Here is a 144179-nt window from a genome sequence, read left to right as displayed (position 1 = left end):
AGAAATTCTGTTCTAATCCCTTGCTACTTTTATTTGTATATAACAATGTGGTCCAAAAGGCTGGAACAAGTGCTCTTTGCAAAGATACTCAACATGCCCTGTAAACCCAGCAGACAAAATGTGTCCTCTGAGCCACGGGGATTAAAGGATTCTACTTGGGATCTGAATAAAGGTCATTCTTGCTACTGAACTGATTATGTTGCCATTGTTGACCCTTATGTTAAAAGGTTTTTTCCTTTGTGACAGATTCTATCACATTCTTTTATGGATATTTTAACATGATTTATTCATTTGCCCATTTTCATAACACAAAAAGTCATTTTAGAAACTTGCCCAGAGACACTAAATAATTCAAAAAGCAAAGCAGTAGGAATTGTTGTCTATTCACCTGGAGCAATAGAGGAAGAAGGAGAGTCAGGAATAGGAAGAGAGACATGGAATGTGTGACTAATTGCCTCATGAACAACTGCCTCCTTGGCTGTGAGACCAGAAGAACTGAATGGTGCCCAGCTACCATTACTGAATATTTGGGTCAAAGATTCCATAGAAGAAGTCTGATCAAAATGGTGGTGGAGGTGGGTGGAGAAGAACAGAATTTAGAACAGAATTTCTAATTCTCATGGACTCCAGACTTCTTGGAGCCAGGAAGTTTAGATAAACCCCTGAAACCATTGCCCTGAGATAGTCTTTAAACCTTAAATCAAGAATATCCCCTGAGGAAGCCAGCACAACTTGTACAAGGCAAGGTCATGGAAGCTCCATAGACACATCCACAGACCGAATTGCTGGGCTGAGGGCTGTGGGGACCATGGTCTTGGGGAACATCTAACTCAATTGACATGACATAGCTTATAAAGAAAATGTTCTATGTTCTACTTTGGTGAGTAGCATCTGGGGTCTTAAAAGCCTGTGTGTGAGTGGCCATCTAAGATACAACACTGGTCTCATCCCTTCGGGAACAAGGGAGAATGAAGAAAACTAAAGATACAAGGGAAAGATTGGTCCAAAGGACTAATGGATCACATCTACCACAGCCTCCACCAGACTGAGTCCAGTGCAACTAGATGATGCCTGGCTACCACCACCAACTACTCTGACAGGGATCACATTAGAGGGTCTCAGACAGAGCTGGAGGAAAACGTAGAACAAAATTCTAACTCACAAAAAAAATACCAGACTTACTGGTCTGACAGAGACTGGAGAAACCCTGAGAGTCTAGCCTCCAGACACCCTTTTAATTCAGTAATGAAGTCACTCCCAAGGTTCACCCTGAAGCCAAAGATTAAACAGACCCATAAAACAAAACAAGACTAAAGGGGCACACCAGCCCAGGGGCAAGGACTAGAAGGCAAGAGGGAACAGGAAAGCTGGTGAAAGGGAACCTAAGGTCGAGAAGGGAGAGTGTTGACATGTGGTGGGGTTGTTAACCAATGTCATAAAACAATATGTGTACTATTTAGTGAGAAACTAGTTTGTTCTGCAAACTTTCATCTAAAGTACAACAACAACAAAAATCCCCTGAAATCTTCTTATAACCAAACAAGTTTAGCTTGACTAGTAAAAAATGTCTGCCTTGAGCGTTAATGCTGTTTTAAGAATTATCTATATGGGATCAAATTGACAACAGCAACTTGAAAGGTTAGATAGGAACCTTAAGGGGCAATGAGTTTATGTGAATGGGGAGGAACAACTCAGAAAAGGAGGGTGAGAATGGTTGCACAACTCAAAGAATGTAATTGATGTCACTAAATGGTATGTAGAAACTGTTGAATTTGTATATGTTTACAGTGTATACTCTCAACAACAACAAAATAAATTAAAAAAAAAAAAAAGGCAAAGCCAGTACATAGGTGTTTAACAGTAATATATAGCAATCATAAGAGTACTCATGATGCCAGGTATAGCTCTTGCTTGAGCAGATCCTCAAAACTTGTTCATTACACGGAACCAGGTTGGGAGAATGTAAAGAGGCATTGTGTGTCTGGAATAGTAATATAGTTTAAGCGTAATCTATCTCTAGTACCATCCTCTTAAAAATGAGAATGGTTTTAGAGAAATGTAGCTGTTTCCTGGAGTCCCTGAGTGGCACACATGGGTAAGTGCTCACTACTAGCTGGAAGGTTGGCAGTTTGAACCCACCTAGAGGTGCCTCGGAAGACAGGCTTGGCTATCTGCTTCCAAAAGATCACAGCCTTGAAAACCTCATGGAGCAGTTTTTACTCTGCACACGTGGGGTTGCCATTGGTAGGAACAGACTCAACAACAACTAACAACAAGCTGTTTCCTAGAGTAAACAGTTTGTCTTTAGGGTGGGAGACAAAGAGCTTCTTTCTGGACTCTAGGATTTCACTGAAGGATGTTTTCCCAAACCTGGCCAGCCTTAGGAAGGCAGAAGCAGGAATAAATGTGGAGGACCATCATCTAGGGGTCAGCATTGAAGGCATGGAGGAAGGAAGAGATGTCTGGGAGTCCTTCATGGTCCTTGTTGATCTTTTGATGATTCTGAACTACCTTTCTGCAGTCATGTCTAAGCTGGGCAGAGTGCATGGGTCCCAATGGAAATAAGCCCTATTCCACTGAACACTCAAAAAGTGGGCTGCGTCAGGACTTGAGAGTGTCTATATGCAGTCCTTGGACACGGCATCTGGAAGCCACCTCTGTTTCTAGGACATTCGTCTCTCTAAAAGCTGGATTCACTATCAAAGGTGAGCTATTTCGTAGAATGGTATACTCACTCTAAAAAATCAAGATGTGTTCTTGTAAAAAATCAAAACATTTGACCACTTAGAGGTGAAATTGTTGGAGTACAGAGTATACACACCTAAGAGTTCTATAGATACTGTTAGGTTTCTGTCCAGTGTGGCCAGACCAACAACAAAGACATTTTTGACTGCCATGTTTGATGCATCTCCACTTGACAGAACCAACTCTAGGACAAATTCATTTTCCACTTATAAAAAACAAAGACAGAAACACAACAGTTCAGGTCATCAGATTAAGTCTCTAAAAGATATTTGGTCACATATAGATCCAAAATGATTTGCATGGGCATCCAATATGGACTCTCGACCCCATGTCTCTCCCCTGGGCTACAGGCTGTGCACATGTTCTTCAGCTCCATGCCGTTCTAGAATTAACTGTACATCTCTTTCATGAGATGATGTTCAAGCCACACGAAGACAGCAAGGCCAACGAGGGCTGGAAGGGAAAGGGAACGTGGCTCATAAAACCAGGAGGCACTTAAGATTTAACGAGATTAGTGACAAGTGCAGTTGAAAAGAGCTACCTAGCCTGAGTCACAGGGGGGAAGAATGATGCCAGCTGAATTTTCCTGGCTTTGCTGTCACATCGCACAAGTGGAAAGCTTCTGAAAGCCTTGCATGAAACTGCAATAAAGCTCTTTAGAAAATGATCGTATCTTTAATAGTTATTTTTCTTGGACTTTTGCAGAAGGAAAGAGTCGTTCTTTTTCACTGGCCTGGTTGTTTGCTGTTAACATTTCTTTTGTCTGCTTCATTGGGAAGGTTATGTCTGAAGCATGCCCCGGTTCTTAAATGCAAGTAATGTAATACATAGTAAACTCACACTGGACTGTTTGCAACAATTTCCACTAAAAGAGCTGTAATGGATTTAGCAACAGCAAGCTGAGGAAGACACTCCTTCCCCTTTCCAGGCTATACATAAACACACCGATGAAAGAAAGTCACTAGACTATAGACAAAACTCACCACTCAAATGTCTACCAATCCTTGTCCCCAGGCAAAAGCAGTTTTTCCAGATTAGTATTTTTAGCTTTTATGATGACTGCAATTTTCTGACTACACCATACTTCATGTTTTATTTGCTGAAAGTTGGCTTTGAATGTTCAATAACTGGAAGATCGCAGGAATAGTTGGATAATCCCTATGTAAGCTAAATGCTAAATAGAGAAATAACTCCCCAAAGTATGCTAGGTACATATGTACATTACAAGTCCCTGGGTAGTGCAAATGATTAATGTGCTTGGCTGCTCACTGAAAGATTGGAGGTTCTGGTCCACCTACAGGCACCTTGCAAAAAAGACCTGGTGATCTACTTCGGAAAAATCAGCTACTGGAAACCCTATGGGGTACAGTTCTACTTTGACACACGCGGGGTCTCCGTGAGTCAGAATTGACGGCATCTTAAAAGCCTGTGAGCGGCCATCTAAGATACTCCACTGGTCTCGCCCCCTCTGGAGCAAGGGAGAATGAAGAAAATCAAAGACACAAGGAAAAGATTAGTCCAAAAGACTAATGGACCACAACTTCCACAGCCTCCACCAGACTGAGTCCAGCACAACTAGACGGTGACCAGCTACCACCACTGACTGCTCTGACAGGGATCACAATAGAGGGTCCCTGACAGAGCTGGAGAAAAATGGAGAACAAAATTCTATCTCACACACACAAAAAACAAAACAACCAGACTTACTGACCCAACAGAGACTGAAGAAACCCTGAGAGTGTGGCTCCCAGACACTCTTTTAGCTCAGTAATAAAGTCACTCCCAAGGTTCACCCTCCAACCAAAAATTAAACAGGCCCATAAAACAGAATGAGACTAAAGGGGCACACCAGCCCAGGGGCAAAGACTAGAAGGCAAGGCAGGAGGGGCCAGAAAAGCTGGTGATTTAGGAGCACGAGGTCAAGAAGGGAGAGTGCTGACATGTCTTGGGGTTAGTAACCAATATCACAAAACCATGTGTGTACCAATTGTTTAAGGAGAAGCTAGTTTGTTCAGTAAACCTTCATCTAAAGTACAATAATAAAAAAATAATAAAAAAGAATTGACTCGATGGCAACTGGTTCTGGTTTAATGGTTATATGCCTTATAAAAAAACCCAGTTGTATTAGAGCTGATTTTTTTTTTTTTTTCTCCAAAAGTAGATTGATGGGCCTTTCTTCCTAGGCTCCTCTGAAGGGACTCAAACCTCCAACTTTTTGGTAAATAGCCAAGTGAATTAACCCCGGGGACTCTGTGCATTACCATACAGATATGTAAGTAGGTCACTAAGGTTTATTTAGAAGCCAATTGTAGGGTTACAGCCACACAGAAGATTAAGTCCTCTGCTGTCAGTGTGAGTAGCTGGTGTTTCCATTCTGTGACAGACACCTCCACCTGACTACCTAATATCCATTCCCCTCTTCTTCCTTGCAAGCAGAACCTAGTTTGTGGTGAATGGTAATTTGCCAGCTTAAAAGCCCAGCACCCCAGACTTGCTTGCTGCTAGAGGTCATCATGAAATGTGGTTCCGGCCAAGGAGATTTAAGGAGAAGCTTACTGAATGGGGTTTTCAGGAAAGCCACTGTTTTCTCACAAAAAGCTAATGTGTGCCTTTTGCTCTTTGTTCTTCCTCTTTGTTTCTCACTGGAACATAGACATAATGAAGACAGAAGCTACATGCTAATGATGGCAGAGTAGAACGGCGGAAGGAACCTGGTCCTTGATGGCGTAACGAGCTGCAGTATCAGCCCTGGAATGCTGACTTCCAGACATCTTACATGGGAAAAATAAACCCCTGACTTGTTTTAGTCACTGTTGCCATGTTTCTGTTCCAAGCAACTGAAATCCTCACGGATATACGTTGCCTAATTCCCTTTGTGCGGGGCGCTTACCTAAGGAGCCTGGGTTCTAAACAAGAGTGGTTCAGTTGTTCCAACAAGTAACTGCACTTGGGGTTTGCGGAAGACCGATTTTCTTGGATTGCTTGACTAAAAGAAAGGAAAACTCTGACACCCTTCTCTTAATCTTTGAATTGCTCACAGAGGTCACTGTGACCCAAAAGGCAAGAAGATACTTGTCTGATGCTCTCAACATTGCAGCGATTTAGAGGAAAAAGATGACTTTATGGACCCCGTCTGTGGCTCATTTGAGTCTCATGTGTCCCACTCCTCACAATAAACAATCGTGTAGTTTTCTTTTGTAAACAAATAACAGCATCTGGAACAAAAATCAGTTTCGTCACCTGTGTCACCAAAATCAGCGAGCTTTCCTTAGCGTGTACAAATCTGTGAACTTGCTTCTGAATGTGTGTGTGTGTTCTCATGTATCATTGATACCATCCTTTAGCATAAAAGGGGAAGCTAGCCTTTTTTTTTTAGTTAAGGCTCTGGTCAAAATCACGTGCACATTATAGATAGGTAGATAGAAACAAGGTGTGGATTGAGAAGACAAGAATCCAGAGTGGTGGACTCCCGTCGACTCTCAGATAATGCCCTTTCTACTTCAATAGAGAAAGAATAAGAAGTGTTGAGAGAATAGCAAATAGTTCACCTCGGTGGAGTGTTCTGGACTGGAGGGTGACAAGGCTGAAAATGCAGGTTGGGCTCAAATATAGGATGCTTTGGGGCCAGGCTTAGGTATTTGGAATTTATCTCGCTGGCTAGTCTGTCCCAAATGCTTCCTCAGAGCCCTAGGGCCATAACCTCTTGCTGTCGAGTGGATTCTGACTCCTAGTCACCCTATAGGACAGAGTTGAACTGCCCCATAAGGTTTCCAAGACCGTAAATCTTTAAGGACACACCCTGCCACATCTTTCTCCCATGGAGCGGCTGGTGGGTTTGAACTGCTAAACTTGTTAGCAACCGAGTGCTTTAACCACTGCACCACCAGGGCTTCTTTAGCCCTAGTGCAATGAGATGCTCTACAAAAGAAAAATATCACATTCAGATAAATTTGGAAACAACACATGTTTGTTTGAAATTGTTGAAAATTTACAACGTATAATTGTGTATGAATGGCCTTGAGAAGTTCTGCATTAAAGAAATTGGTTAACCTGAATACAGAACTCTACCCCTGTCTCCTGCATAATACCTGTTACCACTGGGTGAACTTAATGGCTACTGGGATAGCTGGAAGGTGCTGAGGGACACTGTGGAGCCATTGAAGGTCTTTGAAAAGAGCAATGTAAGCAGATGCTATAGATTTATTTAAAAGCAATGCACAGCCTGTTTTAAAATTTGCAGAAAGGGGTGCCTAAAGAGAAAAATGGAGCCCTAATGGCATAGTGGTTAAGAACTTGGCTGCTAACCAGAAGGTCTGCAGTTGGAATCCACCAGCCGCTCCTTGGAAACCTTATGGGGCAGTTCTTCTCTGTCCTATAGGGTCACTATGAGTCAGAACCAACTCAACTGTACCTAACAGCAGCAACAACAAAGAGAAAAACTAGGTGAGGAACCAATTAGGTCATATTAGAATCACTTGGGATTAAAAAAAAATTCCAGCCTTCGTTCCACTCCTAGAAGTCTGATTCAGTAGGTGGGGGTTGGGCCTGAAAGAGTGCGTGTGTGTGTGTGTGTGTGTGTGTGTGTGTGTTGTAACTGAAAAAAAAAAAAAATTTGTTGTTAAGAATATACACAGCAAAACATATACCAGTTCAACAGTTTGTAAATGTATACTTAGTGGTATTGATTATATTCTTCAAGTTGTACAAACATTTTCACCCTCCTTTTCTGAATTGTTCCTCATCACTAGCATAAGAAAGAGCACAGTGCTCAAGACAGATATTCTTCACTAGTTAAGGTAAACTACTGTCCGGTTTTAAGATAACACCAGGGGATATTTTTGGTTTAAAGTTTAAAGATTATCTCATGGCAGTAGTTTCAGGGATTGATCCAGCCTCCACGGCTCCAGAAAGGCTAGAACCCATGAGAATTTGAAATTCTGTTCTGCATTTTCCCCTTTCTGATCAGAATTCTTCTGTAGAATCTTTGGTCAAGATGTTCAGTCATGGTAGCCGGGCACCATCCAGTTTTTCTGGTTTCAAGGCAAAGAGGTAGTTGTTCATGTGTGCTACGATTCTGATGCAAAAACTAGTGTTGGAAATTTATGACTCTGAACTTCTTTGTGAGGATTATGACAATTCAGTCGAAAGTTAATGAGGCCTGAACTTGGATAGAGGCAGTGGGAATGGAAAAGACGGGAAGGATGCAAAAGACAAAGTGAGACAAGAATCTACGTGCCTTGGCAAGTGATCGAATGTGGAAGTGGTATAGAGGAGGGAGGAATTCAGAGAGGTCTTGTTATGGACTGAATCGTGTTCCACAAAATATGTGCTGTAATTCCTAACCTCTACACCTTTGAGTTTTCTTTGTTATGTTAATGAGGCAGTATTAGTGTAGGATGTTTTTTAAGTCGATCTCTTTTGAGATATAAAAGAACAGATTGAACAAGCAAGCAAAGACAGGAGGAACAGGGTGAGGGGAGTTTAATAAAGGGGATATTTACAAAGATGTGGAAATGTTAATGAAAACTGACAAGGAATGGTGCAGTCCTCCAGGGCTAGCAACATGGTACCACTTCATACAGGTGTTTATATATATGGCGGAAGACTAGGGAGTCAGAGGCATAAGAATAGTTATTCTGCTAGGGTGATGGAATAAGAGGACACTTTTTATTTTTAAAATGTTTTTTTCAAGTCTGCTTCTGTAAAGATGGAGTAGACATACTTTTACCTATTCTCCCTCTAAGTGCAAGTAAAAACCCTAGACATTGTGTATAAAACAAACAGAAAAAGACTCTGAGTGGTAGAGAGAAGACGGGAGATGGGTAAGTGTCTTAGTCACCTAGTGCTGCTAATAACAGAAATACGACAAGTAGATGGTTTCAACAAACAGAAGTTTATTCACTCACAGTCTAGGAGGCTAGAAGTCCTAATTCAGGGCGTCAGCTCTAGGGGAAGGCTTTATCTCTGCCAGCTCTGGAAGAAGGTCCTTGTTATCAATCTTCCCCTGGACTAGGAGCTTCTCAGGCCTAGGGACTACAGGTCCAAAGGACGCTTTCTGCTCCTGATGTTGCTTTCTTGGTGGTATGAGGTCCCCATGTCTCTCTGCTCGCTTCTCTCTTTTGTATCTCAAAAGAAAATGGCTTAAGACACTATCTAATCTTGTAGATTTCATCAATATAACTGCCAATAATCCATGCTATTAACATCAAATTGATGGAATTCACAACATAGGGACATCACATCAGATGACAAAATGGTACACAATCATACAATACTAGGAATCATGACTTAGCCAAATTGATGCATATATATTTGGGGGGCACAATTCAATCGATGAGACCTGAGAAACCACATGGTGGTAAGTCTCCTGGGTTTCTTTTTTGTGTCATATATCCCAGACTTGTAGCTGGAGAGCTGGAAGCCTGGAAATGCCCACAGGTACAGACAAAAAAAAAAAAAAATGAAGTCCAGCAAAAGCCTGCTCTGTCTAGCCAAAGGACCAGGAAAGGGGCAGCCTAGCAAGGCAGAAAGCTTTAAGACAATGACTGCTAATTCCAGCCAAACACCACAATATACATATGCGGCTGGGAGAAATAATACAGAGAGATTCTGTGTACCCTTCACATAGTTTCCCGCAATGGTAACATCTTACAAAACTATAGTACAATATCACCACGTTACAGAAATGGCCAACAGTCTAGTGGTTGCTAAGAGGAGCCCTGGAAGTTAAGCGCTCATCTGATAACTGAAAGGTTGGCAGTTCGAACCCACCACCGGCTCCTTAGGAGAAAGGCGTGGCAGCCCGCTTCCATGAAGATTACAGCCTTGGAAGTGCTGTGGAGCAGTTCTACTCTGTCCTATAAGATTGCTGTGAGTCAAAATCGACTCGATGGCATTGGGTTTGGTTTTGATTTATACAGAAATTCTGGGGCCAATACTTCTGCCTTTGTAGAATGAAAGAGAAAAAAAAATGTGGATAATAAAATCAAGTACTGGATTTGAAGACTTGCTACTAAGCTTTCCAGGAAAAGAGGGGAAATTACACACTGTATAACCCCCAGGGAATTACAGCGCTGCTCTTGTAACCACTGATCTGAACCTGGACACTACTGGACATAATTCAGATTCCTTCAAAAGGAAAGTGTTTTCAAGTTTAATGAATGTTTATTGAACATCACTATGTGCAAGGCATGAAATTTCCTCAAATCTGTGCATCTAATGATTATTAACATTTCACAGATGAGCAAATTGAAGGGCAGAGAAATTTAGATTCTAGGCACTTTGATGTTTGGTCATTATCTGATTTTACCTTCACAACTAGTCTTGGTCAATGTTTCCTGCGTCCTGGTTTCTCAAGCCTTTGACCATCATTAAGAGGAATGTAATGACGGTGCTCTGAGTCTGGCCAATAACTCTGAAGAACTCTACATAAAAATGTGTAACAAAAGGTCTTGGAGCATTAATCTTGGTGCTCTTCTTTTGTGCCTTATATTCTGAGTCTTTCCCCTAGTCGGCTTGTTATAGTAAGAATACAAAGAAAAGAAAATACAAATATTAAATTTAAAAAAATGTGTATTTTATTGTTTTTTGTGAAAGTTTGCGTGGCAAATTGGTTCTCATTTAACGATTTCTATACATATTGTTCAGTGACATTGGTTACATTTTTCACAATGTGTCAGTATTCTCATTATTTCAATTCTGGTTGTTCTGTTTCCATTAATCTAGCTTCCCTGTCCCCCCTTACTGTCTCATCTTTGACCTAGGGTAAATGTTTATCGTTTGGTTTCATTTAGATGATTATTTAGAGAAGCACAGTACTCACGGGTGATATTACTTATTTTATGAGCCAGTCTGTCATTGGCTGAAAGGTGACCTCTGGAAGTGGTTTGAGTGCCAAGCTTAAAGTATATCCCAGGACAATAGTCTTGGGGGTTCCTCTAATTTCTACTGGTCTGGTAAGTCTGGCCTATTTTTAGGAATTTGAGTTTTGTTCTACATTTTTCTCCCATTCTATCCGGGACTGTCTAGTTCTTGGTCGGAACAGTTGGTAGTGGTAGCTGGGCACCATCTAGTTCTTGTCTCAAAGTAGGTGAGGCCATCGTTCGTGTAGACTGTTAGTACTATAGACTAGTTTCTTCTTTGAGTCTTTGGTTTCCTTCTTTCTTTTTGGCTCCAGACAATTAGAGACCAATAGTTAGACCTTAGATGGCCGCTCACTGTGTTTTTAAAAAACTTTCAAAGCAGATTCTTAAAAATCAAAAGACAGGTCTCTGAGTGTCCTGGGGCACAGAAGTATGTCATGGCAAAGACAGGAAAGAGATCCTAGAGGGGAAGCCATGCCTCGCCTGCTGCCTGTACTCAGAGATCACACTTTCTTTTGATGTCCAAAGACACAGTCTGAGCCCCTGAACCACACGTCGGGAGGAGGATCCTCCACCCATCGCTTACCTGGTCCCCTACCCTCCCTCCTACTCAGCAGTCTCCTGCACTGGGAGGGTCTCCTGCATAGACAGCAGGGGGACCATGTCACGAGGAGGCCCAGCCAACCCCAGCGCCATCAGCACCATCCGACCCAGAGCAGCACTTACATGGTACGCAGAGGAGCCTCGTGGCCAGTTCTCCCACCAGCTGGCAAGGACATTCCATCAACCACAGAAAGACACCTCCCTGTGCCTGAAAACTGCTGTGCTCCACCCACACTGCCCTTTATGGGGTCCCCCAGCACCCAACAGCCTACGACAGTTCTGAGTCCCCCCACAACAGACGGTTCTGGCCCCAAAACGGGTGAGGATGGGGTGGAAGAGGAGACCCAGCAGAGGGTGGGGCTGAATGTGAGAAAAACCTTCCTGGTTGCAGGTGCAGGAGGGGGGCGCCGCTTGGTGGGCACAGCTGCATTTCTGCAGATTATGATTAGCCTCAGCCCCTGGGTGATGACTGTGAGGGAACTTGTTTTTTCTGTCCTTGGGCTCCAGGATCCCAAGCTGTCTCCGCTGAATGAGGGAAGGACATGGATTGTCTACCTAAGCTCAGGGTGGAGTGGGAAAGGGAGGGACTGAGTATAAAATGTCGAAAAGTGACCAGTAAGGCTCCCGGGTAGCAGCCGTCCATAGCAAGACGCATGGCTTGGCAGGACATTTATATGCACTCCTGGGGAGTCCCAGAAGCCTTGGCGGAGGACCCAGTGCATGGCTGGCGTCCTGAGGTATGCAGTTCAGGGGCTCAGATAGTATTTTTTAGGGTTCCAAAGGGGAGGGTAACCTCTGAGTGTTAGGGAAGAGAGTGACATCTGGATGACAAGAGAGGCTTGGTTGGGTCTCACATGTTCTTGCCTTGCTCTGAGCCTCAGCTATCACAGTGACTTCACCCTTGGAGTTTTCGGGTCTGGGTTTGGTGCTCAAATTCGAACATGACTGGCAAGGTTGTATATGTTGGAGCAAAAGGAAGCCCATGGTTTCATGCATGCATAATGAGAGGAACCAACAGATCCCTTTCCTTTTTTTTTTTTTTTTTTTTTTACCAAAGTCCAAACAACAGTGGCACAAGTGAGGAAGGGCGTGTGGAAGGGAGGACGATTGTTGAAGCCTCAACGAGCATGAGCACTCCTGCAGCTCCAGGAGAGGTATGGTGAGGCCTTGCCTCACGGTGGGCCACTGAGATTTGAAGAAATAGGGCCAGCCTATGAACGCACAGCTCCTACTTTCAGCTAAACCCGAGCTTCTTTGCCTGTGAAACAGACAGGTTGGATGAAATGACAGCAAAACACTGTAATTCTAGGGTTAGTAATTTTCCTTAATCTTTGCAAGCATTTAAGTAATATCTTTGCTAATGCCGAGTTCCTCTTCCTGAAGGTTAAATGGCTGTATGTGCGTGTGTATACTGTGTGTGTATACTGTTGTGCGTGTCTAACGTGTGTAGTGTGTATGTGTTATGTGTACTGTGCATGTGTTGCGTGTGTGGTATGTGTGTAGTGTATATGTCTGTTGTGAGCAGTGTGTGCAGAGTATGCATGCAGTGTGTATGTGTATAGTGTGCGTATGTGTCGTGTGTGCTGTGCGTTTGTGTAGAGTGTGTGTGCGTATGGTGTGAGGAGGGGACTGTTGTGTGTATCACACACTATTGGCTTTTGCTGTCCCAGCCAACCCCTACCTTGCCCCATCTGTTCTGGATTTCCAGATCTTTTAGAACTCCTCTCCCACGCCCAGCCAAATAAGCAAGAACACATGTGAAAAGCCCTTCTTTCCCCAGTGCTTCTTGAGATTCAGCCAAACAGCTAAAATTACATGCTTTTTAGAGAAACAGGGATGCGGCATAGCAATAGGAAATTCAGTTTGTATTTGAAAACCAACATCCTTATTCTAGAACCTGAGGAGAGGGAAAGAGTGGAGGCTGGGCTGTCTCTTGCCGGTGTCTAACCGTACGTTTGTGTGTCTAGGAGGTATCTCTCACTAAAATCTGCTTTCTCCGGTGTTTCGCTTTCACACGTGTATTTGCTTCTCAGACTCTTATTGGAAAGTCAGCCTCCTCTTTCCTCTGTACCTGTTCCTTCAGTTCTTCATTCTTTATTCACCTCTGCAATCCCTTGCTTTCTCTTTTGCCTTCAAATCCTTGAGTCAAGCTCCTTCTGGATAGTAGCTTGGTTCATGATCTGTTCCAGGGAGGAGGCCCCCAGATTAAGGCAGCAGGGGATTAGAATGCTGCATAATTGTTAGAATGCTGGGCCTCAGAGTCTTTTGAGTGATACTTCCATCTGCCTCCGGTACGGGTTTTCTCTTTAGTCTGGGTAAGTGCAGAGCTGCCAGGGATCCAACTTGTCATTCTACCTCTGCCCCCGTCTTGCACTGCTGCATGACAAATGAGCTCAAACCAAGGTACATAAGCAGCAATGATTTATTTTGCTCATGAATCTGCAATTTAGGCACAGCTCAAAAGACACAGCTCATCTCTGCTCCATACTTGCTGGGGTGATTCAGAGCTGGGGGTGAGCAACAGCTGGGGGCTGGAATCATCTGAAGCGCGTTCAATTGCATGGCTGGTGGTTCACGTGCACTGTTGGCTGGGACCTTAGCTGGGACTGTCAGCCAGAACATCTACATGTGTCCTCTCTGTGTGGCTACTTGGCTTTCTCACAGCAGGGTAGCTGGATTTCAAGAGAGTCTCTCAAGAGACCAGTTGGAGGTGCCTGGTATTTTTATGCCTTAGTCTTGGAAGTCACTTCTGCCATACCCTCTTGGTTGAGGCAGTTACAAAGTTCTGTCCATGTCCAAGATGAAGTGACATAGACTCCACCAATCAATGGGAGGGTTCAATGTCACATTGTAAGAACAGCATGTGCAGTGCATGTGTGTGTGTGTGCAGTAGGAGCAGTGGGCTATGCGCTGTATTGTAGGCGTGTAGTACACACGTGTGGCGTGTTCTGAACATGCACTCTATTGTGGAGGCTGTGTTGGAAAAATGCAATCCGCCGCCTCTCTTTCCATGCTCACCATCCCTTCCTTTGCCTCTTATTGTCCCATTGGTTTAAATTTACAGATGAAGATGGAATTTGTAATCAGGATTGTGTTACCACGTGAGTGCTAAAGCTTACACTTTTGCTTGAGTCGTGTGGTAAGCAGAATGGCTCCAATAAAGACCCGAAGGTTTCTCTCCCCGTGTGTACGCACCCTGTATAATCTTCCCCTCTCTCCAGGGTGGGTGAGATTTATGAATATGGTGTGATTTGTCTCACACGATTAAAGTAAATTATATGGCAAAGGCGAAGGGACTTTGCAGGTTTAATTAAGGTCCCTAATCAGTTTTTTTTTTTTTTTTTAATCAGCTAACTCTAAGTTAATAAAAAGGGAGATTACCCTGGGTGGGCCTGACCTAATCAGGTGAGTCCTTTATAGGAGGGGCTGGGCCTTCCTTGGAGAGAGAGATTCTCCTGCTGGCTTTGAAGAAGTAAGCTGCCATGTTGTGAGAGGGTCATGTGGCTAGGATTTGAGGGTGTCCTCTAGAAGCTAAGAGCAACCCCTGGCCAACATCCAACAAGAAAAAAAAAAGGACTTTAGTCAATTGCAAGGAACTGAATTCTGCCGAGAACCTGGATGAGCTTGGAAGAGTTCCAGAAGAGAGCATAGCTGGCCGATATCTTGATTCCAGCTTTATGATACCCTGAGCAGAGGGCCCACCTACTGTGTGTCTGGACTCCTGACCCACAGGAAACTGTTAGACAATAAGTGTGTATTACTTTATGCTGCCAAGCTTGTAGTAATGTGTCACACAGCAGTAGAAAACGAATACAAGTCATGACCATGAGCTCCAGTGGCAAGAAAGCCTTACTGGGTGAGTAACTGGAGAAAGCCATGGCAGATCCAGTAGCCAGGCATGCTTCAAGACCCAGCTCAGATGTCACCTCCTTTCCGGTCTTCTTCATGGGTTCTTTTCAGCCAGAAGTAATCTTGGGCATCTGAAATCCTATAGCTTTGTTTGTGTCTTGTTTTTAGTACTTCTCCTATGCACTTATGCTTGTCAGTATACATGTCTTGTCTCCCTGGCTGGCTTGTAAGGTCCTTCCAGATGGAGATGGTGTCCTATTTTCTTTTGTGGCCTCCAAGATGCTTAGCATAATTCTTTTCATATCAACAGATATTTATGAGTAATTTATTTAGTAATTTTTTAAATGATAGAACTTCAGCCTTTATTTGTTGAGGCAGTTTGAGGACAAATAAAGTTTTTTCCCTTACATATATGTACATACCCGTTGCTGTCGAGTTGATTCATAGCGACCCTTCAGGACAGAGTAGAGCTGCCCCATAGAGTTTCCAGGGAGCACCTGGTGGATTCGAACTGTCAACCTTTTGGTTAGCAGCTGTAGCTCTTAGCCACTGCGCCACCAGGTTTTCCTTTTTCCCCTTAGTATTACATTTTATTAAAAATGTGTTTGTTTAGGAATAGGTTTAAAGACACGTGAGTTAAAAGGAAGTCTGTTTTAACCTATGTTCCCTTATCTCCATTTATTACACAAAATTAATTTCCCTGAACATTGGTGATTTCCCTAGGGGCAAAATTTTTGTCTTTGTTGTTAGGTGCCATTGAGTCGGTTCCAACTCAGAGTGACCCTATGCACAACAGAATGAAACACACTGCCCGGTCCTGTGCCATCCTCATAATCATTGTTATGCTTGAGCCCATTGTTACAGCCATTGGGTCAATCCATCTCATTGAGGGTCTTCCTCTTTTTTCGCTGACCCTCTACATTACAAAGAATGATGTTCTTCTCCAGGGACTGGTCCCTCCTGATAACATGTCCCAAGTATGTGAGATGAAATCTCACCGTCCTTGCTTCTAATGAGCATTCAGGCTGTACCTCCAAGACAGATTTGTTTGTTCTTCTGGCAGCCCATGGTATACTCAATATTCCTCCCCAACACCACAAAGGAGTCAATTCTTAGGTCTTCCTTATTCCTTGTCCAGCTTTCACATGCATATGAGGTGATTGAAAACACCATGATTTGAGTCAGGTGCACCTTAGTCCTTAAAGTGACATCTTTGCTTTTTAACACATGAAAGAGGTCTTTTGCAACAGATTTGCTTAATGCAATGCGTCGTTTGATGTGTTGACTGCTGCTCCCATGGGCACTTAGCAAAATTATGAGTGATAAAATGTACCACACTCCTTAATATTTCTCAAAATCACAGAATTGTCTAATTCATGGGGTAGTTATTTACTTTAGTTCTCTCTCCCTCTCTCTCTTTCTCTTTTGCGTGAAAATATACACAACAAAACACACACCTGGAGAACACATTTTGATATGAGGAAAATTAAGAGGCTAAGTCTCACTATTGTTTTAGAGAGTTTGATTTTAAAATATCAAAACTAGCCAAGCATTGTGTTCCTCATTTGCAGTCAGTGAGAACGTTTCTGTCATCTGAGATTCTGAAATTAAGCCTCTGAGTGTTCATCCAAGGGCTTCTGGTTCCCAGGCTCCAGGACTCTCTGCCAAGCAGAGGCACAGAAGATCTGTCTAAGTACTATTTATTTTCATCTTGAAAATGAGGAAAAGAAGTTCTGAAGCCACTGGGACAAGCTACTGTTTAGCTATTACCACTAGAATCAGAGCCGCCATGTTTATATGAGACAGGGACATGATTTCTTCTTGGAGCAGTAAATAAAAGTCTATCTAAAGAAACAAGTAGCCTTTAGCTCCTTTTTTGCATTTAGTTTTGGGACACGACATAGAAGGAGCAGGGAACTCAAAGAACAGAAACTAGCCGTGGGTTTAACATGAAAAGTCTTTTGTAGCCAAAGAAGCCAGCAGCTCCGGGGCTGGTTGGTTTGGGCCCTGGAGGTCCCTGGGAAAGCGCTCTCAGAGGCTCAGGTGTTCCTGTCTCAGTAACTCCTCACAGAGGATCTGGGCCAGCTGGATTATTAACGATAAAAACCAATGTCATTAATAATCATCCTTGCAGCTCTTATAAAAATAGAATTGTAGCGCCATGAGGCTTACTTCTTAGTCAGGACCACACTTATATGCTCCCAATGAGTGCCCACAGGCTGTGCTCTAGGCTCAGGGACACCTTTCAAGGAATTTCAGATCAGGGCATTGTAAAAATAGTGAGTAAAAACACCCATGTATATAGCTCCTGAGAATTTGCAGAGTTTCACACTCATCTCGCTACACCCGAGCACAGGTACAAACCATCTCTTAATTGGGCTAATAGGGGCAGGAGACCTTCAGGCCTCAAATGGCAACCACTTTATTTGCAAATTAAGAGTGTGTGTCCCCCCTGGTTGCCCAAATCTCAGAAGGCCCCAGATACCTGGAGCCTTCAGATCACATCACTACGAGTTAGCATCAAGACGGTTTTAAAGGCCTGAGTCAGAAATCAATCACACCAGTTATTCTCTGGTTTGCCCTCTGCTTATCCTCTTGGTCACTAATGAAAGTAGATGTGGCAAGGTCCAGATTTCCCATTTCACAGGCAGGACCAATAAGCATTTAGGAAGTCTTGTTAGGCTGCTGTGGCGTTGGCCTCCGACTCCTGGCAACTCCGTGCAAGATGAAGGAAATGCTGCCCAGTCCTGTGCCATCCCCATGATTGGCCATGGGTCAGACCATTGTGATCCATAGGGTTTTTACTGGCTGCTTTTCAGAAGGAGATCACCGGGCCTTTCTTCCTAATCCGTCTTAGTCTGGACGCTCCACTGAAACTTGTTCAGCATCACAGCAACACACCAGTCTCTAATGACAGATGGGTGGTGGCTTTGCTTGAGGTGCATTGGCTGGGAAATCGAACCCGGGTCTTCTGCATGGAAAGCGGGAATTCCAGGAATTATTTTCCTGTAATTCCCGGCATGGAATCTGTGATCCATTTGGTGTTTAGATTCTAAACAATTCCTGAACTTCACTGAGTATTTTTCCTTAAAAATAGCTTGCAAGCTGTGTTAGGGGAAAGGTTGCAATATAGTGTATGTGTATGCTTGGAGGTAGGTGGGACAGTAAGATGCTAAGAAGGGAGCTGGTAACCCTCCCTCCCCGCAACACACACTGTACTGAGGGGAGACGAAGGGGAGGGAGATGGTGCAGGATTTGAGGAGTGAGAAGGTTGAGATGAGGGGGCCAGGCCTATCCACTTCTGTCTTAGGTTCACTTGGGGAGATTGTTAAAAATGCAGAGTTTTCTATTGGGCTCTAATAAATCCCAATCTCTGGGGTGGGATCCATAGATCTGCATTTCAAACAATCAGGCAATTTTGATGCACCTGGGGACTGGTTTGTCTGGGCCCCTGAGACCCCTCCAAAGGTTCTTTCTGCTGTCTCAGAAACTGAGCGTTGTGCCTGAGGGCCTGTACACCTCATAAAACTGTTTTTAGCAAGCTCGATTATGAATACTGTGATTTGCAAACCACTGATATAAGCAATGACAGGATAAAGAGCAGTATACTAGGAGTCAGGGTCCTGTATTCAAGTTCTGCAGCCAGCTTGCTGTATGACCTTGTGCAAGTTGCTTTGCCTTTCTGGGTCTAAGTTTCTTTATCTGTAAAATGGGTGGGTGGAAAAATAAGCATTATCATTCTATCTTTTTTTTTTTATTATTATTATTATTCTATCTAGCACCCATACTCTGTGATTCAAAGACTGTATTTATGACACAAAGGTCTGGAGCCACTCAGACAATCTGTAGAGAGTTCTGGAGCTGTGGTCTCTAGAAGATGGGCAACTGTGAAAAAAGAGGCATGGGTGTGGGAGGCAGGGGGAGGAAGAATCTCAAGCAAGTGCCCTCTTTATAGGGGTGGATCCTGGTTTTGTGAGGCCTGAATCTTATATAAATCTGGAGTACCCTTTTTAAGAATAAAAATACGGTATTACAATTAAAAATTAGCTATAAAAGTGAATATTTATTTAGAATGATAAAAGAAATTACAACAAAGTACATATTTTATGAAAAATAGAAATATCACAGAATCCAGAAAAATAACATTTGTTAATTGATTGCCTGACATATCTTTTTTTTCCTATAGCTTTGGGCTTCATAGACTTTGCTTTTCTCTTCATGAGACAATAATTCTGTATTATCAATTTCTTTGGAGAATGTAGAAAGGCAAGTCAGTCTTTCCTCTAATGTGTTTGAAATTTGTTTCTCTAAGCTATTGACAGGAAAGAGAGAAAAGACCAGAATGGATGTCAGAAGAGACTCTGAAACTTGCTCTTGAAGAGAGCAACTAAAGCAAATGGAAGAAATTATGAAGTAAAAGAGCTGAACAGAAGATTTCAAAGGGTGGCTCAAGAAGACAAAGTATTAAAATGAAATGTACAAAGACCTGGAGTTAGAAAACTAACAGGGAAGAACACACTTGGCATTTCTCAAGCTGAAAGAACTGAAGAAAAAATTCAAGCCTCGAGTTGCACCATTGAAAGATTCTATGGGCAAAATATTGAACAATGCAGGAAGCATCAAAAGGAGATGGAAGGAATACACAGAGTCACTGTACCGAAAAGAATTGGTTCACGTTCAGCCATTTCAGTAGGCAGCATAAGATCAAGAACCAATGGTTATGAAGAAAGAAGTCCAAGCTACGCTGAAGGCATTGGCAAAAAACAAGACTCTGGGAATTGACTGAATACCAGTTGAGATATTTCAACAAACAGATGCAGCGCTGAAGGTGCTCACTTGTCTATGCCAAGAAATTTGGAAGACAGCCGCCTGGCCAACTGACTGGAAGAGATCCATATTTGTGCCCATTCCAAAGAAAGGTGATCCAATAGAATAAGGAAATTATCGAACAATATCATTAATATTACACTCAAGTAAAATTTTGCTGAAGATAATTAAAAAATGGTCATAGGGATGTATCAACAGAGAACTGCCAGAAATTCAGGCTGGATTCAGACGATATCGTGGAATGAGGGACTTCATTGCTGATGTTAGGTGGATCTTGGCTGGAAGCAGAAAGATATTTACCTGTGTTTTATTGACTATGCAAAGGCATTCAACCGTGTGGATCATAACAAATTATGGATAACATTATGAAGAATGAGAATACCAGAACACTTAATTGTGCTTATGTGAAACCTGTAGATAGACCAAGAAGCGGTTGTTTGAAGAGAACAAGGGAATACCGCACACATGATTTAAAATCAGAAAAGGTGTGTGTCAGGGTTATATCCTTTCACCATACTTACTCAATCTGTGTCCTGACCAAATAAGTTGAGAAGCTGGATTATATGAGGAAGAACACAGCATCAGAATTGGAGGAAGACTCGTTAACAACCTGAAATGTGTAGATGACACAACCTTGCTTGAGGAAAGCGAAGAAGACTTGAAGCAATTACTGATGAAGATCAAAGATTACAGCCTTAAATATGGATTACACCTCAACATAAAGAAAACAAAAATCCTCACAACTGGGCCAATAAGCAACATCACGATAAATGAAGGAAAGGATTTCATTTTACTTGGATCCACAATCAACACCCGTGGAAGTAGCAGTCAAAAAATCAAAAGTCATACATTGCATTGGGCAAATCTGCTGCAAAAGATCTCTTTGACATGTTAAAAAGCAAAGATGATATCTGGCAGACTAGGTGTGTCTGACCCAAGCTATGGTATTTTCAGTTGCCTCATATTTATACAAAAGCTGGACAATGAATAAGGAAAACTGAAGAAGAATTGATGCCTTTGAATTATGGTGTTGGTGAAGAATATTGAATATATACAAGAATGAACAAATTTTTCTTGGAAGAAGTACAGCCAGAATGCTCCTTAGAAGCAAGGGTGGTGAGACTTCATCTCACATACTTTGAACATGTTATCAGGAGTGACCAGTCCCTGGGAAAGGACATCATGCTTGGTAAAGTAGAGGGTCATGGGAAAAGAGGAAGACCCCAACAAGATAAATTGACACATCAGCTGCAACAATGGTCTCAAGCATAGCAATGATTGTGAGGATGGCGAAGGACTGGGCAGTGTTTTGTTCTGTTGTACATAGGGTAGTTATGAGCCGGAACCAACTCGAGGGCACCTAACAACAACAACAAGCTACTGATATTTTAATAGAGTCTTTTCAGCTTCACAACTCATTACTAGTAATGTCATGTACACCTTTAGAATTGTAGTCAAATTTGGGAAAACCTTAACCAAGTTTCTTTCATATCTGCGCTGTAAGAGTTAAAAGAGCTGTAAAAGTGTGTAAGAATTTTTCCATATACTACTAGCTTTGGCTTCCTACATTTTAAGCCTAGTATTTAATCTGTTACTGGAGTAGTTCTGGAGCTGGGTGCCACATGTCATGATCATAGCACAATACCACCTCCATGTTGCAGGTCAGGACACCAGGTGAGTTGGCAGAGTGGGCTGCAGAGGTCATTCCTACTGCAGGACTAGCCATAACTGAATCGGCGTGGAAGCGACTGCAAATATTTCCTGAAATCACACCAAACATAGCTTCAACTGGACTTCTCTTTCGCTCCATCCCCAAAGTGGATATGCATAGGCTCATATCCATTTGCACCTGCATAGACCACCCCAGGGCTGCCTGGTGGGGGGGAGGGGGAGTGGAAAGATGCAGCAGTCTTAATCTATTGACCTCTGTCTCCACGTGCGGCGCGCACGCACACACACCCACACAGAGACACATACGGAGCCCTGGTGGTGGAATGGTTAAATGCTTGGCTGCTAACTGAAAGGTTGGTGGTTTGAACCCACCCAACAACTCTGTGGGAGAAAGACCCAGCCATCTGCTCCTGTAGAGGTTACAGCCTGTCCCGTGGAGTCATGACTGGAAGGCAACTAACAACAACAATGTGTATAAATATATATATGTTTTTGCATATGTTATATAGTGTGCGTATGTGTGCACGTGTGCAAATTTTATAAAAATCTTTGGCCCAGTGAACCCATTGCTAGGGCCCTCCCAGAGCCATGGAAGAGCCAGTGGAAGGAAAGGCCCTGAATCTTAAGATTCACTGACTTCATGGCAGATCTGCCTCTGCTCCAATGCTATAAGCAGGGACCAGGGTTGGCTGTGGGGATCACAGAGCTCGGATTCCCCTGAGGTGGCTGAGTGGTTTGGGAGGTTTGTTTGGGTGGACACCTCTAGGGCTGTGGTGGTGGCAGTGGGGCTAGCTCGTATTCCTTCCCTCTTTTCCTCTCCTCCTTCAGCTGTGCATTCCTTCCTGCCACTCCTTCAGAGGAGGTAGGAGGGAGATTCTTAGAATAAGTATCTTGAAGAAAGGCTGAGAAATAGCAGCACTTCCTTGGTGCCCATGTAAAGAGCACAAGGTAAAGCTAGACTGTCAGCAGAAGATCCAGCACAGAATATGGATGACTATGTTGTGTTAGGAGAAAAGCAGGCAGGAAGCTCTGGCACAGACTGGGGAGGGAGCCCTGCTAGTGGGTGCTTGGGCAATAAAGGTGCCTGTCTGGGTGATTGACCTCAAGAAGCAGTAGATAACCAGAGACCTAGAATCCCCAAATATGTGAACACCCAAGAGCATAGACTGTACCCAAGGAAATGTGGATTCAAAGACAGTAGAGAACAATCAAGACCACCTGTGGTGCAGTTGTGTGCAGTTGGCCAGGCTCACGTACTAGCTAAGTGACATTCTGGAGCACCAAGCTTCCAGAGGGAGATTTTCCAAAGGGAGCCTCATCCAAAGGTCACTCTCTTCATGGACAGTCTGAATCATGAAGGAGCAGTCAAACTCTGATAATTAAGTTAACAAATACCACACTAAGCGCTTTAAAATTCTTAGGTCTTCCCAGAATTCTGCAAGTAGCTTCATATCATAGTTAGAGAAGGGGCAGGTGTAGGGGAAGGAAGTATACCTCAGCCCAGGGAAGGTTGAGGGAATGCGTTAGAACCCAGATCACAGAGGTTCCACACACTCTTTGCTGGAGGCCCAACTAGACTCAAGACCGATGAGAAGATGGACAAGAGATTCCCCTTCAGAATTCCCTCTGAATTCTAATTTCCCTCACCTGGTTTTCTATTTTTTTTCTAAGTTTTTTAAACTGTTAAATTGAGGTATAAAATACATATGCAGTGAAGCCTTTAAAGTACATTCACTAATCTTATGTGTACAACTCAATAAAATTTTGCTTATGTATACACCCACGTAAAGAGCCCTGGTGGCGCAGTGGTTAAGTGTTCTGCTGCTAACAGAAAGGTACGTGGTTCAAACCCACCAGCCACTTTGGGGCAGAAAGATACGACGGTCTGCTTCTATAAAGATTACAGCTTTAGAAATCCTATGGGGCAGTTCTATTCAACTCAAAGGCAATGGGTTTGGATTTTGGATACACCCATGTAACCACCACCCAGATCAATATACAGAACATTTTTAGCATGCTGGAAAGTAACCCATGCTCCTTCCTAGTCCATAATCCCCCTTTCACCCTAGAGGTAACCACCATTCTGAATTCTATCACCATGGATTAGCTTTTCTTGCTCTTGAACTTCATATAAATGGAACCATTCAATATGTTCTCTGTATTTGTTTTCCATTGTGGCACAACAAATTACCACAAATTCGGCAGCTTGAAACAACGTACATTAACTATCTTACAGTCTCGGGGAACCAGGAGCCAGGGCAGAGCTTTACTGGGTCCTCTGCTCAGTATCTTACAAAGCCATAATCAAGGTGTTGGCTGGACTGTGTTCTCATCTGGTGGCTTGACTGAGGAGGAATCTACTCCCAAGCTTATTCAGATTGTTGGAAGAACACATTTCCTCATGGTTGTTTAACCGAAAGCCCTGTTTTCTTGCTGGCTGTTGGCCAAAGACCACTCTCAGTTGAAGAGGACACTTGCAGGGCCTTGTCACTAGGCCCTCTCACAGCATGATAGCTTACTTCTTCAAAGCCAGAAAGGGAAAATCTCTGTCTCTCTACTTTGCTAAGACAGAGTTTTATGTAAAGTAACGTAATCAAGGAAGTGACATTTGATCACCTTTGCTGTGTTTTGTTTGTTAGAAACAAGTGGTGATTTCTAACAAATAAAAGTGGTGGTGGTGATTGGATCCGTATTCCACCTGCACTCAGAGAGGTGATTAGACAAGGGTGTGACTCATTGGGGTTACTGTAGGATATGTCTGCCACATTTTACTTTGTGTCCGACTCTTTCGGTTCAACTTAAAGTCTATGGGATTCATCCATGTTGCTGAGTGTATCAGTTGTTCATTCTTTTTCATTGTTGTGTAGTATTCCCCTACATGAATAAAACACAATTTACCCATTCTATATTTAGAATGTTCCTAATTTTGGGTTATGAATAAGGCTGTTTTAAATCATCTTGTACATGTCTCTAGATGAATATATGCATTCATTTCTCTGGAGTATATAATTAGACCCACCTTGGTATTATTATTATTAATTTAATTCATTAAACACTTATCCACACTAAATGCTTCCTGCTGCAATTTTAAATGTCATGACTTGGGACTGGGCTGGAGGATAAAGGAAGTGTTGACTTTTGATGTGACAATTATGATTCACCTCCTCCCCCCTTGCCAAGGGTAGTGGTGGTTGGATCCCTATTTTACGAAAGCTTTGCCAATGACTCCTCTCCCCTCCACCTTTTCTTTCAGAGACTAATAAAACATAAAACAGCAGCCGTCCACCCTAAACTTCATAAAGACTGCATTGTAGTTTCAGCAGGATTTGGGTTCCCAGCTCTTAGGGACACCCTTTCCTGTACTTTGCCCAGTGTGTGGTTTTGGTCTGCACATGTTGGAGAGACCTGGCCACCGGAGGCCCTTCATAGAAGCACGTGGGAGCCCTCAAAGAAGATGACCTAAATCTGTAACCTCGGAAGGACCGCAGGGGTCAGGCTGTACTCCGGAGGAGGCTTCCCCCCTCCGCCCTCATAGTACAAAGGAAATGGAAAGATTTAGCCATATTTGGAAGGAAAGGCCAGGTGATGAATAAAACTTAGAAATACACAAAAAGAGAAACCCTCCAGCCTTTCCCAGTAGCTTCAGATTTCTTTCTCCCATTGGCCAGGAACTGAACAGGTCTCACAAAGAGTCCTTAAATATAGGTGAACCCCATTTTAAGGATATCCAGTAACAAATCAAGCAGTGAGCCATCTGCATTCAAAATGATTCATAGAGCTATTCTACACAGCAGCTTTTGGATCGAAGTGTTCGTTGATGACATGACTACACAGCTAATCACCCAGCTGGAAACTTCTTTTAAGGCCTCTTCAATTAAAGTCGCGTCATCCCTCACACCCAATCCAAATAATCACAAATACTGTAAGTGCAATCTCATAATAATCTGCTTAATCTATCCCTTCTTGACCTCCATGCCTCTGCTCCAAAGTTCTGCATCACTGATTCCTGGAGCCATAATAATAGCTGCCACTTCCTAGCGTTCGCCATGTGTCAAGAACTATGGTAGGCACTTTATATGAATTATGTAATTTAATTTCAGAACATTTTTGATAGGTAGGTATTTTTGTCTCCACTCTACCTATGAGGACAGGGAGGCTCGGGGAGTTTAGAAACCTTGCCAGGTCACACAGCTTGTAGATGGTAGACATGGGATTGAAATCTCGCTCTGTCAAAGCCAAAGTCTGGGCTCTTGGTGGTGACACTCTAACATCCATAGATAATAATCTATCCTGCCATAGACAATTGAAGGGGCGTGCTCTCCTCCACTGATAAGATGATTTTATGAAGGCGAACTAGAAGTGGCTTCAACAGGCAACTGCTCCTGCTTTTCAATATTGCCAGAAAGAAGGGCTCAAACACAGCTATTCTAAAATAGCAGTTGTCATTTGGCAGAAGTCTGTGATATTTAACCAGTGTGTATCCAACAATATCATACAACAGGCAAAACCATTCAGTTTTTTTTTTTTAATGGTCACTTTTTCTACTTAATTTATCCTGACATGTTTGTTCATTCATTCAGGTAGAATTTACAGAGTACCTGTAATATGCTGGGCACTCTTGTAGGTGGATTGGAAATGCACTTCTATTTTTAAAAATTTTCATTGTGTTTTAGGTGAAAGTTTACAGAGCAATTTAGTTTCCCATCTGATAGCTTGTACATAAAGTGTTCCATGGCATTGGTCGCATTCCCTTCAATGTTTCGGCACTCTCCGCATTTCTGCCCCAGGTTCTTCATTTCCTTTTGTCGGATTTTCTATCCCTTCCTACCTTCTCATCTTTGTTTTTGGGCAGATGTTGTCCTTTTGATCTTGTATATTTGATTGCTCTAAGGAACACATTCCTCTCAGGTGTTACTGTTTATTTTATGGGCCTGTCTATTGTTTGTCTGAAAGGCAGTCTCCGGGAATGGCTTTAGCTCCAGGTCAGAAGGGTGTGCTAGGGCCATAGTCCTGGGGGTTCTTCCAGTTTCTGTCAGACAGTAAGTCTGGTCTTTTTTGTGAATTTGATTTTTTGCTCTACATTTTTCTCCCACCCTGTCCAGGACTCTCTGTTGTGATCCCAGTCAGAGAAGTTGGTAGTGGTAGCTGGCACCATCTAGTTCTACTGGTCTCAGGGTCATGTAGGCTGTGGTTCATGTGGTCTGTTAGTCCTTTGGACTAATTGCTCCCTCTAGTCTTCGGTTGAGAGGTGAAGAGACCAACAGTTTGTATCTTACACGGCTGCTTGCAAGCTTTTAAGACCCCAGATGCTACTCATCAAAGTAGAATGTAGAACGTTGTGTTTATGAACTATGCTGTGCCAATTGACATAGATGTCCCTCAAGTCTATGGTCCTTTGCCTTTCAGCATAGGAACTTCATCCCACCAGGTGTTTGGTTATGTCTAAGAAGTTTCCATGACTGTGCTCCTTGTGTGCTTTATTGTCTATATTAACATACATGCAGCACCTACAGTTATGTATGTAGAAATATCCACAACCAAGCCTATATCTGCAGGTGGCTGTGCTCCCTTAAACCCTCCTACACCTCTTTATCATACTTATCTACCTGTGCATCCATTCATAAATTATTGTTTGTTAATACTGTTGCCACAGGATTGTCTATGTTATAGTAATTATCATAGTTGCCTTTTATGCTTGCTTTCCTCTCAGTGTCTTTCTTTGCCTTGGTTGTGTTGTGTTGACTTCCCCCACATTGTGTATTGCCTTTTCCTTCAACAACATTAACACGTCTTCTTCTATTTAGTTAGTAATTTTTCCCCTCTCTCCTCTTCCATCTCTGGTAATCATCAAAGAATGTTTTTCTTTTTTCCTATGTGTAAACCTTTTCTTGTTTATTTCTAATAGTAGTCTTATACAATATTTTCCTTTTGTGATTGACTTATTTCACTCAGCATAATGTCCTCCAAATTCATCCATGTTGTGAGATGTTTTGCAGATTTGTTGTTATTCTTTATCATTGCATAGTATCCCATTGTGTGTCTGTACCATGGTTTGTTTACTCATTCATCTGTTGATGGGCACTTAGGTTGTTTCCATCTTTTTGCTATTGTGAATAATGCTGCAGTGAACATGGGCGTGCATATGCCTATTTGTGTGACGGCTCTTATTTCTTTAGGTTATATACCTAGGAGTGGGATTGCTGGATCATATGGCATTTCTATTTCTAGCTTTTTAAGGAAGCGCCATACCATTTTCCATAGTGGTTGTACTATTTTACATTCCTACCAGCAGTCTATAAGAGTTCCAATCTCCCCACAACCTTGTCAATGGTTGTTTTTGTCTTTTTTTTTTTTGATTAGTGCCATTATTATTGGGGTTAGAGGGTGTGTCGTTATAGTTTTGATTTGCATCTCTCTAATGGAATGGTTAATGATCATGAGCATTTCTTCATGTGTTTGTTAACCTCCTGAATGTCTTCTCAATCATCATAGGGCGCGCAGTGGATGAGGTGAGTGCGCTTAACTTTCGTAAGGTGGGGAGCACTCTAGCCTGGGTGCAGACTCACTCCTGCTTGGCTGTACCAGGTGATGGAGGGTTCAGCTGGGCTTGCTGCTTGCTTTGCCTGAATATGACCATGCTGTGCAAGTTCGGCTGGCAAGGTGTTGGTAATCCACAGTTCTCTGTGTCCACTGTTTTTGTACGGTCTCTCCTTCTACTTGGCATTCAGTCTGATTCTTCAGCCTTGGCTTTGATGCTCAGGGTTCCAAAGTTGTCATCTATATCTGATTCACTTGTCTTCTCAGATCTTGTTGTAAGAGGGACGTTATGAGTCATCTGACTACACTACCATCTTGAATCACCTCTTGGAAATACACTTCTGAGGAAGAATTGACAGATGGATTGAACATGAAGAGTGTGGAAGAAGGGGGGATTGAGAGTCACTCCAAGATTTCTGGCTTATACAACCAGGTAGATGGTGGTGCTATTTACTGAGAAGAAGAGGGCTGGGGAGGAGCAGATGGGGTGAGAAATCAAAAGGTCTTGACCTGTTATGATATTAGAAAACTGAGTGGACATGTGGAGCAGACAGATGGATGTACAAGCCTGAAGATCAGGGGAAAAATGAGAGCTGGAGATGCAAAGATGACAGTCATATGCGTATCAGTGGTACTGAAAGCGAGGAGAATGAATGAGCTCACTTAGGGAGAAAGGATAGAAAAAAGATTGGAGAGCCTTAGAGGACGTCAACATTTAGGTTTCTAGCAAAAGAGGAAGAGTCAGGAAAAGAGATTGAGAAGGAGTTGCCAGTGAAGTAGGAGGAAAACCAGAACCTATGGTGTCAGTTAGGAGAGAAGGTGTAAAGAGTGAAAATGGTCAACTGCACCAAATGCTGCTGAATAGTTAAGTGGGGTGAATATGAAAAAATGTTCCATGAATTTTCCAACGTGGATGTCATGTTGACCTTGACAAGAGCAGCAGAGCAGAGGAGCTGAGGCTAAAGTGAAGTGGTTTATGAGTGAATAGGAAGGAAAGAAGTAGAGACAGCATGTATGAATATCTCTGCTCTGAAATTTGGTTGTGAAGAGGAGCACAGTGGGGAGGCCATAGCTGAGGGGTTGAGGAGACAGGGTAATAGAGAGTAAGCAAGAGATTGGTTTTGCAGGAGAGGGGGGAGGGTCTGAAGGAGTGAAAGTCTCCTTGAAGAGAGAAAGAGTGCAATCCTTGGAGAGACAGGGCTTTGACAGGAGAAAGAATACTTCCTCCATCATATCAACATGAAAGGAGATGCTAGGAGGTTTAGGTACCATCTGATGCCATTCAAGTCTCAGTGAAGCGGGTAGCCAGGCCATCAGCTGAGAAGGGAAGAAAGGAGGCGGTTGCTGAGAAGACAGAAGGCAAGAAAAAGACACTTTATAGAGTAGTATTTTTTATGTTAGTTCAGGTCCTTCAAGAAGGAGATGCCAAGCTGGGAATAAACGTGTAAGAATTTTATTCGTGGAAATGCCTGTGTGAGAAAATGGAGAGGAAGTCAGAACAGGTTGGGAGAGCTGTCAGTGATGCCAGTCTGACCCCGAGTGATGGAGAGAGGAGAGGAATATTGGGTGGGATGCATTCTAGACTGCTATGAGGTCTAGGGAAGGTTTGGAAAGGTCAATGGGAACTTTGTCTTAATTTGCTATTGCTCCCATAACAGAAATATCAAAAGTTGTGACTTTAAAGAATAAGAATTTATTTCGTCACAGTTGGCGAGGCTAAAAGTTCAAATCAGGATCTTAGTTGTGTCAATGCCTTCTATGGGCCTCTTACCTAGTTTCTGGTGTCTGCCAGTGACCCTTGGTATTCCTTTGCTTGTAGATAATTCTCATACGATGCCTGTCTTTCCTCTGTGTCTATTCTGGCTCTTTTTGTAAGACACCACTCAGAAGTGATTAGGTTTAGGATGCACCCTACTCCAATATGATCTCATTAACATAACAAAAGAAAACTCATATTTCCAGAGTCATATTTACAGGTATAGGGGTTAGGACTTCAACACATATTTCAGAGACACAATTCAATCCGTAATAGTTTTCAAGACAAGATTGGTCATCAGAGGAGACTGTGTCCCCCAGGAAGGAACCTGCCTTGGTATCCCCGCTGTGCTCAGGCATTGGCTAGGAGCAGCTGTGAGAAGTGTGGCCTTAATGCCAGTGCAGTGATGGGTTTCAGAGCACGGTGGTTGGGACGTCTGGTCAATCATACCCACTGCGAGAAGCATTCTTCTGGTCACCACAAGTGGGAAAGTGAGCTTATTAGAATTGTGATGCCATGGTGCAGGCAGAATGGGGCACCCGTTTGCAGTCTGTAATTATGAATTTAAAGTGAAAGTCATCTTCTCTTGGAAGGTGTGATGCTCAAATTTGAACACTTCATGAATGCATGTTTGAGCTCTATGACTCTGGTGGACCAATGGCAACTCCCAATAGGAACAAATTTCAGGCTAAAGTCAATGTGACCAGTATTCTCTGGGGGTGAAGGTTTGAGACCTTGACTTCTCACTTGTTTGTGTTCTGGATTGGACCTGAAAGCATGTTTTGAGTACAATATTCTTCCTCCTACAGTGCTGCCCCTGCCCACCAATCTATTCAGGTGAGACTCATGGTCAGATTAATTCTTATAGCAGGATGCTAACAGACAGCCTCTGACAATGGATTTTTATAAATATTATTGTCCCCATAGCAAAAGGAATACATGTAGAAACTTTGGAAGCCACGTTCTGGCAGACTTGTTTCAACCCACGCCTGCTGTCTCCTGCAGCTTTGGTGGATAGTTAGTCTCCTTTTATGTTGATGGCTTCCTTTCTATAGCACCTGCATCCCTTTTTTTAAGGACTTTCTCTAACTATAGGAGCTTGCTTGGCCTGCACACAGAATAGGCCGAAATTTCTAAGGAGCTAACATTCCCAGGAGCAATCCTTAGTAATGGGGCATGTGAGTAGTTGGCTAAATACCCCAGCTGTCTTGACCCTTAGTCAAGGTATGTCCCACAGAGTCCTTCAGGGGTTCCCCAGTTTTTAGGTTTTGCTCTAGTTGTCTCAGTAGTAACACCTCAGGAATTCACTCCTTACTGACTTTCTTCCTTTCTCTGCTTTAATTCCCCACTCTCCTGCCAGTGATTCCTGGGTTTCTCTCCCAAACTACTTGCACCCAAATTCTTGTCTCAGGGGCATGGAGAACCCAAACTAAGACAAGCGCAAAGCTGTAGAATCCTACCACCCTAGAGATAGGCATTTAACATCTTATATCCTTTTATTTTGTTTCTCTTTCTCTAGATATACAGATATGTGTATATGTGTATATATATATCTCCACTTAGAGATAACGAGTTAATATGTTATATACTTCCCTTCCCCTGCCAAGAGTGTTATGCTGTACATCATATTTTACTCCTGATTTAAAAAAATTGAACTGTGTATTACAAACATCTGTCAGGTCATGAAAATTATGACATAGAATATAATTATTAACATATTTCTTTGGATGTGTGCTGGGTTGCTTTTTAAGGTTATGAATCTGCCTTTAATCAGTAATAATAAAAAACTCCTCTACTCGGGTTGGGCTTATTCTAAACAGTATAACTTACAACTCCCTGTGAGTGAAATTTCAGCAAACATTTATGGAAGACCACTCGAAGGCTACGCAGTCTACCCTTTAGATAATGTAGATGTTATTCCCAGATCCGAATCGAGTGACTCCATTACCATGGCTTCTTCTGTCTGCCACCTTGTAGAACTGCTGTTCCCGAACTGAGCTTTGGAATTGCACCCACAGGAACCCTATGGAAATAGTAATAGAAAACTTACCCTGGTACGTATTACTGAAAAGCTGCCGAGGACACCAAAAGACGTCCCTTTTATGAGGACCAGGGAGGGAGATGTTCACCCAAGCCGTCTATTATGGTTAAGATTCTGTGTCCACTTGGCTGGGCCATGGTTCTCAGAGTTTGTTTCTGCTGTGGGTAGCCAATCAGTTGAAAGGGAGTTTCCTTGGAGGCCTGGCCTGCATCTGAATATAAGCAGATGTTCTGGCTTTTTTGCTCACTGTGGATCCTGCGACTGCCTCCTGTTTGTCTGACCTCCAGCTCTTGGGACTTGAGCTACCAGCTTACCTGCAGACCTTGGCATTTGTCAGTCTTCACAGCCTGAGAGTGGGATACCTGCTCCCAACCTGCAGATTTTGGGTTTGCCAGCCCCTGCAGTTATGTGCATAGAGAGAAGCCTCTATCCGGATCCATGGACTTGGGACGTTCCAGCCTCTACAATTGCATCAGCTGTTTCCTTGATATAAATCTCTCTATATATTTTTATATATTTATATGCTTTACTGGTTTTGCTTCGCTAGAGAACCCAGCCTAAGGCACCTCCAAACAAGGAGAGCTATTACTGAGCAACTGCCATTCTCTTACCTTCTGTACAATGTCAGTTTTGTAACTTTCCCGTTTTCCTCTTTGCTTCGTCTCATAGGAGACTCAAAACCTAATTCCCATCCCACTTTTGGCACTTACATAGTAAGATCGGTGTAAATTAATCTTTTTGAAGCTTTCCTTCTAAGTTAATCTTTTTCTTCTATCTCTCCTTTATTTTTCCTTATACCTGATTTCTTCATAAAAATTTTAAAATCTTACTTTGGGTAGATTTTGTAAGTCACCTTAATGTATGTATATTAAGTGTCAGGGACTACACCTTTGGCTTTTTTGGGATTTTGGGGGGAGTGCTGTCCTGGACTGTTGACTCAGACAGCTTGGGTGGGCTTTGCAGTCCGAGCAGCCAGCTTGGTCTCTGTCTGCAATGTGACCACCCTCAGTGCTTAGTCAGCTGTCGATGGGCAGACTCATCCTGCAGAGATACGAACAGCCTCTGCCTTGGCCCTCAGATCTGCTCATGGGAAAGACGAGGAACAGTCCAAATGTGTGAGTATCATTTATGCACAGTCCGCTGGTACTCACCGACCCAGGTGCTGCCAGTCTCTCTCCGCAGGCCCCTCCTCTCCGTGGCCCCACCTCCATCTCCAGCTTCCATCCCCTCACACCCCTCCCCTCAAACCTGTGTTAACCTGTGTTTTTATCTTTGCATTTCTACCAAAGGAATCATAATCCTCCTGGACTGGCTAACGGAGAAGAAATAGAGGAAGAAAAGCTAGACTAGTTTATTTGTTTGTATGGGTGAAATGCACACACACATACACACATATATTTAAAGTGTGTATATGTTTAAATGAGCCCTGGTGGTGCAGTGGTTAAGTGCTTGGCTGCTAACCAAAAGGTCTGTGGTTGGAACCCCCCAGCCACTCTGAAGGAGAAAGATGTAACCGTCTGCTTCCTTAAAGGTGACAGACAGCCTTGGAAACCCTATGGGGGCAGCTCTGCTCTGTCCTAGAGGGTCACTATGAGTTGGAATTGACTCAATGGCAATGGGTTTGTGGAGTTTTTTGGTATATAGTTAAAATCAGAATCCCTAGGTGGTGTACATGGTTAACGACCCAGCTGCTACCCAAACGTTGGACGGTCAAGTCTACCAGAGGAAGAAAGCCCTGGTAATCCACTTCCAAAAAACCAGCCACTGAAAACCCTACAGAACACAGTTCTGCTCTGACACGCATGAAGTTGCCAGGAGCTGGAATCTGCTCCACGGGAACTGGTTTCCTGGTGTGTATTTATACACATTTAAACCTGTTGCCGTTGAGTCGATTCCGACTCATAGCGACCCTATTGGACAGAGTAGAACTGTCCCACAGAGTTTCCAAGAAGCACCTGGTGGATTCGAACTGCCGACCTTTTGGTTAGCAGCCGTAGCACTTAACTACTACGCCACTAGGGTGTTCCTTAGAATATTTAGATATGTTAATTGTTTTATTTTATAGATATCATATGTATATATAATTTATGTGTTTTATATATGATGTGTGTGTGTATGTATATATATCCTAGATCTGATCATGTCATGCCCGGCTTTAAAAACCTTGCATAGTTTCTTATTGTGTACTATCGGATAAAGTGCAAACTCTTTGGCAAAGCCACTGCACCCTCCACCCTCTCCACCCTCCAGTCCCATCAGGCCATTTCCCCACCCCCATGCTTCAGGCTCCAGTCATGGAAACTATTCACTGTCCCTCCCGTGAACCTTGCCCTTTCCTACTCCTATGCCTTTTGGAAGGCTGTTCACTGTGACTGGAAAACTCCCCGCCATCTCCTCATCAGTTGCCTGCCTTGGAAACTCCTATTCATTCATCTTGAATTCACTCACTGCGCCTTCTGAGGTAAGCCCCTTTGAGGTCCCAGTGCCTAGCCCAGTGCAGCCAATGCTGAATGAACTCTGGAGGATTCCCCAGGAAAGTCATCCTCCCTCATCTGCCTCCAGAGCAGTGAGCATGACCCTCCATGTGAGCACTTCCCAGGTGTGTGCTGTTCATGGTGTCTACTTCTTCTGTTACACTCGTCAGGGCAACACACCCAGCTCTCCTCCAAATGTGTATTTTCAGCACCCTACACGAGACCTGGCACACGGTTAGCACCCACTATGTGTTTACTTAATGTATGGATGTGTACTTATTGACTCAATGGCAATGAGTTTGTTTGTTTTTTTAATTCATGTGACAGAGCCCTGGCAGTGTAGTGCTTAAGAGATCGGCTGCTAACCAAAAGGCTGGCAGTTCCAATCCACCAGCTGCTCCTTGGAAACCCTACAGGGCAGCTCTACTCTCTCCTACAGGGTCACTATGAGTTGAAATCGACTTGACGGCAATGGTTTTGGTTTGGTATTCATGTGACATAGGGAGCCCTGGTGGTGCAGTGGTTAAAGTGTTTGGCTATTAACCGAACCCACCAGCCCCTCCTTGGGAGAAAGATGTGGCAGTCCGTTTCCATAAAGATTACAGCCTTGGAAACCCAGTGGGGCAGTTCGACTCTCTCTTGTGGGGTCTCTCTGAGTCAGAACTGACAGCAATGGGTTTTATTCATGTGATAGGTAAGCTGAAACAGAGAAACTGACAAGAAATGTTGGAGGCATTTCCCAAGAAAGATAATCAGGAACAGTGATAAGGCACCCCCACAGAGATGACTGATTCATTGAAGAACACAGATTTGACTTGCAAAGACAAGGATGTCACTCCAGGTCTTGAGGGAGGCAGTGGGTATTTCTTTTTGCATCCTCCTCCCTCTGTTGCTATGGTGCTGAGGTTTATAATGGTATTACCATAACAGCCAGAAAAACAGCACCAGGCAAGGAGGCCAAGGGCCTGTCACCAGCCTGGGGCTCCCTCTGAGGGTGACCCTCTGACTGCCCACTGCTCCCCAGACATGAGCAGAGGGGTCTGCTGCTGGTGGGTCCAGGGCCCATCCCACCCAGGCTTCAGGTGGCCCACCTCCCCGCCCCCCAAGATCTGTTGCAGCAGGAAATCCAAACCCATGCTTCTGATTTCCCACTCCCACTATCCATCCCACTCTTGGCTGGTTTTCTGGCCTTCCCCACAGCCAGATCTGAGCTTCTCGCCAGGTTCTGAGAGCCTGGATATTCCTTTAAGTTTGTGAAGGGATCAAAGGATATTGTCATTCTCCTGGACTGACCAGACTTCTGCTTACTCTTTTTAGTATTATTATATGCAATGACTTCCTATTACTTTCTTCCCTGTATAAAATTCCTTAACATCCATCAATACAAAAGATCCACAGGGCAGGTAATTTGCCTGTTTTATCTACTACCAACACCTAGAACAGTGACTGGTACATAGTAAACTACTTCCCGTAGAGTGGATTCTGTTTCGTACTGACCTCATGTGTGTCAGGGTAGAACTGTGCTCCACAGGGTTTTCAGTGGCTGATTTTTCAGCAGTAGATCTCCAAGGCTTTCTTCCAAAGTGCCTTCGAGTAGACTCAGACCTTTCAGTTAGTACCTGAGTGATTTCACTCTTTGCATCACCCAGGAGCTTCAGTGCATAACAGATACTGCAATTTGTGGAACAGGAAATGAATGAATGAGTGATGGTGTGAATGAATGAATGCCTTCCACACAAAGAGCCCTCTATAGGACCTAAATGAATGAAGACTGTAGACCAAAACCAAAACCAAACCCAGTGCCATCCAGTTGATTCCAACTCATAGGGACCCTGTAGGACAGAGTAGAACTGCCCCATAGAGTTTCCAAGTAGCGCCTGGCGGATTCAAACTGCCGACCCTTTGGTTAGCAGCCATAGCACTTAAACACTAAGCCACCAGGGTGTAGACACTTCTTTAATTGTTTCTCCAACTGGAAATACCTCCTGTGGTTCTGTGATGGTTTACTTCTGGCCCTATCTGAGTGAGGGGTGAGGGCTAGATGTCCTGCCAAATTCTTCTGGCCTAAGATTTCTAGAAGGAGCGCTGGTGGCACAGTGATTAAGCGCTAGGTGGCTAACAAACAATTCGCGATTGGGGAAAGATGTGGCAGTCCACTTCCATAAAGATCACAGCCTTGGAAGCCCTATAGGACAGTTCTGCTCTGCCCTATAGTGTGGCTAAGAGTTGGAATTGACTCGATGGCAACAGTTTTTTGGGGGGGGAGGGGGCGGGGGGAGATTCTAGGACAGCCAGGCTGACCAAAACCCACTGCTGTCGAGTTGATTCCAACTCATAGTGACCGAATAGGACAGAGTAGAACTGCCCCATAGAGTTTCCAAGGAGCGCCTGGTGCATTTGAACTGCTAACCTGTTGGTTAGCAGCCGTAGCATTTAACCACTACGCCACCAGGGTTTCCCAGCCAGGCTGGGGGAGAGGGAAATGGAAGGGGCCAAGGGAAAAGGTCTTTTGAGAGCCTCACTGGGGGTGAAATTTCCACTGGCAGCTCCTTCTGGCCTGCGCTTGCGCCCGCCCCACGCTGGAGGAGGTTGCTGGAGGAGGTTGCTTGTGGTTACAAGGTCAGGCTCGGAAGTCAGGAACACGGAAGGGAGGTGGGGCCTGTTCCACGGGGTCAGGGGTCAGGAAGCGGGTGAAGGGCAAGGAGCTCATAGCTCCGGGTTTTAAATCACTGCTTAGAAACAGAGGAGAAGCTCTCTGGAAAGTGGGAGGGCTCTGGCAGGCTTCCCAGGGCCTGAGGATCAGCAAGGTCCGGCCAACTTTTGAGGGAAGTGGGGGATTTGTGGGGAGGGAGGAGGAAGAGGGTACCCGAAGGAGCAGGCAACAACCCAGCAATGTTCTGCCTAGCGAAAACCCTGCTCTGAGATAAACACGCTTCTGAAAATCAAGAGGGTTTTTATCCTTCGGGGCTGTTGTACACAAGGCCCGCCTACTTCCTCTCAGAGCAAATATTCCCAGGTGTGTGTGTGTGTTTTCCAAGAAAAAAATATCATAAGCTATTCATGGCCACTGCCTGAGAATGCCCTTGGATGATGAATGAGATGGAAAGATCAGCTCTATCTCTTTGTGTTTTCCAGGCAGGAACAGGCCTTTCAGACTCTCTTCTGGGCTGGGCTTTTTCCTGTAGGAAGCTCTTTTTCAGCCCTTTAGAGCCAGAGGTCCAACCACAGCCTCTTCGGATCTTTTTAGGCATCAGGCTGGAGGTGGTGAAGGATCCAAATGTACAGAAACTCTGTTCTGGCTGACTGACCAGGGATGGCGGACTCAGACGGAAAGTTCCCTTCCCTAAGGCTGGTGACTATTGTATTGAAGGACTAAGACCTTGGGAAGAGGAAAGTAGTTACTCACTTTTAAATACAGAAAGGTCTAAAATCAATGTGTCCAAATGAGACCGAAGGTGGAAAAACAGACCAGTTTGCAATAGCTCATTCTCAGTTTGCAATAACTTACTCTCTCCTGTCTGCAATGGGCTCGTGGCATTTTGCAATTGGTGTGATTTCAGAGCCTTGTCTTGGTCCCCAGAGGCATAGGAGCCCTCTTGTCTCAGGAAGTAGATTGTGAATCTGGGACACCTTGGAACCCACCTGGAAACTCATGCAGAGGAGGGGGAGGCAGAGGAGAGAAAGAAATGCTTTTTAAAGCCACGCTGTGGCTTTCTGAGAAGGGCGGACCATCTGTGCTGCTATAGGAGCTCTCTTGCATTGCTGGTAGGAGGGTAAATTCGTACATCCACTTGGGAGAGCTTATTGCATTACAGGTAGTCTCCGACTTACAATGAACCACCCTTACGACTGTCCATTATTATCTTTTTGTACATTTTTTTTAAATTGTGTTTTAGGTGAAAGTTTATAGCCCAAATTTGTTTCTCATTCAAAAATTTACACACAAATTGTTTTGTGACATTCGTTGCAATCTCCACAATATGTCAGCTGTCCACCCCTTTCCCTTTCCACCCTGGGCTCTCCATGTCTACTTGTCCACTTTTCCAGTCCCTACTTGCCTTCTTGTCTTTGCTTTTAGACAGGTATTGCCCATTTGGTCTTGTATACTTGATTGGACTAAGAATCACATTCCTCACATGTGTTATTGTTTGTTTTATAGGCCTATCTAATCTTTAGCTGAAAGGTAGACTTCAGGAGTGGCTTTAGTTCTGAGTTAGCAAGGTGTCCGGGGGCCATAGTCTTGGAGAGTCCTCTGGCCTCCATCAGACCAGTAAGTCTGGTATTTCTTGTGAATTTGAATTCTGTTCATCATTTTTCTCCTGATCTGTCCAAGACCCTCTATTGTGATTCCTATCAGAGCAGTTGGTTGTGGTAACCAGGCACCAGCTAGTTCTTCTGGGCTCAGGCTGGTGGAGGCTGTGGTTCATGTGCCTATTAGTCTATTAGTCCTTTGGACTAATATTTCCTTGTGTCTAAGGTAGATGCTCCTTAGAAGCAAGGATGGTGAGACTTCATCTCACATACTTTGGACCTTTTATCAGGAGGGTCCAGTTCCTGGAAAAGAACACCATGCTTGGTAAAGTAGAGGGTCAGCAAAAAAAGAGGAAGACCCTCAAGGACATGGATTGACACTATGGCTGCATCAGTGGGCTCAAGCAAAACCACGGTTATGCGGATAGCGTAGGGCTGGGTAGTGTTTCCTTTTGTTGTACATAGGGTCGTTGTGAGTCAGAACTGACTTAAGGACACGTAACAACAATAACAACTATATAGGTAGTGACTTCCCCTTCCCGACCCTCCTCTACCTTGTAACCATTGGAGATTTTTTTTTCTGTTTGTAAATATTTTCTTGGTTTTTGTCATAGCTGTCTCATACATTTGCCCTTTTGTGACTGCCTTATTTTAGTTAGCATAGTGCCCTCCAGATTCGTCCATGTTGTGATATGTTTCTTTGACTCATCATTATTCTTTTTTGCTGCATAGTTTTCCATTGTGTGTGTGCCATAATTTGTTTATGCATTCTTGTACTGATGGCAACTGAGGTTGTTTCCATCTTTTGGTATTTGAATAATGCTACAGTGAACATGGGTGTGCATATGTCTGTTTCTCTAGGATATATCCCTAGGAGTGGAATTGCTGGATCACATTGTATTTATATTTCTAGCTTTTTGAAGGTGGTGCCATATCATTTTCCGTATTGGCTGTACCATTTTATATTCCCACCAGCAGTACATAAGAGTTCCAGTCTCCCTGCAACTTCTCTAAAGTTTGTTATTTTCTGTTTGTGTGTGTGTTTTTTTAGTACCAATAATGTCGAGGTGAGTTGGTATCTCATTGTAGTTTTCATTTGCGTTTCTCTAGTAGCTAGTGATCACAGCGTTTCCTCATGCATCTATTAGCTGCCTAAATCTCTTCTTTGGTAAAGTGTCTGTTCATATCCTTTGACCATTTTTTAATTGGATTATTTGTGTTTTTGTCATTGAGGTGTTGAAGTATTCTATAGATTTTAGAGATTAGACTCTTGTCAGATATCTTTGTACTCTTATCATTAGTAATATGTACTACATACAGTGTTGTAGCATGTAATTTACTGATGTTATCATTCTCATGCCAACGCCCAAAGACAAATAAAGATCAGATTTTTTAAGATACTGATAATAAAAGTCAATAATACTGAAAACTTAAAAAAAAGTGAGGTATTCGACTGACATCAGAACTGATTTGTGACAGCATCATTGGAACAGAACCCTCTCGGGAGTTGGAAACTACCGGTATGTAGCAAAGTTGAAGAAGTGAAAACCTACAGGTCAGCAATTCCATTCCTAGTTACATACCCTACAGCAACAGTTCTTAAGCCTTTTGGTCTCACTACCCCCTTTACACTCTTAAATATTATTGAGGATTATAAATAACTTTTGTCTGAGTGACTTGTATTAATTAATATTTACGATATTTGAAATTAAAACTGAGAATTAAAATATGAATTTGTTTAAAAATAACACTAATAAACCCATTCCATATTATCATAAATATGTTCATAAAAAAGAACAATATTTAAAAAGAATCAGTGAGAAAGTGGCTTTGTTTTATAGTTTTACAAATCTGACTTAATAGAAGACAGCTGGATTCTCACATCTGCTTCTGTGTCCATCTGTTGCCATATTGCATACCAGATGCTGGAAAACTCCACTGTATGCTTGTGAGAAAATCAGAGTGAAAACGGCAAGTAATGTCTCTTAGTATGTATAGTTTTGACGCTGCAGACTCCCCTGAAAGGGTCTCAGAGACCCTCTAGAGGTCTCCAAACCACACTTTGAACACTTCTACCCTAGAGAAAATGTCACACTTCTATCCCAGCAGATGCGTACAAGCATGTTCAGCACAGTGTTATTTGGAACAGCAAAAAGCAATTAAATGACGGCACTGGGTTGGGTTATGTAGTAGAATGGATATATTATGGTACATTCATACTACAGGTGAACCTCAGAAATAATCCTTAACAAAAAAACCCAACAAAATATGATTTCATGTTTATAAAGTTCAAAAACACACAAAGCCATACATTATTTAGGGTTATAAATATATGGTAAAAACATAAAGAAAAGCAAGAATAGTGGTTACCTCTGGGGGTAAAAAAAAAAAAAAAATTTTTTTTTTCTGGGGGTAAAGGAGGAGAATAACATTGCAGGTGCATATACGTGGAGTTTCAGAGATATTTCTATGTCAGTTATGATGGGGTAGTTATGTTGCAGTAACCAACAACCCCCAAAATCTCAGTGGCTTAAACACAACAAAGGTTTATCATGGGTCAGCTAATAGGGCCTGCACTGATTGGTATTTCCCTAGTAAGTGTGTGTGTGTGCGCACACACAAACCAAGTACTGGCTCTTAAAGGCTGCCACTTAGAAGTGGCACCTGTTGCTTCTGCTTACATCCTCTTGGTCAAAGGAAGTCACATGACCATGCCTAACTTCAAGGGAGTCGGAAAGTGCAATCCTACTATGTGCCCAGAAGAAGAGTAACTGAGGTGTTCAGGATCACTTGGTAATGTTTGGTTTCTTAAGGTGACTGGTGGGTACACAGGTTTTTTTTTTTAATTATTATTATTAATAACACACATGTGAGGTATTCTTTTGTAGGTATGAAATATTGCCAGGAAGGAAGAAAGAAGGGAAGGAGGGAGGGAGGGAGGAAGGAAGGAAGGAAGGGAGGGAGGGAGGGAGGGAGGGAGGGAGGGAGGGAGGGTAGGTGCTTGTCCCTTAATTCTGCCCAACAAGTTCATGTATTTGGGTAAAAAAATGTGAACCTGGAGAGGAGAAAGTGAGATCTGAATTGAGAAGCAGTTGGAATTCCTGGAGCAGTGGTCTTTAAAGTGTGGGGTCAGCATATTCCTGGGGCCCATGAAGACATTTTAAAAGGTTGTGGCAACAATAACAATAAGGGAATCAATTTCTGGATGTTCAACTTCCAAATGTCCTCTTTCCTAAACCTGATGTCTCTATGAATGCCTCTGTGTTTGAGCTGACTCTCCTTTTCCCTTTCTGGTGCTGGAGGGAATGGGAAAATATTCCTGTGACCCAGTAAGTGCTTTCCACAAATGTGAGCGGTGACAGCCAGAGAGAGGGGTGGGTCATGCTGACAAGAGAGCGGAGAGAAGAGCCTTCTTTCTGCTATGGGAGCTGGGATTCTGAACTGGCAGCTCTGAGTTAGCCTTTGACTGGTGAGGGACAGGCCTCCCTTTCTTAAGGGTTTTCAGGCTCAGCTGGGCCCTGACCGGGTCAGGCAGGCAGGAGGGGCTGTTGCTCAACACTGGCCTTTGGACACGCTCCTGGGAAGTGGCAATGGGATCCACGCGGCCTTGGCACTGCTTCAAGGGTTGGCATCAGAAGCTTATCAGCTGGTTTTTGTACAGGGCCCAGGCTGAGGTTGCGTAAGAGAATGTGAGAAAATGCCAAGGAAGCCCGAACAGCTTTCTTTAAATAGGGCTCAGACCATAGGCAGGGCGCTTACACCCCCTTGACCTTAGTGAAGGAAAACAACAGCATTAGCCCAGAGTTGGAAAAAGACCCGGACTCCACATTGTAGGAAGATTGAGGACTGACCTAAGAGACTGCAAGAGACCGTGGTGCAAAGAAAGGCAGGGTTTGTATTTTCTCTTTTCTTTGAATGTTATGCTGTCTGTCATCTCTGAGGGCCTCAGAGCCTACCGCCACATCACATGAATGCCAGGGGCAAGCTCAAGAGGGGTAAGAGCCAACAGCAGTGTTGATGGCCACCACGAGGGAATTCTGGAGATTCTTTGCTATAATGAGAAGCAGGGTAGCATTCATGCATTTAACAAACATTGAATCTCTGAAAAAACCCTGTGAAAACCGATGATTCTCAACCTTTTTTAAAAATGCAACTCACACAACACCTGAACTTTACCTGCGTGACTCACTCCATGGACATTCCCAGATTTTGACACAACTGTCAAATTTGTGTGCAATTCCTGGTGCCCTGTGCCTAACTCTACCTCCTGCTCTCCAGTTTAGGAGCATAGGGAGAATGCATGTGAATAAGAATGTTGTTACTACAGGGTAACCTTGAGTCGCTCTAATTCATTAAAACAGTAAATTTGCAAAATTGGAGAATGAAATGAGGTTGCATCTTTTTGATATGTTCTGTTGGTATGAATCCAGCCTCATCTGCCCTATTGTAAGAATGGCCTTCCCTCTTTCATGGAGTCACTCGTCTGTGATGAGCCCAAGAAGTCTAGGTTCCCAGGATGATTCTCTGGAACCCAAGGATCAGTCTTGGTCTCTCAAGCTACTGTAGCCACCTCAGATGTGTGACTTAAGCCTGGGGCCTCCTTGGCCACCATCAAGCCCAGGGCTCCTGTGTGGCTCCTGGACAACTGGGAAAGGTCTTGCATGTGCTGTTGCTGCAGTTGCTGCTGGTTCATAATCCCATAACCCCATATGAGCCCCAAAGCCTGTCCTGGTTGCTCCCATCTCCAAGACGTGTGCCTGAGGCTGGGACTTCTCTTGTTGCTGATTGTGGAGTATGTGGCTGTGGGGGCTGAGCCTCTGGTTCCAGTCACGTCAGGCAGCCCTGGCGCAGTTCTCGCTAACAATTGCCCTTTGAGCCCAAGATAGGACAATCCCTGGCCCTCTTCAATGCTATGCTCAGCTGCCACCCAAACTGGGCTGCAGAACCATTTGTCCAGGACATGGTCTGCCCAGAAGAGCATGTGGGGACAGTGCCCATGTCTGCCCCCCTCACAGACTGAGAACCACAGTTCCTTTCTTCCTCTGCATTCCTGCTCCCAGACCCAGCTTCTATCACATAATAAGTAACATGTCTTTCAAGGAGCAGACTCTTCTGGGTTTCCTTAGAAACAAAGTCTTCACAGTACACCTCGCAGCCAGTAGGTTGAGACTTAGTCTCAGCACAAGTGTTGTCTCTGCCCTAAACCAAGCCAAGCTCTGAAAATATCCCCCTATGTCTCTTCTCAGGGTATTGTGCTGCACCAGTACCATTCTGTGATATCAGCCACAGAAATCACTGCATCTTCCACTAGATGCTGTAATGAACTGAATCCCGGCATGAGTGGCTTAACACATTAGATGTTTACTTACTCCCTTAGAGCTAACACCAGGTTCCTGGTCTGCAAGTTGCTTTTCTCCCCATGGCATTACTTCTACGGTGTGGCTCTTCCATCCCAGGACCTGGATGTCCTCTGCATCTACCTGTCAGATGTAGAGAAGCCACACCCCCTTCTTAATCATCTTGACCTGCAAGTGACACACATAATTTCTGATCGCATTCCATACGAGACCAAGTCACATGGCCCCATCTAGGTGTAATCCTTGGCTGGGCCACCACTTCCCAGAAACAATTCAACCTATGGAAGACAGGGCACAATTGGTTGGTAGACTAGCTGTCCCTGCTATCCCTCACCTCTGTACTTGTTATAACGGCTACTTACCTTGGTGCAGAAAAGATGCTTTTCTTTTTCCAGCGTCAGTTCCTAACAAAACAAAGGTTTCGAGGTCAAAACATACTTCCAATAAATAGCTATAACTAACATTTGTGTGGTCTTTTGCAGTTTCCAAGGCCATTTTCATACAGTATGGTGGTTTATGTTCTAATTCTGGCTCTGCCACTTTCTATCTGTGTGGTATTTGTAGAGCCCTGATCTCGATGCTAAATTCAATACATAGTAGCTATTTATCTTCATACCAATATGAGGGATGTATTATTTTGCCATTTTTATAGATGAGGTTATTGAGCCTTGGAGAAATGAAGTAACTGGCTCAAAGTTACCCAGACCCTAAATGGTGACTCCATTTATGGTCTACAGTCTTCTCCTAGGGAACCATCATCATAGGTTCCTTGATGTCCTTAAAAGGAACCTTTGATTCCCTAAGCCAAGCTCCACCCCTGTGAACAACCTCCTTGCACTAGAGCTGGTGTACCATCTCCTCAGGGGCCAGAGTTGAGCCCCACTGGAGAATATGGTGGGGGAAGGAAAGGAGGTCCCCTCACTTAGTGCCTGTACTGTGTCCCAGAGACCTGCCTAGGGCCCCCGAGGAGCACAAAGAATATCTTCTTTTTTTCAAAAAAATAACATTTTATTGTGTTTCCAGTGAAAGTTTACACAAGTTAGGTTCCCTTTTGACAATTTCAACACAAATTGTTCAGTGGCTGTTGTGGTCATCCAGTGCTGCTATACCAGAAATATGACAAGTGGATGGCTTTAACAAAGAGAAATTTATTTATTCACAGTAAAGTAGGCTAAAAGTCCAAATTCAGGGCATCAGCTCCAGGGGAAGTCTTTCTCTCTCAGCTCTGGAGGAAGGTCCTTCTCGTCAATCTTCCCCTGGACTAGGAGCTTCTCTGCACAGGAACGCAGGGTCTAAAGGATGAGCTCTGCTCTTGGATCTTCTTTCCCAGTGGTATAAGGTCCCCGCTCTCTGCTTGCTTCCGTTTCCTTTCATCTGTTTTAAGATAAAAGGTAGTGCAGGCCACACTCCAGGAAAACTCCCTTTAGATTGGATCAGGGATATGACCTTAGTAAGGGTGTTACAATCCTACTCTAATCCTCTTTAACATAAAATTGCAATCACAAAATGGAGGACAACCACACAATACTGGGAACCATGGCCTAACCAAGGTGACACATATTTTGGGGGGACATAATTCAATCCATAACAGTGGCATTAGTTACATTTTTCACAGTGCGACAATTCTCTTTAATTGTGTTCTGGTTATTCTATTTCCAGGGCTCTAGTTTCCCTGCCCCGTTACCATCTCGTCTTTGCTTTATACTAATTGTTGACTTTTTCGTCTTTTTCGTCTCATATAGGTGGTTTTTTAATGGAGCACCATACTCATGGGTAATATCATTTATTTTGTGTGCCAATCTGTTATTTCACTAAAAGGTGACCTCGGGATGGTTTCGACTCTAGATTTAAGGAGTATCTCAGAAGATAGTCTCAAGAGGTTCTCTAGTCTCAGCTGGTCCAGTAAGTCTGGACTTTTTAAGAATTTGAGTTCTGTTTTGCGTTTTCCTCCCGTTCTATCAGTGTTCATCTATTTTGGCCCTGATCAGAATGGTTGGTACAGGAAGCCAGACACCATATAGTTCTGGTCTCAGGGTAAATGGGGCTGTGGCTCGTATAGGATTTTAGCCCTGTAGACTAGTTTCTTCTCTGAGACTTTGGTTTCCTTCTCTCCGTTTTGCTCCTGACAAGTAGAGACTGATAGTTGTATCTTAAATGGCTCCTTTTGAAATTTTAGATGCTACTCACCTTGCTAGGATGCAGAACGTGAACTTTGTGAATGATATTATGCCGATTGACTGAGTTGTCCCATGAGACTAAGGTCCTAAGCCTTCAAACCCAGAAAACCATTCTCTCATGGTACTTGGTTATGTCTGAGAAGTATCAGTAACTGTGTCCTCCGTGAACATATATGTATGCACACACATATCTGTATGTACACTACATATACATACTTCTATCTGTGTACACATATGTACATACCTGTACCTACCTATACACATATATGCCTATACACATACATATGTGACCATACAGTTGTCTTTCAGTTATTTTTCCTGTTGTTGCCAAATTATATATGTCATATTCTTTAACACGTTCTATTCTCTTGTAGGCTTTTTAGTGGTATTGTTTACTTTGGTCAAGCTGTGCCCATTGCACCCACGTTTCGTGCTACTTTTCCCATCACCATAAATAACAAGTATCTAGAACCTAAAGAGTGACCCCCTTTCCCCATCCCTGGTAATCACCAATGAACGTTGGTCTCAGTATGTATATCTATTCTTGTTTTCTTATAAATTGGGCTCATATAATATTCATCCTTGTGTGTCTCAGTCATCTAGTGCTGCCCTAACAGAAATATCACAAGTGGATGGCTTTAACAAAGAGAAATTTATTTCCTCACAGTAAAGTAGGCTAAAAGTCAAAATTCAAGGCGTCAGCTGGATCCAGGGGAAGGCTTTCTTTCTCTGTCAGCTCTAGAAGAAGGTCCTTGTCCTCAATCTTCCCATGGTCGAGGAGCTTCTCAGGCACAGGGACCTCGGGTCCAAAGGACATGCTGTGCTCCTGGTGCTGCTTTCTTGGTGGTATGAGGTCCCCCTGTCTCTCTGCTCGCTTCTTTCTTTTAAATCTCAAGAGGTTGCCTCAGGACACAACACAATCTTGTAGATTGAGTCCTGCCTCACTAACACAACTGCCACCCATACGTCCTCATTAACATCATAGTGGCAGGATTTACAACATATAAGAAAATCACACAATACAGGGAATCATGGCCCAGACAAATTGTTACACACATTTTTTGGGGGACATAATTCAATCCATGACATTATGTGATTGACTAATTTCCCTTAACATTATGTCCTCCGGAACCATCTACATTATAGTATGTTTCACGGACTCATCATTGTTCTTTATGCTTGAGTAGTATTCCATAGTATGTATGTACCATATTTTGCTTATCCATTCATCTGTTGAAGGGCGCTTAGGCTGGTTCCATTTTTTTTTTTTTGCTATTGTAAATAATGCTGCAATGAACATAGATGTGCGTACAAAGAATATCTTCTGCTGCTGCTGCTGCCACTTCCCAAAAACATTAATTGAGCCCCTTCTTTGTTCTGGGTTTGTTCTAGGATCCAAGGATGTAAATAGGAATAAGAAGTAGACCCTACCCTCCAAAGAGTGCATTAACCAACCAGTGAGATAGAAACGTGATCAAACAACCCTCATACAATGGAATGAGTGATACAGAGTGAAGTACAAAAGTGCTATCGGGATTCCAATGAGAGAGTAATTTTGCCTGACATGTTGAGGCAAACTACAGGAAGAAGGTGACTTCTGATTTGTGTATAAATGGCTAAGAGAAGAGTGGAAAGGAGAATTATTTTAGGTAGAAGGAACAACAGAGGCTCAAGTCAAAGTGCATGGTATGTTTGAGGATGAAGAGTAGATACAGTGTGGGCAAAGCATGGCAGAAATGGGGAGGGGGATGGAGCTTGAAGAACAGATTGGTATGGGGCTGGGGTGAAGCATCATGATTCTGCAGGTGGGACAAGGAGATTATTAACACAGCCATCTTCTTCAAAGCTTCCTCTGGCAAGAGTCAACAACAGAAACAAAACTGATTATCCCATTTCATTCCAATCCCACTCATTTCCAGAGGGTAGGGCCACCTGGGGTCTTCCTTGATATCATATGACTGGCACACTTTGGACGAAGGCCAGAGAACAGACCATCTGAGCAGATCCATTTTCCCATGATGCTATCTCCCCTTAGTCTGTAAGTGATGAGGTACTTGTGATGGGCTTGCTGTCCTCTTTATATCTCATAAAATCTAGTTGTTGTTGAGTCAATTCTGACTCTTGACAACCCCATGTGCGTCAAAGTAGAACTGTACTCCATAGGGTTTTCCATGGCTGATTTTTTGGGAAGTAGATTTTTTCGAGGTGCCTCTGGGTGGATTCAAATCTCCAGACCTTTTGGTTAGCAGTCTAGTGTAGTAACCGTCTGCACCATGCAGGGGACCCGTTTTCGCTCACAGGGTCTGACTAAGTCAAACCGTGAGTTAGTTGTCTGGAAGCCATAGTTTCTGACACCTGCAAAGACAGAATTGAAGCCTGTGGATGCCGGAATGATTGTGGCTTCTCCTCACTTCCATGGACTAGTGTTCAGAAGGAGGCAGAGGGAGATAGGGGAAGAGGGTGGGAGAAGTGATAGCAGAATGGTCTGTCAGAAATGAGTCCAACTATCCATGACAAGTATCACTGGTGCCCCACTCACGCAACAGTGGGCTCCCCCATTGCCCTTAGATCAGAATGGGATTCCCAAACATGTTTTCTAAGCAATCTACAGAGGCATAAAGCAAAGGAATTCTGGGTTGACAGTGGACCTGTGGCAAGAAATCAGAACCGGAAGGCAATAGTTGCCCTGCCCAAGAAGCCAAGGCTGCAATGTGCCTTCCCGCACAGGAGGATGTAGGGCAGGCACGCTTGGTCTGAGAAGGTCCTGGGAATCCCCGGTGCTGCCAGTGTGGAGATGAGCAGGCCTGAATTTGAATCCCAGCTCCTCCCCTCTGTGTGACTTTGGGAGACATTAATCTCTCTAAGCTTCATCTTTGTTATCTGAAAAATGCCTCATAGCATTTAAATGTATGTCTTCTTCCTTTGACTCCAGAGACCATCTGGATTTATGATGTTGTGGTTTATATGCTCCCAAGGTCAGGGAGGCTGGACCTTCATGTGTCACCTTCACAAGTGTTGCATACTCAGAGCTCAGGACATAAAAAGGTACTTATCCCATGGGAGAATCTCAAGCTTCTGAAAGTCCTTCTATCTTACTTTTCCTTCAGGGCTCTTCACTTGACAGCATATGCCAGCAGAAAGGTGAAAAAGATCAAAATGGTATCAAGGTTGTTCTTTGAGTTTGGCAGAACCAACTCAAACATATTCAGAATGTACCGAGGCAGCTCTAATAGTTGCATGGGATGTCAGTCTCCTGTCATACATGTTCCCAAAATTTGCTTAAAAAGTTTTGTAAATTGAATCATTTTAAATGTTGGAAGTTTGCTGTTTAGAACAGCTATGTGGCAAAACCTTTTCGAAGATAGTGATTCTCTTGTACTGTAAATATTTCCTAATCCCTACATTGAGATTTTCTGTATAGGATTTGTTCAATTATGAACACAAGGGTGCTACGATGTGCAGCACCAGGTTGAAGTGAGAACATACCAGTAGCTCCTGCAAACTGGCAAACTAGCCAGGGAATAAAAACCTTTTATGAATTGGCTTACATGCTTCTTGCCCTTATAGCGGGGACTTAGGAAGGTACACAGGCCCCCATAGTGCAGCATCACAGGTGCTATGTTGTTGTTGTGTACCGTTGAGTGGATTCCAACTCAGAGAGACTGGATAGGACACAGTAGAACTGTCCCATAGGGTTTCCTGGGCTGTAATCTTTATGGGAGCAGATTGACAGGTCTTTCTCCTGTGGAGTGGCTGGTGGGTTTGAACTGCCAACCTTCTGATTAGCAGCCAAGTGCTTAACTATTGTGCCACCAGGGATATAACACTGTATAAACTGTGATTAACTCCAGTCTCTTGATGTTAAACACCTAATCAAGATATTGGCTTGTTTGGTTTCCCCTTCCCCAAGCTGGCCATCAGTGGAATCCATGTGTAATATTATGAAAACCACCCAATATTATTGTGAATTAATCGTAAATGACACTGTCGGTTTGATACAGGAATCTAAAAAAAATTAATATTCTCCCATGAACATATGCCACTATATTGGCAAAAGCTCTGATTAAAATACTTATTTAATTTCTTCTCTAATTTTGTTCTAGTCTTCAAAATTATTTAGTACGACAGAGCTCTGGATTCCTTAATTCCTCTGACCCCCAACAGTGTAATGGTGAGGCAGCTTCAAACATTTAAAGTTTGGGCAGAGTCCGTGATTGGGTTTCAGAAGAGCCTAAGTTGCTGTTCAACAGATCTCAGCAGAGTAAGCTTTTTGGGATCCAGAAATTATTTTGAAGGAGTGGAGATAAGAGTTAAGAAATGGCATTGGAGAACTAAGGATAAGAGGACTTTTGGATGGAATTATAGGAAACTGGATTTGGGGTCAAAATAAAAAATTGGGGAAGGGTTTATTACAGTTGGATCCATCTAAGTCTTACTGGCTGAGGTGGTGAGCTTCCTGTTGTTGACAGAGGCCAAGAGAGGTTGGATGACAGTCAGGGGTTCCTAAACTGGGTGGGAGTTTGGACCAGGTGAATTCCACGGCCCTTTTTTGCTAAACTGAAGTGCTTGCTCTGCTCTCAGCTGATGGAACAAACCTGGGCCACTAACACCACCTCTCCTGGACTCCATTTTCTTGTTGCTAAGTTGGAAATAGGGAGCAATGGTTGGAGCTCTCACTGGCCATTGCTGTGGAATCCCAGACCCACAGCCCAGGGCCTCAAAAGCACAGGTGAGCACAGTCCTGGGAGTTGGGTCTTTAGATCCATCAAGTTTGTGTGATGACTCGGAAGTTCCTTCAATTCTCAACACTGGAGACCAGCGGGGCTGGTTTGTCTAGTTCTAATTATTATTTAGATGACAATTTGGCTGGTTCCTGAGCAAGACACAAATCAAGTCAGACCGGTTAATTGAATCAAAGTTATATAATCACAGTTTGGCATTTAAATGCAAACCAATTTTGTTGGAGCCCAAGCATCTTATACACAAGGAGGGAGTCCTAGTAAGTGTCAGGAATGTATGCTAATGCACAAAGCTTAACCCCCAAAGTAGAGGGTGGAGCACTCCAGGGCACTCCTGTTTCAGTGAAGTTGTTGTAATAGTTATTGCACTGGGCACATTCTGGGAAGATGCTGGAAACAACTTGTTAAAGTATGACACTGACTGTACCCCAGCCTTTCGAACCCATTACATTTGGAACATGTCTACCTGGTGCATTTGGCTTAGCTTATAAATGCATTATCAGAAACTGTAGGAAGCACTTGTAAGGAGGCTTCCTTCACCTTTCTGGTTACCAGCATCCTCTCCTCCTTTTCCTTGATGAACGTAAACCATAGGGCCTAACTAGGTAGTGAGTATTTTCTTTTGGACCTCTTTCTAGTTTCTGGTCTCAGCCCCAAAGTCTTCTAATTTTGTACTCCTCAAATACTAACCCACTGTACAGAGAGAGAAAAGCTGGGAAGAGGCAGTAGAATAGTTATTGACTCATTGGCATGGGGACTGGCAATGTAAAGCAACCTATCAAGAAGAAGGCACCAGGCTCTAGTTTGAAGTACTTATCAGTAAGCTCTCTAAAACTCCTCCAGGGCAAACAGCCTTGGAGGGCCCCTCACTTGTTGGTTCCCTGTAGTTTCTGCCTTCCTCACGTGGAGGATAAAGGACCAGATGCTGAGTCACTGCTCAATGTTAAGCACTGGCCTGAGAGGCTTTGTCAAGGCCGTCCAGTCTTGAAAGCTTCACCCCTACATGCCATCACTGTAGACGGTTGATCCTAGAGGAAGGACGCTTCTGAAAAGAGATACTCTAGGGAGAGTTTCATCTTCATCACCAACCTGGATAGAGAACCCTTGCAGACTTGGTGTTGTGAAAGCCAGGGAGTGATCACTCAGTTCGGGTGGAGTCCTTGGGGCAGATTTCATTGTAAACATGTGGCTAAAATGTGTCACACATGGGCACGCATACTAATGGATCCTATACGAGCCTCAGGGCAAAGGACACTGGGCTTCCACAAGTCCAAATGAACAGTGAGTTGATCTTTTCAAAAACATTTCATTAGACCCACTGAGGACTGACCCTAAGCCTGACTTTGGGTTTTCCTTTACTTGCCAGGAATTACATTAAATTACATCAACACCCATGGAAGCAGCAGTCAAGAAATCAAATGATGCATTGCATTGGGAAAATCTGCTGCAAAAGACCTTTTTAAAGTGTTAAAAAAGCAAAGATATCACTTTGAGGACCAACGTACGCCTGACCCAAACCATGGTATTTTCAATTTCCTCATATGCATGCGAAAGCTGCACAATGAGTAAGGAAGACCAAACGAGAACTGACGCCTTTGAGTTGTGGTATTGGCAAAGAATATTGAAAACACCATGGACTCCGAGAAGAACAAACAAATCTGTCTTGGAAGTACAGCCAGAATGCTCCTTTGAAAGTAGGATGATGAGAGTTCATCTCACATATTTTGGACATGTTATCAAGAGGGATGAGTCCCTGGAGAAGGATACCATGCTTGGTAAAGGGAAGGGTCAGCCAAAAAGAGGAAGACCCTCAATGAGATGGACAGACACAATGGCTGCAACAACGGGCTCAAGCATAGCAATGATCATGAGTATGGCTCAGGACTGGGCAGTGTTACATTCTGTTGAAATAGGGCCACTATGAGTCGGAGCTGACTCGATGGCACCTAACAACAACCACAGTAATCTGGAATGGAAGGTCTTGATAGCAACCTTTTACTTGGTGTGTCTTCTCAATGTCTTGAGACTCAGGTATCAAAGGCTTATATTTGTTCTGGGTTGGCCCTTCACACCCTTCCTCCTGGGTCATCTGTGACAAAGATGAGCCCATGACATTTGGCGGGGCTGGCAAGTGTATCAAGTTTAGGTGGGAATGTGGGTGTTGGCATGTAAGGCTAGATCTGAGAAAACATTCCAAGCCAAGCCTTCCACGTTGGGAACTCAACCCCCAGGAAACACCAAAAGTCAGGGCAACAGTCTCACCTCTCAGGAGGAAGTTCAGGGTAAAGGACACTCCTGCTATATGCCAGAGCTCAGGGAGGAGAGAGTCTCAGCCAAGCCTTGCTCATTCACTTAATGGACTTCTGTGAGTGCTGCTCTGGGAAGAGAGAAGAGAATACCATCTTTGCCCTGACACTCTGGGATGGTGGCTAGAAATCCCCAAAGAGACCTACAAATTTGAATTGTGACCTACATGTGCTTGACTGAAGAGTAATGATCTTAGGTTTAAGCGTATTTGAATCATTCACCCAGAGGGCTCTGACAAGGAGATATTTTCAGATGACATAGATCCTCAGGAAGAACTTGCCTCCTGGTTATAACACTTCTAAGAGTGACTCTTGCCATGTGATTTATGGAGACAAAATGAAGCTTTTCTCCAGTGATGTCATTGTGAATTCTAAATGTCTCAGAAGGGAGAATCTGTGACTGAGAATATGCTATCCAATGAATCCTACTAGCCGTTCTCCCAGATCTGCAGACAAAAAGAAATCCAAATGTTGTAAAAATAAAAAGTCAAACACTTTTCAAGTTATGAAAACTGGTCCATATCATTTCTAACTTAAAGTATACAGTGATGCTTCAGTGTCTAAAATAGGAGGTGGCCAGACCCAGAGTTCAAAATATCTAAGTGCTTGTTTGGAAGTAGATATTTAGAGGCAGCACAGAGGAGAGTATTGCGCCATGGGTCTGTAGTCACTTGCCCAGTAGCACTTTGAGGTCTTGGGTTTCATAAAAGATAATCATGATTTCTCCTTTTAAGGAAAAAACAAAAACAAACCTGTTGCCATCGAGTCGATTCTGACTCATAGTGACCCTATGGGTTTCCAAGGAGCCCCTGGTGTTTCCAAGGAGTGCCTGGTGGATTCGACCTGCCAGCCTTTTGGTTAGCAGCCACAGCTCTTAATCACTATGCCACCACATAGTGTTTCCCTTTTAAGGGAAAGTTGAGTCTAATTGTAGTTCTTCCTGCCTGAGCAGTCTTCTGTCCATCTCATCTCTTGATCCTATTCCTCCTTCAAGATCTACCTCAAATATCACTCCCTTCCATAAGCCTTCTATGACTGACCCCAGCTAGAATTTATCTCTGCTTCCTTGAACTTGGAAACCCTGGTGCCATAGTGGTTGAGTGCTACGGCTGCTAAGCAAAAGGTCAGCAGTTCAAATCCGCCAGGTGCTCCTTGGGAGCTATATACGGGGCAGTTCTACTCCGTCCTATAGGGTCACTATGAGTCAGAATTGACTCAACGGCAGTTGGTTTTTTTTTTAATGGGTCCTTGAACTTCCATGGCACTTTATCTATACCTCTCTAATGGCCACTTTCCACTTTTCTATAAGGTAAGTTACATCTTTGTTTTATATCAATACATTTTAAAAGATTGAAATCTTACAGTGTATGTTCTCTGACCACAATGGAATTAAATTAGAAATCAATAACAATAAAATACCCATAAAATCATAAATGTATGGAAATTAAACAACACATTTCTAAATAACTATGAATCAAAGAATAAATTCCAAAGGAAATTAGAAAACATTCCAAACTGAATATCAAAATTTGTGGGGCACAGTACTTAGTGGAAAATTAATAGCTTTCAAATTACATTAGAAAAGAAGAAAGGTTTAAAATAAATTATCTAAATTTCCATCTTAAAAAAATAGAAAGAAAAAGCAAATTAAACCCAAAGACAGTTAAATGAAAGAAGTAACAAACATAAAAGCAGAAATGAATATATTAGAAAACAACTATAAAGATTTTTACCAAAGCCAAAAAATGGGTTCTTTGAAAAGTTTTGTAAAATTGATAAACCCATAGCAAGTTTTATCAAGAAAAAAACCAATATACGGGGTGAAAGTGAAGATATCATTTCAATTGTACAGGTGTTGTAATGAAAACAAGGAAATGTTATGAAAGCATTTATGGCAATAAATTTGATAACTTAGATGAAATGGACAAATTCTTTGAAAAATGCAACTTACCAAATTGACACAGGAACAAATAGAAAATATAAGTAACCTTCATCTTATAAAGAAATTGAATTTATTATAAAAAAAACTTTCCATAAAAAAATTCCAGGCCCAGATGATTTACTTATGACTTCTGTTAAACATTTAAGGAAAAAAATAATTTAATAGCAATTTTACACAAATGCCTTAAAAAAGAGAAAAAGGAAATTTTCTCAATTCATTTTATGAGGTCAGCATAGCCGTAATACCAAAACCTGACCAAGACATTTAAAGAAAAGAAAATGTCAAACCAGAATACCTTGTGAACATAGACACAAAAATCTTCAAGAAAATATTTGCAAGTTCAGTTTGGCAATACAGAAAAATGGATAATATATCATAACCAAGTGGAGTTTATTCCAGGAATGTAAAGTTGGTTTAATATTTGAAAATTAATCAATCAATGAAATTCACAATAACAGAAAAGCTATAATAGCCAACTCAGTAGAAGCAGAATAATCACATGACAAAATTCAGCATCCATTCATGATAAAATCTCTCAGAAATTTAGAAATGGAAGGGAACTTCCTCAATCTTATAAAGGGCATCTGTGAAAAACCTATAGCTAAAATCACGTAATGGTGAAATATTGAACATTTCTCTCCTAAGATCAGGAAAAAGGAAGAGTTGTCCCCTTCTAGTACTCCCAGAGCTTCTATTCAACCTTTGGAATTGACTCAATGGCAACTTTTTATTTTAAAACTAGAAGTCTTAGCCAATGCAATAAGAGAAGAAAATAAAAGGATTAAAGATTAGAAATAAAGAAGTCAACTGCCCTTATTTGCAGATGACAGGATACAAGGCCAAGATATGAAATAAATTATGTTTCAACATAATAGCTTCAAACAACTGGAAAATAAAACTCAAAAACATAAAATGTTCAGGAATTAGTTTAATAAAAGAAGTTCAATACTTTTGCATCAAAAACTATAAAAGATTATTGAGAGAAATTAAAGATTTAGAGAATGGAAAAATACATCTCATGGATTGGAAGATTTAATATCATCATCATGCCAAGTTTACTCAAAATGATCTAAACATTCAGCATGATTCCAATTACAATTTTAATAGGCCTTTGTAGAAATTGACAAGTTGATCCTATAGTGTATATAGAAATACAAAGGACAGAACTGTCTTGGGGAGGGGGAAAGGGAAGCTGGAATCCTCACATTACCTGATTTCAGTACCTATTATGAATCTACAGTAATCATGATGAAGTGTTATTTAGGTAATGATACATAAATAGATTAACTAAACAGAATAGAGAGCCCAGAATAGATAGACCTATACATACGTGGTCTATTGATTTCTGACAAAGGCGTCAAGGATATTCAATAGGGAAAGAAAAATTCTTTCAACAAGTGGTTCTGGAACAACTAGACAAATTAAACCGGAAAAAAAAATGGACCTCAATCATTACCTCATATCACACACAAAAATTAATTTAAGGTATAGACCTATATGTAAAAGCTAAAATTCTAGAGTGTTTAGAGAAAAACAAAGAAGAGTATCTTTCAGGGGTCAGGCAAAATACTCTTAGATGGGACAGAAAAAGCAATACTCATAAAAGAAAAAAAAAGATAAATTCATTTCCAGTAAAAGTAATATCATTTGTTCATTGAAAGACATCATTAAAAAAATGAATAAGCAAGTTACTGAATGGGAAAAATATTTGTAATGCATGTACCTGGCAAAAGACTTGTATCTAGAATATAGGGAGAACACTTACAAATCAATAACAAAAATACAAACAATCCAATTTTTTTTTTAATGGGCAAAAGTTTTGAACACAACACAAAAGAAGATATATGAATGGGAAATAAGCACATGAAAAGGTACTCAGCATAATTATCAGAGAAATACATATTACAATCACAAAGTGATACCATTTCAAACCCACTGAAATGGCTAAAAGTAAAAGCATCACGACCCCAAACGCTGATAAGCATTTGGAGCACAAAATGGTACAACAACTTTGGAAATCCACTTGAAGGTTTCTCCTAATAATTTTACTTCTAGGTATTTACCTGAGGTAAATTTACTCAAGGGCAATGAAAACATATACCCAAAAAAAGACTGTGTAAAAAGGTTCACGAAAACTTTATTTATAATAGCCCCCAAAATGAAAACAACCCAAATGGCTATTAACAGGACAATGGGTGAACAATTGTGGTATAGTCATTCAGTGAAATACTACCAGCAATAAAAAGGACAAATTGTAATACATACAAAAACATGAGTGAATCTCAAAAACATTATCTTGAGCAAATTAAGCCAGGTATAAAGTAGTACATGCTTTATGGCCTCATTTATATGAAGTTCAAAAGCAGGCAAAACAAACCTATGTGATAAAAATTGAATAGCCTCTGTGGGGCAGGAGTGGAGTGGAAGAGGGCACAAAGAAATTTCTGGGGTGATGGAAATGTTCCATATCTCGATTAGGGTGTTGATTACATGGGTATATACATTAATCAGAACTTTTTGAACCTACGTTTAATATAGGTATACTTCACTAGATTTGTACCTCAAATAAATTTTACTTTAGTTATGTGTGTGTGTGTGTGTACATGTTGTTGTTGTCAGGTGCTATCGAGTCGCTTCCGACTTATAGCGACCCTATGCACAACAGAACGAAACACTGCGTGGTCCTGCACCATACTTACAATCGTTGTTATGCTGGAGCTCATTGTTGCAGCCACTGTGTCAATCCACCTTGTTGAGGGTCTTCCTCTTTTCCGCTGACCCTGTACTCTGCCAAGCATGATGTCCTTCTCCAGGGACTGATCCCTTCTGACAACATGTCCAAAATATGGAAGATGCAGCCTTGCAATCCTTGCTTCTAAGGAGCATTCTGGCTGCACTTCTTCCAAGACAGATTTGTTCGTTCTTTTGGCAGTCCATGGTATATTCAATATTCTTCGCCAACACCACAATTAAAAAGCGTCAACTCTTCTTCGGTCTTCCTTATTCATTGTCCAGCTTTCACATGCATATGATGCGATTGAAAATACCATGGCTTGGGTCAGGTGCACCTTAGTCTTCAGGGTGACATCTTTGCTCTTCAACACTTTGAAGAGGTCCTTTGCAGCAGATTTGCCCAGTGCAATGTGTCTTTTGATTTCTTGACTGCTGCTTCCATGGCTGTTGACTGTGGATCCAAGTAAAATGAAATCCTTGACAACTTCAATCTTTTCTCCGTTTATCATGATGTTGCTCATCGGTCCAGTCATGAGGATTTTTGTTTTCTTTATGCTGAGGTGTAATCCATACTGAAGGCTGTGGTCTTTGATCTTCATTAGTAAGTGCTTCATGTCTTCTGCACTTTCAGCAAGCAAGGTTGTGTCATCTGCATAACGCAGGTTGTTAATGAGTCTTCCTCCAATCCTGATGCCCCATTCTTCTTCATATAGTCCAGATTCTCGGATTATTTGTTCAGCATACAGATTAAATAGGCATGGTGAAAGAATACAACCCTGACGCACACCTTTCCTGACTTTAAACCAATCAGTATCCCCTTGTTCTGTCCAAACAACTGCCTCTTGATCTATGTAAAGGTTCCTCGTGAGCACAATTAAGTGTTCTGGAATTCCCATTCTTCTCAGTGTTATCCATATTTTGTTATGATCCACACAGTCAAATGCCTTTGCATAGTCAATAAAACACAGGTAAACATCCTTCTGGTATTCTCTGCTTTCAGCCAGGATCCATCTGACATCAGCAATGATATCCCTGGTTCCACATCCTCTTCTGAAACTGGCCTGAATTTCCGGCAGTTCCCTGTTGACATACTGCTGCAGCCACTTTTGAATGATCTTCAGCAAAATTTTGCTTGTGTGTGATATTAATGATATTGTTCTATAATTTCCACATTTGGTTGGATCACCTTTCTTGGGAATAGGCATAAATATGGATCTCTTCCAGTCAGTTGGCCAGGAAGCTGTCTTCCATATTTCTTGGCATAGACGAGTGAGCACCTCCAGTGCTGCATCTGTTTGTTGAAACATCTCAATTGATATTCCACCAATTCCTGGAGCCTTGTTTTTTGCCAATGCCTTCAGAGCAGCTTGGACTTCTTCCTTCAGTACCATCGGTTCCTGTTCATATGCCACCTCTTGAAATGGTTGAATATCGACTAATTCCTTTTGGTATAATGACTCTGTGTATTCCTTCCATCTTCTTTTGATGCTTCCTGCGTTGTTTAATATTTTCCTCATGGAATCCTTCACTATTGCAACTCGAGGCTTGAATTTTTTCTTCAGTTCTTTCAGCTTGAGAAATGCCGAGCATATTCTTCCCTTTTGGTTTTCCATCTCCAGCTCTTTGCACGTGTCGTTATAATACTTTACTTTGTCTTCTCGAGAGGCCCTTTGAAATCTTCTGTTCAGTTCTTTCACTTTATCAATTCTTCCTTTTGCTTTAGCTGCTCGATGCTCAAGAGCAAGTTTCAGAGTCTCCTCTGACATCCATCTTAGTCTTTTCTTTCTTTCTTGCCTTTTCAGTGACCTCTTGCTTTCTTCATGGATAATGTCCTTCCACAACTCATCTGGTCTTCGGTAACTAGTGTTCAATGTATTAAATCTGTTCTCCAGATGGTCTCTAAATTCAGGTGGGATATACTCAAGGTCATATTTTGGCTCTCGTGGACTTGCTCTGATTTTCTTCAGTTTCAGCTTGAACTTGCATATGAGCAATTGATGGTCTGTTCCACAGTCGGCCCCCTGGCCTTGTTCTGACTGATGATATTGAGCTTTTCCATCGTCTCTTTGCACAGATGTAGTCAATTTGATTTCTGTGTGTTCCATCTGGCGAGGTCCATGTGTATAAAAAAAAAAAAAAAAACCAAGTATAGTCACCTTTTATGTTGGTGAAAGAAGGTATTTGCAATGAAGAAGTCATTGGTCGTGCAAAATTCTATCATTTGATCTCTGGCATTGTTTCTATCACCAAGGCCATATTTTCCAACTACTGATCCTTCTTCTTTGTTTCCAGCTTTCACATTCCAATCACCAGTAATTATCAATGCATCTTGATTGCATGTGCGATGAATTTCAGATTGCAGCAGCTGATAAAAATCTTCTATTTCTTCATCTTTGGCCCTAGTGGTTGCTGTGTAAATTTGAATAATAGTCGTATTAACTGGTCTTCCTTGTAGGCATATGGATATTATCCTATCACTGACAGCGTTGTACTTCAGGGTAGATCTTGAAACATTCTTTTTGGCGATGAATGCAACGCCATTCCTCTTCGAGTTGTCATTCCCAGCATAGTAGACTATATGATTGTCCAATTCAAAATGGCCAATACCAGTCCATTTCAGCTCACTAATGCCTAGGACATCGATGGTTATGCATTCCATTTCATTTTTGATGATTTGCAATTTTCCTAGATTCATACTTCATGCATTCCAGGTTCCAATTATTAATGGATGTTTGCATCTGTTTCTTCTCATTTTGAGTCATGCCACATCAGCAAATGAAGGTCCCGAAAGCTTTACTCCATCCACGTCATTAAGGTCGACTCTACCTTGAGGAGGCAGCCCTTGCCCAGTCATCTTTTGAGTGCCTTCCAACCTGGGGGCTCATCTTCCAGCACTATATCAGACAATGTTCCGCTGCTATTCATAAGGTTTTCACTGGCTAATGCTTTTCAGAAGTAGACTGCCGGGTCCTTCTTGTGTGTGTACATACATGTTGTTATTGTTGTTAGGTGCTGTCGAGTTGGTTCCCACTCATAGTGACCCGTGTACAACACAGTGAAATGCTGCCTGGTCCTGTGCCATCTACACAATCATTGGTTTGTTTAAGCCCATTATTGGAGCTACTGTGTCAATTCATCTCATTGAGGTGTTTCCTCTTTTTTGTTGACCCTCTACCAAATATGTTGCCTGTCTTAGTTATCTAGTGCTGCTAGAACAGAAATACCAGTGGATGGCTTTAACAAATGAATTTATTCTCTTACAGTCTAGGAGGCTAGAAGTCCGAATTCAGGGTGCCAGCTCCAAGGGAAGGCTTTCTGTCTCTGTCAGCTGTGGGAGAAAGTCCTTGTCATCAATCTTCCCCTGGTATAGGAGCTTCTCAGTGCAGGGACCCCAGGTCTAAAGAACGTGTGCTCCTGGCTCTACTTTCTTTCTCTCTTTTTTTTTTTTAAATAATTTTTATTGTGCTTTAAGTGAAAGTTTACAAATCAAGTCTCTCACACAAAAACCCATACACACCTTGCTACACACTCCCAATTACTCTACCCCCTAATGAGACAGCCCGGTGTCTCCCTCCACTCTCTCATTTCATGTCCATTTCGCCAGCTTCTAACCCCCTCCACCCTCTCATCTCTCCTCCAGGCAGGAGATGCCAACATAGTCTCAAGTGTCCACCTGATCCAAGAAGCTCACGCCTCACCAGCATCCCTCTCCAACCCATCGTCCAGTCCAATCCATGTCTGAAGAGTTGGCTTCAGGAATTGTTCCTGTCCTGGGCCAACAGAAGGTCTGGGGGCATGACCACCTGGGTCCTTCCAGGCTCAGTCAGACTGTTAAGTCTGGTCTTATGAGAATTTGGGGTGTGCATCCCACTGCTCTCCTGCTCCCTCAGGGGTTCTCTGTTGTGTTCCCTGTCAGGTCAGTCATCGGTTGTAGCTGGGCACCATCTAGTTCTTCTGGTCTCAGGATGATGTGGTCTCTGGTTCATGTGGCCCTTTCTGTCTCTTGGGCTTATAATCACCTTGTGTCCTTGGTGTTCTTCATTCTCCTTTGATCCAAGTGGGTTGAGACCATTTGATGCATCTTAGATGGCTGCTTGCTAGCGTTTAAGACCCCGGATGCCACTCTTCAAAGTGAGATGCAGACTGTTTTCTTAACAGATTTTATTACGCCAGTTGACTTAGATGTCCCCTGAAACCATGGACCCCAGACCCCTGCCCCTGCTATGCTGGCTTTTGAAGCATTCAGTTTATTCAGGAAACTTCTTTGCTTTTGCTTTAGTCCAATTGTGCTAACCTCCCCTGTATTGTGTTCTCTCTTTCCCTTCACCTAAAGTAGTTCTTATCTACTATCTAATTAGTGAATGCCCCTCTCCCCCCTCCCTCTTTCCCCCCTCTCGTAACCACAAAAGAATATTTTCTTCTCAGTTTAAACAATTTCTCAAGTTCTTATAATAGTGGCCTTATACAATATTTGTCCTTTTGCAAGTGACTAATTTCACTCAGCATAATGCCTTCCAGGTTCCTCCATGTTATGAAATGGTTCACAGATTCCTCACTGTTCTTTATCAATGTGTAGTATTCCATTGTGTGAATATACCATAATTTATTTACCCAATCATCCATTGATGGGCACCTTGGTTGCTTCCATTTTTTGCTATTGTAAACAGTGCTGCAGTAAACATGGAAGTGCATGTATCTGTTCATGTAAAGGCTCTTATTTCTCTAGGATATATTCTAAGGAGTGGGATTGCTGGATCATATGGTAGATTTTAGAGATCTGGCGCTGATCCGAAATGTCAGAGCTAAAACCTTTTTCCCAGTCTGTAGGTAGTCTTTTTACTCTTTTGGTTAAGTTTTTGGATGAGCTTAGGTGTTTGATTTTTGGGAGCTCCCGGTTATCTACTTTTTCTTCTACATTCTTTATACTGTTTTGTATACTGTTTATGCCATGTATTAGGGCTCCTAATGTTGTCCCTATTTTTTCTTCCATGATCTTTATCGTTTTAGATTTATTTAGGTCTTTGATCCATTTCGAGTTAGTTTTTGTGCATGGAGTGATGTATGGGTCTTGTTTCACATTTTTGCAGATGAATATCTAGTTATGCCAGCACCATTTATTAAAAAGACTGTCTTTTCCCCATTTAACTGTTTTGGGGCCTTTGTCAAATATCAATTCCTCATATGTGGATGGATTTATGTCTGGATTCTCAGTTCTGTCCACTGGTCCACGTATCTGTTGTTGTACCAGTGCCAGGCTCTTTTGACTACTGTGGCAGTATAATTGGTTGTAAAATCAGGTAAAGTAAGGCCTCCCGCTTTGTTCTTCTTTTTCAGTAATGCCTTATTTATCCGGGGCCTCTTTCCCTTGCATATGAAGTTGGTGATTTGTTTCTCCATCTCATTAAAGAATGTCGTTGGGATTTGGACCAGAATTGCATTAAATGTATAGATCGCTTTTGGTAGAATAGACATTTTTGTAATGTTAAGCCTTCCTGTCCACGAGCAAGGCATGTTCTTCCACTTATGTAAGTCTCTTTTGGTTTCTTGCAGAAGTGTACTGTAGTTTTCTTTGTATAAGTCTTTTACATCTCTGGTAAGATTTATTCCTAGGTATTTTATCTTCTTGGGGTCTACTGTAAATGGCGTCGATTTGGTGATTTCCTCTTCGATGTTCTTTTTGTTGGTGTAGAGGAATCCAACTGATTTTTGTATGTTTGTCTTGTATCCCGATACTCTGCTGAACTCTTCCATTAGTTTCAGTAGTTTTCTGGAGGATTCTTTAGGGTTTTCTGTGTATAAGATCATGTCATCTGCAAATAGAGATACTTTTCCTTGCCAATCTGGATGCCCTTTATTTCTTTATGTAGCTTAATTGCTCTGGCTAGGACTTCCAGCACAATGTTCAATAAGAGTGGTGATGAAGGGCATCCTTGTCTGGTTTCCGATCTCAGTGGGAATGTTTTCAGGCTCTCTCCATTTAGGGTGATGTTGGCTGTTGGCTTTGTATAAATGCCCTTTATTATGTTGAGGAATTTTCCTTCTATTCCTATTTTGTTGAGAGTTTTTTATCATGAATGAGTGTTGAACTTTGTCAAATGCGTTTTCTGCATCAATTGATAAAATCATGTGATTCTTGTCTTTTGTTTTATTTATGTGGTGGATTACATTAATTGTTTTTCTAATGTTGAGCCATCCCTCCATACCTGGTATGAATCCCACTTGGTCATGGTGAATTATTTTTTTGAATAAGTCTAAGGCTTGTCTCTTGTAGGCAGCATATAGACGGATCTTGTTTCTTGTTTTTTAATCTATTCTGCCACTCTCTGTCTCTTTATTGGTGCATTTAGTCCATATATATTCAGGGTAATTATGGATAGGTATGAATTTAGTGCTATCATTTTGATGTCTTTTTTTGTGTGTTGACAGTTTCTTTCTCCCACTTGATCTTGGTGGTGAGTAGATTTTCTTTATCTATCGTCCTTTCCTCATATTTGTTGTCGTTGATTTTGTTTCTGCTGAGGCTGTATTTTTCCCTTGTATTTTATTTTGATGAGTAGGATAGTTTGTCTCCTTTGTGGTTACCTTATTATTTACCCCTATTTTTCTAAATTTAACACCAACTTTTATTTCTTTGTATTGCCATATCTTCCTCTCCATATGGAAGGTGTATGATTACATTTCTTAGTCCCTCTTTATTATTTTAATGTTGTCTTCTTTTATATAATAACATCGCTGTTACCCTGTTTTGGGCTTTTTTTTTTTGTAATCTTGCTTTGTTTTTTTTTGGATTTCCCTGTCTGGGTTGACTTCTGGTTGCTCTGCCCAGTGTTCTAGTCTTGGGTTGATAACTCCCTTTAGTATTTCTTGTAGTTTTGGTTTGGTTTTTACAAATTCCCTAAACTTGTGTTTATCTGGAAATGTCTTAATTTCACCTTCATATTTAAGAGACAGGTTTGTTGGATATATGATTCTTGGCAGGCAATTTTTTTCCTTCAATTTTTTAAATATGTCATCCCATTGTCTTCTTGCCTACATGGTTTCTGCTGAGTAGTCCGAGCTTATTCTTATTGGCTCTCCTTTGTAGGCGACTTTTCATTTTTCCCTCGCTGCTCTTAAAATTGTCTCTTTATCTTTGGTTTTGGCAAGTTTGATTATAATATGTCTTGGTGACTTTCTTTTCAGATCTACCTTATGTGGAGTTCGATGAGCATCTTGGATAGATATCTTTTCATCTTTCACAATATCAGGGAAGTTTTCTGCCAACAAATCCTCAACAATTTTCTCTGTTTTTTCTGTTATGCCTTCCTGTTCTGGTACTCCAATCACTCATAGGTTATTTCTCTTGATGGAGTCCCACATGATTCTTAAGGTTTCTTCATTTTTTTAAATTCTTTTATCTGATTTTTCTTCAAATATATTAGTGCGAAGTGATTTATCTTTGAGTTCAGAAATTCCAGCTTCTACTTGCTCAATTCTGCTCCTCTGACTTTCTACTGAGTTTTCTACTTCTGCAATTTTATTGTTAATCTTCTGAATATCTGATTGCTGTGTGTCTGTGGATTTTTCCAGCTTATTAAACTTTTCATTATGTTCCTGAATAATCTTTCTAATTTCTTCAGTTGATTTATCTGTGTGTTCCTTGGCTTGCTCTGCGTATTGCCTCATTTCCTTCCTGATGTCTTGAAGGGTTCTGTATTCTGCATCTGGTAATTCCGGGAATGCACTTTCATCTAGAAGATCCCTGGATTATTTGTTTCGAGAGCCTGTTGAGGTGATCATGGCCTGTTTCTTTATGTGACTTGATATTGACTGTTGTCTCCGAGACATCTGTAAGTAATTGTATTAGTTTATGCTTGCTTACTGTGTTGTAGCTGCTTGCTTTGTTCTGTTTTGGTGTACCCCTATGGGTTGCTTGAGTGAGCTGGCTTGATTATTTTTGCCTTTGGAGCTCTGGTGCCCTGTCCCCAGCTGGCTAGAGCTGTTATCAGGTATATCAGTCTCGGAGTCCATTCAGTTTTCTTGTATGAATTCAGCTCAGGTTTCCAGGTAGCTGATCATCAAGTGTGTGGTACAGGCTCTGTCCTACAGTCTTAGAGGGGCAGGGGTGATTGGCGTATATACCGGTATCTGATTACAGCAGGGGGTCATGCTCTGAACAAGGCAGGGGGCTGAGAACCGACCCCTAAGTGTCTCTGAGGCAAATGTGTCTCTGTTCCTTAGAGTGTGCTGGTGGGTGGGTTCTGCAGAGGGACCATGGGCACCCAATATTTTTGGTTGTAAGGACTGGGAGGTACCAGTTAGCTTTGGACCCCTGTCACGGGTGGCTGGGTGACCTGAGTGGAGCTACTAGCCCTTAGGTGCCTGATGTGGGTAGGTGAGGACCTTGTTTAATAGGCAAAGCAATGTCAAATGTCAAACACCCACCTCTCCACTGCACAGCTGAAATGGTTGGAGTTTGCCAACAAGGGCCTATTCTCCCAAAATAGGCCCACAGAGGTCCATGCAGAATGGAAAGGTGCTCAAGGTCCATGGACGGTTTATGCCTGGAGAGGAGCCACTTCTGTCCTGAGCTCCCCTGGTTAATGGAGCTAGCAAATTATCTTTTCCCCCCAATTGCAAATTTTTTCCTTCCCCAAGGCTGAGAGGATGGCTCAAGGTGCTCACCAGGGTCTATCTGAGGCCCAGGGATTCAGCTGCTGAAGCCAGCTTGGGGGTGGGGGAGGTACGCGGTAAAATATACGCAAGTACTTAGCTTTTACTGAGAGCGCCGTTCTCCTCAGTTTCTGGAGGTGTGAGTAGGCTGTGTGGCTGGCTGCTTTTCCCTGAGGAAAGTGCAGCTGAACGCTAATACCAGCCCACTGCCACCGCCGCTGCCACTCCAGGAATGGTGCCTAAAGGCTCCCCACGATTCAGGTCCGGTAACTCCTCTCCACTTCTGAACAGTCTCTTTCTCCCCCTGCCCCTCAGTTTGTTGTCTAAGCTTGCCTTTGATGCTTGGGGCTCCCAGCTTGTCACAAATATACTCGTTTCACTTGTTTTTTTGGGTCTTTGCTGTAAAGAGCACTCGCCAGAAGCATCTGTCTATTCTGCCATCTTGGCTCCCACCTGGCTCTACTTTCTTGGCAGTATGAGATCCCCATCTCTCTCTCTGCTCACTTCTCTCTTTTATATCTCAAAAGAGATTGATTTTGTAGATTGAGTTCTGCCTCATTAGCATACTGCCTCTAATCCTGCCTCATTAGCAGCATAGAGGCAAGATTTACAATACATAGGAAAATCACATTAGATGACAAAATGGTGGACAATCACACAATACTGGGAATCATGCCTAGCCAAGTTGACACAGATTTCTGGGGATGCAGTTCAATCCATAACAAAGTCCTTCTCCAGGAATTGATCCCTCTTGATAAAATGTCCAAAGTACATAAGACGAAGTCTCACCATTCTTGCTTCTAAGGAGCATTCTGGCTGTACTTATTCTAAGACAGACTTGTTCGTTCTTCTGGCAGTCCATGGTATATTCAGTATTTTTCACCAACACCATAATTCAGATACGTCAATTCTTCTTTGGTCTTCCTGATTCATTGTCCAGCTTTTGTATGCACATGAGGCAATTGAAAATATCATGGTTTGGGTCAGGTGCACCTTAGTCCTCAAAGTGACATCTTTGCTTTTTAACACTTTAGAGAAGTCTTTTGCAGCAGATTTGCCCACTACAATACTTTTGACATCTTGAGTGCTGCTTCGGTAGACATTGATTATGAAATGAAATCCTTGACAACATCAGTATTTTCTTCGTTTATCATGATGTTGCTTATTGGTCTAGTTGAGAGGATTTTTGTTTTATTGGAAGAATGTATAACAAAAGGTTTAAGTGATTTACGCTGAGTGATGGGATTACAGGGCATATCATAGGTATAGTTATATATATCTAAAAAAAAAACCCGTTGCTGTCGAGTCATTTCCAACTCACAGGAACCCTATAGGACAGAGTAAAACGGCCCCATAGAGTTTCCATGGACTGCCTGGTGGATTCCAACTGCTGACTTTATGGTTAGCAGCCATAGCTCTTAACCACCACATCACCAGGGTTTCTGTAATTATATAGGTATAATTAAAATTTTCTTCTTTGTACTTTTATTTTTCAAATAGTCTGCAATTAATATGTTTCGTTTTGTAACCAGAAATCAACACTATCACCTAAAAAGCATTTCATGGAAACGTCTCTTTCCACAGGGTTCTGCTTGGTTAGAAACAGTTGTCTCTTTGGCATATTCCTAAGCTGCTGTGTGCCAGTTCTGCTCCCAAATGTCTCTCCAGTTTCTGCTGTCACACCTGTGGGCTGAAATCTTCAATGATTTCAAAGCATTCATTTGGAGAGAAGTCTCTTTCCCCTAACCAGTCTCCCCTCAATATAATACATGCCAACCTTTTGTTTACTCAGCAAAACCTTAATGAGCACCTGCCTTGAGCCTGGCCCTATGCTGGGCAAGAGGTTTTGACTAGTGTCTTGGTCATCTAGTGCTGCTCTAACAGAAATACTGCAAGTGGATGGCTTTAGCAAAGAGAAATTTATTTTTTCAAGTCTAGGAGACTAGAAGTCCAAATTCAGGGCGTCAGCTCCAGGGTAAGACTTTCTCTCTCTGTCAGCCCTGAAGGAAGGTTCTTTTCATCAATCTTCCCCTGAACTAGGAGTTCCCTGAGCGGGAACCCTGGGTTCAAAGGACACACTCTGCTCCCGGTCAGTCTTTTTTGGTGGTGTGGGGTCTGCCAGTCTCTCTGCTTGCTTCTCTCTTTTATATCTCAGAAGAGATTGGCTTAAGACACTATCTAATCTTAGGGATCTCATTCACATAACTGCCGCTAATCCATCTCATTAACATCATTTTTTTTAAATCCATCTCATTAACATTATAGTGATAGAATTTACAACACATAGGGAAATCATATCAGATGACAAAATGGTAGACAATCACACAATACTGGGAATCATGACCTAGTCAAGTTGACAGATATTTTTCAGGAGCACAATTCAATCCATGACAACCAGTGAGCAATTTGTCCTGTTATTGATGATGCTCACTTTGATCACTTGATTTAGGTGGAGTCTGCCAAGCTTTTCTACTGTGAAGTTTCTATTTTTTCCCTTCATAATTAATATGTATTTTGTGGGGAGCTATTTTGAAACTATGTGACTATACTGTTCCTCATTAAACTTTCAATTTATTCATTTTTAATTTATATCACTATGGATTTGTAATTTCCTTTTTTATTCAGTGGGTTATAATCCATTACTACTATCATAGTTTATTTTGGTGATAAGTGTCCCAGATTTGCCTAATAGAAGCTCCTTCAGCTGGCTTTTGTGTCCTTCTGTCCTGTACTCCCCATCAGTCTTAGAGCACTTCCTTGATTTTTTGTCAAAAGTAGTTATCCTAGACTCATCTTGTACTTTTCCTGCCCCAGCCCAGGAATCAATCATTTCCCAAGTGGAGAATGCTGTTTAGAAGCCAAGATCTGGGCACTAGGTGTGCTCATTGCTGAGGTGTTGCTGCTTCCATGACCTCTCAGGGGACAGAGCAAGGGAATCTTTCTCTCTCTCTTTCCACACGCGTAAACATTTATTTTTATTTCTAGATATATGTATCTGAAGGGAAGAACATGCTCAGCATTTCTCAGACTGAAAGAACTGAAGAAAAAATTTAAGCCTTGAGTTGCAATTTTGAAGGATTCTGTGGGAAGAATACTGAATGACACAGGAAGCATCAAAAGCAGATGGAAGGAATACACGGAGTCACCGAACCAAAAAGAACTGTCGATGTTCAAACATTTCAGGAGGTAGCATATAGTCAAGGACCAATGATTTTGAAGGAAGAAGTCCAGTCTGCACTGAGGGCATTGGTGAAAAACAAAGCTCCAAGAACTGGCAGAATAACAATTGAGATGTTTCAACAAAGGGATGCAGCACTGGAGGTGCTTACTCATCTATGGCAAGAAATTTGGAGGACAGCTACCTGGCCAACCAACTGGAAGAGATCCCTATTTGTGCCCATTCCTAAGAAGGGTAATCCAACAGAAGGAGGAAATCATTGAACAATATCATTAATATCACACACAAGTAAAAGTTTGCTGAAGATCATTCAAAAGTGGTTGTAGCAGTACATCAACAGGGAACTGCCAGAAATTCAAGCTGAATTCAGAAGAGGATGTGGAACGAGGGATATCATTGCTAATGTCAGATGGATCTTGGCTGAAAGCAGAGAATACCAGAAAGATGTTTACCTGTGTTTTATTGACTATACAAAGACATTTGACTGTATGGATCATAACAACTTATGGATAACATTGCAAAGAATGGGAATTCTAGAACATTTAATTGTACTCAAATGGAACCTGTATGTAGACCAAGATGCAATCATCCAAACAGAGCAAGGAGGTACTGCATGGTTTAAAATCAAGACAGGTGTGGCATCAGTGTTGTATCCTTTCACCATACTTAATCTGTGTGCTGAGCAAATAATCCAAGAAGCTGGGCTATATGAAGAAGCATGTGGCATCAGGATTGATGGAAGAGTCATTAACAACTTGTGATATGCAGATAACACAACTTTCCTTGCTGAAATCAAAGAGGACTTGAAGCACTTGCTGATGAAGATCAAAGACTATAGCCTTCAGTATGGATTACACCTCAACATAAAGAAAACAAAAATCATCACAAAAATGGACCAATAAGCAACATCATGATAAATGGAGAAAAGATTGACATTGTCAAGGATTTCGTTTTACTTAGATCCAACAATCAAGGCCCATGGAAGCAGCAGTTGGGAAATCAAACAACATATTGCATTGAGCAAATCTGGTGCAAAAGACCTCATGAAAGCATTAAAAAGCAAAGATGTCACATTGAGGACTAAGGTGCATCTGACCCAAACCATGATATTTTCAATTGCCTCATGTGCATGCAAAAGCTGGACAATGAATAAGGAAGACCGAAGAAGAATTGATGCTTTTGAATTATGGTGTTGGTGAAGAATATTGAATATACCATGGACTACCAGAAGAAGGAACAAGTCCGTCATGGAAGAAATACAGCCAGAGTGCTCCTTGGAATCAAGGATGGTGAGACTTCATCTCACATACTTTGGACATGTTGTCAGGAGGGACCAGTGCCTGGACAAGGACATTATGCTTTGTAAGCCGAGGGTCAGCAAAAAAGAGATGACTCTCAGTGAGATGGATTGACACAGTGGCTGCAACAATGGGCTCAAACATAACAATGATTGTGAGGAGGGCACAGAACCAGGCAGTGTTTCGTTCTGTTTTTCTGTTGCTATGAGTTGGAACCGACTCAACAGCACCTACCAATATAACAACCTATATCTGGAAAGATGTGAGTTTGCATTCATGTCTACAATTCCAATCCAACCACCACAGGATTCATTTTTCTCTCCTTCCATATTTGTAACTCCTTTCTCTGACAGTGGCACTCATTACCCATAGTATATTCTTTTTGATCAACCCCCATGTATGTAATGGGTCTCCCATCTCTACCACCATCCTCAGTACCTGCATGTCCTCCTCGGCATACTCAGGCTTTGACACCCTGTGTTGGGCTGTCCTTCTGTGTAGACACTCTGCTTACCCTCCTTGGACTTAAGTACACTGCCCTGGGCCACTATGCCCCCTTTCTGGGATGGATTTAACTCTTGCTCTTTTTTCTTTTTTTTATTATTATTTTATAGTTTAAATTCATTCTCTTTCTTCTAAACCATATCCTGGGGGCCTCAAATTTTACAACCAAGTGGGAAAAAAAACCCCGGGGGATTTTTTAAGATAAAGGTCACTTCTCTCCTAAGAGAAGTTCTCTCATTTTCCTAAGGGCATTTACACAAACAGCTATGAGTTTTGAAAACAACAAGTTTTTTTTTTTCTCTTCTTTTCACTGTCACTAATATCAACAAAATCTTTCTTTGTGCCAAATGATAGGCATAATGCCTTACCTGTTTTAGCTCCTTCTGAGGGAGGTTGTCCCCATTTTACAAATGACAAGTTTGAGTTCAAAGGAATTAACAGGGTAGCTTGGATTTTAAATTAAAAAAAAATTTTTTTTTCTCTAAAACTTGCATTTCCCACCATACCGAATGACTTCCTCATAATGTAGCAAGAGACCAACACACATACAATTAACACACTGAAGAAAGAGGGGGAGGGTGTTGGGAGTATGGACACCAAAGGGCTATACTTTCAATGGAAGGAGAAACAAGAAATTAATTCACCTAGCAGAAACGGCCAACAAGGAAACCTGAATGCTTCAACATCGGCCCTAGGTGGAAAGAAGAAAACACCAATCTCCCCCTTTTGAACCATGGATTGGTACTCATGCAGGTTTGAGGTCTGAATTTATACTACCAGTGAGGCACAAGAAACATCTGGCAGGAAATTTCAGTGGATCTCAGGTTGTGATGGCAGAGGCAAATAAACATTCACTCCGGATGAATTCACTTCACTAACAGCTGGACAGTGGTGGTCAGAGATTGGGAATTTGCATTGATTTGCATATGCAACTGCCTGCTACCCATAACTGCCTGCCAGACCTCCCTATTCCTTGAGCAGTTCATGGCTCAAGTTCCTTCCCTGGATCTGCCCCTTATCCTGTTGGCTCCTCAGTCACCCAAGGCTGAAACCTTGGAGTTGTTTCAGAAGCTTCCTTCTCCCTTACTCCTGGTTGGGAATTGAGAGGCTTGGAGCAGGGACCTTAGTTTGCTGGTTTCTGACTCAGCCAGGGACTCTCAGGGCAAGCACCAGCCCCCCTTTGTAGGCCCAGGAATTTGACCTTTCCTTACCCTCAAATAATCCCACCTCAGAATCTGTCTTCCTTGAGACCAAACAATATGAACGTGAAAAGCACTGAATATATTTCTGAGACATTTAACTGCCAAGGGCACTGAGGACACATGTGTTCTCTGGCTAAGGTGTGTACCCTCTGAAGACCACCTCTGTTGTTTTTGTTGTTAGTTGCCATGGAGTCAATTCTGATTCATAATGACCCCATGTGTGCAGAGTACAGCTGATCCCTAGGGCTTCCAAGGCTGTGACCTTTGGGAAGCAGGTTGCAAGACCTGTCTTCTGAGGCGCCTCTAGGTAGGTTCCAACTGCCAACTTTTCTGCTAGTAGTCAAGTGCTTAACTTTTTGCCCTACCCAAGAACTCCTGAAGACCACCTCCAAGGGAGCCAAATAATTCTGTAAAGATGTCTGGTGGCACAAAGTCAGCACCAAGGGGAATGAGGTGGTCAGTGGTGGAGGGGATGCATGGCACATACAGATGACTGGTCTTACATTCATTCACTCATTGAATCCGTAAACAGCCCTGTGATGTAGAGTTTTATTGGCACCATTATACAGCTGAGGAAACTGAAGCTCAGGGAGATTAAGTCCCTTGTCCAAGGTCACACAGGTAGAAACTGGGATTTGAGCCCAGGTAGTTTATCTCCTAAACCAGCACTCTTTACCGCCACACTCTACTGCTCACACTTACAAAAAAGGAGGCATCAAACTCTATATGGATGTCAGGTAAGATTAGGTCATCTATGCCGGTCACAGGAACAATTTGTAAGGGGAGGGTCGTGGAGAACAGAAGCCAGATTACAGGACTGAGGAGAGATTGATGGAAAAAATACTCTCCTTATTTTGGGGTGTGTTTCCCCTTCCCTGACAACCATTTTGTCCAAGCAGAAGCTGTCCCTTCTTATGTGATACCACTATCTTGGCCTTGGTGATTGTCAAGTTGAATACAGAATCCAAAAAGGGTCCATCAGAATCTACCCTGAGAATTTTTGAATTGTAACTATGAGGAAAGGAGCAAAGTCTCTTAGGACTCACTTGCCAAGAAGTAACTCATCATCTGTAAGAATAATTTTTGCAATTCTATACTCCATCTTGTGTCTGATAAGTCTCCTTGAGTGATAGTACACAGGGAATTTGAGGATTTCCTCCTGCTTATACAAGCCAGCTTTGCCACAAGTGGACACTCCATCCATGAGTCACGTTGCCAGAAGGTGGAGATCACCATACTGGTTATGCACCACTGCAATACTCATCCTAGCACATAGCACAGAGCCAAGCCCTGGCAGGCACTTAATGTTTGTGGAATGCGTAAATGTAGATGATGATATATATGAGATGAACAACCACCTCACAAACTTGAGAAGCATCATCATATTTCGGGAACTTTTTCCTGCAGGACCATGGTCTGAGATTAGCCAGGCCAGTGCCCTTGAGACCAGACTTTTCTCCTGGTCTACATACCAGAAAGAACTAATAGTTCAGTGTGTACAAAAATGCCTTGGGTGTTGTGACTGGGTATAACCATCTTAGAAAGTAAAGTGACCATATGAATAAAAAGTCATAAAGGTGTACTCCCATTCCTGAAAGTTTATCCCAAATACACACACACAAAGGAGTTCATTTCAATATGAATGAGAGAATAATTCTTATAAATATCCTAAAAATTTTACTGCAGGGAGAAATAAATAAATAATAGTATGTACTATATGTATATGTTTGCCAGTTGTGGGTATCAGAAGAGAGAAAACTGCATTCACTAGAATTCCTGTCACAGAGAATACTGTCTTTTCTGGGAAGAAATTCTTTGACATGACAAAAGAGTAGCCTCTGAGCTCTCCTAGAACTCTAAGTGTTGGGCAAATTGTTCTTCCTGAGAAAGGGGAAAATGTATTTGGACAGCAGGAGAAAGAGAGTTGGGCAGGGTAGAGTGGTCAGGGCAAGCCATGCATGTTGTGTTGGAATCTTCTCCTGTGACACTTCAATCCTCATTTTGTAAACAAACTTTTTAATTCAAGTAGAACGTACAATAAACACAAATCAGAGGAAAATGGTTGATGTAATTTTACGAGGTGAACACATCCATACAATCACCATCCAGATCATTGCCTGAACCCTAGAAGCTGCCCTTATACCCCTTCCAGTGATGCCTCCCAAAGGTAGCCACTGTTCTGACTTTTATCACCATAGTTTTGCCTATTTTGGAACTTTATATAAAAAGATCATGCGTATGTATTACTTTGTCTATCATCTTTCACTGAACATTATGATCGTGAGCTTCATTCATATTGTTCTATGTAGCAATAGTTTATTCTTTTTTATCACTGTCTAGTATTCCATTGGCTTAAGCATAACAATGATTGTAAGGATGGCGCAGGACTGGGCAGTGTTTCGTTCTGTGGTACATAGTGTCACTATGAGTCAGAACCGACTTGATGGCACCTAACAACAACAGTATTCCATTGAATGATTATACCATAGTTGGTTTATATACCACACCTCCATTTAAGTTACTCCTTTACTGGCTTGATATGAACAGACAAGATGCACCTCATGAATGTGGAACCAGAGAGTAGCTTAAGGAAATTGACTGTTAGGAATTCATAGAATTATAGGGGTGTTTTGAAATTTCAAGGGTCTTGAAATTGGAGTTTTGGGGGAAACTTTAATTCCCCAAGGTAAAGGGAGGGCTCTGGTTACACCGACCTTGTGGCAGGCACTCTGCTGAGTATTTTACCTTCCTTACTTCATTTAATCCTCATAACAATTACTCTAGGTATTATTAGCCCCATTTTGATGATGAAGAAACTGAGGCTTTATGAAATTAAGTGAGTTTCCCAACAACTGTAATGGATATGTAGACATATGCGGAAGTATAATTAGAAGTGAAAAAAGTGGAATAAAATTTGTAGATACACTTGATAATTATGGGTACAAAGACTGTAGGGGATGGATACATAAAATATTTTTTTAAAAAGTTCTGTTAGGATTATGAAAGTATAGAAGTTTAGAAAAAATTCACTATTATATTGATTTTTTCAATGAAAAAAAGATTTAAAAAATGCTTTGAAAAAGCTGGCTGAAGGATGGAGCAAGATGGCAGCATAAGCAGTGCACACTTCTGTCCAAAAAAAAGAAGAACAAGCATAAACTGGCAGAATCAACAGTGTCAGAACTCTGGAAACCAGTTGAAGGGTTACAGCAACAAAGTGAATGCTGAATCAAGAAAAAGGTGACATATAAACAGTAGGAAAATTTTGGTTTTCTATCTATCTGTTCCCCTCCTGCTCTCTGGGTCAATGTGGCTGTCTTAAAGTGGAGGTGGCTGCATTCTAAGAGAGGGAGTCTTATCTTCATCTCTAGACAGAGCAGAGCAGACTTTATAACCAAATTGCTGCATGTGTCTTCTCTAACCTGTCTGAGGAATGACTAAAAGACTGAAGTAAGGCATTTATGTTGGTTTGGTCTGTCTGGAGCTCACACAGGGCTGAGGTCAGCAGGCAGTGGCCTAGAGTTATGTCCCCCCCCCCCATAGCTGCCTGGGGCAATAGACTGGAAGAGAGGCTGGGTGGAGAAGTTCTCTCAGAAATAAGGCTTTCAAAAACACTATGTGTAGAAGGGAATTGAGAAAGCCACACATATACTCAGGGGAAAACACATATTCAGAAACTACCCAAGAAGACCCTATGCTTTCATCTCAGGCTGATCCCTAGGCTCAGTGCAAGCTGGGCTAAGAACTGAAGGAGAGCCCCAGTACACACCCAATTTTCAAAGGCTGGGAGAGGTTTCTTTTTTTTCTCATGGTGTGTAAGGAAATTTATGTCAAAACACTAGCTGAACACTAGCTAAGAAACAGTCTTCAGTGCCCACACACAACCAGAAAGGCAGTTTTTGCAAAAATAGGGGAAGTTACTAAGCAAATAGATGATTACAGCCTCCAATAATTAAAAGAAAAAATCCCAGTAAACTGGGGAAGGGAAAGAATCTGATGTCCAGAGTTACCACAGTATAATAGTCAAATCTTCTGGTTTCAACAAAAAATCACAAGGCATATAAAGAAACAGAAAAAGACACCTATTCAAAAGAACAAAATAAAGTGACAGAAACCAACCCTGAAGAAGCACAGATAATGGAGTCACTAGACAAAGACTTTAAAATAACAGTATTAAATATGCTCAAAGAACTAAAGGAAAACAAGAACAAAGAAATAAAGGAAATCAGGAGAATTATACACCAGTTACAAGAATTAGTACCAATTCTTCTTAAACTCATCTGAAAAAAAGAAGAGAAGGAAAAACTTCCTAATCCATTCTATAAGACCAGCATTACCCTAATACTAAAGCTGGATAAAGACGCCTCAAGAAGAGAAAGCTACAGATCAATATTCCTTATGAACATAGATGCAAAAATCCTCAACAAAATACTAGCAAACCAAAGCCAATAGTATATTAAAAGGATTATAGACCACAACCTAGTGAGATTTATCCCAGGAATGCAAGGGTGGTTCAACATAAGAAAATAAATCAGTGTAATACACCACATCAATAGAAATGAAGGAAAAGAACCACTTAGTCTTCTCCAGTGATGCAGAAAAGGCATTTGACAAAACCCAAAACCATTTCATAATAAAAAACACTTAGCAAACCAGGAAGAGATGGGGAATTCCTCAACAAGATAAAGGACATTTATGAAAAACCCACAGCTAATATCATACCCAAGGGGGAAAGACCGAAAACTTTTCCCTGTTGTTGTTGTTGTTGTTAGGTGCCGTCGAGTCAGTTCTGACTCATAGTGACCCTATGCACAACAGAATGAAACCCTGCCCACTCCTGAGCCATCCTCACAGTCATTGTTATGCTTGAGCTCATTGTTGCAGCCACTTGTCAATCCACCTCGTTGAGGGTCTTCCTCTTTTCCACTGACCCTGTACTCTGCCAAGCACTCCAGGGACTGACCCTCCTGACAACATGTCCAAAGTATGTAAGATGCAGTCACGCCATCCTTGCTTCTAAGGAGCATTCTGGTTGTACTTCTTCTAAGACACATTTGTTCATTCTTTTGGCAGTCCATGGTATATACAATATTCTTCGCCAACACCGCAATTCAAAGGCATCAATTCTTCTTCAGTCTTCCTTATTCATTGTCCAGCTTTCACATGCATATGATGGGATTGAAAATACCATGGCTTGGGTCAGGCGCACCTTAGTCTTCAAGGTGACATCTTTGCTTTTCAAAACATTAAAGAGGTCCTTTGCAGCAGATTTACCCAATGCAATGTGTCTTTTGATTTCTTGACTGCTGCTTCCATGGCTGTTGATTGTGGATCCAAGTAAAATGAAATCCTTGACGACTTCAATCTTTTCTCCATTTATCACGATGTTGCTCCTTGGTCCAGTTGTGAGGATTTTTGTTTTCCTTATGTTGAGGTGCAATCCATACTGAAGGCTGTGGTCTTTGATCTTCATTAGTAAGTGCTTCCCCCAAGTGTCTGTCAGTTTGTTGTACTGTAGGGGCTTGTGTGTTGCTGTGAAGCTGGAAGCTATGCTACCGGTATTCAGATACTATCAGGGTCACCCATGGAGGACAGGTTTCAGCTGAGCTTCCAGACTAAGACAAAGAAGAAGGACTCAGCAGTCTACTTCTGAAAAGCATTAGCCAGTGAAAACTTTTCCCTAAGATCAGTAATAAGACAAGTATCCTACTTTCACCACTGCTATTCAACATGTACTGGAAGTTCTAACCGGAGCAATTAGGCAAGAAAAAGAAATAAAAGGCCCCCAAATTAGAAAGGAAGAAGCAAAACTATCTCCATTCACAGATGACATGATCCTATGTACAGAAAATACCAAAGAATTCACAAGAAAGCTATTAGAGCTGATAAATGAATTTGGCAAAGTTGCAGGGTACAAGATCAATACACAAAAGCCAGTTGTGTTTCTATACATCAGCAATGAACAATATGAAAAGGAAATTAAGAAAGCAATTCCATTTACAATAGCATGTAGAAGAGTAAAATACCTAGGAATAAAATTAACCAGAGAGGTGAAAGACGTGTACACCAAAAATTATAAAACATTTCTGAAATTAAAGAAGATCTAAACATATGGAAATACCTCCTGTATTCATGGATGGAAGACTTAATATTGTTAAGATGTCAATACTAACCAAAGTGATTTACAGATTCAATGCAACCTCTATCAAAATTCCAACAGCCTTCTTTGCAGAAATTGAAAAGCTGACCCTCAAATTTATATGGAGGGGCAAGGGACCCCAAATAGCCAAAGCAATCTTGAAAAGAGAAGAACAAAGTAGGAGAGCTCACACTTCCCAATTTCAGAGTGTACTATAAAACTACAGTAACCAAAACAATGTGGTACTGGTATAAGTATAGACATATAAAAACATATAGGCCAGTGGAATAGAATTCAGAGTCCACAAACAAACCTATACACCTATGGCCAATTGATTTTAGACAAATCTGCCAAGTTCATTCAATGGGAGAAAGAATAGTCTCTTCAACAGATGGTGCTGGGATGACTGGATCTCCACAAGTAAAAGATGAAATTGGGCACATACCTCATATTATATATGAAAATTAATTTAAAATAGATCAATGGCCTAAACAGAAGAGGTAAAACCATAAAACTCTTAGAAGAAAACATAGGGGTACATCTTCAAGACCTTGTTTTTGGGAATGAATTATTAGATGCGATACCAAAAGTAAGAGCAACAAAAGAAAAAGTAGATAAATAGGACTTCATCAAAATGAAAAACTTTTACGCATCAAAGGACTTTATCAAGAAAGTGAAGAGACAACCAACAGAATGGGAGAAGATATTCGGGAACCATATATCTGATAAAGGTTTAATATGTAGAATATTTCAAGATCTACAACTCAACAACAAATGACAAACAATTCAATTAAAAATGGACAAAGGACTTGAATAGACATTTCTCCAAAGAACATATAAACTAAAAAAACCCAGTGCCGTCAAGAAGATATACAAATGTCAATAAATACATGAAATGATCCCCAACATCATTAGTCATTAGAGAAATGCGAATCAAAACCACAACGAAATACTACTTCAAACCCACTAGAATAGCTTTTAGCAGAAAAATGAAAAGTAAAAAGTGTTGGAGAGAATGTGAAGAAATTAGAATTCTTATCCTCTGCGGGTATAAATGTGGAGTGGTACAGCCACTGTGGGAAACAGTTTGGTAGTTCTAAAAAAGTTCAGGAGTCCCTGGGTGGTGCAAACAGTTAACACGCTCAGCTGCTAACTGAAAAATTGGAGGTTGAGTTCACCCAGAGGCACCACAGAAGAAAGCCTTGGTGATATTAAAAAAAAAAAAAAGAAAAAAAATTTTTTTTTTTTTTGATATACTTCCAAAAAATCAACCTTAGAACCCCTATGGAGCACAGTTCTACTCTGACACACATGGGTTTGCCATGAGTCAGAGTCGACTGACCAAAACTGTTCTGGTTTTTTAAAACGTTGAAATAGAATCACCATACCTAAAAACCAAATCCATTGCTGTAGAGTCGATTCCGACTCATATTGACCCTATCAGGCAGAGTAGAACTTCCCCACAGGGTTTCCAAGGCTGCAATCTTTATGGAAGCAGACTACCACATCTTTCTCCCAAGGGGCAGCTGGTGAGTTCAAACTACTGATCTTTTGGCTAGCAGCTGAGCACTTTAACCAGTGTGCCAACAGGACTCCTAACTAGAATCACCGTATCAGCCAGCAATTCCACTACTAGGTATATACCTCGAACACTTGAAAGCAAGGACTCAAACAGGTGTTTGTACACCAGTGTTCATTGTAGCATTATTTACAATAGCCAAAAGGTGGAAACAACTTATGCGTCCACCAGCAGAAGAATGAATAAGCAAGGTGTGCTGTATACATGTGTCTTAGTCATCTAGTTCTTCTCTAACAGAAATACCACAAATGGATGGCTTTAACAAAGAGAAATTTATTTTCTCACAGTCTAGTAGACTAGAAGTCCAAATTCAGGGCTTCAGCTCAAGGGGAAGGTTTTCTCTTTTCTGTTGACACTGGAGGAAGGTCTTTCTTGTCAATCTTCCCCTGGACTAGGAGCTTCTCTGTGCAGGAACCCCTGGTCTAAAGGACACACTGTGCTCCCAGGGCTTCTTTCTTGGTGGAATGAGCTTCCCCTGTCTCTCTGCTCACTTCTTTCTTTTATATTTCAAGAGATTGCCTCAAGACACAATTCAATCTTGTAGATTGAGTCCTGCCTCACTAACACAACTGCCGCCCATCCTCCCTTATTAACATCATACAGGCAGGATTTACAACATAGGAAAATCACTCAATACCGGGCATCACGGCCCAGCCAAATGGATACACACATTTTTGGGGGGACATAATTCAATCCATGACAACATGCAATGGAATATTATTCAGCCGTAAAGAGAAATGAAGTTCTGATACACGCTACGACATAGATGAACCTTGAAAACATTACGTTGAGTGGAATAAGTCAGATACAAGTATTGTATGATCTCACTTATGTGAAATACCCAGAATAGGCAAATGTGTAGAGATAAAAGTTTATTGGTGGTTACCAGTGGCTGGGGTACAGGGCAAGAGAGAGTTATTGCGGAAGGGGGACTGACTTTCTCTTTGGGGTGATGAAAAACTTGGCAATGAACGGTGGTGATGTTTGCACGACACAGTGAGTGCAATTAGTGTCATGGAGTTGTACACTTAAAAATGGTTACAATGGCAAATTTTGGTTGTATATATTTTACCACACACCCACACACAATACCACTCTGAATTGTTCTTGGCACCTTTCAACCTTTTGACTCCATTTTGCCTTCCTTTGCGTCTCCCTCCTCTCCTCTTTCCCACCCTACGATCAGATTGGATTGCCTATCTAGTTTCTCCTGTGATCTTATATTCTCCAAATATATACATGCCTTGTTTCATGAGATGAGGTCTATTTTTAGAATATCAGCTCTTTTGTTAGGAAGCCTTGTTCTGGTTTGATAATTTTCTGCTTTACACTCATAAAAACTACTGGGGCATTTATGGTTCTACATAAATAAAAACATCACCAGCTTGTTGTCATGGCGATGGGCCCCACCCCGCCTCCAGCCTGTGAGGCTGGTTTGTACAGCCTGGTGCACTACTCTTCAGAAAGTTCCAACCTCACCCAGAGATGGAATTGGCCCCTTGGCATGTTGAAGCTGGAGACAGCAGTTTCTGGGGTGAGGACAGGAGGCCGTGTGGCTGGCAAACCTCAGCTTTCTGGATTGACTTTGCCTACTTTATCATTTAGGAAATCCTGGTGGAGTAGTGGTTAAGTGCTACGGCTGCTAACCAAAGGGTCGGCAGTTTGAATCCGCCAGGTGCTCCTTAGAAACTCTATGGGCAGTTCTACTCTGTCCTATAGGGTCTCTATGAGTCGGAATCAACTCGACGGTGCTAGGTTTGTTTTTTGTTTACTGTATCATTACAGATATTGACTCAGCTGTTTTCATTAAGACCTCCAAATAACAGAGGCTTACACAAGACAGAAGTTAATTTCTTTCTCCCTTAAGCAGCTCAGGACTGATAGAGGGACTCTGTAGTGTTGGGGACCCAGGTCCCTTCTATTTTGCTGCTTTGCTAAATTTAGGGTACTGCCCTCATCTGCTTTGTCTAAGATGGCTCCCGCCACGCTTATATCCTAGCCAGAGAGATGGAGAAAAGAAGTTCGTAGGGCATGCCCTTCCCTTTAACAGCATCACCAGGTATAATACCAACCAACCTTGGCACTGGGGGTAAGGCCTCACTGCAGGAATATGACCACAGAGAGTAGGGGTTAAGCATGTGGACTCTGAGACCAGACCCCCTGGGTTTAAATCCTGGCTCTACCACTTACTAGCTAATTAACATTGGGCATATTACTCACTCCATACCTCAGCTATGGAGGGAGTATAGATCTGTAAAATGGGGATGATGATGATGATAATAACAGGTCTCTCTCCGTATCATTGCTGTGAGGATTAAATGAGCTATGATCTGGGAAGTGCTAAGAACAGTGTCTGGCATACAGTAGGTACTTTATATATATATAGATATAGGAACCCTGGTGGCATAGCGGTTAGGAGCTAAAGCTGCTAACCAAAAGGTCAGCAGTTCGAATCCCACAGGCAGTCCTTGGAAGCCATATGGGGCAGTTCTACTTTGTCCTATAGGGTCGCTATGAGTCAGAATCAACTTGATGGCAACAGGTATATATACACATATATATAAAACCCACCCACTGCCGTCAGGTCTGCCAAACTCTAGGAGAGCTTCCAACCTGGGAGCAAAGTTCTCTGTGTCTGAAGTGGGAAGGAGACAGGATTGGAATGAAGCATCTTAATACTTTCTCATGCTAACAAGTAAATCAGTTCTGAACAGCCTCCTGCCTCCAGAAGTTTAGACAAAGTATTAAAATCCAGTTACCATTGCAGGCTTGTCTCATTTTATACTATATTTCTATCCTATTTGTCCCTGTGCCACCATGGACACATTCACTCAAACGCCAACTCAGCCTTGTAGTAGGGCTCAATGGTAGTCTGCCACATGTCTTTCCCATCCTATTTCACATCCTTTGGGCCACTTTTGTCTCTGCTTACTGCAGCAATCAGCTACGTGCAGGTGTGGCCTGGCAGCACCCCTCTCAGCTGCACCTGCACCTGTTGCTTTCTACCCCAGGGATTCCTACCTCTGCTGAGTGGCAAGACTCTGGGGATCTGCCCAGCCTCGCTGGCATACGCACACACCTGCAAGTTTAGAGAGGTAATACCCCTGGGCAACCATTCACCAGAGAGGGATGGGAGAGGCTGGATGAATACTCCTCTGTCCTGAATCTCAGGTGGTCAATTCTAAGGTGAAGCCTACACGAATCTTCAGAAGGTCCCACTGGGACTAATCTGTCTGCAGTGGTGACTAGCTCCATCAGGCACCCTTGGATTGGCGTTCCCTCCTTTCTCATTTCATCACCCAGTTCCTCCACTCTGGCTCTTTGCATTCACTTCCCCAAATAAATTATTTGCATAAAAGTCTTTGTCTTAGGCTTTGCTTTTTGGAGGAAACCCAAGTAGGACAGGTGCCCAGGGATTCTGGACAGGGGTCCTGAGGAAAAGGGTATGACATAGGACTCTCTTGCCCTTTCCTTCTGCTTTCTGCAGCAAAGTGGAGCTGAGAGGTGTCCAAGTGGGGTGCCAGAAAAGGGGAAGGGGATGGCTGTATCCTGTTTCATTGGCTATAAACACCATCTCAATGTTGAGGATTCATAAATTTATAAATCCAGCTCTCACCTCACTCCAGCTCCAGACTCATATATCCAAGCTTGCCCCACATCTCCACCAGATGTCTAACAGGCAGCTCAAACATAACATGGCCAAACCAAACTCCCTACCCCACCCGTTCCCCGTGGCCCTAGTCCTGGTCCTTTCTCAATCCTTCCATTCCTGGTCAACAGCACCATCATTCACCCATTTGCTCAGCCCCAAACCCAGAAGCCATCCGTGATTCCTCTCTTTTTCTCGCTCCTCCACACTGAATCCATTAGCAAGGCTTTTGGGTTCTACTTTCCAAGTACCATGCTTTATTGATTCTAAGTCACTTTTTTTCATACGAAAACATTTATGAATTCAGAACGTGTCTTACAATCCATTGCATGCCATAGTTTTTCTTCCTTCATAATCCATCCGCCCTCATCATCTGCACAACTAACAACATTGTAGTCCAAGCCAGCGTCTCTTTCCTGCACCACTGCTGGGGCCTCCTGGCTGATCTCCCAGCTCCACTCCTGCTCCATTACAGCCTCTTCAGCACACAGCAGCCAGAGAGATCCTTTAGAATTATCGATCAATGTACACCATTCTCTGGTTTGCAACAGCTTCCCGTCATACTGAGAAGAAATTTCAGACTCTACCAGAGCCTACAAGGCTCTACATGACCTGGCTTGTCATATCCTACATACCCTCCCTTCTCTTACTTACCATCTCCAGCTGCCTTCTGGAGATTTCTTACAGTTCCTAGAATGGACGAGGCTCATTCCCACCAAAGGGCCATCTCACAATTATTCCCTCTGCCTGGAAAATCCTTCCCCTCGAACATCCTCCAGCTCATGTCCCTCCCTTCATTCATGTCTTAGTTTAAATATCTTCCCAGAGAGGCCTTCCCTGGCCACCCTAGCTATGATAATCACCTGGCTTTATTTTTCTTTATAGCACTTATCTGAAATCACATGATTTATGTATTTGTTCACTTGCTTATCTTCTATCTCCCCCACACAATGTCGATTCCGTTAGAGCAGGAACCTTGCTTATTTCCCCCAGCACCTGACACATCTTAGGTGCTCATTAAATATTTGTTGAATGAGTGAATAAATGAATGAAAATTCAAAATACTGGTGAGAGGGTTGTATAATATCATCTCCCAAGGTGGCTGCGCTTCTCTTTGCCCTCTCTTTCTGCAGGATGAAGGAGCCATTGTTTCAGCTGCCCCTGCTGGGTAAGGGTACAGGAAAGGTATGGGGTTGTTTGAATTTAGCTCCGAGGCCAGGCTTTATGACTTATTTATTTATTCATACCCACTTCATTCCACAAAGGAGTAGATGTAGCTTACAGGAAATGCACAATGCTTAATGTAAGAAAAGTGCAGAATAAAATTAGAACCAGGGAAAGGACCAATCAGAATGGATTGTCAAGACCCCAAGGTCTTATACACCTGAGCTATTTGGGTGGAGAATGTATCTCTAAGTTTACTGGTGGCCAAAAGCAGAAGGCACTACATTTTCTATGAAGCTAGGTGAGAGCACAAAGAGGGGAGTGGGACTGGCTGGTGGGAGAGTGTAGGCTGGTCACTGTGGATCTCTCTAGATGAGCTGTGTGGGTGGATCCAGGCTTACATTTCATCTTGGTGCAGCATGACAGACAGGAAGGAAAGCTGAGAGGGAGGACTCGCTTTGAAACTCCAGCTCTGTAGATGGCCACATCTCTTGTTTTGTCCAACTCTCCAGGATGGGCCTTTGCAAACTTAGATGATAAACCCATCTTGAGGAAGCCCAGCCTTGTGCTTCTCTCACCTTTCCTCCTGTAATAGCTACATAGCCCACATTCCACTTAGTAGTGAAAGGTAAGTTGGAGACACCACAGACAGTTAAGTTTTGTTTCACTTCCACTTATTTCCATGTCTGACCTAAACTTCAGCTGGGGCCAAGGTTCCCATCTCAGCCTTAAGTTGGTTCATTCTTTTGGAATGTGGCAGATGGTTGGAGTCCAATTCATTTGGGGAACTTTGTTAATTACAGAAGGGCGATTGTTCCAGGAGCAGAGTTACTCACCAGGTGAGCTGAAGTGGCAGATCTGGACAGGCCTATTCAGCAACCAACCAGCATGTAGTTTTGACTGCACCTTGTTTACCGGTTTCTGTCTTGCCTTGATTGCCTCTCCCTTAACACAGGTGCTGCACCAAAGGAAGAACAAACCACGGGAATCCCAGCCCTTTGGAAAGTTAAACAACTCTGTCCCAGCAAGGTGTAAGAGTGGTTTTGAACCCTATTTTATCAGCAAAATTCTATTTCACAGAAACCCCAAGATGTATGTAAAACAAATAATAGTGGAGCTGGGCAAAGTATGGCCTCTCTTGTACCCCTACAGCAGCCTGAGGCACCTGAGGGCACAGTTTAAAGTCAAAGGTAATGAAAACAACCCAGAAGTCCATCAGCCAAAGAATCGATATGCTATGTGCATCCATACAATGGAATATTACTCAGCAATAAAAAGGAGTAAACTATTGATAAATACTGTGACATGAACAAATCTCAAAAAATGTTCGGTGAAAGAAGCCAGCCATAAAAGAGTAATATATTATTCTATTTATATGAAGTGCTAGAACATATAAAACCAATCCATGGTGACAGATGTCTGAACAATGGTTTACCATGGGGATGAGCTTGACTGGAGGGAGGATGAGGGGGCTCTCTGAGGTGATGAAAACATTCTATACCTTGATTGAGGTGGTGGTTACACGGCTGTATATATTTGTCAAAACACATATATTTATGACCTTCAAAATTTAAAAAAAAACGAGTAATTATTGGTCTTGGAAGTTAGTTGTGATGTATTGTTCAATTAAAAGGTTTGCAACATCTCTCGCTGTGCAAATACCTATGTTGTATAAGTATATATGAACATCTACGGCAAGTATGATTTTTTTAAAAAAAAAATCTCCTAACCAAACTTGTAGGCCTCATTACCTCTGAGTGTAAACAAAAGGAGGTCAAATTTGTAATTCTCCAAATGAGAGGCATTGCTGGACCTCTGCCACTTATTTCCTAGTCACTTTCTGCTCACTGCAAAGTATCTTCCAAGAATTTCTACAAGTCCCTAAAAAATATACCACGCATGTGCCCACAAACCATTCTGTCTGTGACCATCACCAAGAAGATCCATGGGATTTTTCTCTCCCAGCACACCCTGGCTGTTGCCCCTACACTCCAAGCTGAAGACAGTGCCCCAGTGCCCTGTGCCAAGAGTGCCTCCTATAGGTGCTCAACCTTGCCTCTTCCCAGCAGAGCTCGGTTCTAGGCAGAGGTGAGGAGGGGGTGTCCTACTACCATCTTTAGACCCAGGCAATCAGAGCCTCTACCCCAGGGCCCTGCACCTCACACAAACTCCCCATCTCCCAGTCCCATGCTTTGGAGAGACTTTCTCAAAATTTGGGGTGGTTCTTGGGGCCTGTGGCTGGGCCTTGCTTCCTGGAGGTAGGGCTTGGCGAGCAGGTTGTGTCCACTGGCCAGTATGGTATTGTTTTCAGGGATCATGAGAGATTGGGCCACCAGAATGATGCTGATAATGCTGATTCTGGGTGATTCACACATGTGTTGGATTAAGACAAAAGTCAGGACTTCAGGTTACTGATGATCCACTGCTAACTAGGGCTTGAGCCACAAATGTGGGCCATCTGTGTCTCCACTGCAGTGCTGCCTCTGGTCTATAGCACTGAAGGGCATGGGAGGGTGATGGGCATCTGTATCCTATGCACACCCTCCTCCTCTCATCAGTGGCACCCAGGGTGGTCATCCACTTTCTCCATAGGCTATGTGTCATGTGTCAGACAATCCCCTCAGGATGACCTTGCTTATCTCCTAGAGGGGTTCAGAGACAGTGTCTCCACAAAGCCAATGGGCCTTTTCCATCAATGTCCTCTCTTGCCTCTAGCAGATGTGATGACATCATGATCTCCCAGGTTGGTCTCCGGTCCTGCAGTACAAGAACAGGCTTCTTTGCATGAATGGGACTGCTCTTCTTGCTCCTCCCACTGGCCTCTCACTTATCTTGCCTGCTGGTCATGGTGTGTGAAAGTCAACATTGAAGAGATCACATTCTAGAAATGCAGTGATTACAGCCTAATGAGTTCAAGAGAAGGCATAGTTGGAAGATGTGCAGGTCTACGTTTTTGCTACAAAATTCCTAGCAGTAAATTTAATATGACCAGATGATGAATTATCCTTCACATTTTCCTGCAAGGGTTTCCAAAGTACCTCTTATCTACCCATTATTCTGGATCTTTATTGATAAATCATCGTATCTCACATGGAAACCCTGGTAGCATAGTGGTTGAGTGCTATGGCTGCTAACCAAAAGGTCAGCAGTTCGAATCTGCCAGGTGCTCCTTGGAAACTCTACGGGGCAGCTCTACTCTGTCCTATAGGGTCGCTATGAGTTGGAATCGACTCGACGGCAGTGGGTTTGGTTTTTTTTTTGATCTCACATGGGTCTATCAATTTCAAAATACATTTTAGAATCAAATTATACACAAACAGCGACCTCACGAATATATTTGCCTGGGACTCCACACACCCTAGGGATGGGCCTGGTATCTTTTCTGTCCAAGTTTGTTCCCTTGAGCCCTGATCCAGCTGCCCACAGCTAAGCTTCTAAGTCTCTCATGAAACCATTCCTCTCAGCTTCTGCCTTCTGCTCCTCAACTCTGCATGGTGGCTCTCAGCACAAAAAGCCTGTTATGGGGCTGATGGTCCCAGACTGAGCACTCCACCCCAGAGGCCGTGGAAGTATCCACCCACCGCCACCAGAAGACCAGGTGCTGGCAGAGTAGGCCTGTGCTCGGTAGGGTTTCCAGTGACTGATTTTTGGGAAGTAGACCACCAGGCCTTTATCTGGAGGCACCTCTGGGTGGACTTGAACCGCCAACCTTTGAGTTAGCAGCTGAGTGCGTTAACTGTTTGCAGTACCCAGGAACTAAAAAACTCCTCTCACTTTTAAAACAATGGCCATTTTTCAGGCTCTTAGCCCATGCTTTCCCTGCTCATTTCCTGCCAAGCCACCTGTGTGCAAGGAGTGGGGAAAAAAACATGGGCTTTGGAGTAAAAAACACGTTTTTCAAACACTGATCACCATCTTGGAAGTCATGTAACCTTGGGCAAACTACTTACCTGAAGTTCAGTTTCCTCTTCTGTAATAAGAGACAATTCTTGCTATTTTGTACAAATTGTTTTGAGAATTAAATGAACACTGAAGCACCAGTACAGTGTCTGGCCCAGAATGCTACGTGGTCTACACACATCACTTCCCTTCTCCTTCTTCTCTTTGGCAACCGCAATTTAAATTCCTTCTCTGCAGGTAATGTTTGCCTATTTGGAACATAAAAAACACATTTTTCCCGAAGGTTTACCTTTCCTAGGCCCCTCTGAGGTGCCCTGGTGGTGCAGTGGTTAAGCACTTGACTGTTAACCCAAAGGTCTGCAATTTGAACCCACAAGCTGCCCTACAGGAGAAAGATGTGGCAGTCTGCTTCCACAGAGATTACAGCCCAGGAAACCCTATGGGACAGTTCTACAGTGTCCTATAGGGTTGCAGTGGGTTGAAACTGACTCGAAGACAATGGGTTTGGTTTGGTGGGGGCCCTTCTAGGTCAGGGTCTGTACCAAATACTGGGTTGCGGGGTCGGGGGTGTGGCAACAAGGGCTGAGGGAGAACAAACCCTGTTCATTTTCACTGAAGCCTCCTGAGACAGGCAGAAGTGTCACTGCTAATTTAAAAGGCTTGAAACAAAGCTCAAGAAACATTCAAGCAACTGTTAATGAAGGCCCCATGAGGAAAAAACAATTATGTTTTTGAGAGATAGACTTTTCTACAACCATAAAGGTTTCCTAACTGGGAATTCAGGCCTTCAATATTCTCTCTGTAACAGGAGGGAATATAGAATGATTAGATCTATTGTAATGACAACAAGCCTCCTAAATTCAGCACTTGAAGGCCTATAAAGCACTTCTACATTGCTTGGTCCTTCAAACATGTGAGTTGAGCATGTCCTGTATTAGCTTCATCCCCATTTTATACAAGAGGAAAATTTGAACCCTGGGGTAAAATGCCACTCTTTCTGCTCTGCCCTCTGGCCAGAAGTTCTCGTTGCATTCTGCAGGAGGAATTCCTCTTTCTTTAATTATACACCAACCTGAAAAGGATAAATGTCTAAAACACCCCCAAAGTTATAAGCAGTAGAGAAGAACCCCAGTAGGGGTGTGACTAAAGCACTAAATAAGTGATTAGACTTCTTTAGAAGGAAGATGCTCTCTTTTACCAAGACAATATTGAAAACAAAGTTATGGGGGGCAACTGTGCATAGTGAGAAACCTGCCCACTTTCTGGGGTAACAGGAAAGTCAGTGAATCATTGGAAAGAGCCTTCGAAGTTCTTCACCCCAACTTCTCATGTGATGGAGGATGTCCCTGACAAGTGTCTAGCCACTGCTGGCACCACCCATCTGTAGTTTGTCGTACAATGGTGCCTTGCATGTTGTTACAATGCTGGAAGCTATGTCGCTGGCATTTCAAATACCAGCAAGGTCACCCATGGCAGATAATTTTCAGCAGAGCTTCCAGACTAGGGAAAAAGGCCTGGCAATCTACTTCTGAAAATTAGCCAAGGAAAACCTTATAGATCACAACAGAATATTATCTGATATAGTGCTGGAAGATGAGCCCTTTAGGTTAGAAGGCACAGTGGCCACAACAAGGGACCTGAGCATACCAACAAAACAAAGTGAAGTGAAGATGGCAGAGGACCAAGCAACATTTTGTTCTATTGTGCATGGGGTTGCTGTGAGTCAGAAGTGACTCGACTGCAACTAACAACAACTGTAAGCCATCGCTGGCCACTTCTGGACAAGGGGCACTCCCTCACCAAACAGCCCATTCCGTGTGGGGCCAGCTTGGGTCTCAGGCAACACCAGCCTAAGACATGGGCACCTGTTTGTACCTTCCACCTGTATCCTGTTCTCGCCCTCTTGAGCAGTGCAGTGTAAAGAAATCCCCCATCATGTGACAATTCTATACAGCGACTATTACATCCTTATTTGTTTGTTTCAGGCCAAACATTTCCCATTCCTTCCACCATTCCTTAGCATCCTCATTGTGTTCCTCTGGATGTATTTTGGTTTGTCAGCGTCTATATGTTGCAGACACCATTCATTCACTAACCCAGCAGACATTTGCAAGCTCCTCCCCTTGGCACCTACAATGTAAAGAATGAAAAAAACTAAATGCGTACTCTTTTCCTAGCTTCCCTTATAATTAGGGTGGCCATGTGACCCAGGCTAGCCAATGACACATAAGCAGAGACCTAACGGGGGCTTAGAGGGAAAGATTTTGCTTTTCTAACTAAAGTGACGCATTGCATTGGGCAGATCTGTTGCAAAAGACCTCTTTAAACTGTTAAAGACCAAAAATGTCACTTTGAGGACTAAGGTGTGCCTGACGGAAGTCATGGTGTTTTCAATCACCTCATATGCATGTGAAAGCTGGACAATGAATATGGAAGACAAAAAAAGAATTGACACCTTTGAAGTATGGTGTTAGCAAAGAATATTGACTATGTCATGGATTGCCAGAAAAACGAATCAATCTGTCTTGGAAAAACAGCCAGAATGCTCCTTAGAAGCAAAGATGGTGAGACTTCGTCTCACATTGGACATGTTATCAAGAGGGACCAGTTCCTGGGGAAAGACATCATGCTTTGTAGAGAGTCAGCAAAAAGAGGAAGACCCTTGAAGAGATGGATTGACACAGTGGCTGCCACAATAGGCTCAAACATAACAACCATTTTGAGGATGGCGCAGGACCAGGCAGTGTGTCCTTCTGTTGCACATAGTGTCACTATGAGTTGGAACCAACTTGAGGGCACCTAACAACAAGGATTAAAGCAATACACATTCCAGACATAGTCCCATCACCCTTTTTTGCTCCCCTGAAAGTAGATGTGATACCTGGAGCTGGGGTGCCGTCTTATGACTATGAGAGAGAGGTAAAAATGATCCTAGCGACTCCAGCAGCAAAGTTGTTGAGGCGCAGAATTGGTGCCACCAACTGCCTTCTTCTAAACTTTTAGTTTCATGAGCAAATTAAACTCTTTGTTTAAGACATTGCAAACCTGCTTTTCCATTAGTTGCAGCTGACAGCAATTATACCGTTATACCTTAACATGTCGCATCCAGAGCTAGGCATGATATTCCGGATTTGGCATGACCATGTGGTATAAGTTTGAGCCATTATCTACCTTGTACCAGCCTAAGACTAATATAAGGAGCCCTGGTGGAGCAATGGTTAAATGCTCAGCTGCTAACCGAAAGGCTGGAGGTTTGAACCCACCCAACTGCTCATTAGAAGAAAGATTGGGTGTTATGATTCTGGTAAAGATTCCTGTCTGGAAAACTCTATGGGGGCAGTTCTACTCTGTCACATGGGTTTGCTGTGAGTCAGAATTAACTCCATGGCACCCAACAACAGCAAGACTAATGTGTTGGCAACTTCACATAGCTTCCTAGTAACAGTAATAATTATAATTACCATTTATGGAGGGCTTATTATTTTCCACTCCCTACATGGAACAAGTGGTTTGTACTCCACGACTAACGTAAAGGTTGGCGGCTCGAACCTACCCAGAGGCACCATGGAAAAAAATGCCTGGCAATCTGCTTCTGTAAAGATTGCTGCCAAGAAAACCGTATGGAGCAGTTCTACTGTATAACACATGGGGTTGCCATGAGTGGAAATTAACTCAATGGCTTGGGCTTGGTTTTTTTAGTTTTATTATTTGCCATGCATTCATTTTATAAATATTAATTCCAGATACTGTACTGAGAATGTAGTAGTAAATAAAATAGACAAATTCCTACCTGCAGAGCCTAGTGGGATTATTTTTAATCCTAATAACGTTTCAAGCTGGATATTATCAACGCCATTTTTATAGATACTGCGTTTGCATGCAGCAAAAACTAACTTGGAAACCCTGGTGGTGTAGTGGTTAAGTGCTACGGCCGCTAACCAAAAGGTTGGCAGTTCAAATCCGCCAGGCGCTCCTTGGAAACTCTATGGGGCAGTTCTACTCCGTCCTATAGGGTCGCTATGAGTCGGAATCGACTCGACGGCACTGGGTTTTTCTGGGTTTAAAACTAACTTCTTTACACCTAAAGTTCTGAGAAATTGGGTTTCCACACCCTAAATTAGATTGTAGGTGCAGGACTTCATTTAATTAATTACTTTTAAAAAAATGTTTGAAACAATCTTAAATTCACAGAAAAGTTGCCAAGAACAGTATTGTTTTACCCTGGAACAATTAAGAGTAAACTGATAGCATGTTGTCCTGTCACGCCTGAATATTTTATTGTACGTTTCTTATCAATAAGTATATTCTTTCACAAAACTGTAAATAACCATTGACATCAGTACATTAAGATTGTTATATTGCTTCCATTTAATTCTTAGACCCTATTCAAATTTTGCCAATTGTCTAAAATGTATTCTTTACAGTAAAATGATTCTGCCATGATCGCACATTGTACTTGGTGGTCAAGTCTCTTTGGTCTCCTTCATTCTGGAACAGTTCTTCCAACTGTGCTTGACTTTCATGACCTTGACACTTCTAAAGACCATAGGCCATTTATTTTTTAGAATTTGGTTTTGTCTTGTGTTTTCAAACAAATAGATTCAGGTTATATATCTTGGGTAGTAATACCACAGAAATGACACTGTGTTCTGTTCATTGCATCTTATCAGGTGACAAACGATGTTAACTTTGATCACTTGATTAAAGTGGGGTCTGCCACATTTCTCCACTAAAAAGTATTACTTTTCCCTTTGCAATTAAGAAGGGTTTTGTGGAGAAGTACTTTGAGATTGTGTAAATAACATGTTTTTCATTAAACTTGCAGTTCATTCATTCACTTATTTGTATCAGTATGGACTCATACATCTTATCTTATTCAATGGATTATAAGAAGAAAGACCTGACAATCTACTTCAAAAAAAAAAAAAAAAAAAAATCAACCATTAAAAACCCTGTGGAGCACAGTTCTACTCTGACAGACATGGGGTCACCTTGAATTGGAGTCAACTCAAAGGCAACTGGCAACTGGTACTATCATTATTTTAATCCTCAGATTGTCCCAGATATGGCCAGTGGGAGCTCCCTAAAATTGATGCCTGCATTCTTTTGACAAGTTCTCATCATTCTTTGAGTAATTCCTTGACCTCTGGCACAAATTATCCCAGGCTCATGTTGTACTTTCTCTGCTCCAGCCCTAGAATTGGCCATTTTTTCAAGGTGCCCTGATTCCTCTTGGGAAACCCTGGTGGTGTAGTGGTTAAGAGCTACGACTTCTAACCAAAAGGTTGCCAGCTCAAATCCACCAGGTGCTCCTTGGAAAATGTATGGGGCACTTCTACTCTGTCCTACAGGGTTGCTATGAATCAGAATTGACTTGAAGGCAGTGGGTTTGTTTTGGGTTTTTCATTCCTCTTAGAGGAGAATGGTATTAGAAACCAAGATCTGGGTCTACCTGATCCCTGCCTCCCATCCACCTCACCTGTGCTTGGACCCCTGACATGATGTGGGGATAGGCTGAGACCTGGCCATGAATTTGGCAGAGACCCAACTCCAAGCACCCATGTTTTTGGTGGAGTCGTGGATGGATGAGCAGGCCAGGCCCCAAGAGCCCCCCTACAGCAGAGGCGAAGTCCATGGATGTTCAGTGGGCCTAGCTTGCAGAGTCAGATGGGCTCCAGACCTCATTCTGTCCAAGGGAGGTCTGCCCAGCCAGGGACTTCCAAGTTAACTCAAGGAGCCCCACTGAAGGGTCCAGCAACAGTAGAACAAACTCTTAATTTTTGCTCCCTGCAAACAGCTGAGGCAGGAAGTTGCAAAGAAGTTGCAAAGGTAAGGGAGCAAGGAAGGTCTGAGCTATGCAATGGGACTGCCCACAGCAACGGAAAGACTGAAGCTGGCTTGGGCCATTTCCCCAGCAGGAGATTTCCACAAACGTTGCTTCAGCTCCTCTCTCGGCTGTGCTAGCCCCCAGCTCGGGGTGCTTAGTCCAGCTCACAGCCTGGCAGAGGAAGAACCAATGCTACAAGGAAAGAAGAGAAAATATTACATAGAAGAGCAGGGCAGGCCTCACGGGCCCGAAAAGGGGCAGTTCCAAAGGGGGAGGTGGAGTCAGGCCTTGACATGAGCTCCACCTGCCGTTTGTTAAGCCTGCTGGGGTAGGTGGGGGCACAGGGCATCTTTCCAGGTCTGCCTTTAGTCACCTCCTTTGTCTCTCCCCAGGAGAAAGGCCCTGCAAGAGATGATCTTGCTGGACACGGTGAGGAGGAAAGGAAGACCAGGCTGAGTGAAGGGCACACCAGCATTGATGGTTCTGTCCAGAATGATGGGACCCAGGTTTGATTCCTGGCTAGCACACCTTATGTGTAAAAATGTGTAGCTACCATTATTTGTCAGTGAAACCTTTTGTGTTGCTATGATGCTAAACAGGTTTCAGTGGAGCTTCCAGACTAAGATGGACTAGGAAGAATGGCCTGGTGGTCTACTTCTGAAAATCAGGCAATGAAAATCCTATGGATCACAGCAGTTCATTCCTCAGTCCATCATGGGGATGGTACAGGACCAGGCAGCACTTCATTCTGTTGTGCATGGGGTCACCAGGGGTTGGAGGCTGATTCAGTGGCAGCTAACAATAACAACAAGCTGCATAAAGAATGGAGAATTTGAGAAGGCACATGGGCATTACTTTCTCAGTGGCAGTGGCAGACTGTGGTTCCCTAACTCCATTGGGCTATCCTCATACAGAAAGTGAAGAGGTGAAAAGGGAAAGATGTTGCCTTGTGAGAATAGGCAAAAATGAGGACATTTCTAGGCAGAAAAAGGTGACAGAAGCAAGGTTGCCAGGGCAGAGTCTAGCCTACAGGGCGTCTTTTGATGAATTCGGAAAAGGTGCCCATTCTGGGTACATAGGCCAGTGAGCAAGGGGTGCTTTTGTGCAAAGATAAAAGGATGCAGTCCCACACCAGAGTACGTAGTTTGGCAAGTAGAACTGTGGCTGAATTTCAGCCTTCACTCATTCCCTCAGCAGCATGTATTTGGGCAGTGTACAACCTTCACAACTGTCCATGGCTGCACTGAAGGTTGATTTAGTTATTATTGAGAGAATCTGAATTTGCTGCTTTTCCTGAGTAGGGGAATATATCTCCGAGAAACTCTATCTTTCCTGCTGAAGATTCTCCCTGCCTGCCTTTAGACCTGAGCTTGACTGTGGAGTTACAGAGATGTATCAGTGGAAGGCGTGATGGGGGAAGAAGAATGTGTGTGCTACCTCAGGACCTTCTCATACTGAGGGGAGGAAGCACATTCCTGGTTCCTGGTTGATAAACACCCACGAGTGGAGGATGGACTCCAGTGAAGACTCCCTGGCATCACACAGGGAAGAAGGATTGCCACAACTCAGGGAATGAGGAAGAAGGCAGGCAAAGGACATCCCTGTGGGGCCCAGAAACAGATTCCTCCCTAGAGGTGGAAAGCTGTTCTTATTCTGGACAAGGCTGGGGAGGGTGGCACCTACATTCCCCAGGCAGCAGGTCACAACTCTGCAGGGGTGGAGGGAGAGATGATCCTTGAGTAGGAGGAGTGGCCCATAGCTATCAGGCAGGTCTCAAGCCCCTGGGGTGCTCCACTTTCTTTCTCCCAACCCCAACACTTTTCCTGTGATTTGAGGTGGTGGTTATCTTTGGCAGGATGCCAGCCAGGGCTTACCCAAGCAGGACACTTCAGGAGTCCCAGAGTCTGACTTTACCACAGGCCTCACAGCCTTGTCACCTGCCTCGACCCAGCAGGCCTTGACTGAGGTCAACACATGGATGAAAGAAGGCAGGGTGTGAGTGTGTATGTGTGTGTGTGTCTGTGTCTGTGTGTGTAGGGGGTGATGTGGAATCCATGTAGAATGAGTCTTGTGTCTTCTCATTGGATCATCCTTACCTGAAACTCCGGGGAACACGGCTTCTCAGGAAAAGTAAACTTTGGTAGGAGCCGCCACCTACTCTCACCTTAGTGTGCTGTGGCTTATAGCAGTTATTGAAGGAAGAAAGGGCCCATGTTCAGCAGTCACAGGGTGAGGGCCCTGCAGGTGGTCTAGACGGTTCTGACCTACAGTGAGGGGGCTGCAAGGCTGCGGCCCAGGTCTAGCACCACTGAAGGGTAGAAGTCCCAAAAGGACCTCTCGTCACTGCTCATCTTATTCCTGTCCTCTGGAATGTTCTCTTTCACCCTCGCACCTATCCTTCAGGAGCCAGCTTGTTTCTCCTCCCCTGAGTTGGAATCAACTTGACGACAACAGGGTTTGGGATTTTTTTGTTCCTCAATAACTCTGGCCCTTAGTGTCCATTACAGCGCCAGGCAGACAGGCCAGTCACGGGCTTGTGATGTGGGAACTAGCAGGGTAGAAGGCTGGAATCCCATCTCTCTTTGGGAGTAAGGATCACTTGCTCACCCTTTCAGTCTTATTTTTACCCAAGAGCTAATGTGTGCAGTAGACAATCCCCTGGGGGATAAGTGACTGGCCCACCACCTTCTCTGCCCTCTGGAATCTCTCCCTCACAGGAAGATTCTAACCCCCTTTCCTTCAGGGATTCTTTGACACAATGAATGAAGCCCGCCAGAGCTTCAGGTTTGGTGTAATGTCTGGTCAGTGTGATTTAACTGAGTCTCACTAGAGACGTCAGTGGACCCTCCTAACCACAGTATCTTAAATCTGGTTCCCTGGATGACGGTGTGTCCACAAGTGATCATCAAGGCAGTGCGTCCACAAGAAATCTGCCAGGGAGCCGGGGAAGCTGTGCAGGAGGGGAAGGGGCCAAGCAGGGGTGATCTCGGGTGAAGCTGGCCCCAACCTGGCCTGTGAGATGTTCTGGAGCATAAACTACACCTTACAGTTTGTACCACCTTGAGGCAAGGGAGCTGGGCTTTCACACTCCAGCCAATCATTGGCTAGCAGTGGCTTTGGGGGTTTATACATTCCAAGTCACTTCCAGCTCTCTGGAGGGTAAAGGGCTCCCCTTAGCCCCAGGGCAGGACTCTAGAGAAGTCACAGGGGAGCCTTATTTGCATTATTAGCAAGCTGTCCAATGCCCCAGGTGGACCATAAGCACCTTATTTGCATAGTCCCACCCACTCATTTGTGGGCGTTACAAGACCATGGCTAGAAAGGCCGCATAAAAGCGATCCATCACATCACAGAGATGCACTTGAATTTGAAGCTCAGCTTGACCACTTACCTATTGTGTGACCTTGGGCAAGTTACAGCACTTAACTTCTCTGAGCCTCACTTTTGTCTGTAAAATACAATAACGGTAGTACCTGCTTTAGTTGTACCGTGAGGATTAAAATGGGTAATCCTTGTGATGTGCTTAGCACATGCATCTGGCATGATCTGTGCTCAATAAATGGCAGCTATTGTTTTGAAATGATTGTTATTATTCTTGTGTGCAGATATGATTTCCACACTATATTCCCTCAGGACAGGTACCAACAATGGTGCCTATGTACTTAGGTAAGTGCTCATGTATATGTGGGGTTCACACACAGAAAAATCTGAACAAGGAGAGAAGACAATGGGCTTAGACTCCCAGAATCAGTTTAACAGCAAAGCAAACAAACAAAATTTCTTCATGGCTATGACCTTTTTTTTTTTATGACCTTTCAGATGTAGATCTCCAGGCCTTTCTTCTGAGGCATCTCTAGGAGAGTTTGAACTGCCAACCCTAGTAGTAACCCAACCTATAACCAGTTGCTAAACATTTGTACCACTCAAAGACTCATAGTTTAATAGCAAAGCCCAGAATATCTATGCCCTTTACACTGGAGCTACTTCTGATTTTAGAGGAGAGTGTCTGCCAGGAAAAGTGCCCTCTTTGGCCTTGACACCATCCCAACCTTTCTACTACTTCAGCACCAAGATCCTAATGAGGGAGGCCCCCTGCCAGCTCTCTGGGAGAAAATACAAAGCCACATGGGTGAAAGAGGTAGAAAAGCTGGCTAGAAATCACCCCATAGGGAGGCGGTGAAGAAGGCCCCCATGTGTTCCTCTCTCCCTGGGATAGATGTGGGCCCAGCTGGTCAGAGAACGAGTGGGTTTGATTGTGAGTTTCCAGGCCAACCCACGCTGACATATTCATTACTCAGTCCTGGGTGTGGTCACTCTAGCTTCTCTCTGAGTAGGTCTTATTAGAGCCTTAGCAGTCTCCTGATTGGCTTCATGGTGTAAAGCCCTTGCTTGTTACCCTTTCCACCGCCAAGGAGAATGGGGCTGACTCCACTGGCTGCTGGTTCATCAGTGGCTGGAAGACAATGCTTCCCTTTACCACAACCATTGCCCAGTCAGGAATGGGCTGGGCAGTGTGGCCAGGAGGGGCTACTCAGCCACAGAGTCTCTGATGGTGCTTTGGTCAAAGGGAGAAAGAGGATGCAACGTCACAGGCATTTTGCTGAAAATAAGCAAAACACAGCCCTGGAGAAAGGAATGATATAGGAGGTTGTGGGAATGGGCAGGCGAATGGGAGTTTGGAGGCAGAGGTTAATCTCCCTGAGGAGGTCCCAGTTATTTTGAAAAAGCATCACAAAGACCAAGAACACCATGACTTGCCATGGGGGATGTGCCCAGGAAAACTTGAGAAGCAGCTGCCAGTCAGATGCTACGTATATGCAAGCATAACTCTAGGTGATATACACACTCTCTTTCACAGACACACATGCATACGCACACACACAGTCACACATACTTTCTCACACACACTCTCACTAATATTCTCTTACATACACATTCTCATAAACTAACACACACTTTCCCTCTCACGCACTTACATATTCTCACACGTACTCTCACTCATGTACTAAAACACACACACACACACACATACACACACACCATCCATGTCCAAGATGGAGGATGAAGGTTGGCCACTAATGTACTCCTTTAACTCCCAAGTTCTCAGAAGACCAAGTAACCCATCATCCCTGTCTACATCCAGTGAGGCTGGTCTAACCTAGACAACCCTCTTTTAGATCTTTGTGCCAGAATGGTGTTGGAGCTCACACTCTCTAGGTCTAGAACAGTCAGAAGTTAAAACTGTGGGGAAGGCAGCTAGAGGTAGACGTATCAAACCTTTTGTGGGTCACAGCTTAAACAATCTTGTGAAAGCTGAGGGACTTTCTATCTTTAGAGAAAATGTGTTTTAAAGCACATTGACACAATATTGCACATCCCTCCTCCCCAAAGTCTATATCAGCCCCAGGGTAAGATACGCCATTCTCAAGGATTTAATCACAAGGAAGAGGGTTACACAAACAGAAAGCACAATGCTGGCACCAACAACCACCACACCCCATGTCCCGAGAGACATGAAGTCATCCTGTGAATAGGAGAATGACAGGTGACAATGTCAACCAGTGAAACATCCCAAAGAGAAGCCATCCCTCATGGAACATTTACTTCCAAGGCCTCTAGAAGATTTCTCAGAACCACCCAGCATTCTGAGCACCATGTCCCTGGGCCAGTGGAAGAGCAGGCCTGGAGTGGCCTAGTGAAACATTGTGGGTGACAGCCCACAACCTAACAAATAGAAAGCCAACTTATTGTGGTGAGCTTCCCCACCCTGAGGGAGGAGGACAATGGAAGGATGGAAGAGAACAAACCTGCACAGAGTGCCCTGCATGGGAACACTGGAGTCTCAAGCTTGGAATGTATCATGATGTAAAGTGCACATGGGATGTGCCATGATGATGCAGCGTCTCAGAACTGAATCTGAGGGCATGGGGACTGGTGGCAACCATGCACTCCACCTTGCTTTGGACTTCCGTCCATTCATTCAGCTAACATTCACTGAGATCCCATGACGCACTAGACAGTGGAGAAACAGATCCAAAAACGGGCCCAGTTCTCAAAGAATTTACAGTCTACTGGGAAACAGAGACATAAATGGAGCATTAGGGGACAGTGCTGTTGATAGATGCAAGCCCAGGTCTCTCTGGGAGTTTGAATAATACTGCTTGAAATCGGCTGCGGGGAAGAAAAACCTTGTGAGGCTGGTGCTGGCATGGCCCAGAGTTGGGCTCTGAGCCTTGGCTGCACCTTAGAAGCACTCATGAAGATTTTAAAACTATCAACGAGCAGACCACATCCCAGACCAAGAAAATCGGATTCGCTGGGAAAAGTTCCAACTACTGGCATTTTTTAAAGCTCCCCAGGTGATTCCAGTGTGTAGCCAGGACTATGAATTATTGGTGAGCTTCACAGCCCCTCTATCAGGTGGTCTTTCTCCAGAGAATCCCCCTGATGGGAGGCATCATGGTGGGGTAGTTCAGGACTCTAGGGACAGCCAGGGTGGGGGATGGACTAATGAGTGCATTGACTTAAAAAAAGCTTTCTTAATATTGTTTTGTGTTATGTAACTCAGGGATGTGTCTAGAATCTTCGATTTCTCCAGGCCTTGAGCTAGAGAGGGAATATATTTTTTCTCACATATAAGACCCAGAATTAGCTCTTTTGGGATTGATTGACAGTGAGAACATCACTTTCCTTCAAGGGAAATCTTCTTTCCACCCACCTGAAAGAGTATAGCCTGGTGCCATGGTGTCAGCATCGTTTGTAGAACATTCCCAACAGTCCAGCAAATGTGTGCAATGTGGACTTTTATTGATTTTGGGGTGGAGTAATGACGAAGTGCCTAAGAGCTCAGCTGCTAATCAAAGGTCGGCAGTTCGAATCCACCTTGGAAACCCTATGTGGCAGTTCTACTCTGTCCTATAGGATCGCTATGAGTTGGAATCTACTCAACAGCAATGGGTTTAGTTTTGGTAGTGATTCAAAATAGCATAGAACCAGTAGGAAAAGGCAGATGGGCCGATAGAAATAAGCCCAAGGAAAATGATATACTGCTGCCAATCAGGATGCTGTATACATGATGAGTGCTGTCTCTCTGTCATGTACACACACACACACACCCCAACTCTAGCAGTAGACATCATCACCCAGGATGAAGACAACCACAGATAAATTTAATTCCCAACTGGTCAGAAATACATATTATGCCTTGTTTTGGATGGCTTAGACTTGGAACAATAAGGTATTGACAGGTGAGATACCACATAGGCAGAGAGTTCTGTGAGCTAGTCTTCGGCTGGAGAGGTCTGGGTTGGCGAGAGTAATTTGGGAGTCAACAGACTAAAGAGGGTCTTTCAATCCATTAACCAAGAGGTCAGTGGTTCAAATCCACCAGGCGTTTCTTGGAAACTCTATGGGGCAGTTCTACTCTGTCCTACAGGGTCACTGTGAGTTGGAATTGACTTGATGGCAATGGGTTTGGTTTGGTTTTTTTGGTTTTCAGTCCATAGGTGCTGAGGAGATGCCTAAGGTAGAGGGTGTAGAGAGGGGACCACAGAGAGCTGGTAGAAAAGACCGAGTGGAGGAGGCTAAGAAGGCATGGGCAGAGAGGTAGGAAGAAAACCAGGAGAGAAGGACTGACCCAGGAGCCAAGAAAGGGTCCGGAAGGAGGGGGTGGTCAGATCAAAAAATATTAGGACAAACACTGCCATTGGCTTGGCAACAGGGCAGCCATCGGGGGCTTGACAAGGGCCACCTCAGTGAAGAGGTGAGGGCAGAGGCCATGGTATGAGGACGAGTGTGTGGAGTCTTCTAGGAATTTGGGTATGACAGGAGCCAAGAAGTGGAGCTGTAGGATATGGGAAAAGGGATTTTTTTTTTTTTAACTTTTTATGCAGATGGAAACGATTCAGGAAAGAGGGAAAGGGAATGAGGCAGAGGAGAGGAGGAAGAGGGAATACCCAAAGGAGTGGAGTCTTTGGGAAGATGGTGGGGGGGTGGGGGGATCCGGAACACAGGAGGGAGGAACTACCATTTAGTAAGAGGAGAGATTTTGCAGTTTATGTGCAGAAGGAAGAAAGGTAAAGTTCATTCAACTGAGAATGTTCTGGAAATATTTGAGAGAAACTTTCTTGGTTCTTTCCCCCCACGTGGTTTGTGTTTGGGTAGTGGACTGGGACATGCCTCCTTTAACAGCAAAATTCTTGGCAGTGGAATGTAAGCCATTCAAACTCCCCTGCCCTGAGCTAATCAGAATTTCAAAGGCATATTTAGATGTACTGTATTATAACAGAAATGGTTATGGGTGAAGTGTGGGCTGTTTCACATTCACTATCTAGGTCATATTGAGCTACTGAGCTTTCTTTAACTCATAAGAAAAAAAAAAAACCACACACACAAATATTTCCGGAACATTCTCTGTCAGTGAGGCCTCAAAGTCATCAAGAATTTTAGAAAAAGTACAGCAAGTGCCCTAGTCAAACAGTATCAAGAAAGCCAAAGCAACACTAATCTATTTTTGTCTAACTTTATGAAGTTATGACGTGGCCTTTACCTTCGTAACAGAAGGAATGGCCTAGAGATTACAAATGACTATTTGTTATATAAAATGCTCCTTTGACGTAGCCCATAACCATTACTGTATTATATCTCCAGAAATGAACTCCTAGTGGGGAAACCGGTCTTCCAGAGGGAAAAGAAATTATATTTCTTCTCAAAAACTGAGGAAGTGATACCCAAGGAGACAGAGAAATATATGATTTTTGAGTGTCCATTTTTTTTGTTTTATAAGTGAAGTAGGTGCAAATGTGCATTGACACAAGTGAAGGAAAAGAAGAGACTTCCTGGGATTTGAGAAAAATATGGAAAGTGCTTGAGATCTTGGTTCATCTAGCAACCTTCCTTCTGAACCCAACCCATTGCTTCTCTTTGCTTCACACAGATTTCCTTTCATATTTGACCCTTGTTGTCGTGAATTGAATTATATCCCCCCACCAAAATGTATGTATCAATTTAGCTGGGTCATGATTCCCAGTATTGTGTGGTTGTCCTCCATTTTGTGATTATAATTTTATGACAAAGAGGATTAGGGTGGGATTGTGACACTCTTACTAAGGTCATATCCCTGATCCAATGTAAAGAGAGATTCCCTGCGGTGTGGCCTGCACCACCTTTTATCTTACAAGAGATAAAAGGAAAGAGAAGCAAGCAGAGAGTTGGGGGACCTCATCCAATCAAGAAAGCAGAGCGGGGCGGGGGGGGAGGTTGGGAACTATGGCTTAAGGGGACCTCTAAGTCAATTGGCAAAATAATTCTATTATGAAAACATTCTGCATCCCACTTTGAAATGTGGCGTCTGGGGTCTTAAATGCTAACAAGTGGCCATCTAAGATGAATCAATTGGTCTCAACCCACCTGGATCAAAGGAGAATGAAGAACACCAAGGTCACACGATAACTATGAGCCCAAGAGACAGAAGGGGCCATGTGAACCAGAGACTTACATCATCCTGAGACCAGAAGAACTAGATGGTGCCCGGCCACAACCGATGACTGTCCTGACAGGGAGCACAACATAGAACCCCTGAGAGAGCAGGAGATCAGTGGGATACAGACCCCAAATTCTCATAAAAAGACCAGACTTAATGGTCTGACTGAGACTAGAGGAATCCTGGCAGTCATGGTCCCCAAACCTTCTGTTGGCCCAGGACAGGAACCATTCCCAAAGACAACTCATCAGACATGGAAGGGACTGGACAATGGGTTGGAGAGAGATGCTGATGAAGAGTGAGCTACTTGTATCAGGTGGACACTTGAGACTGTGTTGGCATCTCCTGTCTGGAGGGGAGATAGGAGGGTAGAGAGGGTTAGAAACTGGCAAAATTGTCACAAAAGGAGAGACTGGAAGGAGGGAGTGGGCTGACTCATTAGGGGGAGAGTAAGTGGGAGTATGGAGTAAGCTTATATGTGACAGACTGACTTGATTTGTAAACTTTCACTTCAAGCACAATAAAAATTATTAAAAAAAAAAAAAGAAAGCAGAGCCGGGAGCAGAGTGTGTCCTTTGGACCTGAGGTTCCTGCACTGAGAAGTTCCTAGTCCAGGGAAAGATTGATGAGAGGGACCTTCCTCCAGAGCCGCAAGAGAGAGAGGGCCTTTTACCTGGAGTGGACACCCTGGGTTTGGACTTGAGAGAGTGAATTTCTGGACTACTGGACTGTGAGAGAATGAATTTCTCTTAGTTGGGGCTGTTCACTTGTGGTATTTCTATTGTAATGGCACTAGATGACCAAGACACTTGTCATAATTCATAGGCTACCTTTCTGGAGTTCTCTAGACATTTCCTGTTCTCTGTACACTGGCCACCACCCTTTGCAATCCCCTCAACAGGAATCACATTCTTATATTTTCTCTCACAGGCCTTACAGCCATCATCACTTTCCTGAACACACATGTGAAGTTCAGTTAAAGCTAGTTAAACCAAACAAAAAAAATGTGTCCCCTGTATGGTAGGTGAGCAAGGGCATGCTGCCCTGGATTGGACCTACAGGCTAGGTTTGGTATTTCTTTGTCCTATAGGTCCATCCAAATTTGATGCCCCAGCCAGAGAAATGGTGCCCTGTCTGCTTTCTTTGACCACTTTGCTGAGGACATGCTGTGCACCATTGAGTTCACACACCACAGGAGTTTTCAGAGAAGTTTCCAGGGTCCTGTAGAGTTTGGGAATGAATGGGGAAGTTTGGGAGGGGCATTGGCCCAAGGCCAGGAGTTGAGAGTTTGCCAGCAAGCTCTAGAGGGTGACTCAATGGGAAACAATGTTATAGAGAAGAGTGATGAGTAGAGAAGTGGCTCAGGGTGGCATGAGGAGAAGACGCCTTTGACACAGTATAAAGCTAACACAGTGTGGTGGTTCAGTCAGCATTCTTCCCCAATTTGCATGGAGATTTCTCCCAGCCTAGCTTCTGCTTACACTCTAGCTTCAAGCCCTTGGGACCCTTGCTGGTAGGGGGGTTCCTCCTTCTCATTTCCTCACAGATCTCCTTAACAATAATCAAGAGAGCAAAGGAAATCAGTTGCCTTTGGAGCAACTGATATCTTGAGGGTTCCTGGTGACCACAAAAACAAAACTGTATTTGTGGTTTGGAATGTCATCCCAGCCGTCAGGATGCGTGTAATCCCAAGTATGCAGGAGTTTGCTCGCGGGTGAATGTGGGACAGATTACAAACTCTGTCATGTGTTTCTAGGAAACAACAATACCCTTCCTTTTGGGGGTTATTATTAGAACAAAGATGTCACAGGAGGAAAACCCCAACCATGCTGATTACCTCAGTCTCATTCCCTGTTGGCTTGGCTCTGGGGTATCCAGTATTGCTGACACAATGTTGGTCTGCAAGTGAGGCCTGCAGTACTCTGCCTTGTAGGCTCTGATGGTGCCTGAATGTGATGCTTGCTCCATGTTGCAGTGTCAGCCACATGCAAAGCAGACAGCTGTGCCCAGCACTCTGCACCAGAGACTCCATCAGCCTGAGCCTGGAAGAACTAGATGGCGCCCGGCTACCAACAACGACCACCCTGACAGGGAACACAACAGAGAGTCCCTGATGGAGCAGGAGAAAACTGGAGTGCAGAACTCAAATTCTAGTAAAAAGGCCAGACTTAATGGTCTGGCTGAGACTGGAGGGACCCCAGAGATCATGGCCTCTGGACTCTCTGTTAGCCCAAAACCAAAACCATTCCCGAAGACAACTCTTCAGACAAAGATTAGACTGACTATAAGACATAAAATGATACTGGTGAGGAGTGTGTGTCTTAGCTCAAGTAGATACATGAGGCTATGTGGGCAGCTCCTGTTGGGAGGCAAGATGAGAAGGTAGAGGGGGACAGGAGCTGGTTGAATGGACACAGGAAATACAGGGTGGAGAGGAGAAGTGTGCTGTCACATTATAGGAAGAGCAACTAGGGTCAGGTAAGAATGTGTGTATAAATTTTTGTATGAGAAACTGACTTGAGTTGTAAACTTTCACTTAAAGCACAATAAGAAAAAAAAAAATTGTTCCTCAAAATTAGGTATTATTCAGAGTGTAACAGATAATGACTCGACACAGTTGGTGCCTGGCTGCCACCAATGATCGCCCTGACAGGGAACACAACAAAGAGTCCCTGAAGGAGCAGCAGAAAAGTGGGGTACAAAACTCAAATTCTGCTAAAAAGACCAGACTTAATGGTCTGATTGAAACTGGAGGACATGGCCCCTGGACTCTCTGTTAACCCAGAACTAAAACCATTTCTGAAGCCAAATCTTCAGACAAAGATTAGACTGGACTATAAGACAAAAATGATACTCATGAAGAGTGTGATTCTTAGTTCAAGTAGATAAAGGAGACTAAATGGGCAGGTCCCATCTGGAGGTGAGATGAGAAGGCAGAAAGGGATAGTTGCTGGTTGAATGGACATGGGAAGCCCAGGGTAGAAAGGAGGAGTGTGCTGTCACATCATAGGGGTAACAATTAGGGTCACATAACAGTGTGTGTATAAATTTTAGTATAAGAAACTACCTTGAGCTGTAAACTTTCACCTAAAGCACAATAAAAAAATAAAAATTAAAAAAAGAAGCCTCATTGCTAAGAAAATGCTAAAACTTATTAGTCATTTGTTTGTAGAGAGTGGGGAGAGGAACAAAGAAACCTGGGTGGGAGAAAGGCTTCTCAATGTTTACCTTGTATGTCAAGTTGGATTTTGAACCATATGAGCATATGACTTATATATTAAAAAATAAAACTCAGTATCTCAGGAAGTTTCTTCTGGATCAAGAACCTCCGAACAGTGTTTCTTTAAGTCACCTGGTGTACAGAATTCACAGCCATTTGTTCTCGTTAGGAACCTATGTGCTGCCCTTGGCCTTGGACTCAGAGTAGCCTTCTCCCAAAGGCCAGGGACCCTCCTATCAGGCAACGAGGGTGGGTTGGATAATGCCAACCCCAGTTTCCAGTTACTTCATGGCTGTTACTTCTGAGGAAGGTGTGAGACCAGGCAGGATGACCCCTGTACAGCCTCCTCAGTCCCGGAGGGGATCCCAGAGAGGCAGAGGGGCCTTTTGTAGACTGAGGAAAAGAGCTATCAACAAGAACTACCACCAAATTTGAAATAGATACCCCCATTTCTAACTAGAGACCACCTGGTGTGATTTATTTACCACTTTGAGCCGCGGTGGAGCAGTGGTTAAGAGCTATGGCTGCTGATCAAAAGGTCGGCAGTTGAAATCCACCATCCACTCCTTGGAAGCCCTATGGGGGTTTCTGTCCTATACGGTCGGTATGAATCTGAATCTACTCAACAGCATTGAGTTTTGGGGTTTTTTCTTTTTTTTTTTTTAGTGCCTTGCAGAGGAACCCCGGTGGCATATCGGTTGAGAGTTTGGCTGCCATCTGAAAGGTTGGTGGCTCAAACCTGCCCAGCAGTTCTATGGGAGAAAGATCTGGCAATCTGTTTCCATAAAGCTTACAGCCTAGGAAACCCTATGGAGCAGTTCTACTCTGTCACAGTGGGTCACTAGGAGTCAAAACCAACTTGATGGCACCTAACAACAGTGCCCTGTGGAGCCATGTTGGAGCCTGAGGCAAAAGGAAAACTTTGCACTCCTTGTATGCATATTTTTATGTATTTTTTTATGATCACCTTTTTCCAGAATATTAAAATAGTTGAAAAATATCAAGAAGTACATGTATTAAAACATTATTTTAAGCTTAAATATTTTATGTATACCAAAATAATTTAAAATTAAAATTATTTAAGATTGTCAGTTAGTCAAGAGAAATTGTCCAATATAATAATTCCCTCAACTGAAAATGAGATAAGCAAACAAGTAGACTTGTTCGATGAGTTTGCTTCTATTAAAGCCAGGAGCACTTTTTAATTTTTTTTATGTCTAAAGTTCCATCCAATATGGCTTGGCCTGGCACTAAAAAAAAAAAAAAAGTTTTTTTTTTGGCACTGGTCTTTTTTTAAATTTTGATAGTTTGCTCATTACAGATATTTTTGCATTAATTTTGATTTTCAAAAACATTGCTGTCTGAGTTTGGGGTGTCCCCTTATATGTTGCACTAGGCAAGTCCTGGCCCTCTTCACCACAGTGGAGCAGAGCTGACCTATGCATTGCTTCCTAGGTTGCTGTTGCCAGACTTCCGTCTTCATTCAAATCCCACCAAACATTCAGCTGTCCACTCGTTGCCCAGGACTGAGGAGCAGCTTTCTCTCAGAGAACATTTCTGCATTTGTTGTTGTTAGGCACCACTGAGTCGATTTCAACTCACAGAGACCCCATGTGACAGAGCAGAACAGCCTCATATGGCTTTCTAGGCTGTGACCTTTACGGGAGCAGATCTCCAGGTCTGTCTTCCATGGAGACACTGGGTGGGTTTTAACTGCCAACATTTTGGTCAATAGCACTTAACCATTGTGCCACCAGGGCTCCTTGTTTCTGCATTAAACAACAACAACAACAAAACCAAAAGCACCAAACCCGTTGCCATCAAGTTGATTCTGGCTCAAATGGACCCTATAGGACAGAGTAGAACTGTCCCATAGGGTTTCCAAAGCTATAAATCTTTCCGGAAGCAGACTGCCACATTTGTCTCTCACGGAGCAACTGGTGGGTTCGAACTGCAGACTTTTCAGTTAGCAGCCAAGCGCTTAACGGCTGCACCACCAGGGCTCCTGATTCTGCGTTAAACAAATTCTGCATTAGGTCCTCATTATTCAAAGCCCTTAAAAAAAAAAAAAAGAGCCAGCTTCAGTAATTCTCTATTTTTCATGGGCACAGCTATTCACAGAATCACCAGCAGATGTCCTTCAGTCTTTGGCTCAGTGAAGTATACAAATTTAATTCTCTTAATCTCTTACAAGGCCCTTAGTCATTCATAATGCTCTCCGCCTGATGGGAAGTGCTAACACAGCCGCGTCCTGACACCAAGAACAAATTACGCCCAGCTTCTTCCAAGCCCCTGACCCATCCTCCTTCCTCCTCCAGATGCCACTGCCAAGGAAGGAGAATCACAGTGACTCCTTTTCATTCCCCCAGCTGGCCCCCCACCTCCAAGCCGATGTTTTACAGCTGGAAACGAGTGGTGGGTGGTTATTTCCTTTGCAAAGAGCATAGCATGCATATAACTTTCCACATGCTCACTCCTGTGACTCTGTCACGTCCCGGACTTCAGCACATGGTCCCCACGTCTCTGCTGACTTGGGGAGAGGGTGGGGAAGCGACTTTGAACCCGTCATTTCAGTTACTCCTTGCCTTGGTTTTTCCATGCTGGGAATACTTACTCACTTCTGCAGGCAGGCGACACACTCAGTGACCTCTCCCCGTCCCCTCCAACCACAGGACTCCATCGGGCTATTATGAAATCGTCTGGACAGAGCTGCAGTGTGAAAGATGCTTGCAGGTTTGAAGAACCAAATGAAAATATTTAAGGGTTCTGCACCACTTCACACCATCTCTGTCCTTTCAGCGCCTCTCCGCTTTACTAGGGCTGTTCCTCTAAGCATTTCTTTCCCTTAAACATTTCTGCTTATTTTCCTCAGCCTATTAATTTCTCTAGGCATCATCTGACGTTTTCCATCTTGACTACGTTCCATGTACATGAAGGCAGGCGGTCTCATACTTTCTGGCACCGCCCCCCCATGTCTGGAATGGAGAGTATGGCTGATGGCTTTGCAACCAGACAGATCTGGTGCAGGAGTCCCAGCCCCACTGCTAACTAGCTGGGTGAGCAACTGTGCAGATTACCCAGCTGAAGCCTCAGTTTCCTTTTCTGTAAGACGGGATGACAATATGTGTATTAGTTTTCTATTACTGCTGCAACAAGTTATGACATGCGGCAGCTGAAGACAACACCAATGCGCCATCTTACAGTTCTGCAGGTCGGAAGCCCTAAAATCAAGGTGTCAGCAGGGCTGCACTCCTTTTGGAGTTCTAGGGGAGAATCCATATCCTTGCCTTTTCCAGTACCTAGAGGCCACCTGCATTCTTTGGCTCATGGTCCCTTCCTTGCATCGATCCCACCTCTGCTTCCAACATCACATTCCTGCTCTGACTCTGCCCCTCTTATAAGGACACTTGTGATTACATTGGGCCTTCCTGGGTAAACCAGGCTAATCTTCCCGTCTCAAGATCTTTAACTTAATCACATCTGCAAGTCTCTTTTGCCATGTAAGGTAACATAGTCGCAGGATTCAGGGGTTACAATGTGGACCTCCTGGGGGGGAGCATTATTCCATCTACCACAGTATGTCACTTGCAGATGAGTGTGAGAGTCATAAGAGATCAAGCGTGGAGTACAGTGTTTGGCACAGAGGGAGCACAACAAAGATAACTACCCAAGAAATGCCTGGGTGCATTCTTGTTGCACAAATTTAAAAAAGACAGAATCTCAGAGTAAAAAAAATCAAAGAGCCCTTTCACTGACTTCCCTTCCCCACCTCCCTCCCTTCCTCAGCATTAATAACAGTTCTATATTTAATTTGTCTCTTTTCCTTTCGGGGGAAGGAGTTCATTATCAGATATGTGAATATATTTTAATTGTAAAGATTCAAATGATGCAGAACCATACCCCCCAAAAAGTGAAAATGTTCCCCTTCTTCACCCTTTCTCTCTGCTTGGCCTCTGGAGGTGGCATGCTCAGTATTTTGGGGTGCTTTCTTATCTCTTTTCTGTTAATTTATACACACATGTACATTTATACATCTTTTAAAAATATTTTATATCACAGAATCAAACTATATTTGCTATTCTGAAACTTTTTTCTCAGTTAGCCATGTGTTTAGGACATCATTTCATGCTGGCATACATAAAAAAAAAAAAAAAAACAACTCATTGCCGTTGAGTTGGTTCCGATTCATAGCGATGCTACAGGACAGAGTGGAACTGCCCCATAGGGTTTCCAAGGGGCACCTGGTGGATTCGAACTGTTGACCTTTTGGTTAGCATCCATAGCTCTCAACCACTAGGCCACCACTGTTTTCAACATGTATACATAAAAAAAAAATTTTTTTTTTTACATAGAGCCATCAGATTATTTTTAATAGCAACATAGTGTTCCATAGTAACATGTATACTGAAATTCATTTAATTATTCCTCTATTGACAGGAGACCCTGAATGGTGGAAATGGTTAAGCGCTTGACCACTAACCAAAAGCTTGGTGATTTGAACCCACCCAGAGGCATCTCTGAAGACAGGTCTGGCAATCTGCTTCTATAAGGTCACAGCCTTGAAAACCCTATGGAGCAGTACTCTGTACACATGGGGCGCCATGTGTCGGGATCGACTTAACAGTGATTAACAATTTCCATATTGATAGATATTTAGGTTTACTTCTAATTTTTCAATATTACATAAATACATACTTTTTAACCTCTGCAGGCCCAAGACCAAGTAATGTCTTTGCTGTCATCTCTGTCAGTAGCCATCTCCAGGGCCTCCCTAGAAGCAATCAGCCTCTTATACTGTCTGAAGCACCTTTCTGGGTCTGAGCAAGAGCCCTATAAGGTCAGAGGTCACACTGATCCTTGTGTCATCATCCTAAGGCCATGCTCATAGCTGTCACTATGCCCTCAGAGGACACCACATGGGATGCTGCAGCCCAGATGATGGAAATGCTCCACAGTCAAAAAATAGAAAGAGGCAAGACGCCTTGAGGAGGTTGGCCTCCTGCTGGCTTTCTTCCTTGAAAGGCTGACCAAGGATTTGTAAGTAATGGACAGTTTGTACTTCACCAGTATTTGAAGATTTTAAAAGCAAGCAAATGTAGATTTAAGTGGGAATCATGGCCCAGGTACACATACTACATAACACAAAAAGGCACACCAGGTGAGAGAAATGCTGGAATGACAGCAGATGGTAGAAATGTGTGAGCAGCAGGTGTCTGCACATTGGAGGGCCTCCACGCCAGGGCTACGAACTGGTTATTTTCCATTTGACCCCTTGCTGAGAATTTCCATTTCAACCCCAGATTACTTTGGGGATCTTGTTAAAATTTTACAAGAGCCATTAGGAGGGACCAACCAGGTCTGAGCTATGACCACTAAGCAGGGGTCACTAAGGCTGGTCATTGGGGAATTCAGCCATTTTCAGAGATGCCACCAGAAGCACAGAGAGAGAGTGAGGAAGAACAATGGCTACTTTCTCTCTCCCACCTACTGGTCTCTTGCTTTTCCCACTGCTATGGAGTCAATTCCAACTCATACTGACCCTACAGGACAGAGTAGAGCTGTCCCATAGAGTTTCCAAGGAGCAGCTGGTAGAGTCAAACTGCCAACCTTTTGGTTAGCAGACGAGCTCTTAACCACTGCGCCACCAGTGTCTCCTATTGGGAAGCCACCTGGCAAGGGAGCCTGGGAAATGTAGTCTGCAGACTCCTAGCCCCACCCTTATAGAGCAGAGTAAGGAATGAGCACGGAACTGAGAGACAGCAGGCTAATAACCAACCCAGGTATTAAGTTGTGTGATACAGGTGATTAGATGGCAGGACAGTGCAGAATAAGGGAGTGATCATAAAATACATTCGATGTAAAAGAAGTTGTAGAAGAAAGAGAGCAAAGTGCACTCACCCAAAAGTGCACTAGAGATACCAAATTTTCACAACTCTGTCAATAAGAATATTTTTGGTTATGATTGAAGAAACCAAACTCAGACTAGCTAAAGTAGCAAAAGAAGAATTTAATTTATTGGCTCACATGACCAGGGAGTACAGAATGTAATTGGCTTCAGGAGTGGCTGGATCTGGGGTCTTGAGAGATACTGTTTAAACTTCTGTCTTTCCCAGCTCATCAGTCCCAGATGGGAGTATGTGTCTAACCATCTTGTCTATCTTAAGCACGAAGACAAGACATACGAAGCCCGTATGGGGCAACTAAAGCCGGAGGGTAGAGACACCCTTGAAAGGACTGTATGTTCTGGGGAAAAGGTGACAGACAGCCTGGACAAAGATTGTGATGAAAACAAAGTAAACAGGCACGTCGTTCTCCTTTCTTGTAAGAACCTCTGAAAGGAGAAGGTCTATGTATCCTTTGGTTTGGGTCACATCCCTAGAAACCCGACTTAGACCAGGAGAATCCAACATCTTCTCAGCACCCAAGGGATTCTGAGCAGGCACCAGAGGGCAGCGCAAAAAAGCCCTTGTTCTCCTGCACATGAACTCTGTTTCTTCTCCTGCCCCCTTGTGGTGCTGCATGCAGCAGGTAAGCAGGTTGAGATCTCTTCTCTCTGAGCTGGGGCTGGTAACGCCATGCTGGCAGGGGCAGATTATTTTTATAAAGGCTTTGATTCTGTAGGAAGGTGCCTAGAGTTGGGAGAGACACAGACAGATGCCAGCCATACCTAGAAGCAGAACCTTTGATGTGGTGAAAAAATGTGAAATTGTTCACCACAGATGATCTGGTAAGCAAGGTAAGCACCATGCTTACCTTGCCTATTGGATAAGCCGCCCCTGCATGTTGGACAGCCCTGCCTACTCTAAGGCCTCAGTGGTTGTGAGATAAAGGCTGCTAAAACCAAGTCTGTAGCCTGCAACTCACCTCTGATTCATTTCAGTCTGCTTCTAGCTCTCAGCTAAGTCTACTCAGAGCAGGGCAGGAGAGTGCTTGCTCAGTGCTGCCTTCGGGTTAGAGACAGACAGGGCTAGCATTAATGAGGGAATATGATAATGGGGGGCGCGGGGTTGGGTACAGCAATTTCATTCCTAATCCATCACCCACTTGAGAGAAGGGGACATGCTTCCTTCCACTGGGACAGGTAACTGCATGTGACCAAGTGAGCACGCCGTGTCCGGCAGTGCCTGGCATTTAAGTGTTCAATAAAACCAGTTGGCATCGAGTCCGCTCCGACTCACAGCAACCCACGTGTGTCAGAGTAGAACTGTGGTCCATAGGGTTTTCAATGGCTGTTTTTTTGGAAGTAGATCACCAGAATTTTCTTCCAAAGCTCCTCTGGATGGACTCGAACCTCCAATCTTTCTGTTAGTAGCAAGCCTGTTAACCTTCTGCACCACCCAGGACTCAATAAGTGTTGCTTATTCTCACTATTATTCTTATTTTCTCCTATGTATATAACTGAATAATTTAGCTTCGTTTCAGGAAAAGCTTTTGGCGTTAGCTGTTCTGAGGGGCATTCTTACCTACAGTCTAGTGCTTTCCTAGCCCCAGAGACATCCAGCGATCCTGGCACCTCCACGGCTTAGAAAAGTCAGTCAGTGCCAGTAAGGCCACCAAATATGATCACCTTCTTACAGACATGGTCTGATCCGTACCTCAGGGTAATCATTTCATGTTCCTCTCTTAGGGTTCTCAGGGTTGAGGGAACTGGGAGAACCGTCTGAAAACCAACAGCCCAAGGAGGCATTATGGCTTCCTGGAGGAGGCTCCACCAGGCCTCTCCTGGCTCTTTGCCAGGAGCCCTAGGAAAACAGCCCTGCCCTGGTCTACGATAGCCTCAGAGATTTTTAAGCCAGTAGGCTTTTAAACCCCCAGTTAGAAAACATTCCAAGCAGTTTGAGATTAGAAGATCAAATAATAACAGCCTATCATACATGGAATGTTTACCGTGTACCAGTAGAGTTTAAGCTCTTTACACTCTTGCAGGGATGCTCTGAGGTGGATACCCTTACTATCCCCTTTTTACTAATGAAGAAACTGAGGCTTAAGGAGGTTAGGTACTTGGTAAGTGGATAGAGCACGAATTTGACATAAGCAGTCAGACTCTAGGACTCATGCTGTCAACCACTATTTATCCTGCTTTCCGAAGAAGCTGCCGAGACCCTTTGGTTTTCCCCAGCTCTCCTGCTTTTCTTGTTCCTAAGCAGCCGAATGCACCTGGAAGCTGTGGATCTCAGAGTATTGAAACAGGAGATGGACTATACCTTGTCTACTACTGTGCCTGGCACATGGCCAGCCCCCACACATGCTCAGCACCAGGGCTCCACTCTGGGTAACAGTAAAGACCCCTTCTTTACACGTGTTTCCTCTGATCAAACCCCTGGCTGCTGGTGGGAGGTGGGTGGAAGAAGTATCCACTTATCCACTGACCCGACAACACTGACGGAGCACCTGCCCTCGGCCAGGGTCTGTGCCAGAGAGGGTGGAGATAAAGACATGAACAAGACCCCTACCTTCTTGGTGCTGACAACCTGGTCAAGGGTGAGAAACAAGCAAATGGCTCAGTCCCATAAAGGATGATGATGGGGACCAGCACCTGGGTTAGGAGGGCATAGGATGGGGCAGGTGGTCCGAGAAGGCTTCCTGGGAGACCATGCCTGAACAGAACTCTGACAGGTAAGTGAATAACAGGAGAACATTCCATAGAGGGAACAGCGTGTATAAACACACAATGATGAAATAGACAAGATACGATAAATATATTCTAAATATATACTGATAAAATTTTAAATAAATAAAGCAAAAATAAAGAGAAAACTATGAAAAAGAAGAGCAATGATGAGTGACTAGGCCAGTAGTTCTCAAAGGGCTGATTTTGCCCTCCAGGGGATATATGGCAACATCTGGAGAGTGCTTTTTTTTTTTTTTTTGCTTATCCTAACTCTCTGTGCGTGCGTGCGTGCGTGTGTGTGTGTGTGTGACTGGCATCCAATGCGTAGAGGCCAAGGGTGCTGCTAAACATCCTACACAGTCCCTCATAATAAATCTGGCCCAAAACATCAACAGTAACGAGGTTGAGAAACTCTAGACCAATAAATATAAAAACATACTCTAGGGTTTTTATAGCACTTTGATAATTAAAAATTTTACAGTACAATGAGTCAGAATCGACACAATGGCAAAGGGTTTGGTTTTTTGGTTGGTTTTATAGTACTAGTGCATGAATACAGTAACTAATGGAAGAGTTTAGGAAGAATATAAATATACACAGGGATGTATATGATGCATGTGCATTCCAAATCCAGTGACTTTTCGGTAAATGGCATTGAGATTCCTCAGTAGCCGTTTGGAAAAAAACCAAACAAATAAAGTTGAAGCCATACCTCACACCGCATACCGGAAAAAATTCTAAAAAGGATTAAACGTTTAAATGTAAACAGAGAAACCACAAAAGAGCCACGAAAAAATGTCGGAGACAGAGTGGGAAAGTCCTTTCTAATTATGACTCAAAACCCACAGCTATAAAAGAACAAATCGATATATTCAGCTACATAAAAGTAATAAAATAAAATAAGAAATCTTGTGTATGCCAAACACACTGGCAGAAGCAAAGTCAAAAACAAATGAAAAACCGGGGAAGATTGTACACAACTTAACAGGTAAGGGACTCATTTCCTTAAAACAGAAAAAGGATACAAAGCTCTAAAGAAAAGACAAATAAAAATATTCGCAAAGGATATGAAAAGACAGCTCACAGAAAAAGAAAGAACACAAGTGGCTGTTAAACATATGAAAAGATGTTCAAGTTCCCTCGTGACAAGAAAAATGCAAATTAAAAGTGCTGAGGTGCCAGTGACAAGAAAAATGCAAATTAAAAGTACTGAGATGCCATTTTCTTCGTTTATCAGATTAGCAAAAACCCAAGTTTGGTAATGCACAGTTGGCGAGGCTGTGAGGACGCAGGCATCCCTATACATCGCTGGTGGGAGTGTCAACTAGTACAGCCCCTAGGAGGGCAATTTATCAATATGTATCAAAGTAACAAACGTGTGTATCTTCCGGCCCAGCAAGCCCACTGGTTAAGCTTACCATACAGATAGATTTATTTGCTTGCGTATGAAGTGACTTGTGTTCAAGGTTGTAAATTGCATTAAAAGATTAGAAACAATTTAAATGCTCATGAATAGACACCTAGTTAAGATCAGGGGCTGGCAAACTACTGCCGAAGGAGCCCTGGTAGCGCAATGGTTAAAGCACTCAGCTGCTAATTGAGTCAGCGGTTTGAACATACCGGCTGCTCCTCTGGAGAAAGATGTGGCATTCTGCCTCGGTAAAGATTACAACCTTGGAAATGCTATAAGGCAGTTCTACCCTGTCCTAGAGGGTTGCTATGAGTCAGAATCGACTCGATGGGTGTGGGTTTGGCTAACTGAAAGATCACCAGTTCGAACCCATCAGCCACTCTGTGGGAGAAAAAACTTGGCAATTTGTTCTGACAAAGATTTCAGCCTAGAAAACCCTATGGGGCAATATTATGCTGTCCTATAGGGTCACTATGAGTCAAAATTGACTTGATGGCACAGAACAACAAACCTATGCCATCGGACCAAATCTTGTCCTCTGCTTGTTTCTGTAGGGCCTGCAAGCTAAGAATAGTTTTTACATTTTAAAGAAAATCAAAAGGAGAATTACATTTCATGACCTATGAGAATTATATGACCTTCTAATGTCAGTGTCCATATTAAAAGTTTTACACAGTTTCTTTTGCACGGTATCGGAGACTTAAGTAGTTGTGACTGAAACCCTATGGCCTGCAAAGCCTAAAATATTTACTAATTGGCCCTTTACAGAAAAAGTTCAAGTTATAAAAGATTAGGGGAATTCCATGAAATTGACTACTACACAGCTACGAAATGCATGAAAAGGCTCTTTGTGTACATCTCTGGAAAGGTTTCTAGGACATATTTTGGTGCTGTTGTTAGCTGCTGTTGAGTTGGTTCCGAATCATAGCAACCCTACGTACAACAGAACGAAACACTGCCTGGTCTTGCGCCATCCTCCCAAACGTCGCTGTGTTTGAGCCCACTGTGGCAGCCACTGTGTCAATCCGTCTCACTGAGAGTCTTCCTCTTTTTCACTGACACTCCCTATACACGAAACAGACAAAGAAACAAAACACCCACTGCTGTCGAGTCAGTTCCAACTAAGAGTGACCCACAGGGTTTCCAAGGCTGTAAATCTCTATGGAAGCCGACTACCACATCCTTCTCTCGAGCAGCCGCTAGTGGTTTCGAAACGCTGACCTTTCGGTTAGCAGTCCCTCACGCCATCAGGGCTCGTTCTATACGTATATTACTAAAAAAAAAAAAAGATTTTGAAAGTGTGAATGATATATTATCATTTGAGTAAAAGTGAAGGATATATAGTTATATTTTATTGGATATACATAAAAAAAATTATCCAAAAGAAAACACAAGAGATGAATGAGCAGTGGTTACCTTTGGTGTACAGATGGATGAACCCAAAACAAAGGAGAGAGGAAGCACTCTCTCACACTCTCTGTAAATGTGTTACCTACTCAAAAAGATAAAAATTATTTTAAAAAAATTCACTGTGGGAAGTGAGAACACAGACTGAGGTGGAAGCAAGTGGCTGGGTGTTGTTGGAACAGAGTTGTGAGGGGAGCTTTGGGGAGTGATGAGGCTGGAGATACCCATGGAGCCTGATCAGGGGCAGCCCTGAAGGCCGGGTGAAGGAGTATGCATTTTTATCCTGAGGACAATGAGGGGCAACAGGATCAATTTGTGCTTCAAAAAAAAACATTTTGGCAACAAGAATAAGATGGGTGCATGAGGTGTGGAAGGGTGGGGAGAGAAGAGGGTGGGCTGGAGGGAGATACCAGCGATTGCTTCTGGGGGAGGGCCTGGGAGGCTGGGAGTGTGGGAGGTGGGAAGTAATTTACTTTTTACTATAAATCTTTCATACCATGTGCCTTTATTTCCTATGAAAACACATTTAATTTAGTTTTAAAAGAAAAGCTATTCAGGCAAAGTGTGAGGAGGGCTTGAACTAAGGCAGTGGCCTGGCAGTAGAAAAGAAGGGGATATTTAGGAGTAGAGTCGACAGGACTGGCTGGCACACTGGAAGCAGGAGGCGGGGAGGTGATATGCCTGGAATTGTACCCGGGTCTCCAATGACCTGGTGGACAGTACCTGTGGACATGAGGGCTGGAGGGAGGAAAGTTCCCCTGCCCCTAGATGACCTCCCTCTGACCTCCTGGGCCACACAACACAGCCTGTCCCTGCAGGAATCTTGCCAATGCTCAAGGCAGTTCTCAGCAGCATTCAACTTAAGAGCATCCTATAGGTAAAGACCATCATCCAGGCAAGCTGAGTCATGGCGCTTGATTCCACTTTGACCCCCTCAGGACATCTGGAACCTGGACATGACTTAGGGGTAAACTCCATTTTCTGCAGATGATAAGGTCCAGCCAACGCCACCCAAGGCCAACAGGAGTATCTGTTGTCTTAGCTTCCTAGTGTTGTTGTAACAAAATACCATAAATTGGGTGGCTTATAAAAACAGAAATTTATCACCTCACAGTTCTGGAGGCTGGAAGTCCAAATCAAAGTGTTGGCAGCATTGATGCCTTCTGAGGGCACTGAGAAGGAACTGTGTTAAGCCTCTCTCCTAGCTTCCAGTGGCCCCCAGCAATCCTTGGTGCTCATTGTCAAGATGGTGTCTTCCCTTGCGCCTATCCTTGTCTGTTCTCCTCTTTTATAAGGACAGGCAGTGGTGGGAGTCATATAGGATTGTTGTGGTTGTTGTCAGTTGCCATTGAGTTGGCTCAACTCATGGAGACTTTATGTGTAACAGAATGAAATGTTGCCCAGTCCTGTGCCATATAGGGTTAGGACCCACCTTACTCAGTATGACCTCAAGTCAACCTTCAGAAAGCCTGTTTCCAAACAGGGTCACATTCAAGGGTACAAGGGTTAGAACCTCAACATATTTTTAGGGGACACAATTCAATCTATATTACCTGTCCCTTCCTCCCACCTCTTCCCAGTCTCTACTGATTTCTTCCCTTCACATTGTTCTAAAGAGAACCTCCACACAACCAAACTAGGATATTGGGTTTCTGGACTCACGCTAAAAAAGAGAGGAGCCCTGGTGGTGCAGTGGTTAAACACTGAGCTGCTAACTAAAAGGTCAGCAGTTCGAAGCCACCAGCTGCCAGTGTGCCTCCACAGAGATTAAAAAAATAAAACCAAACCTGTTGCCACGGAGTTGATTCTGACTCACAGTGACCCTATAGGATAGAGTAGAACTGCCCCACTGGGTTTCCAAAAACAATGTGGTGGCAGTCTGCTTCCATAAAGACTACAGCCTTGGAAACCCTATGGGGCAGTTCTACCCTGTCCTATAGGGTTGGTATGAGTCTGAATAGATTGAATTGCAAGGAGTTTATTATCAGCCAACTGGAAACCCATTAACCAAAAACTGTCTTTAAGCGCATGTTCTGTTTGGCCCCTGGCACATTCACAGGGAACACAACAGTGAAAATGATAATAAGCAACAATGATCATTGTTTCAAAGAGACAACATCAGTGCCAGCAGTTCCAAGGAGACTCTGGAGTGCCAGTCACTTTATCTGCAAACAGAAAATGCAACTCGCCTGCCTCTCCGGGTAGAAAGGGAGCTTGCAATGCTTAGAAAACTGGAAATTGGTATATAACTGCCAATTCTTGTTATTGTTCATAAGAGCTTTGGGATCAGGGCAATGAGGGGCACTCCACATATATGAGGGTGTAGTCGGTGCAACGAAATTAAAAAGGAATTTAAATAGCAACCTCAGTCAAGATCTCTGGAGTGAAAAAAGTACCCACAACTCATCTCCCCAGGGGTGCTGAGGATCATCTTCACCCTGGGGTGGGGTTGGGGGATGCTGGGCATGAAATGAAATGGCCTGGGGTCAGGGTTGGGGTCCCTCAGCTCTCCACCACAGGGAAGAGGCTTCGCATCTTTCACAAAGGAGCCTCTCGAATCTGCCGTTTTTAATTTTTTTTTCTGCCTCTTCCCAATGGAGAAAGTTCTTTTCCTTCCTGGCCCTCTGGGCAGGGCAGAGGTTGAAAAGGGCCACTTGTTCCTAATGTTATTTATAGCTCAGCAAAGGCCTGCGGGGTCTCCAAGCTTCAAGTCTGGGGACCGACTGCCTTCCGCAGCCACACCCAGACTATTGTGTCTCTGTTAGCAGCAAAGCCAGGAGCTCCTGAGATACTATAGTCTCCTGGTGACACTTTATGCTTGAGCATACACTAAAGTAGCCCTTCAGGTCTCTTAGGAGAGGACCTCATTGCAGGGACATTTTCCCAGAAAAGGATGCGGTGTTGCCTGAATAACGTGGGGTCTAGCGCCACCTAGTGTTCTCTGTGGAGCTTGGCGTGGGTCCTGCTCTTCTCATGGCGTTTTTTTGGGGGGCGGGGAGGAAAATGATTCTAACCCCGGGAGGGGCTGAAACGGGGAATCTCATTCTCTGCCCACAGGGCTGTCCTCATGCCCACGACGAGGGCCTGGGAGTTCGGCGAGAGACGATGAAAAGCTACAATCCTTGTATGTCGCAGACGGGGGTGTTGGGTGAGGGGATGAAGGAGTTTTTCTCTTGGAAGGAGGCTGTGGTGACTCACAAGTAATATTTAGAGTCTTAGTCCCAGAAGATTGGTTTGGGTTTGTTTTCTTGAATATTTTTGTTCGCACTAGGAAAAAAAATACTGATGCTATTTTATGACTTCTAGGCTTTTCCAAACTCATTTCTCTTAGCTCCTTCAGAGCTAGCCTGTGGACTATTTAAGAGAGCTCTTGCCTGGCAGGTCATGGTCCTGCTCCTTTATAATGTCTTTAAGGGACAAGATGCCCCCTTTCTTGTCCTCCACTTCCTGACTGCCCCAAACTCTTTATGAATTAAAGCCACCATTTGCTAATTACTTTACTTACATCATTCATTTAAATCTAGACCAGTCCAGAGAGGGAATATTCTTGTTATTTTATACACAAGAAAACTGGTCCTTAGGGAAATGAATTGACTTTCCCGAGATCTTCAGTTAATACGTTGAGATGCGGTTTGGCCCCAGAATTATTTAGCTCCAAAATGCTTTTTCTCTTTACCACAGTGTTCCATCTGCACAGTGAGGGGTAGCTGGCTCTTGCAGGGGAAGCTACCATGTCTAGGAGGTTCTTAAAGAAGTGAACAGCCCTGTAGCTCTATTGACACTTCCTACTTTGGGCCAGTCCCTGACCCCCAGGACTGACTGGACTCTCGGTGCAAATATCCTCCTTTCCTCACACCCTCTGTCCAGATACTTCCTCGGCTTATGCTTCTTCACACTTGGAAACCACCCCAGGGGAATTAGGAAAGCAAAGAGCAGAGATTTGGCAAAAAAAAGGCAGAATGCCAGGAGACTCATGGATTTCTCTGTGACTCTCTGGGCCTTGGCCTCCTCGGGTGGAAAACTGGGAAAATTCCCTGCTGAATCTTCCCTTTCTTTTTCTCCCTGCCCCCACCCCCCCACCATCAAATAGACACACTTCCAGGAGAAGGTTAAATAAGGCTACCCTCTGGATTCCTCTGAAGTGAAATTGTTGCTCCAATATACAGATTCAGAAAGGAAGTTTAAATGGAGGTCACGTGCCGCAGGGGGATCCAAACCCCGGTGTCCATGAATGGGGTAAGTGTTCAGGCTGCTGGAGGCCCATGGGAGTGGTTTGGGCGTAATGGAAGGAATACAGGATTAAGAGACTTGGACTTAACTCCCCACTCTGTCGCTCACCAGCTTGGTGACCCACTTACTGTCTCTGAGCCTCAGTTTCCTCATCTCTGACCTAGAAGATAATAGATGAACAAGTGCTGTGTACAACCCTATAGGGTGTGAGGTGCCATATTATGGAGGGACAGGAGGCTTTGGGAGGACTTAAGCAGGAAATTCCTTATTCACTTTGTCCTTTTCCCTACTTCCCCTCAAAATGAAGTCTCTCTTCTTTTACAAAATGGATCTTACACACACACACACACACACACGGTTTCGCAGTTCCAGTGGGTGCCTTGATTTCTTAGAGTTGAGTGGTCTTGGGAAACAGCTTTTCCAGTAAAGACCCCACAGCCAGGGCCTGCTGGCCGCACTTTCTTGAGAGGAGACAGGAAAAGCGGAAGCAGGAAGCTCCATGGCTGCATAAATGGGCAGAATCAACGGCCCCTCACAGGCCCAGATGGCTATTTCCACTGTTGTCGCTAATAAAGATGGACATTGGTGGCTGCACACGAGAGGGGATCATTTATCACAGTCCAGCAGAGCTAATGCATCCAGGGGAGAGCCCTCAGAGAGAACTGGGGGAAGAATTAAACCCTGACGAGGAACCATGAGGAAGAGAGACTTGAGTCCGGCTTCTCTCCCCAGTGGCGAAGCCAGCTGGGAAACCTCTTTTCTAAGGAAGGGTGTCCACCCGGCTTAGCTAACTCTGAACGTCTGCATGATGGAGAAAATCGCTGCGTAAGCGAGGCTCAGAACAAAGACCTCGTTAGGATCAATCACTTCTTGCAAGTATACATTCCGGGCTTCTCTATTGATGATCTCAGATACAAATGAAGTGGTAATTAAGGATATAATGCAGATGATCCTCAGTTTAGTAACTCCCTCTGCAATTGAAATTTCCTAAATTAAGGAGAAATTTTTGAAACTAGGTCTTTAAAAAAAAACACCCCAATTATAATTACCCCCTCTCCTCCCTCCCACCCGCCCCTCAGTAATGTAATTAGTTTAAAATAAGATCCGTGGTACAGCTGATGGTGCACTGCCCAGCAATATGTTCCAGTGGTGCTTGCTCTCTGAAATGCTGGTCCCCTGTAGCGCAGCCTCGGTAAACAAGGGAGAGGAGAGCTTGGCATCGGTCAGGAAGGTGGCTGTTGAGTTGCCAAATCTAGGACAAGGGAACTGGACAGAGCGTGAGGCGTTTACGGTGCTGGACAGGGAGAGCTCAGCTTCTGTCTTCTGATTCCTTTCGTTTTTGCCCTCAGATCTGGTACTAGCTATGGGCGGCTCCGAGGAAGAAGTGGATAACTGCACGTTTGGAGTAGGAGAGGAATGGAATCTTTTGGGGTCTTGACAAGAGTGCCAACATGGGGGACAGAGGAGGTGAAGGAGTTCAGAAACCCTCCTCTGTTTTCTCGGATCCCTAGGTGGTACAAACAGTTTGCACTCGGTTGCTAACCAAAAAGTTGGCCCAGCTGCACTGCGGAAGAAGGGTGTGGCGATCTGCTTCCATAAAGATTATAGCCAAGAAAACCTTACTGAGCAGTTCTACTCTGTGACACATGGGGTCGCCATGAGTCGGAGTTGAGTCCACGGCAGCAGTTTTTTTTTTTTTTTTCTCTCTGTTTTCTCAGAGGCCAGGGAGCCAAAGCTCCAACTGGAATAGTCCTGGGACTCCTGCAGATTCTGCCGTTGGCCACCTGATGCAACCATCCTGCTCCTTATCTCACTTCTCCTGATCTGCCCCAGCAGAGGGCAATGCCCACCAGCCTCAGCCTACTGGAAGGAGAGGCGCTCTGTGGGTGGAGACACAGGCCTAGGAGGTGGCCCAGCCTCCCCATCTTTATCCCAGTTTGGCCCTTGTCTAACAGGAAAGAGGGCTGTGTGGCAGTTGTCTTGAGTACCTCTGACCTTGCAGGACAGCCTGTTTTGTTTAATTCAGATTAAAAGAACTGCTTGTCTTTTAAATCACACTGTAATTTTGTGGAGCAGCCTAGCAGAAGTGGTGTGTGAGAACAGGAGAGAATCTACCCACAGCCTTCCCCCTTCACTTTTCTTCCCCTCCCCTTGCCCACCACTCCCCGGAAGCTGTAAGGTGAAATAAAGACACAGGGCCTGAATCCAGTTGATCCTCACAAGGCAGAAGTTAAAAGCTGCAAGGTCTATCTTAAAAACTCCTGGATAAAACAGTAGCTCTGCGCTGCAGACAGACTACTGCCTGTCCTTGTTTGCAAAACTGAGAAAAAAAAAAACGCTTTCTCACACTGTTATGGATTGAATAGTGTCTCCCCCCTCCCCCAAAAAATGTGTATGAATTTGGCTAGGCTTTGATTCCCAGTATTATGTGATTGTCCACCATTTTGTCATCTGATGTGATTTTCTTATGTGTTATAAATCTTACTTCTATGATGCTAATGAGGTGGGATTATCAGTGGTTATGTTAATGAGGCAGGACTCAATCTACAAGATTAGATTGTGTTTTAAGTCAATCCCTTTTGAGATATAAAAGAAAGAAGAAAGCAGAGAGACATTGGGACCTCATACTACCGAGAAAGCAGCATGGGGAGCAGATGACTTCTTTTGGACCTGGAGTCCCTGTGCTGAGAAGCTCCTAGACCAGGGAAAGACTGATGACAAGGACCCTCCCCAGAGCCAATGGAGAGAGAAGGGCTTCCCCTAGAGCTGGCGCCCTGAATTCAGACTTCTAGCCTCCTAGACTGTGAGAGAATAAACATCTCTTTGTTGAAGCCATCCACTTGTGGTATTTCTGTTATAGCAGCACTAGATGACTAAGACACCCACTAACCTTGCCCCTTAAAATTTTTTTCCCTTGCACCTGTTATCCATTCATCAGCTGACCTCACTAGCAGCTGAAACTTTAGTAAATGCTTAACTGAACAGCTTCTGCTGTCAGAGGTGAGCAGTGTGGCTCTTTCTGGAGAGCATAATAATGGCTGTGTGCCCCATTTGTAAATCAGAAAAAAAGACAGACACTAACAATCTCCTCTCTAGATCAGTCCTTGCTTGACAAGCTGCCCTACGCTACAGCGGGCGCGTTTACTGTGTCTCCCGGCGCCTCGTGTTAGGCTGGTCCATGGCACATAAATACTGGCAGAATATTAGTAATGGGTATCAGTATCAGCAATTAGTGATTAGTGTTACTAATTATGGAAACCCTGGTGGCTTAGTGGTTAAGTGCTACGACTGCTAACCAGAAGGTCAGCAGTTCAACTCCACCAGGCGCTCCTTGGAAACTCTATGAGGTGGTTCTACTCTGTCCTATAGGGTCACTATGAGTTAGTATGGACTGAATGGCAACAGGTTTGATTTGGGTTTTTTTGGTTACTAATTATAGGAGCACTGGTGGTGCAGTGGTTAAGTGCTTGGCTGCTAACTGAAAGGTCGGTGGTTTGAACTCACCGTGCGCTCTGTGGGAGAAAGATGTGGCAGTCTGCTTCTGGAAAGATTACAGCCTCACAAGCCTTGTGGGGCAGTTCCACTCTGTCCTACAGGGCTGCTATGAGTCAGAATTGACTGGACGGGAAAGTGAGTTTTTTTGTTTTTGTTTTTGGTTTATTACTAATTAGTGAGGTTAGTAATTAACCAAAACCAAAACGAAACCCACTGCCCTCCAGTTGATTTTGACTCACAGCGGACCTATAGGACAGGGTAGAACTGCCCCATAGGGTTTGTTTCCCGGGCTGTCAATCTTGACGAAGCTGACTGCCACATCTTTCTTCTGCCCAGCGCCTGGTAGATTCAAACCACCAATGCTTTGGTTAGCAGTCAAGAGCTTTAACCACCTTACCACCGGGTCTCCCGATTAGTAATTACTATCAGTAAATATTAGTTGAATGAAGGAAGGAAAGAACGATTCGCTCCTGTTCAGAAACTCTCAGTGGCTTCTCAATGGCATGGGAAATGCCCAAGTTTCAAAACCCAGTGGTTGGGGATCCTGCAGTCAGATGCCCCCTGGCCGGCCCCACCACTCCTGCAGACATTCTGCACGTGGGCTGAGCCAGGCCAGTGGCTCTCAAACTTGCACGCGCGTGCGCGTATCAGAATCACCTGGAGGGTTTGTTAAAACACAGGCTGCCGGTTCCCACTCCCAGGGTTTCTGAATCAATAGATATGGGGTGGGGTGGAGAATCAGTGTTTTCAGTAAGTTCCCAGGGGATGCTGATTCTGCTGATCCTGGGACCAGACTTTGCCTATTTTGCTCCATGTCCACAAAGACCCCCCTTCACCTTGCTTCCAACAATTGGCCAAGGTCCACTTCAAATATTACCTTGTCAACTAAACCGAACAGTCAAGCAAAAAAGGGTACCCCCATTTCCACTTGCCTCTTAATCCCTCAGCTCACTATGCCTTATTTTTATTTTTACCTGTTCTTCTTTTTGATCTGTCCAGCTTTATGTCCCTGACCCTGCAGGCCTAATGCTCCTGCTTACTTTTGCCCACAGCTGCCCAATCGTCCACTCCCCGGTTGCCCAATCGTCCACTCCCCCGTCCATGTATTGGACTTCTACTCACCCTCTGGGGCCAGCGCAGACCCCACTTTCCCTGCCAGGCTTGCCCAGTGCAGAGGGAGCCACAGTCTCTTTGATCTTTCAAACAGAGAGCACCTCACCTTGGGTGACAAACCATTTCTTCTACTCTGACTTCCACCAGCACATGAACTTTCTCATCTCCCTCTCTTTGGTGGACTTTCTTGAAGGCAGGAGCTGTGTCTTGTGCCTTTTCACCCAGTGGGCAGACCTCATCCTTTGCTTCCTATACAGCTGGAGCAAGTTAAACATGTGTTGCTTGTCCAGTCAGATTCCAGTCTATGTTGTTATTGTTAGTTGCTGAGTCAGCTCTGATGCATTGTGACCTATGTACAACATAAGTAAATGTTGCTTGGTTTTGAGTCATCTTCATAATTGTTGGTATGTTTGAGTCCATTGTTCTCGCCATTTTGTAGTGCCTTCCAACCTAGGGGACTTATCTTCCAGCACGAAATCAAACACTATTCCGTTATAATCCACAGGGTTTTCATTGGTTGATTTTTGGAACTAGATAATCAGATCTTTCCTTCTATTCTATCTTGGTCTGGAAGCTCCGTTGAAACCTGTCCATCATGCGCAACCCTACTGGTATTTGAAATACTGGTGGCATAGCTTCCAGCATCACAGCAACATGCAAGCCACCACAGTATGACAAAATGGTAGATGGTAGTCTAATCCATATCCCACTGCCGTCCAGTAGATTCAAACTCATAGCAACCCTATAGGACAGAGTAGAACTGCCCCATAGAGTTTCCAAGGAGCGCCTGGCGGATTCGAACTGCTGACCTTTTGGTTAGCAGCTGTAGCACTTAATCACTACACCACCAGGGTTTCCCTAATCCATGTACTGAGACCTTAATACAGAATGTAATAAGGAATCTGGTCCTGCACTCAACCATGAAGACCAAACATAATTAAAACATAGAAACTGCCCTAGGGTTAGTGTCTATTTTCCAGCTGATATTCTCTGCTCACTATGCCCACCCTGTTTTCCTTCCTGCCAGTGGCCTGGGTTGTGACTGACCGATGTGACCACTGGATGCCCAGGCTCATCTGAAGCAGCCAAAGGTTCCTATCACTACAATACTGCTCCCAGGTCCTTAGCTTGACTTGTTGTCTTTGAGTCTCAGAAGAGAAGTGTGACTTTCAGTGGTAAGCCACATGATGTAACCCTTCGAGGGCACATGAAAGGCAGATGAAAGGAGATATTCTGCAGCCTGTTTAAATGTCAGTGACTAAGACCCAGTGACTGTACTAGCTGAGAACATTCTCACTTCTCAGTTGTGGGCACCTGAAAGGGTATTGCCCCACCCTCTCTAGCCCTGTGTGCTGATTGCATCATACCCTGTCACTCTCCCTCCATGGCGATGGTGGGGTCATCCCAATAGCAATTTATAGAAACCCAACTCAAGCCTCTTAGGCAAAAAGGGAACTTGTGGCTTGTGTGGTACTGGAAAATGCTCATCTCTGTGGCATGGCCCAGGGTGGTTTGCAGAATTAAAGAAGGAGCTATAGGAGCCAAGGATTTAAGGACCATAGTTGGTCCCAGGTATGCCAGGACCCTCTTTCTGTCCATCCATCTTTCTCTGCATTTCTTTGCTTGTTGGCCAAATACTGTCCTGCTGTAGTTGGGGGAAAGGGTACTATGACTAGCCCATTCTCAGTTCCAGGTCCACCAAGGCCCTGTGAACTGGGAGGGGGACTGTTTTCCAAAGGAGATATGGATGCTGGGCAGATCAAAACCAGATGTCTACTGCAAATTAGCATATATTGTCTTTGTAACATGCCAGGCACTGTACTAAGGGTTTTACATCTGTTATCTCATTTGATCCCAAGCTGAATTTATGAGGCAGGCCTTACAGTAGGTCTTCTGCCTGTCTTACAAATGAAAAGACATGGCACAAATCATACCTGGGTCATTTCTACTGGGCCCTCAGAAAAAAAGTGATCTGGATGTAAGCGTGTATTTTCTCTGGGGACAAGCACATTGTCTGCTTTGGAAGAACACCTACAAGCCAAAGCTTTAGTTAGCTCTGGGTGTCTCTATGGGTAGCTATGAGGCTAAGACCACTGTTATGAATTGAACTGTGTCTCCCCAAAAATATGTGTTGGAATCCTAATCCTTATTCCTGTGGAAGTAACCCTGTTCAGAAGTAGTGTTTTCTTTGTCATATTAATGGTTAATATTATACCATTGTAGAGTGTATCCTAAACCTAATCACTTCTGAGATACAGGAAGAACATAAACACAAAGACATATGAGCACATACTGGGGAAAACTGATGCCATGTGAGGATCACCAAGAACCAAGGAACCCCCAGCAAGGAAGGAATCCACAGGGCCGAGACCCTGCTTTGGACTTTCAGCCTCCAGAAACTTGAGGAAATAAATTTCTGTTGGTTAAAGTCACCCACTTATGGTATTTGAATTACAGCAGCACTGGAAACTAAGACACCAACAAATCTCCCCTTGTTGGTTCTGGCTAATTTAGATCTCTCTATTAAGCCACCGGTAGTGCAGCAGTTAGGAGCTTGGCTGTTAACCAAAAAGGTTGGCAGTTTGAATCCACCAGCTACTCCTGGGAAACCCTATGAGGCAGTTCTGCTCTGTCCTATACAGTCGCTATGAGTCGGAATCCATTCGATGGCAATGGATTTTTATCTTAAGCCAGTGAAGGAATTCTGATAGCACAGTGGTTAATCAGCCTCTCCACGGGAGAAAAGTGTGGCAGTCTGCTTTTGTAAAGATTACAGCCTTGGAAACCCTATGGGCAGTTCTACCCCATCCTATAGGGTTGTTATAAGTCAGAATCAACTCGACAGCAATGGGTTAGTAAGCCACTCTCTGTGCATCCAAAGATAAGTCTTATCATGGAAAACCAAGGGACTTCCTCCCCTTGTCCTATCCAGCCAAGAGCACACTTTCTTTGGGAGAGCATTTAGAAGGCTAGCTGGTCAGATTAGATCCAGATAAGGCAGTGGATTCTCCCTCCAGGCCAGGGGGTACCTGACATTTGGAGTTTTCATGGGACCTGGGCCCCCAACCAAAGAAGGACCCCTCTGCTCTGGCCTTGCCTATGACCAGTTCTTGGCTTCATTTCCTTCCTGAAGAAATGGGCTTTGAGACTTGCTCACAGCTTTAGCACAAAGGAAAATGAATCATAACAGAGTTTGGTTACCACCCGTCTGAGAGATTTCCTGACCCACCAGAGGTGAGGCTCCTCAGGGCCAAGATTCTCCAGGGCTAAGAGCAGCCCCTCTGCTGTTCCCACTGGACTGTGAGCCTAGTGGAGTTGCAGCCCTGCCACTTTGGCTCCCCAGTACATCCCCGACTCTGAGTATACTGCATGGTACACAATAGGTGCTCAATAAACGTTTGTTGAATAGATGGTTGATATTCCATTCTCAAGTGTTGTCTGGATGATCATTAAAATCAGCTGGTGACTACGAGCCAGGGCCTCTGTGCTGCACATAGTGGTTATAGGCAGCAGAAGCTTCCTTTCCTAGGTCTGAAACAAGAACCCAAATTTGCCAAAGACACCCACAGTTTTTTTCCTGGTCAGTCCCGAGGACTCTGCTTTTGGTTTTCATCAATGCAAGTGCCAACTTGTTAGGTAAATGAGCCATAAATTTTTTCATAATATTCTGCCAGGTATTTGTTCAATAACAATTGCTGACTGCAGACTTCAAATCAGGGAAAAGAACATTAGACTAAAGTCAGACAATGAGCTTACCAGCTCTATCACTAGTAGCAAAAGCCAACATTTATTGTGTACTTACTGTGTGCCTGGTACTTTATAGGCATGGGCTCATTAATCCTCAGGATAATTCTAGGTAAATAGGCTATGTTGCTGTTGTTACTTGCCTTCTCGTAGATTCTGGCTCATGGGGATCCCATGTATGCAGGGTAGAACCACTCTATAGGGTTTTCAAGGATGTGACCTCTTGGAAGCAGACCGCCAGGTCTGTCTTCTGAGGCACCTCTGGGAGGGCTCACACTGCCAGCCTTTGGGTCATGAGTCCAGCGCTTAACCACTTACACCACCTAGGAATTCCTGACTAGTGTTGTAATCATCTACATTTTACTGATGAGGAAAATGGGATTTCTAAAGGCTCTAGAGGTATAGGCCATATAGTAACTAGTTTAAGAGAGAGTCAGTGCTCAAGCCCCAGTCTGTCTGACCCCAATGCCAGTGCTCTTAAATCATTCTGCAGTATTGCAAGTCACTTAACCTTCCTGAGCCTCAGTTTTGTCTTCCTTCAAATGGGGATAAAAATCATCTCCCGGGATAAACATTGTGCATTAATGCAGAGCGTAAACTGTAAAGCACCACACACCTTTTAAGTTGACATTGCCGTTGTCCCAGATTCAAAGCAGAGTGTGGGATGTTGAAAGTCAGCACTGGATTGATGAATGCTATTTTTTTCTTAGCCATCTTGCCAATGCTCTGTTCATAACCCAACTTTACTGAATACCTGCTTTGTGCCAGTTGCACAAAAATGAGTGAGATGAGGTCCTTGCCCTCAGGGAGTTCACAAGCTTACGAACATCTGCAGTACTTAACAAGGTCAAGGATGGATCTGCACACTCACCCCCAGTAGTCACCTTTGGAACAAAGAGTGAAGAAGTTTGACACTAATGGGCAGAACTCTGGACACAGAGATTAATAGTTCAGGTAACAAGGGAAATAAAGGCCACCTTGGCTTTGAGGGTCACACCCCAGGGAGGAAGGAAGTCCCCCTTCCTACAAACAATGACCCAACAGAGTGATTAATGAGTTCAAATAGCAGCTCCTTGCTTTTGTGGCCCTGTGTCCTCTGGTGGCCCAGTGATTAAGAGCTCAGCAGCTGACCACAATGTCGGCAGTTCGAATCCACCAGCCGCTCCTGGGAAACCCTGTGAGGCAGTTCTACTCTGACCTATAGAGCCGGCATGAGTCAGAGTTGACTTGATGGCAACAGGGTCCTCTGGTAAAGAAGCCCGAGTGGTACAAGCAGTTCTCAAATAGCTTCTAAAGGTTGGAGGTTCGAACCCACACAGTGGTCCCATAGAAGAAAGGCCTGCAAAAGTGGTTCAGTAAAAGAGCACAGCCAAGAAAACCCTGTGGAGCAGTTCTCCTCTGTAACACATGGGGTTGCTGTGAGCCGGAATCGACCTGACAGCAGCAGGCTTGGGTTTGGTTTTAGTGCTCTAGTAAATTACTTAACCTCTTCAAGGCTCCGTTTCCTATCTCCTACAGGAAAGTGATAGGGATAACTTTCTATATTATATGTAAAGAGATTAGTTCAGTGCTTGGGACACAGCAAACATCAGCTGACATATAGCCAAAGGTGGCGGGAGCAGACAGTCCTGGCCTCGAACACATCAGCAAGATGGGGACGGGAGGTGGGGGAAGACCAGGTAACCATTGCCTGGGAGGAGGGAAAACCACCTGGGACCCAAGGGAAGGAGGTACACCACCCCCTCCTCAATGAAACGGGGGTGGGGAGGGAGGGCTTGGAGCCAAGCTCCAGTGCCATTTAAAATGCCCTCACTGTCGAACATGACCCCGAGAAAAAGGGGCCAAAAAAATAAAATATGCACACTTTTCCCATGCTGAAAACTATTGCTTATTTGAAGATAAAGACTGTCGGGTGTTTGTGTTATACTTTCGAATTCATTCTTTCATGAGATCCTCAAAACCTTATGAGCCACACAAGAAGGAAATGATTGTATCCATTTAAAATAATTTTTTTTTTTCTATTGAGTCAATTGCAATTCATGGTGACCTCGTGTGTGTCAGAGTAGAACTGTACTCCCCAGGGTTTTCAATGGCTGATTTTTTGGAAGTAGATCTCCAGGCCTTTCTTCTGAGGCATCTCTGGGTGGGCTCAAACTTCAAACCTTTCAGTTAGCAGCTAAACACATTAACCATCTGTGCCACCCAGGGACCCCAGGTCCATTTCACAGATGGTGAAATTGAGACTCATGAGGCAAGGCCATTTGGTTAGGGTCACACTGTTAGAAGTGGTGGAATTGAATTCAAACCTAGTGCCCGGTCCAGTGTTCACCACCGGTATTCCAAGCAAAGCTTTGTGGAGAAAAATGAAAAAACTGCAGATGTGCGTTTGAGTCACCCAGAGAAGCTTTAAAACTTCCAATCCCTGGGCTCTCCCAAATCCTATTAAATATGAGTCTTTGTGTGGGAGCCCAGGAAGCTCCGTCGGGGAAGCGGATGCAGTTGGGTGATGGGTGTCTGGAAGGCAGTCACACAACTGTGTGTAGCTGGATGGGGGTTTGGAGGCACACATACACCTGGACCCCCTGCCATCTCCAGGTAAGCCCCCACCACTCCTGCCAGGCTGGCTGCAATAGCCCGTCAGCAGGGGTCCACGCCACCACCACCCCCTTCCCCTGCCCAATCCACCCTCCAACTGCACCCAGGGTGAGCATGTCTCCACCCCCCACCTGGCACACACACCCTGCTAATGCCCTCCTGAGGTTTCCCAGACCCCTTAGCCTGGCCTACAAGCCCTGCCTGAACCGGCAGGTCATCACCACTCTGTGTTCCCCCGCGAGCCTTCTCCAGCGTCCCTAGAGCTCTGGAGACACCCTTCTACCACACGGTTTTTGCACATGCTGCTCCTATGAGTTGGAATTGACTCGAGGGTAGTGGGTTTGGTTTGGTTAGGTTTGCTCCTGCCATACGGAATGCTGGTGGCTCCCCATCCCACTGTTCCACCCCTTCCTCTGGTCATGCCTCCTCCTTCTGATTCAGCATTATTTCCTCAGAGAAGTCCTCCTCAACCCCCAGTCTAGGGCAGCTTCCTTTGTTATGTGCTGTCTCAGAGTCAGGCTTCTTTCCTGGGTGTTCTCCTTACCGACTGTAACTGTCCCTGGGATTCTGGAGAGCAGGGGCCACATCTGTCTGTTCACCCTTTCTTCTCAGTGCTTGGCACTCGGTGAATATTTGTCGAATGACGTGACATTGCAGGATACGTACAATGGGATCAGACAGGAGCTGGGCTGTCTCCACCTCTCCATTCTCAAGAGGCAAGACACCTGGAGGTGGCCAGTTTGATGAAGCCATTTAGACATCAGTACCCCTGACAACCCCCACATGTCTGTCAGTTTGTCGTACTGTGGGGGCTCGTGTGTTGCTGTGATGCTGGAAGCTATGCCACCAGTATTCAGATACCAGCAAGGTTACCCATGGAGGACAGGTTTCAGCTGAGCTTCCAGACTAAGACAGATTAGGAAGAAGGACCCAGCAGTCTACTTCTGAAAAGCATTAGCTAGTGAAAACCTTATGAATAGCAGCGGAACGTTGTCTGATATAGTGCTGGAAGATGAGCCCCCAGGTTGGAAGGCACTCAAAAGATGACTGGGCAAGGGCTGCCTCCTCAAAGTAGAGTCGACCTTAATGACGTGGATGGAGTAAAGCTTTCGGGTCCTTCATTCGCTGATGTGGCATGACTCAAAATGAGAAGAAACAGCTGCAAACATCCATTAAAAATCGGAACCTGGAATGTACGAAGTATGAATCCAGGAAAATGGGAAATCCTCAAAAATGAAATGGAACGCAAAAACATCGATATCCTAGGCATTAGTGAGCTGAAATGGACTGCTCTTGGCCATTTTGAATCGAACAATCACATAGTCTACTATGCTGGGAATGACAACTCGAAGAGGAATGGTGTTGCATTCATCGTCAAAAAGAACATTTCAAGATCTATCCTGAAGTACAACGCTGTCAGTGATAGGATAATATCCATATGCCTACAAGGCAGACCAGTTAATACGACTATTATTCAAATTTACACAGCAACCACTAGGGCCAAAGATGAAGAAATAGAAGATTTTTATCAGCTGCTGCAGTCTGAAATTGACCACTAGTTGGAAAATATGGCCTTGGTGATAGAAACAATGCCAGAGATCGATTGATAGAATTTTGCAATACCAATGACTGCTTCATTGCAAATACCTTATTTCACCAACATCAGTGGCGACTATACACATGGACCTCGCCAGATGGAACACACAGAAATCAAATTGACTACATCTGTGGAAAGAGACGATGGAAAAGCTCAATATCATCAGTCAGAACAAGGCCAGGGTGCCAACTGTGGAACAGACCATCAATTGCTCATATGCAAGTTCAAGCTGAAACTGAAGAAAATCAGAGCAAGTCCATGAGAGCCAAAATATGACCTTGAATATATCCCACCTGAATTTAGAGACCATCTGAAGAATAGATTTGACGCACTGAACACTAGTGACCGCAGACCAGATGAGTTGTGGAATGACATCAAGAATATCATCCATGAAGAAAGCAAGAGGTCACTGAAAAGGCAGGAAAGAAAGAAAAGACCAAGATGGATGTCAGGGGAGACTCTGAAACTTGCTCTTGAGTGTCGAGCAGCTAAAGCAAAAGGAAGCACTGATGAAGTAAAAGAACAAAAGATTTCAAAGGGCCTCTTGAGAAGACAAAGTAAAGTATTATAATGACATGTGCAAAGAGCTGGAGATGGAAAACCAAAAGGGAAGAACATGCTCGGCATTTCTCAAGCTGAAAGAACTGAAGAAAAAATTCAAGCCTCGAGTTGCAATAGTGAAGGATTCCATGAGGAAAATATTAAATGATGCAGGAAGCATCAAAAGAAGATGGAGGGAATACACAGAGTCATTATACCAAAAAGAATGAGTCGATATTCAACCATTTCAAGAGGTGGCATGTGATCAGGAACCGACGGTACTGAAGGAAGAAGTCCAAGTCGCTCTGAAGGCACTGGCAGAAAACAAGGCTCCAGGAACTGATGGAATATCAATTGAGATGTTTCAACAAACAGACGCAACGCTGGAGATGCTCACTCATCTATGCCAAGAAATATGGAAGACAGCTTCCTGGCCAACTGACTGGAAGAGATCCATATTTATGCCTATTCCCAAGAAAGTTGATTCAACCGAATGTGGAAATTACAGAACAATATCATCGTTATCACACGCAAGCAAAATTTTGCTGAAGATCATTCAAAAGCAGCTGCAGCAGTATATCGACAGGGAACTGCCAGAAATTCAGGCCAGTTTCGGGAGGGGACGTGGAACCAGGGATATCATTGCTGATGTCAGATGGATCCTGGCTGAAAGCAGAGAATACCAGAAGGATGTTTACTTGTGTTTTATTGACTATGCAAAGGCATTCGACTGTGTGAATCATAACAAACTATGGATAACACTGCGAAGAATGGAAATTCCAGAACACTTGTTTTTTTTTTAATTGTGCTTATGAGGAACTTTTACATAGATCAAGAGGCAGGTGTTTGGACAGAACAAAGAGATACTGATTGGTTTAAAGTCAGGAAAGGTGTGTTTCAGGTTGTATTCTTTCACCATACCTATTCAATCTGTATGCTGAACAAATAATCCGAGAACCTGGACTATATGAAGAAGAATGGGGCATCAGGATTGGAGGAAGACTCATTAACAACCTGCGTTATGCAGATGACAACAACCTTGCCTGCTGAAGGTGAAGAGGACTTGAAGTACTTACTAATGAAGATTAAGGACCACAGCCTTGAGTATGGATTACACCTCAACATAAAGAAAACAAAAATCCTCACAACTGGACCAATGAGCAACATCATGATAAACGGAGAAAAGATTGAAGTTGTCAAGAATTTCATTTTACTTGGATCCACAATCAACAGCCATGGAAGCAGCAGTCAAGAAATCAAAAGACACATTGCATTGGGCAAATCTGCTGCAAAAAAAACCTCTTCAAAGTGTTGAAGAGCAAAGATGTCACCCTGAAGGCTAAGGTGCGCCTGACCCAAGCCATGGTATTTTCAATCGCATCATATGCATGTGAAAGCTGGACAGTGAATAAGGAAGACCGAAGAAGAGTTGACGCCTTTGAATTGTGGTGTTGGCGAAGAATATTGAATATACCATGGACTGCCAAAAGAACGAACAAATCTGTCTTAGAAGAGGTACAACCAGAATGCTCCTTAGAAGCAAGGATGGCGAGACTGCGTCTTACATATTTGGATATGTTGTCAGGAGGGATCAGTCCCTGGAGAAGGACATCATGCTTGGCAGAGTACAGGGTCAGCGGAAAAGAGGAAGACCCCCCAAGAAGGTGGATTGACACAGTGGCTGCAGCAATGAGCTCAAGCAAAACAATGGTTGTGAGGATGGCTCAGGACCGGGCAATGTTTCATTCTGTTGTGCACAGGGTCTCTATGAATCAGAACCGACTAGACGGCACCTAACAACAACAACAACATCATAACAACAACCCCTGACAAACTGCAAAATCACTGGGTTTTCTTGCCAAGTAACATGCCTGGCTGACTTTCTGACCTCTGTGCTGTCTTAACCCTGCTCTGATGATGAGGGATTCCCACAGTCTTCCTTGTCTGTGTTTGGCTTGAGTTTTTATGAGCTGCACGATACTTGTGATCAGAAAAGGCAATAAAGATTATTTTTAAAGTCTGCCAGAACTGGGGAAGGCTCTAAAGCTGCGTTAGTCTTGTCTCTAAAAACCATAATTTGGAAAGAAGTGTAATGCATTTAATACGTATTTTTTTTGGAAGTATTTTAAAGATGCACTAGAAATTTAATTGACTTTTTTTGGACGTTCGGAAGCTAAGTAAAGAGATAATGTTTTGGTTGAAATGCCCTCTTTGCCCTTATCACTGCAATGTTGTTTTTTTTTAAAAATTTTAATTGTGCTTTAAGTGAAAGTTTACAAATCAAGTCAGTCTCTCACACAAAAACTTACATACACCTTGCTACATACTCCCAGTTGCTCTCCCCCTAATGAAAGCCCGCTCCCTCCCTCAACTCTCTCTTTTCATGTCCAGCTTCTAACCCACTCTACCCTCTCATTTCCCCTCCAGATAGGAGATGCCAAAATAGTTTCAAGTGTCCACCTGATCTGAGAAGCTCACTCCTCACCAGCATCCCTCTCCATCCCATTGTCCAGTCCAATCCATGTCTGAAGAGTTGGCTTCGGGAATTGTTCCTGTCCTGGGCTAACAGAAGGTCTGGGGGCCATGACCACTGGGATCCTTCTAGTCTCAGTCAGACCATTAAGTCTGGTCTTTTTACCAGAATTTGGAGTCTGTATCACACTGCTCTCCTGCTCCCTCAGAGATTCTCTGTTGCGTTTCCTGTCAGGACTGCAATGTGTTTTTAATGTTAAGGGTGCTAGCAGCGAAGCTGAGAGGCAGAGCATTTAAAAAGAGGCAGACCATTTAGTAGCAAGTAAATTCACAGAGAAGGGCAAAAGCTTTGCTGGTCTGATTAATGGCACTGCCTAAGAGAAGCAAACGGAGCAAACACAGGGGTTCTGGTTCTCAGTGCCAGATGATGCCAACGCCCTCCCTCCTCCACACACACACAGCACCCTTCCCTGACTCCTGATTCACCCTGAGCCCCGCCCTTTGTAAAAAAAAAAGGGCAAGGACGGAGTGGGATTGTTTTTGGCCAGCATCAGTTGTGTTTTAAGACCTGAAGATTTAATGGTTTGCTTTTTGGCCACGTCAGAGAATTCCCACATGAAAATGACTGCGTTTGAATTTCACTTCCCTGTCTAAGGTAGCCCTCTCCTTTCCTGGCCAGGAAGGTCCCTGGCTTCTGGCTCACATCAGTCTTCTCCCTGGCAGGGATCTCTTTGGTTGCTTGGCTATAAAGAAGAAGCATCCCATCACTGTTAAAGAATGCATGCTTTGGGTTGGGACTGGAGGACCAGACAAAGGGCTGTGGTGACAGTGGCAGAGTAGTTAGTAAATCGCAAAAATATCAGGAGACCCAGCCCCGACCCAGTCACGTGATTCTCATCTCCTTTGTGGTGGTTAGTTACCATCGTGTCAACTCCAATGCATGGCGGCCTTATGCATTTAAAGAGCAAAATCTCGCCCGGTCCTGCGCCATCTTCATGATAGTTGGTATGATTGTGTCCATTGTTTCGGCCATTGTGTAGCACCTTCCAACCTACCTTCAAACCTAGGGGGCTTATCTTCTAGCACTGTATCAGATGACATTCTGTTGTGATCCACAAGGTTTCCACTGGCTAATTTTTGGAAGTAGATCACTAGGCCTTTCTTCCTAGTCTAAGTCTAGAAGCTTCATTGAAACCTGTATATCTTGGATGACCCCAATGGTATTTGAAATACTGGTGGCTCAGCTTCCAGCATCATAGCAACACATAAGCTGCCACAGTACAACATCTGACAGATGGTGGGGGTCACTCTTTTAGTGTCATTCAGTCTTACCGTATTCGAGTGAGTTTTCTACTTTTTCCTCTGGTAGACCAGATCCCATGGGATCCCCACCTGATAACCAATAGTAGAGTTTTGAGCTTTAGGATGGGATTAGGGGAGTGGAAGGAGGAAATTTTAAGCACAACAGATTTTTGGAGAGTCAGAGAAAACATTACCTCCTGGATTCAAAGATTGGGTGATCCGGGAGATTGGTAAGCAGCAAAAAGAAATGTGGCTGGGCTGGTGTCTTAGTCGTCTAGTGCTGCTATAACAGAAACACCACAAGTGGATAGCTTCAACAAGTAGAATTTTATTCTCTCACTGTCTAGTAGGCTACAAGCCTGAATTCAGGGTGTCAACTCCAAGGGAAATCTTTCTCTCTCTGTTGGCTCTGAAGGAAGGTCCTTGTCATCAATCTTCTGCTGGTCTAGGAGCTTCTCCATACAGGAACCTTGGGTCCAAAGGATGCGCTTTTCTCCCGGCACTGCTTTCTTGGTGGTGTGAAGTCCCACATCTCTCTGCTCGCTTCCCTCTCCTTTTATCTCTTATAAGATAAAAGGTGGTGCAAACCACACCCCAGGGCAATTCCCGTTACATTGGATCAGGGATGCAACCTGAGCAAGGGCATTATAACCAAAAAAACCCAAACCCATTGCCATTGAGTCGATTCTGACTCATAGAGACCCTATAGGACACAGTAGAACTGCTCCATAGAGTTTCCAAGGAGCACCTGGTGGATTCGAACCACTGGCTTCTTGGCTAGCAGCTGTAGCACTTAACCATTACGCCACCAGGGTTTCCAAGGGTATTATATCCCACCCTAATTCTCCTTCACATAATCTAATCTTGCCTCATTAACCACAGGCAGAAATAGGACTTACAACACATAGGAAAATCACATCAGATGACAAAATGGTGCACAAACATGAAAAACTGGGATTCATGGCCTAGCCAAATGATACACATATTTCTGGGGACAAAATTCAACCCATGGTAGCTGGTATACCCCTGGTTCTTCTCTGCAAGGTTTGTTCTTGTTGTTAAGTACTGTAGAGTCGGTTCCAACTCATAGCAACCATGTGTACAACAGAACGAAACACTGCCCGGTCCTGAGCCATCCTCACAACCATTGTTTTGCTTGAGCTCATTGCTGCAGCCACTGTGTCAATCCACCTTCTTGGGGGGCCTTCCTCTTTTCCGCTGACCCTGTACTCTGCCAAGCATGATGTCCTTCTCCAGGGACTGATCCCTCCTGACAACATATCCAAATATGTAAGACGCAGTCTCGCCATCCTTGCTTCTAAGGAGCATTCTGGTTGTACCTCTTCTAAGACAGATTTGTTCGTTCTTTTGGCAGTCCATGGTATATTCAATATTCTTCGCCAACACCACAATTCAAAGGCGTCAACTCTTCTTCGGTCTTCCTTATTCACTGTCCAGCTTTCACATGCATATGATGCGATTGAAAATACCATGGCTTGGGTCAGGCGCACCTTAGCCTTCAGGGTGACATCTTTGCTCTTCAACACTTTGAAGAGGTTTTTTTTGCAGCAGATTTGCCCAATGCAATGTGTCTTTTGATTTCTTGACTGCTGCTTCCATGGCTGTTGATTGTGGATCCAAGTAAAATGAAATTCTTGACAACTTCAATCTTTTCTCCGTTTATCATGATGTTGCTCATTGGTCCAGTTGTGAGGATTTTTGTTTTTTTTATGTTGAAGTGTAATCCATACTGAAGGCTGTGGTCCTCGATCTTCATTAGTAGGTGCTTCAACTCCTCTTCACTTTCAGTAAGCAAGGTTGTTGTCATCTGCATAACGCAGGTTGTTAATGAGTCTTCCTCCAATCCTGATGCCCCATTCTTCTTCATATAGCCCAGGCTCTCGGATTATTTGTTCAGCATACAGATTGAATAGGTATGGTGAAAGAATACAACCGTGACGCACACGTTTCCTGACTTTAAACCAATCAGTATCCCCTTGTTCTGTCCGAACAACTGCCTCTTGATCTATGTAAAAGTTCCTCATGAGCACAATTAAGTGTTCTGGAATTCCCATTCTTCACAGTGTTATCCATAGTTTGTTATGATCCACATAGTCAAATGCCTTTGCATAGTCAATAAAACACAGGTAAACATCCTTCTGGTATTCTCTGCTTTCAGCCAGGATCCATCTGACATCAGCAATGATATCCCTGGTTCCACGTCCTCTTCTGAAAGCGGCCTGAATTTCTGGCAGTTCCCTGTCAGTATGCTGCTGCAGCCATTTTTGAATGATCTTCAGCAAAATATTACTTGCATGTGATATTAATGATATTCTTGTATAATTTCCACATTCAGTTGGATCACCTTTCTTGGGAATAGGCATAAATATGGATCTCTTCCAGTCAGTTGGCCAGGAAGCTGTCTTCCATATTTCTTGGCATAGATGAGTGAGCATCTCCAGTGTTCCGTCTGTTTGTTGAAACATCTCAATTGATATTCCATCAATTCGTGGAGCCTTGTTTTTTGCCAGTGCCTTCAGAGTGACTTGGACTTCTTCCTTCAGTACCATTGGTTCCTGATCACATGCCACCTCTTGAAATGGTTGAATATCGACTAATTCTTTTTGGTATAATGACTCTGTGTATTCCTTACATCTTCTTTTGATGCTTCCTGTGTCACTTAATATTTTCCTCATGGAATCCTTCACTATTGCAACTCGAGGCTTGAATTTTTTCTTCAGTTCTTTCAGCTTGAGAAATGCCGAGCATGTTCTTCCCTTTTGGTTTTCCATCTCCAGCTCTTTGCACATGTCATTATAATACTTTACTTTGTCTTCTCGAGAGGCCCTTTGAAATCTTCTGTTCAGTTCTGTTACTTCATCAGTTCTTCCTTTTGCTTTAGCTGCTCGACACTCAAGAGCAAGTTTCAGAGTCTCCTCTGACATCCATCTTGGTCTTTTCTTTCTCTTCTGCCTTTTCAGTGACCTCTTGCTGTCTTCATGGATGATATTCTTGATGTCATTCCACAACTCGTCTGGTCTGTGGTCGCTAGTGTTCAATGCGTCAAATCTATTCTTCAGATGGTCTCTAAATTCAGGTGGGATATACTCAAGGTCATATTTTGGCTCTCATGGACTTGCTCTGATTTTCTTCAGTTTCAGCTTGAACTTGCATATGAGCAATTGATGATCTGTTCCACACTTGGCACCCTGGCCTTGTTCTGACTGATGATATTGAGCTTTTCCATCGTCTTTCCACAGATGTAGTCAATTTGATTTCTGTGTGTTCCATCTGGCGAGGTCCATGTGTATAGTTGCCGTTTATGTTGGTGAAAGAAGGTATTTGCAATGAAGAAGTCATTGGTATTGCAAAATTCTATCATTCAATCTCTGGCATTGTTTCTATCACCAAGGCCATATTTTCCAACTAGTGGTCAATTTCAGACTGCAGCAGCTGATAAAAATCTTCTATTTCTTCATCTTTGGCTCTAGTGGTTGGTGCATAAATTTGAATAATAGTCGTATTAACTGGTCTGCCTTGTAGGCATATGGATATTATCCTGTCACCGACAGAGTTGCACTTCAGGGTAGATCTTGACAATGAATGCAACACCACTCCTCTTCAAGTTGTCATTCCCAGCATAGTAGACTATATGATTGTCCAATTCAAAAGGGCCAAGAGCAGTCCATTTCAGCTCACTAATGCCTAGGATATCGATGTTTTTGCGTTCCATTTCATTTTTGAGGATTTCCAATTTTCCTAGACTCAAACTTCGTACATTCCAGGCTCCAATTATTAGTGGAAGTTTGCAGCTGTTTCTTCTCGTTTTGAGTCGTGCCACATCAGCAAATGAAGGACCCGAAAGCTTTACTCCATCCACGTCATTAAGGTCGACTCTACTTTGAGGAGGCAGCCCTTGCCCAGTCATCTTTTGAGTGCCTTCCAACCTGGGGGGCTCATCTTCCAGCGCTATATCAGACAATGTTCCGCTGCTATTCA

At 43.5% G+C, this 144179-nt stretch overlaps 1 long non-coding RNA gene across 1 annotated transcript; it reads right to left on the bottom strand.

Annotated features, from left to right (window-relative positions):
* Positions 1–45028: 45028 nt before the first annotated feature.
* On the bottom strand, positions 45029–130324 carry LOC135227771 (uncharacterized). The gene is made up of 4 exons (XR_010317921.1): positions 128037–130324; positions 98354–98410; positions 53152–53266; positions 45029–48505 (listed from the first exon to the last, which is right to left on the bottom strand). It is a non-coding gene; the product is annotated as an uncharacterized LOC135227771 (long non-coding RNA).
* Positions 130325–144179: the final 13855 nt, after the last annotated feature.

The sequence above is a fragment of the Loxodonta africana genome, chromosome 15, assembly GCF_030014295.1.
Source record: "Loxodonta africana isolate mLoxAfr1 chromosome 15, mLoxAfr1.hap2, whole genome shotgun sequence".
NCBI classification, from domain to species: domain Eukaryota; kingdom Metazoa; phylum Chordata; class Mammalia; order Proboscidea; family Elephantidae; genus Loxodonta; species Loxodonta africana.
Note: the sequence above shows the minus strand (reverse complement) of the source record. Positions and strands in the feature narration are given on the sequence as shown.